Source organism: Symphalangus syndactylus, chromosome X, assembly GCF_028878055.3.
Source record: "Symphalangus syndactylus isolate Jambi chromosome X, NHGRI_mSymSyn1-v2.1_pri, whole genome shotgun sequence".
In the NCBI taxonomy this organism is placed as follows: Eukaryota; Metazoa; Chordata; class Mammalia; order Primates; family Hylobatidae; genus Symphalangus; species Symphalangus syndactylus.
The window spans coordinates 67,161,864-67,272,568 of record NC_072447.2 but is presented as its reverse complement, the minus strand read 5'-3'; the positions used below and the strand labels follow the sequence as shown (position 1 = coordinate 67,272,568).

The following is a 110,705-nucleotide window of genomic DNA, read 5'->3' as shown; positions in this document are numbered from 1 at the left end:
CAGTTTTTGCCATAACCCTATAAATGGGGGAAGGGGGAGGGTCAATTCCCGGAAAAGAGGGGCTGGGCAGACAGTCCCATAGGTGTCCATTATACTAAAAAACCTCCATTCCTTCCATCCTTCATCCCTTCAAGCCACTGCTCTCTCCTTTCACTGCTTGCTTTCAAGAGTTAACTATGTACACTGCCTTGCCATCTACTTATTCTTTGACAATCTGGCTTGTTCCATCTCCACTATTTTATAATTTCTTTTATGTAGCTTGAAGCTTTTTTGCTTTTGCATCCTAATAGAGTAGTCCCCTATCTCATTCATCCTGATCACTCTTGGGTTCTGCACTTCTGCATTCCAACTCTGCCTGCCATTATCTCCCACCTTCCAGTAAGTTCCAAGCCAGATCTGGCTACTACTCATTTCAGATCTTGTTTTCTGCTCTATTCCTGCTGAAAGAGTGGGCCGGCCCTAAAAGCCAGAAAGAAGACAGGCACTGCATCTGTTTCATCCCAGTATGTTGGAAATACATTTTTCAAAAGATTATGACTCCGTACATCTGAAATTAGAGCCCTTGCAGCTATTTAGAAAAGCTCCCGACAGACTAAAACAAAGGCCCTAACCATAGGACATAGTGGATCTGGGAGTACCAAAAAGGTACAATTTGTAATGTAATTTGTGTTGGTAATTATCTCCCTGCCCAAAGAGATGCTGAGGGCAAGGATATTCTATTTAACTTTGTCCCTGCATTGCCTTAGGCAAGTAAATAATGTAAGTTTTTTTTAAATTATTTTTATTTTTTTTTCTTGAGACGGAGTCTGGCTCTGTCACCAGGCTGGAGTACAGTGACATGATCTTGGCTCACTGCAACCTCTGCCTCCCAGGTTCAAGCGATTCTCCTGCCTCAGCTTCCCCAGTAGCTGGGATTACAGGCACGTGCCACCACGCCCGGCTAATTTTTGTATTTTTAGTAGAGACGGGGTTTCACCATGTTGGCCAGGATGGTCTCCATCTCCTAACCTCGTGATCTGCCCGCCGTCTTTCTTAATTGGGACCAACAGCTCTTTAAATATTATCTTTCCACTAAGGGGAAAATCCTCCCTCCTGGGGAGTTTTAGCTCACTTTAGCTGGATTCAGTCAATCCACTCTAACTTCCATTCCCATGATGCATCAATCCATCCCCCAAAACTCTTTTTCCAGAAAAAAGCAGTAAATAACCTAAGCAACTCAGTGGGATGCAAGGAGTTGGAGTGCAACTCCTAAACACTCATCATCACGCCCCGCTTCCTGTGACCCTGTGAGCGCAAGGGCTGAGAAGGGTGGTAGTCTGGTTCCTCGACTATATCCCAAGGCCATAGATTAGACTACAACTACCAAGATGCCCCTCTCCCCGCCCCGCCCCGCCCCTCCTCGCTCCCCTTCCTCCAGCTAGAAAGCATGTACCACCGAGAAGACGAGGCAACATGGCTCCCGGAGGTGGAAGAAAGAGGCTTCACCCCTTCTAAAGCGGGAAGAAGAGCGGCCGGAAAGGAGAAAAAAGAGAAGTGACTAGAGCCCATCCTCGCTTTTATCCTCCCAGCCTCTCCCGGGTCCCGTCTGCCTCACCCCTTCTCTCTACCCAAGTCCAATTTGTGGTCTCCTCCCCTCTCCGCCCTCATTCCCTCGCTTCCTCACCCCTCCCCTCGGGAATCCTTTTCCCGCCCCCCCCGCCTCGCCCCCCGCGGAGTGCGCACGCGCCCGCCCCCAGCTTCGCGCCCAGATCGTCGCCTAGCCTGCTCGCGCAGCCGCTGTCGCGTCTGCCCACCGACGAAGCATGGGTGTCCAGGGCTTCCAAGAGTTCCTGGAGAAGCGCTGTCCCGGGGCCGTGGTGCCCGTGGACCTCCTCAAACTCGCGCGCACGGTCTCGCGCCAGCAGCAGCAGCAGCACTTGCACCGCCAGCTGCCGCCGACGGCAGCCCTAGCGCCTGGGGCTCCACGCGCCGCCAGGGGCTCCGTGCCTCTGCAACCGCCGCTTCCGCCCGCTGCCTTGGGTGCCTACTCCGGGGGCGCGGGGCCGACTCGGCACCATCACCCCGCTCACCACTTCCACCATCATGGCCAGGCGCAGCCCGGGCTGCACCCTCCGCTGCCGCCGCCGCCCCCTCCGCTGCCCGGGGCCCGGGTGCTGGTGGACGCCGGCTCGGCGCTGCCGCGGCTCTATGGCGGCTACCAGACGGATTGGGTGTGTGGCGGCCAATGGAACGCCATGCTGGGCTACTTGTCAGCGCTGTGCCAGGCTTGTGCCTATCCTGGCGGCGACGGCCTGGAGCTCGTGGTCATGTTCCCGGGGGGCCTGGGCAAGGACCGGCTGGCCGAGTGGGGCCGTCGGTGCCAGGCCGAGCGGCAGACAGCGCAACTGATCGTGGGACACGTGGGCAACAAGGGCACCCCTCCACCGCGGGCCTGGTTCCTGCCACCGGCCTGCCTGAGCCACTGCGTGAGGCTAGCACTCATCCGCTTCCGGGTCAAGGTGAGGGAGGGGCCGGATCTTAAATAATAAGCCCCACACCTATTCCCTCCCAACTAAATACCTAACCACCTACCCACTTACCCACTACCCTGCCTCCCATCTACCCACCCACCTACCCACCCAACAGCTAACCTACCTGCCTAACTACCCTCTACCATTTTATCCATTTACCTCCCCCTTCATACCACCCCCTACGGATTCACTCACCTACATGGCCATATCTCTACTCACGTCATCCCAGTAGCTCCCTTTAGCTTCCCTTATCCAATTGGCCTACAGGTTCAGCAGAATCTTGACAGAATTTCTTCTGTAGCCTCACCTTTCTCCTGCTGTCTTCTGCCTCAAACTGAAATGCCTTTACCCTGCTTTTTCCAGTTGACATCTCTCTCCTGTATCTCTTTCCAACCTCGCAGTAAATCACTTAAGCAGGTGTGAACTGAACACCTTTCTTCTACATTGTTTTTCCGTCTTCACCCACTGCTGCTTTTTTACCCATCTGTCCATTCAGCCTTTTTCATTTCAACATGCATCTTCTTCCTCCTGCCTTAGTCTAAACACATAAAAACCCACTGATTCAGTCACTGTTCAACAAGTATTAACGCACTGAGTGTAAGGGTTTTAAAGACATGTGAGACACTGCTCATGCCCTTGGAAAGTTAAATGTATACACATGAAACAATTATAGCAATGTGTATGTGATTATGCCTTATGGTCCAGACAGTAAGTACAGTTCCTGTTTTCTGTATGTGGGGGTGGTGGGATATCTTTGGACTAAAGTGGTCAGGGGAGGCTTCCCTGAAGAAGTCGGACCTCACCTGGGTCTTCAAAGATGGATTGGATTTGAATGAGTCACAAGCTTGGGAGGAGGCTGCTTTAAGTGGGAGGAAGAAAATGAGCAGAAGCAAAAAGGAATATCAAGTGTGCAAGGCCCCATAGGCAGTTAAGTCCAATCTGCATGTAGTTGGGTCACTGCATATGGGGCCTGGGGAACAGCTTGGCAGCATCCCCAGTTCTTGGCACCACTGCTGCTGCTCTGTTGCTTTCCCATACTCTTAGGTTTCAAGTTCCTACGTGTAGAGAATAGCAAGGCTTGGGAAGTAAAGGAGGTGGGCAGGAAGAAGAAAAAGAAAAGTAGTACGGGGTTGGGTAGAACGAAACCACAAACCTATTTCCCCAACCAAGGTTCTTGGGGGTTGTCCTTACAGTTAGAACAGGGGATTGTGGGAATCACTTAAGAAGTGGTGTCGGCTGGAGTAATGAGGAGGAAAGAAATTTTAGCTCAGAGACTAAAAGACATAAACAGAGAAGCTTGCAGTGGTTATAGAGCTTGTGGCTAGAGTCCAGTCATGCTAGACTCATTCTCAGCATCAAATCTGTGCCTAGAGTGCCTAGATTATAGTTGTTTTAATTTAAACTAATCCAAACGTGAGCTATCTCATACAAGGTTAAAAAAAAAAAAGGCACACATTTGCTTGCTCTTCTGACTGAACATTTTAAGGTAGATTATTCATGGCCATTCTTTCCACTTTGTTTTCACTGCTACCACCCAGGCTTTTAAGGACTTTTTAACCTCGTTGTTATTAACCTGGTTGCTGGCAATAGTGACCACATTGATGGAATATTTACTATGTTTTAGGTGCCGATCTATGCACTTTTAAAAAAAATTACCTCATCATCTTCGCAATAACCTATAAGCAGTATTATCCCTGTTTTCCAAATGAGGAAACTGAGGCACGGGCTTAGAAACTTGCCCAAAGTCACCCAGAGATAAGTGGCAGGGCTGAGATTTGTGCCTATGTGGTCTTCCTCCAAAGCTTATACTCTAAACAACAGTGCTGCTCTAAAATGAATCTTTCTAAAGTGCCACTGTGATTAGATCATTTCCCCACTCAGCTAAACTCTTCCTTGACTCCTGGGTAAAGACGGGTTCAAGTCATTCACTTACTTTTTTATTAGAGTGCTTGCTGTAGGCTAAGTACTAGCTGCTTGCTGAGGACTGAGAGGTAAATAAGGGGATCCTGTCCTCAAGGAGGACAAGGTTTAGTGAAAGAGATAATAAATTGCAGATACTGTGGGCTAATTGCAAATGATGAAAAATGTGGCCCCTATGGGGGGGCATGGTTAATTCTGGGTAAGGGAGTGAAAGTTGGGGAAGGCTTCACCGATGGTGCTAAGCCATGAAGAGGGCTGTAGATAGTTCAGATAGCAGACAAGGGTGTGGAGACCCGAATAGCCAGTTATGAGCTCTGAATAGATTTTGATTGGAGGTTGGCAGGAGGGTTGAACACTTGAGTATGGGTTTGTGGTTTCCAAAGTTTTTTTTGTTTATATACCCCATCAGTCAAAATCTTTAGAGAAGCAGCCCTTAGTATATTTTTGTCATACTTCACTACACAGTCTCATTTTTAAAATCCCAGTAGTTAATAAAAAAGATGGATTGAATAGATGGATATGTGATAAATCAGGTATAGTAAAAATAGTAGAATCTCAGTCGTGGGTATTCAGATGTTCACTGTAAAATTATTTCAACTTTGCCATATGTTTGAAGTTTTTCATAATAAAATGTTGGGGAAAAATTCCCAGCAGTCCTCTTTAGTCCTTAGAAGCACTCTTGGGGAATGTATAAATCTCATTCCCTGTGCTAGATTATAAACAAACTCTGATCTTTTTGTATTCTCCATAATGTCCTGTGTACTTTGGGTGCAGGGTACATTGTTTTTTTCCATAATGAATAGGTCAATGATCCTAAGAGAATGGATTGTAGAAGTGACTTTTTAAGAGTGTAGTGTGGCTCTTAATATAATGGATTTAAGACCAGCTCCAAAATTGCATATCTAAAGTGTCTGTCGATGTTACCAATGAGTGAAGTTCTCTCTCGGTTCTGGTCAGTGACTTTGTTGTTGTTACTGGAGTGACGAAGAACTCCCTGGATTGTAGCACAGACTTGAAACGTATTGATTAATAACCGATTGTGGTTTCCCTTTTCAGAGGAGTGTTCTACTGTCTTGAAGGTGGGAATTTTTCACTTAGATGATCTGCATGCCTACTATTTCTTTTGACTGAATGTCAGTGCCTCAGAACAAAACCCACTACTGTATCTCTCCCCTCTTTGGTTTTGTTCTTCGGGCTAGACCACAAGATGGGCCTTTATTCCCAGTCTCATTTTCATTTGTGATACAGAAAGTAGAGGTGGAAGGATTAAATAATAGATAAGTTGCTGGGTTGTCTGTTTAGCTTTAGACAACTTCGGACTTCCCATGAAAAGATCCAGTGTATATTTCTGGGATGAATTTTTTGATTTGGTTGGTTTCATTTGTATGCTTTGCAAAGCTTTGTAAATGATAATCAGTAGAAGGAAAATTAAGTAAACCCACAAATTGCTTGCCTGATTGCTTCCTAAGGGTCTCAGAAATAAAGCAACCTAAAGCAGTTTTAGATTGTGATTCAGGAGATAATTTAGGGTGATTAAGGGAATGAATGCTTTGTTTTAATGGTTACCGTGTAATTAGAAAAAAATGATCAGCACATCAAACTCACCATTTCACAGCTATACTTTTTTAGAATGATTATAATTACATAAAATGAGTTGATTTAAAGAAAGCTATTAAGCTGCAGTACTTGGATATGGCAGAAATCATGTTGGTGGCATATGAATAACCAGACTTTGAGAACAGATACCATTTTGTGTTTTGGTTCTCTAGAATACGATAAAGCAATGGCTGCTATGCCTCCTGATTGTTTACTTACCATTAGTCATAGACATTCTGAAAAGTCATTGACTTTTCTAGATGCTCTAGTGATTGGAAAATAATCAAAATAATAATTACTTCTTAGGCAACAAGTTGTATATTCAAAGCTTTTAAAATATCTCATTTAATCCTCAAGAGCTTGCAAGGTGCATGGTATTCTCCCCATTTTACAGTTGAGTAACTGAGATAACCAAGAGGTAAAATAATTTTTCTTTGTTCTAAGTACTAGTAAGTGGTGGATAAAAATTACTGTTCTAGGTTTATATTGCTCAAAGTTTACACAATCCCACCATCCTGTTTCCTTCGTTTTGTACATTCTTGTGTATGATTGTACACTGTTACTGGCTAGATAATACGCATAGAAGACAAACAATCATAAGTAGATTTTTTGAGCACTTAGTTTGTGCCAGCATTGCTAAATGTACAATACTGCCAATACAAGGCAAATGTGTAAGCTAAGTGCCAAGTAAGTGAGTCATAACAGTGATGTTGTAGGAATTCAAAAGTAGTAATCCCTGTCCTTTCTACAGTTTCAGTCTCTGCCTCTCTGGTTTCTTTCACTTACAGCATGCACAAATAATCTTTGAAAAACAAAAACTTCCCCTTTATTTTCTAATTCCTTCGAGCCATTATCTTTATCTCCTTTCTTCCCTATTCACCATTATTCTTAAAGAAGCAGATTGTATTAATTCCCATTCCCTAGCCTAGTGCTACTTTATATCTGATGTCACCACTCTGAAGCTGCCTCATGCATTTCCATTCTTAGCCTTTGTTGGTGCTCTTTAAGATCATTGATATCAAGCCATCCTATTCTTGAACTGTCTTCCTTGGATTTCATAATTCAACTCACTTCTGATTCTCCTTGTAACCCTCTAGTTCTTTCTTCTCTTTTCCTTATTCCTCTTCTGCCTGCTTCTTTAAATGTTGGTGCCCTCAAGGCTTCTGTCCTAGTCATATTCTTCTACTTTTCCTGAGCAATCTCATCCATTATTGTGGCTTTAAGTATTAATTAAATTCTGATGATTCCTATTGCTCTGTCTATACCCTCGGCCTCTCTCATGAGCTTTCAACACATCTTTTCAGCTCTCTACTACTTGATGTCTTTTAGGTCACTTAAACTAAAAAATACCCAAAATGGAACTCATTATGTTTCCCCAAAACTTGTTTCACTTCTGGTACTCTCTTTTTCTATGAATGGTGTCTTTCATCAGTTTCAAGCCAGAAGCCGTGGAGTCCTCAATTCTTCACTCTCCTGTCACTTCCCACATTTACTTGGTCATCGGATCCTTTGAGTTCTACGTCAGAAATGTCTCCTGAGTCCAGCTACTTCTGTCTGTTTCCACCCCCATTGCTTTAGTTCAGGCTGCCAAAATTTCTTATCTGAACCAGGAAGACAGTGTCAACTTGTTCCTTTACCATAACACTCTCTGGACTCCATCTGCCATATTGCTGCCAGAGACACCATTCTGAAAACAGAAGCTGACTCTGTTATATGCCCAAAGGTGTATTTGCCCACCCTACCAAGTCCAAACTTCTCAGCATGGCAGACAGCACCCTTCACAATCTGATCCCAAACTCTCTCCAGACTTACCTGGTGCTCACCTCTGGCCACCCCTGTTCCAACCATTCTATATTTTCTTAGTTTCCTAGACATACCATGTCCTCTCTCATAGTATTTTTCTTATGTTTATCTTGACCTTTGCATAGCAAATTCCCCCTTATTCCTGCTCAAAAGTTATCCTATAGAATCTTTCCTAGCCAGCCTCTGTCAGCTGTGGTAAATGAAGCCTTCCCTTTACTACCAGAGTACTCTGTTCTTACCTCTCTCATATTTTTTTCTCTTTCATAGTATAATATCGCATAATTCTATTTTAAATGAGTTCCAAGAAGGCAGAGATTTGCTCTAGGACTTGACATATATAAAATAGTGTTTGCTGTGAGAGAGAGAGATTGGTTGATTTGCCTTTACTGACTGAATCACTGTAGAGGGCTTTACAGGTCAGATAAAGAAGAATTTAGAATCAGTGCTATACAATGTTGTATATTAATTCCATCTAAATAAACTCAGATTGCAAACTGAATTGCCAAACTCCTGTTACTCAGAAGTTTTGTAGCTCCTTAGCAATGCACTTATAGAATATATTCCCCTTTGATGGTAGTAATAATAGCTACCACATGGGCGAGGTACCTCACCAATATTCAACCACCCAACAGGAGAGGTATTAATCTCTATTTTTTCCTCTACTTCTATGACAAATTAAATCTCTCTCTTTTTTTTTTTTTTTTTTGAGGCAGAGTCTTGCTCTGTGGCCCAGATTGGAGTGCAGTGGCGTGATCTTGGCTCACTACAACCTCCACCTCCTGGGTTCAAGCAATTCTCCTGCCTCAGCCTCCCAAGTAGCTGGGACTACAGGCGCATGCCACTACACCCAGCTAATTTTTGTATTTTTAGTAGAGATGGGGTTTCACCGTGTTGGCCAGACTGGTTTCGAACTCCTGACCTCAGGTGATCTGCCTGCGTCAGCCACCCAAAGCGCTGGGATTACAGGCGTGAGCCACCACGCCCGGCCTAAATCTCTACTTTTTATAGCCAAAATAAAAAAAAAAAAAAAAACAGGCTCAGTGTAGTCACTGGCCCAAGGTTACACTACTAGAACATGGTTGGACCAAGATTTGGACCTAAAGATATTTGACACCAAAACCCTTCATCTTTAACATATCTCAAAACCATATAATTGCATTTTTATAGTTATATTTTAATAACTTTCTCCAGAACATTTTTTCCTATATTTAGTTTGTGTAGCATAATGGCTGACAACACAGGCCTTGGAGCCAGACTGCCTGGGTTTAGATCCCTATTCTTCTAAGTACTCATTATGTAAGCTTAGGCAAGTTACTTGCTCTGTGCCTCAGTTTAACAATAATACCTACATCACAAATTTTGTTGTGAGTGTTAAATGATTTAAGTAATATGCTTGGAACATCATATGGCACGTAGTAAATGCCATATAAATGCCAGCTACTATTATATTGACTAAAATATCTTGTAGCGGGGCATGGTGGTGCGCACCTGTAGTCCCAGCTACTCGGTAGGCTGAGGCAGGAGGATTGCTTGAGCCTGAGAGGTTGAGGTTGCAGTGAGCTGAGATCGCACCACTGCACTGCAGCCTGGGTGACGGAGTTAAGACCCTGTATATAAAAAAAAAAAATTATAAAATATCTTGTGCACCTAGAAGGTTGGACATTGATCACCTCACTCTCATGCTTTAAGCTTAGCATGGCATGCCATGGCATGCCTTCATGTCTGCCCACCATTATCTAGCCTAATTTTACCCCATTTTTCTTATCAGGACAATGCTTTTCAGTTCAGTTAATATTTTTGAGCACCTGTTCTGTGCCAGACACTGTGCTAAATACTATGAACAACGGAATTAATTTACTCAGCCAATGTTTATTGGACTCCTGTGTGCCAGGCAAAGTTCAAGATTGTGAGGATACAGCAGTGAATAAAACAGATTTCTGACCTCATGAAACTTATATTCTAATGGAGAAGATAACAAACAAGATAAATAGGCAAAATATGTTTTGTGACATAGGAAATGCTGTGGAGAAAATGTAGTAGGGAAGTGAGATAAGGAGTGTTGAAGTCAGGGGTACAAAGCATGGTACCCTACCCTTCCAGGAGCTCATAGTCTAGTAGAGGAGACAAGTAAGAAAATACTTACGGTATAAGTCCCCAGGATCATTTCTCCAGCCCTTGTCATTAGGCCCAGGGACATAACCAATAGAAGTGGCAGAAACCAGGATTTGCATACCAGGAGCAAAACCCTTGCCCGTTCATCTGTATCACATGAGGAAATTACAAAGGTTATGGCAAAGATGGCAAACTGGCAGCCCATAGGCCTTATATGGCCCATGCATGTATTTTTGCATTGGCCCACACATTTTTTTCCTTTTCTTTTTGAAAGAACTTCGTTTATTTTCATTGATCAATAGTGTTCACCAGGATCTGAAATCAAATAATGCACTTGGACTGAATATTAAGGCATCATCTAGTTGAATGAATTGAATGATTATCATTTCCTGCTGTCATTTAACTTGCATTATATGAATACACTTCTTTTTTAACAAGTTCGAATTTGTTGCCAACTTTTAAAAATTGAGAAATGTTGCAAAAAAGTCTCTTTCCAACTACTCCTGAAATATCAGATCCTCTGGCAATACTGGTTGACCCCTTTTGGTGAACCACATGGTCTTCATTTATTGGTCTCTACAGCTCCATGGTGTCACATGGAGTGTGCCACAATGACGAAGTGCCACTTGTCATTCATGGTAGACATCTTCTACAATGGCTCCCAATGAGTCCCACCTCCTGGTATTCACACCCTTTTGTAATCTCCCGTCCCCCCCATTTGTGGGCTGGACCTAGTGACTTGCTTCTGATGAGCAGACTACAACAAAAGTGATGGGATGTCACTTCCAAGATTAGGTTATAAAAAACTGTGACTTCCATCTTGTTTGCACTCTCTCTCTCTTTCTCTCTGGCTCTTCTTGCTTGATCACTCTGATGAAGCAAGCTGCCATGTTGTGAGCTGCCCTATGGAGAGGCCCACAGGAAAAGAAACTGAGGGAAGCCTCCAGCCAACACTCAGTGAGGAACTGAGGCCCTCAGTCCAACTACAGCCCGCAAGGAACTGAATTGCTGCCAACAGCCACGTACGTGAGTGAGCTTGGAAGCGGATCCTTCCCCAGGCGAGCCTTGAGATGACTGCAGCCCTGGCTGGCACCTTGATTGAAGCCTGTAGGAGACCTTGAGCCAGAGGACCCAGCTAAGCCATGCCTACAGATACTATGAGATAATAAATGTTGTTTTAAGCCACTAAGTTTGGGGGCTACTTTGTTACACAGAAATAGATAACTGAAACACCATTGATTGTTGTGCTTGTTCTTTTTAAATAATATTTTTGATGAACATGAAATATTTCTCATACCCACATCTGTGCAAAGTGAAAAAAATCTTTTTTATGGAAGAAGTTCACGTATTTGAACAGGAGAGAGCCTATTTCTTTGTGGAATTGATGAATTTTCATATACGTCTAAATAAAATGTGTCTGTTGAAAGACTACAATTTAAGATACCATTTAAAAGTAAACCATTGTAAGAAATATCAGTATACAGCTGGGCGGTGGTGGCTCACGCCTGTAATCCCAGCACTTTGGGAGGCCGAGGCAGGAGGATCACCTGAGGTCGGGAGTTCGAGACCAGGCTGACCAACATGGAGAAACCCTGTCTCTACTAAAAATACAAAATTAGCCGGGCGTGGTGGCGCATGCCTGTAATCCCAGCTACTCGAGAGGCTGAGGCAGGAGAATCACTTGAACCTGGGAGGTGGAGGTTGTGGTGAGCCGAGATCGCACCATTGCACTCCAGCCTGGACAATAAGAGCGAAACTCCGTCTCAAAAAAAAAATATCATTATACAAAAATGATGAATGCTGAAATGAAAAGAACTTAAAAATGTACTTGGAATTTCAACAGGCTATATTTCTAGATACAGATAAAATAAGTGATGCTACGAAAGGCAATTATGTATTAAATGAAAAAACTGCCAGGGGTTGAAAGCCTTTTTTATGCAGTAGTTTTATAAAAGTGTTTGTTGAGTACAACAGAAATTATGTTACAAACAAGCATTTGCAAAGGTAGGAAATACTTTTGTTCAGGATGTCAAACATTGATGGCTAAACATTCTTGGGCCAGATTTAGTCAAAAAGTTAAATTATTTTTGGAGATTTACATAGCAGCTGGTTACAACAGATTAAAAACTCTAGCCACATAGCTATACATTTAGCTGTATACCTAGCCAGTGGTTCTCAAAGTATGGTCCCAGACCAACAGCACTGTACCATCTGGAAACATGTTGGAAATACACATTCTCAGTCCCCTACCCCATCGAACCTACAGAATCAGAAACTGGCGGGAAAGGTGGGGGAGCTTATGGATCCATTTCAACAAGCCCTCCAGCTGATTCTGATACATGCTAAAGTTTGAGAGCCACTGCACTTAGGTATGATTTAAGTGTTAAGAATTTGATGTAACCTGACTCTTGGACTCATCACAGGTACATCTGGAAATACCTGGATTTTGTGTGATGAGAAAAGTCTTGAGATTTTTAATAACAATTGGTCAAAATTAGTAAGTATGGCTACAGATTGTGCTTCCGCAATAGTGTTAAGAACTGTTGGACCCAAGAAACAATTTGAAGCAGAAACACTTTCCAGGGACCTAAACTTAAAGCTATTTCTGCTAAAAGCTTCAAAATGAATCAGTCAGATCAGGAACTAGTAATTAACATTGTGGTTTGCACCACAATTAAATACTTTGCTTGGTGAATTATTAGGTGCATGTTATGGAAATCTGCCTTATTACATGGAGGTTGATTGGCTTAGTTGAACATGGTACTCAAGATACTGAAAAAAATGATTTGGCATCCAAAGGGCATTCACCACACCCGCAAAGATTGAAATAAAATATTTGGCTTGTTTGGTTGATTTTACAACTCATCTAGACACTGAATAAAAACAGCATTGTTCAGAAATACCTTCACAAATGTGTGGTTGTACTTGCTTGTTCCTAGCAAAATTATGCCTTTGGGAAACTCATTTGGCAACAGATGAACTGGCTGACTTTCCTTTGCTGAAATTGGTTTCCAAGAATTGAAAGTGATGGCCTGAATTACATTCCCACAGTTGTGGAGTTGTCTGTTGAATTCCAGAAAAGGTTCTCTGACATATTTGATGAAAATGAACTAATATTGTTCAATTAGCCTTTCTCAGTGTTTAGAGTGTGAAAGAAGAGCTACAATGGAGATTCTGAATTACTGTGCCATGGTACTGAAAATGAAGCATGATGTCATTGAAATGCCAAATTCTACAAATACCTTGGAAGTAGTTACCGAAATATAAAAAACACTGCCAAACTTCTGTGTTTGGAAATGCCTACGTTTCTAAACAGCTGTTTTCCATTATGAAATAGGATCAAATTGGTCACTTGAAGTGAAAGCATTCAAGACTCAATTCTGTACTGCATGTTGTAACAAAAATATAAGACCTAACGTTGACGTCTTGGCACATAAATGTGTCAGGCCACCAGTTCTAAGTCAAAGGAGAATAAACTACAAAAAAAAAAGTGTAATGATAAATTTTCTAGTTTTTCACTTATGTCTTTCATGTAAAATGTAAACTCCAGTATTTTGCATGTATAAACACCCACAGCTTAAATAAAAATACATTTCTGTGTGTGTGTTTTTTATTTTTAAACACAGGATCTTGCTCTGTTGCCCAGGTTGGAGTGCAGTGGTGTGAACATGGCTCACTATAACCTTGAACTCCTGGGCTCAAACAATCCTTCCACCTTAGCCTCCCCAGTAGCTAAGACTACTGGTATGTGCCACCTACACCCAGATAATTTTTAAGGTTTTGTTTTTGTTTGTTTGTTTTAGAGACAGGGTCTTGCTAGGTTGCCCAGGCTGATCTCAAACTCCTGGCCTCAAGCAATCCTCCTGCCTCAGCCTCTGAAAGTGCTGGGATTACCCACCATGCCTGGCCAAATATTACATTTTTGGAAGTTAATTTTTCTTTACTCAGCCCCTTCATTCATGTTAGCTGCCCATCCCTGTAAGCATTTACAGTCCCTAGTTCAAAGACTCTTAGGAATTTCTTGTGATCATTGTCTTCTCTGCAGTTCCTCTCCTCCTTTCTGAGGTAACCCAGAGGTTCCCTTGGATTCTCGCTCTCTTACTCCTAAGAATACTTTCCATGAGACCTCTGACTTTTCAGTCGTGAAGATTTGCTTTGGGCTAAACAAATGCCTATTCTGGTATCTACTTGTCTCAAATTATTTCTGAGGACCTTCAGACAGTAGTGCATACCACAGACTTCATCTCTGCAAAACAGACTTTCATAGCTACTTTTTCAGTCTGTGCCAGCTATTATAAATTGTAAGTCTTAGAATTGGGTAGGAATTAAGTAAATCTCCATTTTACAGATGAAGAAGCTAAGTGACTTGCCCGTGACTTGTCCCCACAAACTTTGATCATAGGTTCACTGGATGCCAAAGCTCCTGCTGTATATAACTGATAACGAAAGTTAGTATCAAAGTACAGTTTCCAGCCCATGGTTGACACACAACAGGTTTTTTAAAAATCCAAGTTTTCCCTTTTGTTCTTAAATGTGGCAGAAGATTTCATCTGCAGAAATGGGCTGGCTTCTGGCAGCCTAAGAGTAAGAGTACTAAAATTGGGCCAGGCGCAGTAGCTCACGCCTGTAATCCTAGCACTTGGGGAGGCTGGGGCGGATGGATCACCTGAGGTCAGGAGTTCGAGACCAGCCTGGCCAACATAGTGAAACTCTCTACTAGAAATACAAAAATTAGCCAGGCGTGGTGGTGGGCGCCTGTGATCCCAGCTACTTTGGGAGGCTGAGGCAGGAGGATTGCTCGAACCCAGAGGTGGAGGTTGCAGTGAGCCGAGACCACGTCATTGCACTCCAGCCTGGCAACAAGAGCAAAACTCCATCTCAGAAAAGAAAAGTACTAAAATTGGATACTCGCAAATTAAAATTAGTACCTTGATAGTGTGTACTGAACACTGGATCAGTATTCTACTACCTCTAGCTTGACTGCCGTATTTCATGGCAAAGACTACCACTTATGTGCATGTAGATAATTGAAATTCCTACAGTTGAGAGGGAAGGCCACTTTATCAATGTTTCCTTGAAGTAACTGCGGTTCCTAATTGCTGCTATTCTTTTAATACATTATTCTTTAGCTTTGTGATTATCAGTCTGGTTTCTTAATGGTTGCTTGGTGAACTCCACAATGTAGCGATGCATATTTGCATCAACAGTAGTTTCAGTCTGTAATTATTTAGTTAGAGTTCAAGGCACAGTGGCCTTCCAGTTGAAATGTAAGTCATCTATATTTCTATTGCTGAACCAGACTTACACATAATCCATCCCGCCCTCGAATCTTCTTATAAGGTGATACTTCCTTACTATCTCTGATTTCTTTTTGCCTTGGTGAGAACAGGTAGAGAAGACAGACCACAGAACTCAGCCCGAGTCAGTCACTAGTTTGGTGTATTTAGCATGGTAGAGGGGCTTGAGGGAATATGGGACAAGCTGGAGGAAGTCAAGTACTGCAGAGGTCAGAAAGCAGTATTGCCTCTAGTTTGAAGTTACTTTAACAAGCATTTATTACACTCTTCTTATGGTCCAGGCAGAGTGCTAACATAATTCTGCCACTAATGGGCTTACAATCTAGTTATTTTTTTATGCCCTTATGTTTATTATATTACTTGTGAGTTGATCTTAGTTTACTTTATGCCCACTCTTCCAGTTTCCTTTATTTGAGAAACAATGTACTTAATGGAAAGACCATTTTTATTTTTTTTTAGAGACAGGGTCTCACTCTGTTGCTCAGACTGGTGTGCAATGCACGATCTCGGCTCACTGCAGCCTCAACCTCCTGGGCTCAAGCGATCTTCCCACCTTAGCCTCCTGAGTAGCTGGGACCACAGGCATATACTATCATGCCTGGCTAGTTTTTTAAACAATATTTGGTAGAGATGGGATCTCACTGTGTTGCCCAGGCTGGAATCCTCGGCTCAGGCGATCTTCCTGCTTCTACCTCTGCCTCCCAAAGTGCTGGGATTACAGGCATGAGCCACCATGTCCAGCCCTGAAAGAGCATTATTTTAAAGTCAGACCTAATTGGTTCAAATCCAAGTACTGCCATATTGCTAGCTGTGTTATTTGGGGCAAGTTACTTAAGTTTTCCAAGCTTCTGTTTTCTCTGTTTAAATAAAGGAGAGGGAGGGGGATGAATGATGTAATACCGATTTTACAGAGTTAGAAGGATAAATGAAATATGCCTAGCCCAGTGTCTATCTTGAAATGTTAATCACTACAGTTAGTTCCATGAGGTCAAAGACTCTTGCCTTTTGTTACTGCTGTGTCTCCATACCTAGATTGGTGCCTGGCATATATCAGTGCCTGGCTCAGTACATATTGGTTGAAAGTTGAAACAGTTCATTGGTTTCCTGCTCTGTGCGAGTGGTCTATGTACTGGAGATAACAGCAGTGAATAAAACAGATTTTTAAACTCTCAGCCTTCTTGAAGCTTACATTCTAGTGATTAATACTTCTGGTTGTTTTTAATATCAAATACTCTTCAAATATTTCTGAAAGAGCCACAGTATATAATACATAAAATGGGGACTGTGAGCTCAGGTTGAAGAGAAAGTAGGAACACCAGGCCAGGTGCGGTGGCTCATGCCTGTAATCCCAGCACTTTGGGAAGCCAAGGTAAGAAGATTGCTTGTGTCCAGGAGTTTGAGACCAGCCTGGGCAACATAGCAAGACCTGTCTCTACACAAAATCAAAAATTAACCAGGCATGGTGGTGCACACCTGTAGTCCCAGCTATTTGGGAGGCTGCAGTGGCAGGGTTGCTTGAGCTCGGGAGGTTGAGGCTGCAGTGAGCCGTGATCCCGCCACTGCATTCCAGCCTTGGTGACAAAATGATACCCTCAAAAAATAAAAATTTAAAAAAGTAGAAACACCAATCCTCTCTAGTTATTTGGTCCAGTCTCCACCTACCAAAATTCTGGTTTGGGGAAGCACAGTTTGCAAGCCACTTCTTTAGACTACCTGTGGTCGGAAATGAGACATGTCTTCTCAGAGAGCTGTTTTCCCCTGAGGTTTTCCTTTTTTTTTTTTTGAGATGGAGTCTCGCTCTGTTGCCCAGGCTGGAGTGCAGTGGTGCGATCTCGGCTCACTGCAATCTCCACCTCCCAGGTTCAAGCGATCCTCCTGCCTCAGCCTCCTGAGTAGCTGGTACTACAGGCACCCGCCACCACACCCGGCTAATTTTTTTTTTTTTTAATAGAGACGGGGTTTCACCATATTGGCCAGGCTGGTTTCAAACTCCTGACTTTGTGTTCCGCCTGCGTTGGCCTCCCAAACTGCTGGGATTACAGGCATGAGCCACCACACCTGGCCTCTCCTGAGTTCTATAAACAGGTGTCACTTCCTCTCAAAAACCATCACCCCACTGACTGTTGAGGTGCCTTTACTCTGTGTTCCCATGGTACCCTGTGCTCCATAACTTCTCACAAGTTAAGTGTCTTGCTTTGTGCTGTCTGCATCCTGGCACTTAGTAGGCCCTCCACCCCTATTCACTGAACTGAATGGTGAACCAGCAATTAAAAGCTATAGATAGTCGTTCAGAATCTCAACTCTCGCTTTCTTTAAAACTCAAATGTGCTGTTTTTTCTGATCAGTTGTTTGGTTATGTTATAGTTGAATCTCTCCTAAATCATTTTACTCTCCTGGAAAATTGCAAGGTTAACGACTAAACTGGACCAATTTGGGCCAGGCGCTTACAGGTGGTACAGTGATGATAAATGTGTAAATTGAGCCAGAGTGCTCACTATTCTGATGGTCATTGTTGGCTCTTTGCCCTGTCAGGATTGAATGCAGATTGTATTTTGCTAGGAATAAATTGCCATGTTGTATGATCTGACTAGATAAGTGTTTTTTAAACTTGCTTCATCATGAAATCATCTGGGGTTCTTGTTGAAAAACAGATTTCCAGCCTGACCCTCGACCTACTGAATCAGACTCTTCAGGGGTGGGGCTTAGAACAGCGATTACTTCCAAGGAATGAGAGTAAAAGGACTATTTTCATTCTACACACTGCCATATTGATTTTTTTTTTCCCTGAATATGTACTGCTTCTATTCAGCTGCAGTTTTATCTTTTGATTAACTTACAATTCATGGTACAAAAAAAGATACAAAAGGATATATGATAAAAAATATTCCACCCCTTTCCCAGTCACTAGGTTCTCCTCCCTGGAGGGGACCAATATTATCAGTTCGTTGTGTATTCTTTCAGAGATACTATGGATATAAAAGCAAATAAATATAGTTATACATTTTATATATGTATGCACATTTTACATATATACATATTCTACACAAAAAATACTTTTTATAAACAGCATACTATGCATAATGTTCTGTACCTTGCACTTACCATTTACCATATCTTGGTGATTTTTCTATGTGTATAGATAGAGTTTTGTCATTATTTTTTATGGTTTTACACTATTCCATTGTACGTATACATTATGATTTACTTAACTCATCCCTTATTGATGGGCAATTAATTAGATTGTTTCCAGTCTTCACCTATTACAAATAATGCTGCAGTAAATATTTTGTGTTTGCAAAGGAGTTGCTCACACTTAGGCACTTTCATTGTTGTTCCCAGTGCTTTACATATCTAAAAGATAAATCCCTGAAAGGAGAATTGCTGGGGCAAAGGGTATGCACATTTGTAATTTTGAAAGGTCTTGCCAAATCGCTCTCCCTGGAGATTCTACCATTATACCCCTACCAGGAATGTTTGCAAGTGCCTGTTTCCTTCACCAATACGTTATTTGCTAATCTTGTACGTGAAACATCATGTTTCAGTATTATTTTAATTTTTATTTCTCTCATCACAAGTGAGTTTGATCATCTTTTTATATGCTTAAAATCTATTTGTTTCCTTTTTTGTGAAATGTTCTCTTACATTGTTAGGTTTTTTCCCTTCTCTATTAAGGAAATTGGTCCTCTGCACTGTAAGTTGCAAATTTTTTTGCAGATTGTCATTTGTCTTTTGAGCTTACTTACATTGGTTTTTCCCAAGCAGAAATGTTTGATTTTTTTTTTCTTATTCATCAGTCATTTATACATTCATACTGTGGAAATGTTTGGTTTTCATATAGTCAAGAGTATTGACCATTTTCTGGGGGTGTTACTGGATTTGCTCATAAACTATCCCCACTCTGAGATTATACAAAATTTCCCTCATGGTGTATTTTATTATTTTTATTATTATTATTTTTTGAGATGGAGTCTTGCTCTGTCGCCCAGGTCTTGGCTCACTGCAACCTCTACCTCCTGAGATCAAGCAATTCTCCTGCCTTAGCCCCCCGAGTAGCTGGGATTACAGGCACCAGTCACGAAACCCGGCTAAATTTTGTATTTTTAGTAGAGACGGGGTTTCACCATGTTGGCCAGGCTGGTCTTGAACTCCTGACCTGAAGTGATCTGCCCGCCTTGGTCTCCCAAAGTGCTGGGATTACAGGCATGAGCCACCGTGCCTGGGCTATTATTTTTGTGGTTATCCTAGTTAAAGTGTGAAGTATGGATCCATGTTTTTCTCCTCAAATGACTCTTCAGTTATCCCAACACCATTTGTTAAATAATCTATATTACTTTTCTAATCTAAAAACTGGATTTTTTTAAACAAATGGCATATAAATAAAGGGAAGGGGAACTGCTATACATTAAGGTCCTTAGAAGCCGTATCAACCAAATACAGCATGTGGATTCTATTTGAATCCTGATTTGAACAAAGCAACCATCAAAAGACATTTTCGGGACAATCATAGAAAGTAGAATAGGAACTAGATATTATGATATTAAGAAATTGTTAATTTTGTTGGGTGTAATAATGGTACTGTTTGTTACTTTAACTGAGAGTTAAATAATGAAGTATTTATGGGTGAAGTGATTTGATGTCTGGAATTTGCTTTAAGATATGCCAGGAATGGTCAATAGCTTATGAAAAGATATTCAACATCACTAATCCTCTGAGAAATGCAAATCAAAACCACAATGAGATATTACCTCACACTCATTAGGATGGCTACTGTTAAAAAAACACACAGAAAATAAGCATTGACAAGGATGTGGATAAATTGGAACCCTTATGCACTGTTGGTGGGATTGTAAAATGCTGCAGCTGCTGTGGAAAACAGTATGGAGGTTCCTTAAAATATTAAAAATAGAACTACCATATAATTCAGCAATTCCACTTCTGAGTATATATGTAAAACAATTGAAAGCAGGATCTCTAAGAGATATTTGCACACCCATGTTCATAGCAGTACTATTCACAGTAGCCAAGAGTTGGAAGCAACCCAAATGTCTGTTGATGGATGAATGGATAAACAAAATGTATCGCATACAATGGAATATTATTCAGCCTTAAAAAGGAAAGAAATCCTGTCACATGCTACAATATGGATGAACACTTGAGGACATTATGCTAAGTGAAATAAGCCAGTCACGAAAGGACAAATTCCATATGATTCCGCTTATATGAGGTATCTAAAGTTTAGTCAAATTCATAGAGACAGAAAATAGAATTGTGGTTACCAAGAGCTAGGAGGAGGGAGAAAAGGGAGCTGTTATTTAATGGATATAGAATTTCAGATTTGCAAGATGAAAAAATTCTGGAGATACGTTATATAACAATGTGAATATCCATAACACAGCTGAACTGTACACTTAAAAATAGTCAAGATGGTAAATTTTATGTGGTTTTTAATCACAACAAAAAATATTAAAATACCATAAAAAGGCCAGGCATGGTGGCTCACGCCTGTAATCCCAGCACTTTGGGAGGCTGAGGCGGGTGGATCACCTGAGGCCAGGAGTTCGAGACCAGCCTGACCAACATGATGAAACCCTGTCTCTACTAAAAATACAAAAATTAGCCGGGCCTGGTGGCATGTGCCTGTAATCCAGCTACTAGGGGGGCTAAGGCAGGAGGATCGCTTAAACCTGGGAGGTGAAGGTTGCGGTGAGCCGAGATCATGCCACGTTTCTGAGCCTCAGTTTCCTCCTCTGTAAAATGGGGCTTCTAATACCTGCATGGTGAGGTTGTGATGAAGAGAGAGAAAATATCACACTTAGTAACTATCCCTGGTACAAGGTAAATGGATGCTCAACCAATGACTTGTATGAGTGATGTGCTGGAAGAAACTATTACCAGGGGACAGCATAAAACTTTACTCCTACCTTGACACATCTGGAGTTACTCATATCTCTAGGCATAAATATGTTACAATACTTTTTGGCTCCTTTGCCTGGATATCAAATAAATATCGACCTTGCTTCACTGTCTGCTTACTGGTGTCTCTCCCCTTGTGTGTGTCATGACTAGCAACTGTAACTAGACTCCTTTTCCATAATCTAGCAAAAGTTTAATGCATTGAAACTCCTGTTAAACTCCAGAAAACTACCATTCCAACTTAAATGACAAATAGATTAGTTGAGTTGAAAAAAACTATCAAGGTCCACAGGCTCTAGAGCCAAAATCTGGGCTTTGCTCCTTCTAGCCATATGACCTTGGGGCTAACAATGTGTAAAATGGGGATAGTAATAATAGGTATGCCCTCACAAGGTTGTTGTGAGTATTAAATGAGTTAATGCACATAGTGCATATTCAGTATCTGTTAGCCATTATTATTACTATTACGTACCAGGTCTTATGTGGGAGCCAGGAATATAGAGGTAAATTCTCTCTACGGTCAAGGAACTTAATCTGGTGGAGCCAGTATACAGATAATTTCAGTATACTTCAAGTACAGCAATAGAGGCATGTACAGGAAGAGTACTTAACAGTTTACCTCTATTACATAAAAAATAGTGATCTCCAGGAAGAAGCGTGGTACAACAGAAAGTGTGCATTCCGGAGTCAGATCAGCCTGGATTTGAATCCTGTCTACCACACTCACTCATTATGCAACTTTGGGGGCAGCCAATCTCTCGTAGCCTTAGTTTCCCCATTTCTAAAATGGGGTGTAGTTTCTGACTTCTCACTGTTGGAAGTGCAACTGTTTAGGTGCCCTGCGATGTACGGTGCTACTAAGAAAAAAAGCAAAGACTTTTTAAAAACAGTTAGATAAACTTAGATTTCTGTGTCTATTTCTATGTCTAAGTTTTTCATCCATATGTACCTACCTAAGGTTAATGATGAGATAATATATATATAATATGTACAGCACATAGATGCCGAGCAATAAATAATAGCTTTATTATCTAACAGAAGTCTCTAATGTTATTGTTTGAAGTAAAAACTTAAGTAATATATACCTTGTTAATTTCAGTATTCTAATTTTTAAGAGCCTCAGGGCAAGTTTCATGAAAGGAATGAAAAAAAAAAAAAAACCGGGGGAATGAACACAAACGCTGTCTGTGTTTACAGTAATAATCAAGTTGTAGACTGGGAGAGCATTTTTGTTTTGTTTTTTAAGAGTATTCTGTTCTGGTTGGGCACAGTGGTTCACGCCTATAATCCTAGCACTTTGGGAGGCCAAGGCGGGAGGATCACTTAAGCTCAGGAATTTGAGACCAGCCTGGGTAACATAGTGAGATCTCATCTCTATATTTAAAAAAAAAAAAAAAAAAAGTAAAAAATTTTAAAAGAATGTTCTGTCACATACAATTTCAAATTTCACCAAATTTTCACTAAATAAAATTTAGTTGCTAAACCTCCTGACCTAACAATACAAATCAGCTTCTGTGGCATGACACGTTCTCTTCTTCCCTCCTAGGTCTTTCAGAGCCTTGAAGACCACCATTTGGAAGTGGTGGCGTTTTTCAGGGAAAATGGCTTCCATGGCCTTCTTGCCCATGACTCCGAGTATGCTCTCTACAATATTCCCTCTTACTACAGTTCCCATGCTCTGAAACTGAGCTGGAATGGGAAGAACCTCACTACCAACCAGTTCCTGATGCAAGAAGTAGCCAAGCAGCTGGGCCTGAAGAGGATGAATTTCCCCATATTTGCTGCACTGCTAGGTAGGTCATCCAAAGAAAAGACTGCAGTGATTGGTAGTTTCCTCTTCTGGTGTTAAGAGATGAAGACTAGAGTGATTTAGCCTGTCATCATTAGATTTGTCTTCTTAAACTCTTCACGCTAAACACTGTGCTGGGGAGAACTCAGCATGGTTTTTGGGCTTCTTGGTAGAGCACACTAAAACTCAGCATGTTTGTTTTGTGGATTGCTACAGGTTATTCCAGAACATTATTTAGATTCCTGTAAGCCTTCTTCTTTTGCTACATTTTATAACTCTTCTATGCAGAGTATTCTCAAGCCAAATGTTTTATTAGCCCTAGACAACTTTGGTTCCCCACACAGAGCATTAACATTTCTTCCCCAGTGTCTCAATTTAGATCGGAAAGACAAATTGTTGATTATGTTTTTCTCTTTGTTTCTTTTGTGCTAATATTTTTTATGAAAATTTCCAAATATACAGCAAAATAGAAAAAGGGCTTTGCAGTAAAAACTCTATATCCACCACCTGTATTCTGCCATTAACATTTTACTCTAATTGCCTTACATATCTATCCATTCCTTTACTCATCCATCAATCTGCCTCTTATTTTATTTTATTTATTTTTGAGACAGAGTCTCGCTCTGTCGCCCAGGCTGGAGTGCAGTGGCACGATCTCGGCTCACTGCAATCTCTGCCTCCCAGGTTCAAGTGATTCTCCTGCCTCAGCTTCCTGAATAGCTGGGACTATAGGCACCCGCCACCATGCCCAACTAATTTTTATATTTTTAGTAGAGACAGGGTTTCACGACGTTGGTCAGGCTGGTCTTGAACTCATGACCTCAAGCAATCCACCCGCCTCGGCCTCCCAAAGTGCTGGGATTACAGGCGTGAGACACCATGGCTGGCCCAATATATCTCTTAAAGATGTGTTTCAAAGTAAATTGCAGAGAGTTGATTATGTTTTGAATTGGTTTTTTAAGTACTTAGTGCATGAAGGTTAGTATTCTGCCTCAGGCATGACCTTTGTTCTATAATTCCAAAGGACATAAGTTTGGATAATATAATGGAGTCAGCACACGTTTTGGAATTAGGCCATCAGCAAATCACTGAAGTGACATCTCCCTGGTTTCAGTTTCCTCATCCGTGAAATGCGGATAATAATCCCTCATGGTGTTATTGGTAAAGTGAAATGAAATAAGGTGTACAAAATGCCCAGCACTCATTAGGCAGTTAGTAATTGGTGGCTGCTATTATAAAAGGCAACATGACTTAGGGGATAAGTAATAGCATGGGCTTTGGGCAGGGGATAAGTAATAGCATGGGCTTTGGAGTTACATTCCTAGCTTTTTATCTTGGTGTGTGTACCTATTGGCCAGACCACATTGGGCCAAGTCACCAGACATGTCTGAACCTCAGTTTCCTTATCTATAAATGTAAATGATAATATTACCATACATAGTCATTATAAAGATGATACATATAATACACATGAAACATATTAAGTGATCAACACAGAACTACTGTAAGTATTACATTAAGAATATAGACCTATGTGAATTTTTTGATCATTTTCTCTCCCAGGACCCCTTTCATGGCCTGGAGGTTCTAAGAAAACATTTGTACAGTCAATAAATGACAAATGTACTTTATAGGTAACCACATCCTCCCAGATGAGGACCTGGCTGCTTTTCACTGGAGCCTCTTGGGACCAGAACATCCTCTTGCATCACTTAAGGTAATGTTCCCTATTTCTTGCCTATACAGATTAGGGGATATGAGGTTTTTATTAGAGTTTTGATGGAATAATTATCTTACATTAGATTTAAAATATTATACATACAAAAGAAAAAAATATTGGTTATGGCAAGGTGCAGTGGCTCACACCTGTAATCCCAGCACTTTGGGAGGCCGAGGTGGGCAGATCACCTGAGGTCAAGAATTCAAGACCAGCCTGGCCAACATGGTGAAACCCCGTCTCTACTAAAAATACAAAAATTAGCCGAGCGTAGTGGCAGGCACCTATAACCCCAGCTACTCAGGAGGCTGAGACAGGAGAATCGCTTGAACCTGGGAGGCAGAGATTGCAGTGAGCCAAGATCGTGCCACTGCACTCCAGCCTGGGCAACAAAACAAGACTCCATCTAAAAAAAAAGACAAAAAAGAAAAACTTGGTTATGATCAATACCTTTAATATCTCAAGAATTCATACAAATCTATAAAGAAATATACTGATAACCCAATAATGAAATAATGAACAAAGGACAGAAGCAGAAAATTAACAAGAGAGAAAATACAATGACTAGATATTCAACCTCACTATTGATCAGACATGTAAATTACATGATCAGTGTGATTTTTCTTTCTTTTTTTTTTTTTTTTGAGACAGAGTCTCACCCTGTCGTCCAGGTTGGAACGCGGTGGCATGAACTCAGCCAGCTCACTGCAACCTCCACCTCCTGGGTTCAAGCAATTTTCATACCTCAGCCACCCAAGTAGCTGGGATTACAGGCCTGGCTCATTTTTTTTTTTTTTTTTCTGAGGCAAAGTCTCACTCCGTCACCCAGGCTGGAGTTCAGCGTTGCAATCTCAGCTCACTGCAACCTCCACTTCCCAGGTTCAGGCAATTCTCCTGTCTCAGCCTCCCGAGTAGCTGAGATTACAGGCATGCATCACCATGCCCAGCTAATTTTTGTATTTTTAATAGAGACAGGGTTTCACTGTGTTGGCGAGGCTGGTCTCGAATTCCTGACCTCAAGTGATCTTCCCCCCTCAGCCTCCCAAAGTGCTGGGATTACAGGCATGAGTTACCACACTCGGCCACTGTGAATTTTTTTTTTTTAACTTAACAGTTGAACAAATATTGAAAAATTAGTTTACCCACTGCTATCAAGACTGTTGCAGCCAGGGCACGGTGGTTCGTGCCTGTAATACAAAATTAGCCAGGTGTGGTGGCACGTGCCTGTAGTCCCAGCTACTCGGGAGGCCGAGGCCGGAGAATCACTTGAACCCGGGAGGCAGAGGTTACAGTGAGCCGAGATCACGCCACTGAACTCTAGCCTGGGTGACAGAGTGAGACTCCTGACTCAAAAAAAAAAAAAAAAAAGACTGTTGTGAGACTGATACCTGCATACACTTCTAGTGGTAGTATAAGTTGGTGATTATATTCTATTTCCCTCATTCTTTCATTCTCCTAGATGACTGTTTCATACCTTCTCTGTCCTCAAGCCTCTAATACTTTCTCCTCATTTGCTCACTCTCAGTTCATGACCTCACTTCCTGTTTTACTGAGAAAATGGAAGCAATGGGAAGAAAACTTCGATGAGTTCTTACCCCCTCTTCACCTCACCTACATGAAGGTGTTATCCCCTCTGTGGCCACATATTCTGCCTGCCTCCTATTAATTGTGCATGGCCTGTCCATGTTCCTATCTAAGGCCAATCCCTCTACTTACACTAGGTCCCATCTCTATTTATTTTTAAAAAATGTTTTTAAGAGACAGGGTCTTGCTATGCTGCCCAGGCTGGAGTGCAGTGGCACAATCATAGCTCAAGTGATCAATCCTCCTGCCTAAACCTCCTGAGTAGCTGGGACTATCAGGCACAGCTCCCATCTCCTTTGGCCAACTTAAGAGCATCAGTTCAGCAATTCTCCCCCTTTTTCTCCTGCATCATCAATTTTCCTCTTTTCATTGGCTCTTTCTAAATTGTGTAAGCATGCATTATGAAGTTTAAAAATACAACTTTATTTTTTTTACAAAAAGCCTCTGACCTCACTCTCCCCACCCAAGCTACTGCTCTATATTTCTTCTTATAGAAAACTCCTCTAAAGACTTGTTTACACGTGAGTTGCTTACTATTCCCTTTCCCTGTTTGCTTTTCAATTGATTTGCTGAAATTGCTCTCAACAGGGTCACCAATATAACTTCTCAGTTAATAAACCCAGTGGCCAGCTGTCAGTTTTCATTTTACTTGACCAGTCAGCAGCATTTGACACAGATGCTCACCCATTCTTCCATAGAACACTTTTTTCACTTGGCCTTAAGGACACTACTCTCTTCTTATTTCCTTCCTACCTCGTTGACTGCCACTTCCCAGTCTCCGTTGCTGCTTCCTTGTCTTTTCCACATGTTAAAGGTGGAATAGCCCAGAGTTCCATCCTGGTTCCTTTCTCTTTTCTTTTCTGGTTTATTTGTTTGTTTGTTTGTTTGTTTGTTTTTGAGACAGGGTCTCATTCTGTTGCCCAGGCTAGAGTGCAGTGGGGCGATCATGGCTCACTACAGCCTCGAACTCCCGGACTCAATTGGTCCTCCTGCAGCAGCCTCTTAAGTAGCTGAGACTACAGGCACATGCCATCATGGCTGGCTAATTTTTTTTGTATTTTTTGTAGAGATGTGATCTCACCATGTTGCCCAGGCTGGTCTTAAACTCCTATGCTCAAGCGATCTTCCCACCTCAGCCTCCCAAAGTGTTGGGATTATAGCCATGAGCCACCATGCCCGGCGCCTTCTCTTTTCTGTCTCCACATATGATTGATCCCATATAGTCTTATGACTTTAAATACCGTCTGTCCGTTGATGACTCCTAAGTTTTGTGTCTTCAGCTCTGACCTCTCCCTTGAACTCCAGATTCTAATATCTAACTGCCAATTCAATATTTTCATTTACATATCCAATAGGTATCTTAAAGTTATATGTTCAAGTGGAAATTCCTGATCTTCTCCCTAAACGTGTTTCTCCTACAGCCTTCCTCATTTTTGTTGAAGGCAACTTCATCCTTCCATTTTGTTTCTTTCTTTTTTTTGAGATGGAGTCTCGCTGTGTTGCCCACGCTGGAGTGCAGTGGCACAGTCTCAGCTCACTGCGGTCTCCACCTCCTGGATTCAAGTGATTCTCCTGCCTCAGCCTCCTGAGTAGCTGGGACTACAGGCGTGCGCCACCACATCCAACTAATTTTTGTATTTTTAGTATAGACAGGGTTTCACCATGTTGGCCAGGCTGGTCTCAAACTCCTGAGCTCAAGTGATCCACCCACCTTGGACTCCCAAAGTGCTGGATTACAGGTGTGAGCCACTGCACTCAGCCCATCCTTCCGTTTTCTCAGGCTAAAATCCTTGGGGGTCATCCTGACTTCCCCCTCTCTCTCCCATACCCCACATCTCATTTGTCAGCAAATACCATCAGCTATCCCTTCAAAATATACCTACTTCTTACCATTTGCACTGCTGCTACCCTGGCCAAGCCACCATTATTTCTTGCCTGGATTATTATAATAGCTTACTAACTATTGGTCTTCTACTTACACTCTTCCCCTTACCTCCATTTTATTCTCAATATAACAGGAGAGCGACCCTTAAAAAAAAAAAAAACTGAGATCCTGTCACTTCTCCATTCAAAATCCTTGGCCGGGCACTGTGGCTAACACCTGTAATCCCAGCACTTTGGGAGGCTGAGGCGGGTGGATCACTTGAGGTCAGGAGTTCGAGACCAGCCTGGCCAACATGGTGAAACCCCATCTCTACTAAAAATTTTTGAAAAGGCTGGGCGTGGTGGCTCACGCCTGTAATCCCAGCACTTTGGGAGGCCAAGGCGGGCAGATCACGAAGTCAGGAGTTTGAGACCAGCCTGACCAACATGGTGAAACCTCGTCTCTACTAAAAACACAAAAATTAGCTGGGCGTGGTGGTGCGCACCTATAATCCCAGCTACTCAGGAGGCTGAGGCAGGAGAATGTCTTGAACCTGGGAGGTGGAGGTTGCAGTGAGCTGAGATCATGCCACTGCACTCCAGCCTGAGTGACAGCGAGACTCTGTCTCAAAAAAAAAAAAAAAATAGCTGGGTGTGGTGTTGCGTGCCTGTAACCTTAGCTACTCGGAAGGCTGAGGCAGGAGAATTGTTTGAACCCAGGAGGCAGAGGTTGCAGTGAGTCGAGATCATGCCGCTGTACTTCCTCCTGGGCGGCAGAGCAAGACTCCGTCTCAAAAAAAAAAAAAAATTATCCAGTGGCTCTTTATGTCACTCTCCCAATCCTTACCATGGCCTACAAAGCCCTTTACTGTGGTCCCCTCTCATATCTGATCTCTTTCTTTCTTTTGCTCTTAGAACCTTTGCACTTATCATTCTCTCTACTTGGAATACTTTTCCTCTCATAGCTATTTCTTCACTCCTGAAGGTTTTCTAAAATTTCATTCTCAGTGAGGCTTTTCCTGATCACCCTATAAAAAATTATATGCACACACTTCTGAAGTAGGGATTGTCTAGAAAACAATTAGCACATATATATTTGCATTCCCTAGCTTCTTCTCTGCTCTTCTCTCCACAGCACTTATCTACATCTAGTACTCTACATCTAGTACAAGCCCGGTTAATTTTTGTATTTTTAGTAGAGACGGGGTTTCACCATGTTGGCCAGGCTGGTCTCGAACTCCTGACCTCAGGTGATCCGCCAGCCTCGGCCTCCCAAAGTGCCGGGACTACTGGCATGGGCCACCGCGCCCAGCCTACACTATACATTTTACTTATTTAGTTTAACTTCCCTCACCCTATCCCAACACATCTACACTAGAATTTAAGCTCCCATGAGGGCAGAGATTTTTGTCTGTCTTGTTCACTGCTGTTTCCCTGGTGCCTAGGACAGTGCCTGGCACATAGTAGGCAGTAAATATTTAAGGAATGAATAATAAAGCCTTTTGGCAAAACAATTTATAAAAATTCAGAAGGCTTTAGGAAATTTATACCCTCTGCCTCAGTAATTACAGTTTGAGGAAGCTTGTAATTAAATAATTGGAAAGTGGGCAAGACATCATACCTATAGTTTATGAAAGCATTAAAAACTTTTTCTTTAAAAATTTAAGGGCCAGGTGCAGTGGCTCATGCCTGTAATCGCAGCACTTTGGGAGGCCGTGGCAGGCGGATCACTTGAGATCAGGAGTTCAAGACCAGTCTGGCCAACATGGTGAAACCCTGTCTCTACTAAAAATACAAAAATTAGCCAGGCATGGTGGCAGATGCCTGTAATCCCAGCTGCTCGGGAGGCTGAGGCAGGAGAATTACTTGAACTCAGGAACTGCACATGTATGCACATAATTATTTTCTAGACAATCCCTACTGCACCACTGCACTCCAGCCTGGGCGACAGAGCAAGACTCCGTCTCAAACAAATAATAATAATAATAGATGACACCATGAGGGAAATTTTGTATAATGTCAGAGTGGGAATATTTTATGAGCAAATCCAGTCGTGGTGCGTGCCTATAATCCCAGCTACTTGGGAGGCTGAGGCAGGAGAATCACTTCAACCCGGGAAGCAGAGGTTGCATTGAGCCGAGATTGTACCACTACACTCCAGCCTGGATGACAGAATGAGACTCTGTCTCAAAAAAAAAAAAAAAAAATGTTTAGGCATCACAAAAACAGGAAAAATAATATATAGTAAATCACCATTGTAACATCTTCCAGATCCAACAGTTACCAGTATTTTGCCACACTTTCTGGGTTTTTTTGTTGTTGCTAATGTTTTTTAAAGCAAATCCCTTTCACATTCCTCAGTACACATCTCTAAAATACTTGGGCGTTTTCTTAGATAAGCATAATGCCATTATTACTCCTGACAAAATTAATGCTAATTTCTTGGTATCATCTTAATATCCAGTCCATTTTCAGATTTTCCTGATTGTCTTAAACTGGCCTTTTGTGATTAGTTCAAATCAGAATCCAAATGTCAACTCATTATAATATTACATTTACTAGCAAAAAAGCCAAAATGTCTCATGAAAGGAAGCCTGATTAATTGTGACAGTGTCATACACAGTAGTTATCTCTGCAGGAAGATGGATGATATGTTTTTATTGCTTTATACTTTTCCATCTTTTCCAAGTGTTCTGTACTGAGAATGAAGGGGCAAAACTATTTTTAAAGAAAATATTTTAACTGTCTCTCTGTGGATTTACCGAATTTGAATTCCATATCTCCCCTCAACTTCACCCTTTTTCTTAATGATCCATCTTTGATGTCAGTGTCCCTTGTTTATCTTGCCTTTCTAGGTTCGAGCTCATCAGCTGGTTCTTCCTCCCTGTGACGTGGTGATCAAGGCTGTTTCTGAGTATGTCAGTTCCATCAAAGATCCCTCAAACCTGGATGTAGTTGGGAAGGATGTTTTCAAACAGTCTCAGGTAAGTTAGCATTCCCCTTCCTAAGAGTCCTCAATTTTCTTACCTTCTTCAGCAACACCAACAGGTCCCTGATCTTTTCTGTGACACCTAAGTTTTCCTAGCTGCTTGTCTTCTCCATGCTTACAAACGAGAGCTCCAAAATTTCCCTTAAAAAACATTACACAGCCTGGATTGAAAGTGTCCTTTACCTTTTTTTCTACTGATGATTAAAGTAGTATAAGCCCATTCTAGTCTGGGCACGGTGGCTCACACCTGTACTCCCAGCACTTTGGGAGGCCAAGGTGGGTGGATCACTTGAGGTCAGAAGTTCAAGACCAACCTGGCCAACATGATGAAATCCCATCTCTACTAGAAATACAAAAAATTAGCTGGGTGTGGTGAGGCAGAAGAATTGATTGAACCCGGGAGGCGGAGGTTGCAGTGAGCCGAGATTGCACCGCTGCACTCCAACCTGGGTGACAGAGTGAAACTTCATCTTAAAAAAAAAAAATCGGGTCAGGCGCGGTGGCTCACGCCTGTAATCCCAGCACTTTGGGAGGCCAAGGCGGGCGGATCACGAGGTCAAGAGATCGAGACCATCCTGGTTAACACGGTGAAACCCCGTCTCTACTAAAAATACAAAAAAAAAAATTAGCCAGGCGCAGTGGCGGGCGCCTGTAGTCCCAGCTACTTGGGGGGCTGAGGCAGGAGAATGGCGTGAACCCGGGAGGCGGAGCTTGCAGTGAGCCGAGATTGCGCCACTGCACTCCGGGCTGGGCGAAAGAGTGAGACCCCGTCTCAAAAAAAAAAAAAAAAAAAAAAATCGGTAAAGTAATATAAGCCTGTTCTAGAAAATTTAGAAAATGAAAACGAATTACATAAAATCTTATTACTCTTAAACAACTTGCTATAGTTACCACTCTGACATATGTCCTTCTAGTCTTTTTTTGTTTCAGTGTACACATGGTGGCTCACACCTGAAATACCAGCACTTTGGGAGGCCAAGGCAGGAAGATTACTTGAGCTTAGGAGTTTGAGACTAGCCTGAGCAACATAGCAAGACCTTGTCTTTCCCCCAAAGAAATTTGAAAATAAATTTTTAAAAATGTACACATGATCCCTGACTTAATGTTGGTTCAACTTAACATTTTTCTGCTTTCCGATAGTGCAAAAGCAATATGCTTTCAGTAGAAACTGCACTTTGAGTACCCATATACCCATTCTGTTTTTCACTTTCAGTATAGTATTCAGTACATTACATGAGATATTCAATACTTTATTATAAAATAGGCTCTGTGTTAGATGAGCTATATGCTAACGTAAGATATTCTGAGCACATTTAAGGTGGGCTAGGCTAAGCTATGATGTTCAGTAGGCTAGGTGTATTAAATGGATTGTTGACCTATATTTTCAACTTGTGATGGGTTTATTGGGACATAACCCCATCATAAATCAAGGAGCATCTGTGTACCTTAACATAAAGGAGTTCTTCCTCAATGGAAGATAATGGGCAAAGAAAAAAGACTGCTTAAAGTGAGACCACATAAAACAAGAATGAAAATTTCATTGTTAATAGTGGAAAAAGAGCTCAACTGGGATTTTATTCTACAAAATGAAACTAAAAATTATGAAAATAAGTTAGTTTTATTTTTAACAATTTGATTTATATTTTCAATTTGGATTTCTCACTTATTTTTAAAATTAACATACAGTCAAGCTGACTTGTGAATTTTAACACATGTATCAATTTATGTGACCATCATCACAATAAGAATACAGAACAGTTGTACTACCCCAAAAAACATGCTATCCCTTTGTAATAACACCCAAACCTACTTTTAACCCCTGGCAACCACCAGTTCATTTTCTGTTACTATGGTTACATCTTCTAAAGAATATCACATGAATCATACAGTATGTGATTTTTTTTTTTTTTGAGACAATGCCTCGCTCTTGTTGCCTAGGCTGGAGTGCAATGGTGTGATCTTGGCTCACTACAACCTCCGCCTCCCTGGCTTAAGAGATTCTCCTGCCTCAGCCTCCAGAGTAGCTGGAATTGCAGGTGCCCACCACCACGCCTGGCTAATTTTTTATATTTTTAGTAGAGAGGGGGTTTCACCATATTGGCCAGGCTGGTCTCGAACTCCTGACCTCAGATGATCCACCTGTCTTGGCCTCCCAAAGTGCTGGGATTACAGGCGTGAGCTACCACGCCCGGCCCAGTATGTGATATTTTGAGAATAGCTTCTTTAATTCAACATAATACCTTTGAGATTCTTCTAAGTTGCTGCGTGTTACCTGTATCAATAATTCATTCATTTTTATTGCTGAGTAATAGTCATTGTATGGATATGCCAGTTTGTTTATCCATTCACCCCTTAAAGAATATTTAGATTTATTTTGATTTATGGTGTTATGAATAGAGCTGCTCTAAACATTTGTGTACAGGTTTTTTGTATGAACATAAGTTTTTATTTCCCTGGTGTAAATACCTACAAGTGGAGTTTCAGGGTCATGTGGTAAGTGTATGTTTAAATTTATAAGACCTTGCCAAAGTAGCTGTTCCATTCCTTACCAGCGTTTGGTATTGTCAGGTTTTTTTCCATTTTTTTAATTGACAAATGAAAATTATATATATTTATTGCGTACAACATGTTTTGAAATATGTATACATCATAGAATGGCTAAATCGAGCTAATTAACATATATATTACCTCAAATGCTTTTCATTTTTTTGTGGTGAGAAAACTTAAAATCTACTCTTTTAGTAATTTCCAAAAATATAATACGTTGTTATTAACTGTGGCCACCATGTTATACAACAGATTGTCAGTGTTTTTTATAGCTGTTCTAATAGGTGCGTAGTGGTACCTCGTCATAGTTTTAATTTACGTTTCCCAAGTGACTAATGATGAACATTTTTTTCTTTTTGAGACACAGTCTCACTTTATTGCCCAGGCTGGTGTGTAGTGGCATGATCTCTGCTCACTGCAGCCTCCGCCTCCCGGGCTTGAGCAGTCTTCCCACCACAGCCTCCCAAGTAGCTCGGACTACAGGCTCACACCATCATGCCTGGCTAATTTTTGTACTTTTCGTAGAGACAGGGTTTCGCTGTGTTGCCTGGGCTGGTCTCAAACTCCTGAGCTCAAGCCATCTGCTCACCTTGGCCTCCCAAAGTGCTGGGATTACAGGTGTGAGCCACCGTACCTGGCCAACATTTTTGTTTTGAGCATACTTCATTCATATATCCTCTTTGGCAAATGGTTTGTTCATGAACAGTCTTTTCCATTTTTTTTAAATTGGTTTGTTCATTTACTTACTGTGGTGTTTTGAGAGTTCTTTATAATGCATATGAGTGCTCTGACAGATACCTGGTTTGCAAATATTTTCCCCTAGTCTGTAGTTGTCTTTTAACAGCATCTTTTCAGAGCAAAGTTTTAAATTTTTCGTTAGCTTTTATCTTTTATGGGTCATGCTTTTGGTGTGATGTCTAAGAACTCTTTGCCCAACCGCAGGCATGACAATTTTCTTCTGTTCTCTTTTTTAAAAATATTTTTTAAAAACCAGAACATTGGCCAGACGTGGTGGCTCACACCTGTAATCCCCACACTTTGGGAGGCTGAGGTGGGTGGATCACCTTAAGGTCAGGAGTTCGAGACCAGCCTGGCCAGCATGGTGAAACCCCATCTCTACTAAAAATACAAAAAATTAGCTGGGCATGGTGGCACGTGCCTGTAATCCCAGCTACTCGGGAGGCTGAGGCAGGAGACTCGCTTGAACCCGGGAGGCGGAGGTTACAGTGAGCCGAGATTGCACCATTGTACTCCAGCCTGGGCAACAAGAGTGAAACTTCATCTCAAAAAAAGAAAACGCAACAAAACATTTACTGTGTGACCAATCACTGAAATTCTTAAAAGGAACTGGATGCTGCTACAGCTGCCCCTTTGGGTTTAGGTGTTATTCCTTCACAGAGTCTATGCCTGAATTCATGGTATACAATTTTTAGGCACCTAGTAACACCGATCCCGGTGGTATTTCGTCTTTTAGCCTTAGCACTCCAGTTATACTTTATTTTATGCTTGGGAGGGTAGCGACATTTGCCACACATTGACTTCTGAAAGTGGCAGGTATTAGAGCTGTAGCAGCAGTGCAGTGTGTGCGTCTTAATGTGAGGCTTTCCAAATGATGACGTTCCCTTCGTCACCTCACTTCTACTTTCTGTTTTTCTTATTTATTTATTTATTTGAGATGGGGTCTCACTCTGTCACCCAGGCTGGAGTGCAGTGACACTATCTTAGCTCACTGAAACCTCCACGTCCTTGCTTCAAGCAATTATCGTGCCTCAGCCTCCTGAGTAGCTGGGATTACAGGCATGCGCCCCCACACCTGGCTGATCTTTTGTATTTTTAGTAGAGACGGGGGTTTCACCCTGTTGGCCAGGCTGGTCTCGAACTCCTGACCTCAGGTGATCCGTCCGCCTCGGCCTCCCAAAGTGCTAGGATTACAGGAATGAGCCACCACGCCCGGCCTGCTTTTCTTTTTTAATTACATAGTTCTGCACTTCACATTTTAGAACAAATCATCCATATTTAGTTCATTTCTGTATAAAGTATGAGAGGTTGTGTTTTTTATATGGATGTCAAATTGTTTCAGCACAGTTTGAAAAGACTATCTTTTCCCCATTGAATTGCCTTTGCACTTTTGTTAACAATAAATTGGCCATGTTTGTGTGGGTCTATTTCTGGAACCTGTTCTGTTCAGTTGATCTATGTTTCTATCCTTTTACCAGTAATACACTATCTTGATTACTGTAGCTTTATAATAAGTCTTAAAATTGGTTAGTGATTCCACCACATTCATTCATTCATTCATTCATTCATTTAGAAACAGAGTTTCACTCTGTTGCCCAGGCCGGAGTACAGTGGCACAAACATGGCTCACTGCAGCTTCAGCCTCCTGGGCTCAAGTGATCCTGCTGCTTCAGCCTCCCAAGTAGCTGGAACTACAGGTGTGTGCCACCATGCCTGGCTAATTTTTAAATTTTTTGTAGAGATGAGGTCCTGCTATGTTACCCAGGCTGGTCTCAAATTCCTGGGCTCAAGCAATCCTCCTGTTTTGGCCTACAAAATACTGGGATTACAGGCATGAGCCACTGCACCCAGCCAACTTTTATTATTTTTCAGTGTTATCTATATTTGTTCCTTTGTCTTTCCGTATAAATTTTATTTTTTTATTTAATTTAATTAATTTATTTATTTTTATTATACTTTAAGTTCTAGGGTACATGTGCACAACGTGCAGGTTTGTTGCATATGTATACATGTGCCATGTTGGTGTGCTGCACCCGTTAACTCGTCATTTACATTAGGTATATCCCCTAACGCTATCCCTCCCCACTCCCCCCACCCCACAACAGGCCCCGGTGTGTGATGTTCCCCACCTTGTGTCCAAGTGTTCTCATTATTCAATTCCCACCTATGAGTGAGAACATGTGGTGTATGGTTTTCTGTCCTTGCGATAGTTTGCTGAGAATGATGGTTTCCAGCTTCATCCATGTCCCTACAAAGGACATGAACTCATCCTTTTTATGGCTGCATAGTATTCCATGGTGTGTATGTGCCACATTTTCTTAATCCAGTCTGTCATTGATGGACATTTGGGTTGGTTCCAAGTCTTTGCTATTGTGAATAGTGCCACAATAAACATACATGTGCATGTGTCCTTATGGCAGCATGATTTATAATCCTTTGGGTATATACCCAGGAATGGGATGGCTAGGTCAAATGGTATTTCCAGTTCTAGATCCTTGAGAAGTCACCACACTGTTTTCCACAATGGTTGAAGTAGTTTACAGTCCCACCAACAGTGTAAAAGTGTTCCTATTTCTCCACATCCTCTCCAGCACTTGTTGTTTCCTGACTTTTTAATGATTGCCATTCTAACTGGTATGAGATGGTATCTCATTGTGGTTTTCATTTGCATTTCTCTGATGGCCAGTGATGATGAGCATTTTTTCACGTGTCTCTTGTCTGCATAAATGTCTTCTTTTGAGAAGTGTCTGTTCATATCCTTCACCCACTTTTTGATGGGGTTGTTTGATTTTTTTCTTGTAAATTTAAATTCTTTGTAGACTCTGGATATTAGCCCTTTGTCAGATGGGTAGATTGCAAAAATTTTCTCCTATTCTGTAGGTTGCCTGTTCACTCTGATGATAGTTTCTTTTGCTGTGCAGAAGCTCTTTAGTTTAATTAGATCCCATTTGTCAATTTTGGCTTTTGTTGCCATTGCTTTTGGTGTTTTAGTCATGAAGTCCTTGCCCATGCCTATGTCCTGAATGGTATTGCCTAGGTTTTCTTCTAGGGTTTTTATGGTTTTCGGTCTAACATTTAAGTGTTTAATCCATCTTGAATTAAGTTTTGTATAAGGTGTAAGGAAGGGATCCCGTTTCAGCTTTCTACATATGGCTAGTCAGTTTTCCAAGCACCATTTATTAAATAGGGAATCCTTTCCTCATTTCTTGTTTTTGTCAGGTTTGTCAAAGATCAGATGGTTGTAGATGTGTGGTATTAATTCTGAGGGCTCTGTTCTGTTCCATTGGTCTATATCTTTGTTTTGGTACCAGTACCATGCAGTTTTGGTTACTGTAGCCTTGTAGTATAGTTTGAAGTCAGGTAGCATGATGCCTCCATCTTTGATCTTTTGGCTTAGGATTGTCTTGGCAATGCAGGCTCTTTTTTGATTCCATATGAAATTTAAAGTAGTTTTTTCCAGTTCTGTGAAGAAAGTCATTGGTAGCTTGATGGGGATGGCATTAAATCTATAAATTACCTTGGGCAGTATGGCCATTTTCACAATATTGATTCTTCCTATCCATGAGCATGGAATGTTCTTCCATTTGTTTGTGTCCTCTTTTATTTTGTTGAGCAGTGGTTTGTAGTTCTTGAAGAGGTCCTTCACGTCCCTTGTAAATTGGATTCCTAGGTATTTTATTCTCTTTGAAGCAATTGTGAATGGGAGTTCACTCATGATTTGGCTCTCTGTTTGTCTGTTATTGGTGTATAGGAATGCATGTGATTTTTGCACATTGATTTTGTATCCTGGGACTTTGCTGAAGTTGCTTATCAGCTAAAGGAGATTTTGAGCTGAGACGATGGGGTTTTCTAAATATACAATCATGTCATCTGCAAACAGGGACAATTTGACTCCCTCTTTTCCTAATTGAATACCTTTTATTTCTTTCTCCTGCCTGATTGCCTTGGCCAGAACTTCCAACACTATGTTGAATAGGAGTGGTGAGAGAGGGCATCCCTGTCTTGTGCCAGTTTTCAACGGGAATGCTTCCAGTTTTTGCCCATTCAGTATGATATTGGCTGTGGGTTTGTCATAAATAGCTCTTATTATTTGGAGATAACGTCCCATGAATACCTAGTTTATTGAGAGTTTTTAGCATGAAGGGCTGTTGAATTTTGTCAAAGGCCTTTTCTGCATCTATTGAGATAATCATGTGGCTTTTGTCTTTGGTTCTGTTTATATGATGGATTGCATTTATTGATTTGCGTATGTTGAACCAGCCTTGCATCCCAGGGATGAAGCCAGCTTGATCATGGTGGATAAGCTTTTTGATGTGCTGCTGGATTCTGTTTGCCAGTATTTTATTGAGGATTTTTGCATCGATGTTCATCAGGGATATTGGTCTAAAATTCTTTTTTTGTTGTGTCTCTGCCAGGTTTTGGTATCAGGATGATGCTGGCCTCACAAAATGAGTTAGGGAGGATTCCTTCTTTTTCTATTGATTGGAATAGTTTCAGAAGGAATGGTACCAGCTCCTCCTTGTACCTCTGGTAGAATTCGGCTGTGAATCCGTCTGGTCCTGGACATTTTTTGGTTGGTAGGCTATTAATTATTGCCTCAATTTCAGAGCCTGTTACTGGTCTATTCAGGGATTCAACTTCTTCCTGGTTTAGTCTTGGGAGGGTGTATGTGTCCAGGAATTTATCCATTTCTTCTAGATTTTCTAGTTGATTTGCGTAGAGGTGTTTATAGTATTCTCTGATGGTAGTTTGCATTTCTGTGGGATCAGTGGTGATATCCCCTTTATCATTTTTTATTGCGTCTCTTTGATTCTTCTCTCTTTTCTTCTTTATTAGTCTTGCTAGCCATCTGTCAATTTTGTTGATCTTTTCAAAAAACCAGCTCCTGGATTCATTGATTTTTTTGAAGGCTTTTTTGTGTCTCTATGTCCTTCAGTTCTGCTCTGATCTTAGTTATTTCTTGCCTTCTGCTAGCTTTTGAATGTGTTTGCTCTTGCTTCTCTATTTCTTTTATTTGTGATGTTAGGGCGTCAATTTTAGATCTTTCCTGCTTTCTCTTGTGGGCATTTAGTGCTATAAATTTCCCCCTACACAGAATTTTCATCTTTTCTGCTCTGGTTTCTCCCCATCTTTGTGGTTTTATCTACCTTTGGTCTTTGATGGTGGTGATGTACAGATGGGGTTTTGGTATGGATGTCCTTTCTGTTTGTTAGTTTTCCTTCTAACAGTCAGGACCCACAGCTGCAGGTCTGTTGGAGTTTGCTGGAGGTCCACTCCAGAACCTTTTTACCTGGGTATCACCAGCAGAGCCTGCAGAACAGCAAATATTGCAGAACGGCAAATGTTGCTGCCTGATCCTTCCTCTGGAAGCTTTGTCTCAGAGGGGCACCCGGCTGTATGAGGTGTCTGTCGGCCCCTACTGGGAGGTGTCTCCCAGTTAGGCTACTCGGGGATCAGGGACCCACTTGAGGAGGCAGTCTGTCCATTCTCAGATCTCAAACTCTGTGCTGGGGGAACCACTGCTCTCTTCAAAGCTGTCAGACAGGGCCGTTTAAGTCTGCAGAAGTTTCTGCTGCCTTTTGTTCAGCTATGCCCTGCCCCCAGAGGTGGAGTCTACAGAGGCAGGCAGGCCTCCTTGAGCTATGGTGGGCTCCACCCAGTTCCAGCTTCTGGGCGACTTTGTTTACCTATTCAAGCCTCAGCAGTAGTGGACGCCCCTCCCCCAGCCTCACTGCCGCCTTGCAGTTCGATCTCAGACTGCTGTGCTAGCAGTGAGTGAGGCTCCGTGGGCAAGGCTCCGTGGGCGTAGGACCCTCCGAGCCAGGTGTGGGATATAATCTCCTGGTGTGCCATTTGCTAAGACCGTTGGAAAAGTGCAGTATTAGGGTGGGAGTGTCCCGATTTTCCAGGTACCGTCTGTTATGGCCTTCCCTTGGCTAGGAAAGGGAATTCCCCGACCCCTTGCGCTTCCCGGGTGAGGCAATGCCCCACCCTGCTCCGTGGGCTGCACCCACTGTCCGACAAGCCCCAGTGAGATGAACCCACTACCTCAGTTGGAAATGCAAAAATCACCTGTCTTTTGTGTCGCTCACACTGGGAGCTGTAGACTGGAGCTGTTCCTATTTGGCCATCTTGGAACCTCCACCCTTTCCATATAAATTTTAGAATAATCTTGCCTATACATCTACAAAACAGAAATCCTGCTGCAATTTTTATTGGAATTGCATTAAATATATAGATGAATTTGGTGAGCCTTTGAATCCATGAATATTATTTGCCTATTTATTTAGGTCTTCTTTGATTTTTTTCATCAGCTAAAAGTTTTTTTTTTTTTTTTTTTTTTGAGACGGAGTCTCACTCTGTTGCCCAGGCTGGAGTGCAGTGGCGCGATCTCGGCTCACTGCAAGCTCCAGCTCCCGGGTTCACGCCATTCTCCTGCCTCAGCCTCCCGAGTAGCTGGGACTACAGGCGCCCGCCAACACACCCGGCTAATTTTTTGTATTTTTAGTAGAGACGGGGTTTCACCGTGTTAGCCAGGATGGTCTCGATCGATCTCCTGACCTCGTGATCCGCCCGCCTCGGCCTCCCAAAGTGCTGGGATTACCGGCTTGAGCCACCGCGCCCGGCAGCTAAAAGTTTTATAGTTTTTAGCATACAACTTCTGTACATATAAAAAATATTTATACTTAAGTATTTCATATTTGAGACACCTATTATAAAGGATATTTTGTTTTTTTAAATTTCTGATTGTTCATTGCTAATATATAGAAATGCGATTGATTTTTAAATGTTGCCCTTGTATTCTGTGACTCTTCTAAACTCACTTATTACTTCTAGGAGTTTTTTGGTAGATTTCTTGGGATTTTCTGTGTAGGTGATCATATTGTCTATGGATGATGACCGTTTTATTTTATTTTCCCATCTGTATGCCTTTTTCTTCTTGACTATACTGCACTGTCTAGGATTTCCAAATGATACGAATACAAATGCTAAGAATATATATTCTTATCTTGTTCCTGATCTTTAGAGAAAGCATTCAGTCTTCATTAAATAGGATATTAGCTGTAGTTTTTGTGTACATTATCAGGTTGAGGAAGTTATCTTCTATTCCTAGTTTCCTGGGTGTTTGTATTTTGGCAATTGCATTTTTCCACATATATTGATAGGATCATGTTGTATTTCTTCTTTAGTCCATTAATATTTTAGATTGATTTTTGAATATTCAACCATCCTTATATTCCCAGGATGTGATTGTAGTATATTAGTCCCTTTTTGTATTGCTGGATTTGAATTGCTGGTATTTCATTGAGTATTTTTGCATTTATTTTCATGAGGGATATTGATCTATAATTTTTTTGTGCTGTCCTTTATTATCAAGGCAATGATAATAAATGAAATGAGTTGGCAAGAGTTCTTTCCTCTTCTGTTATTGGAAGAGATTTTGTAGAATTGGTGTTATTTCTTCTTTAATTGCTTGGTAGAATTTGCCAGTGATGTGTTTGGCATGGATTTCTTTGAATTTATCCTGTTTAGAGCTTCTTGCATCTCTGTTTGTCATTCACTAAATTTGGGGAGTTTTTAGCTATTATTTCTTTTCCTTTTTTTTTTTTTTTTTTTTTTTTTGAGACAGTCTCACTCTGTCACCCAAGCTGGAGTGCAGTGACACAGTCTTGGCTCACTGCAACCCCTGCCTCTCGGGTTCAAGGGATTCTCCTGCCTCAGCCTCCCAAGTAGCTGGGACTACAGGCACCTGCCACCACGCCTGGCTAATTTTTGTATTTTTGTTAGAGATAGGGTTTCACCTTGTTGGCCAGGCTGGTCTTAAGTGATCCGCCTGCCTCGGCCTCCCAAAGTGCTGGGATTATAGGAGTGAGGCACTGCGCCTGGCCAGCTATTCTTTCTTTCTTTTTTTCTTTTTCTTTTTTTTTTTTTCTTTGAGATGGAGTTTTACTCTTGTTGCCCAGGCTGGAGTGCAGTGGTATGATTTCAGCTCACTGCAACCTCTGCCTCCCTGGTTCAAGTGATTCTCCTGCCTCAGCCTCCTGAGTAGCTGGGATTACAGGTGTCCGCCACCATGCCCGGCTACTTTTTTGGATTTTTAGTAAAGATGGGGTATCACCATGTTTGCCAGGCTGGTCTCGAACTCCTGACCTCAGGTGATCCACCCACCTCAGCTTCCCAAAGTGCTGGGATTACAGGCGTGAGCCACCGTGCCCAGCTATTATTTCTTTCCTTTTCTTTTCTTTTTTCTTTTTCTTTTTTTTTTTTTTTTTTTTTTTTGAGACAGAGTCTCTCTCTGTCACCCAGGCTGGAGTGCAATGGTGCAATCTCAGCTCACTGCAACCTCTGCCTCCTGGGTTCATGCAATTCTCCTGCCTCAGCTTCCCGAGTAGCTGAGATTATAGGTGCATGCCACCACACCTGGCTAATTTTTTTTATTTTTAATAGAGACGAGATTTCACCATGTTGGCCAGGGCTAGTCTCGAACTCCTTACCTCAAGTGATCCGCCCGCCTCGGCCTCCCAGAGTGCTGGGAATATGGGTATGAGTCACCATGCCCGGCCGGGAACCCATCTTTCAAATAGTTATATAAAATTCAGCTTTTTGGAAAAAGGAGAGCCATTTTGTTTTTAAGTTAGGCTAGAGGACCTGAAGACCTCAACTTTTGTGTTTATGTCCATGCATGCTGCAAATAAAGAGGCCTAGAATGCTGTATAGATCCTGGAGTGTTTACAATCACTATCTAGCCAGGTGTGGTGGTACACACCTGTAGTCTAGCTACTCAGGAGGCTGAGGTGAGAAGATCACTTGAGCCCAGGAGTTCAAGGCTGCAGTGAGCTATCATCACACCACTGTACTCCAGCCTGGGCAACAGAGGAGACCCTGTCTGTCTCAAAAATATAAATAAATAAATAAATTTAAAAATAAAAGCAGGGGCCAGGCGAGGTGGCTCATGCCTGTAATTCCAGAACTTTGGGAGGCCGAGACAGACGGATCACGATGTCAGGAGATCGAGACCATCCTGGCTAACACAGTGAAACGCCATCTGTACTAAAAATACAAAAAAAATTAGCTGGGCATCGTGGTGGGTGCCTGTAGTCCCATCTACTCTGGGGGCTGAGGCAGGAGAATCACTTGAACCCAGGAGGTTTCAGTGAGCCGAGATTGTGCCACTGCACTCCAGCCTGGGCACAGAGCGAGACTCCATCTCATAAATAAATAAGTAAATAAATAAATAAATAAATAAAAGCAAAAAGAATCACAGTCTATGAGAGATAACATTATACATGTTTTACAGTTTTTTATTTGTAGAGAATACTCAACACTAGGGCTGTATGGTGGGACACTCGTACATTCATGATGGTAGTATAACTTGAGACATCTGTTTTGGAAAGAGATTTAGTATTATGTGTCAAGAGTTTGTGAAAACAATCACACCCTTTGACCTGGTAACTACACTTCTAAAAATTTGCCCTATGAAATAACCCAGAAGACCTACATAAAAATATGCCTATATATTATAATTCGAAACTGAAAATGACTTTAATATCTTCCATTCCATACAATGAAATATTATGATGGTCTTACAATTATATTCAAGGAGACTTTTAAATAACTTTGGAAAAGGCTTGATAAATGAAAAAGCCCCTTCTTAGCCCTTTCCCTACAGAGATAAACATTAGTTTTTACTTCTGTTGCCACAGATTAGTTTTGCCTTTACCTGAACTTTTTGTTTGTTTGTTGAGACAGTCTTGCTTTGTCGCCTAGGCTGGAGTGCAGTGGCATGATCTCGGCTCACTGCAACCTCCTGGGTTCAAGCGATTCTTTTGCCTCAGCCTCCCGAGTAGCTGGGACTACAGGCGTGCGCCACCATGCCCGGCTAATTTTTATATTTTTAGTAGAGACAGGGTTTTATCATGTTGGCCAGGCTGGTCTCAAACTCCTGGCCTCAGGTGAGCCCCACCTTGGCCTCCCAAAGTGCTGAGATTACAGGTATGAGCCACTGCACCCGGCCCTCCTTTACTTGAACTTTATGTGTACTCTTTTTTTTTTTTTGAGACAGGGTCTCACTCTGTTGCCCAGGCTGGAGTGCAGTGGCACAATTTCGGCTCACTGCAGCCTTGACCTCCCAGGCTCAAGCGATCCTCCCACCTCAGCCTCCCAAGTGCCTGGGACTACAGGCACATGCCACCACACCCAGCTAATTTTTGTATTTTTTGCAGAGACGGGGTTTTGTCATGTTACTCAGGCTGGTCTGAATTCCTGGGCAGAAGTGATCTGCCTGCCTCAGCCTCCCAAAGTGCTGGGATTACAGGTGTGAGCCAGCAGGCCCAGTTTATGTGTACTCTTTTGTGTCTCCCTTCTTCACTCAGTATAATATCTTTGAGACTTACACATATTATCGTGTATATCAATACTTCGTTCTTTTTTATTACTGTATAGTAATCCATTGTATGAATATACCACAATTTATTTATTCTTCCATTGATATATATTTGAGTTGTTTCCAGTTTGGGGCTATTATGAATAAAGTAGTTGTTAACATTCTTGTTCATGTCTTTTGGTGGATATATGTACCCATTTCTCTTGGGTAGTATTTAACTGCATCCTCCTAGAAGAAGTAGGATTGCTGTATCATATGGTAAGTGTAATTTAATTTTATAAGAAACTGCCAAATTGTTTTCCAAACTGTACCAATGTACACTCCCACCATCAATGTACTGGAGTTCAGTTACTTCATATCCTTGCCAGTGCTTGATATTGATAGTCTTTTACTTTAGCCATTTTGGTGGATATGTAGTGGTGTCATATTGTGGTTTTATATATGTTTAAGTGCCTTTGGTTTTAAGGTTCATACCTTTTGAACCAATAATTTCATTTTTAGGATATTTTCCTAAGAGCATAATCTGAAATCCAGAAAAAATTTATATAGACAATATATACTCTTTGCTGTATAACTTATAAAAGCCAAATGTGAAAAATTACCTAAGTGTTGTTTATTAGGGAAGAGGTTACATAATTTATGACACATTCATAATGACAAAATATGCAGCCATTCAAAATTACTTAGATTATTATAATAAAAGCAGGATACAAAATTGTACATAAAGCATACTGTCAACTATAGAAAAATATATATATTAAAATAGACCAGCTATACATCAACAAAATTATATAAAATAATACTGTAAGCCAGGCACAGTGGTTCATGCCTATTATCCCAGCACTTTGGGAAGCCGAGGCGGGAGGATTGTTTGAGGCCAGGAGTTTGAAACCAGCCTGAGCAAAAATAAAAAAAAATTGGCTGGGCACCGTGGCTTACACCTGTAATCCTAGCACTTTGGGAGGCCGAGGCAGATGGATCACCTGAGATCAGGAGTTCGAGACCAGCCTGGCCATCATAGTGAAACCCTGTCTCTACTAAAAATACAAAAGTTAGCTGGGCGTGGTGGCACACACCTGTAATCCCAGCTACTCGGGAGAGTGAGGCAGGAGAATCGCTTGAACCTGGGAGGTGGAGGTTGCAGTAAGCCAAGATTGCACCACTGAACTATAGCCTGGGTAACAGAGCGAGACTCTGTCTCAATAATAATAATAATAATAATAATAATAGTAATAATAAAATAATAAAATTAAAACATACTGTAAGGAAAGACACCAATTATTTTGGAAAGACACCAAAATATATTTGGATGGTGGTGCTATGTGATTTTTTCCCCCTTATCCCATTGTATTTTTTTGTAATGATCGTGTAATCATTTTAGAATAGCGCAAAATATAAGTAAGCTTTAAGTATTCCACATTTGATTTTTCATAATGCTTTCTCCCTGCCTAATCTTTTCTGCAAAGCGAAAATTTGTTGTCTTAGGTTTCTTTAAATATTTGATTTCTGATAATTATTTTGATTCCCAAATTATGAACTGCATTAAAAAAACACTCTCATGTTGTTTTTTCTTCTGAAAATCTGATGTTCCAACATCCAGTCCAGGACAGAAGATAAAATAGAGCGATTCAAGAAAGCAGTTGAGTACTATTCAGTCACAACCAAACTCTCTTCGCTGCCAGTGGGTACGTCCTTTCTAGGTAAGGCTTCCATCTGACCCTAAGCTGCTCTGTTCATAGGGGAAACTGAGTTGGTCCCTCAGGAACTCCAGGGCCAGAGTTGAATCACTCATTCGTGTTGTATCCTCCTACAAGTCATTCCTCATCCCTGTTTGGTAGGCTTTCTCCTTTTGATTTCTGTGTCATAAGAGACATAACATAAGAAGGACCCTGGCCAGGCGCAGTGGCTCACGCCTGTAATCCCAGCACTTTGGGAAGCTGAGGCAGGCGGATCACCTGAGGTCAGGAGTTCATGACCAGCCTGGCCAACATGGTGAAACTCCGTCTCTATGAAAAATACAAAAAATTAGCTGGGCATGGTGGCAGGCGCCTGTAATCCCAGCTACTCGGGAGGCTGAGGCAGGAGAATCGCTTGAACCTGGGAGGCGGAGGTTGCAGTGAGCCAAGATCGTGCCATTGCACTCCAGCCTGGGCAACAAGAGTGAAATTCCACCTCAAAAAAAAAAAAAAAAAAAAGAAGGGCCCTGCTTTCTCAAATTTACAGATGGGGTGCAATGCCATTTCCTTAGCTTGGGCTTCTTCTGATGCCAACCCCCATTCTGGCCTGGTGTATGTAAAATATCCCTGTCTTTGGGGTCTGGCCTGAGTTGGAATTCCACTTCTGCTAATTACCAGCAAGTGAACCTTGGCAAGTCACATTTATATGAAATGTGGCTCATGATACCTACTTTATAAGATTCTTACCAGATGAAATAATTTATGTAAGGTTCCCAGCATGGCACATAGTAGCTGTTCAATAAATTGTAACTTATTTATTAATAACACTTTTTCAGGTGATATGGGGTGAGCAGAATATAACATGGTAAAATTATTAGGATTGACTGAAGTATAGCTCTTTCTCTTGGCTTCAGGTTTTCGGAATAATAGGCTTGGAAATCCTCCCCTTCCACGAAATCAAGTGGGCACCATTTCTGCTGGAAAGCCAATGGTAAGCATCCTTTAAGAAGCCTGAGATAGCATTAGACTCAGGTTGCTTCCTGATTTTTATAATCTGAGGAGTTAGGGTGATTCAGTATTATTAGATTGTCAAGGCTATATATACTACATTACCTTCTCAACTTAAGGCTGGAAGACTATGCAAAAAAAGCATCCAAATCAGTAACCACTAGGCATTATGAAAATAGATTAGCTAATATCAGAGAATAGTTCTAGGAGACTTCAACTGTTCATTGTCCTGTCTGTGGAGGATTCTGTTCATACATCACTGTTAGAATCATTTCTCATTATTCTCAGTAGGTACTTTGTATCTCAACAATCTCCACTACTGGCATCATCCACTGTGTCACAACTTCTGAGGGAGCCATCTTGGAGCCTTATAAAATGTTAAATAGCTTTTCTGTCTGTTTTATCGTTTAGTTTTCTCATCAAGTGCCCCAGAAAGTGAAATATCCACCACCATTCCCAGTGGGACCCAACTCATCTCTTCTCTTCTCCTCCCATGCTTTGGGGGAATCCCATGCTTTTTCTGAGGATCCCATGCTGCAGAACAGCCCCTTTGCCAATTGGGCTGTCTCCTATGACTCTTCTGCATCCCAGTTTCCCAATTACCTGCCTTCTAAAGCCTCACCTCCTTTGGGACCAGACTCTTCCCACTCCTCTTCCTCTGATGGTGATGAGCCAAATGGAGCTAGCTCTGAGTAAGTATCTCTGTGACACCTAAGGAAATACATTTCTGAGGCATCTGTATTATTTTGCTTGTTAAATGGGTGGAGGGTGTGGGAAAGTGTAATTCCTGGGTTTCCTCCGTGGTGTTTTGCTCTTAGGAAAGCAAAGTAAGAAAACGTTTTCTATGCTTGCCCACTTCATGCTTATTTGGCCCTGTGCAGATGGTAATTTTCAAACACCCAGGCCACTGAAGTAAAAGGCAGCATAGTAGCTGGTTAATGAAGCCTTGGTATGGGTATTGTGGCTGTCATTTCTTAATTTGTGAGGAGGGTAGATTAAATGTCAAAAAAAGAAAAGCATTTGTAGAGTGGAAATAGTGGAATCGTTGAGTAAGCAATTTTATTGCTTAGTAACTAAGACAGGGTTCTGAGGATTAAAACAGTGGGATTTGGGCTAGCTCATTTGTTCGCAGATTATTCCTCTAAGCAGATTATTCCTGGGAAACAGAGCTGCTTTGAGGTTGTAATTGTGATTATTTTCTTAAAACATAAGCAAACTCTAAACATGGCCTCTTACAAGGTATAAAGGGTCCAGAGTGATTCCCATGACTTTTGATCACTTTGGTTGGTGTCAGGTGAAAGAAGCCAGGAAGTCAGTAATGGCCATTGAGAGGAAAGGTACCAGTCCAGTGCTAACCAAGTGTCCTGGCCTCCAAAGGGTTTGTGAGACCCCTTGGGTCCAGAACAGGCATCTTAAGTAGGAATATCTTTATCAGTCTCCCTTTTCTGTTTGACACTGTCTTTCTACATTTTTTAGTCATATCACAGAAGCATTTCAGCACCAGCCTGAGTGGGGAAATCCCAATCGTGACAGAGGGTCCTGGGCACAGCCTGTTGATACTGGAGTTTCAGAAGCGAGCCTAGGTGATGGTGAGCCCCACATCCCATCTCTGCTGTCTATGTCTACGAGGAACCACATGGATATCACCATTCCACCCTTACCTCCAGTAGCTCCGGAAGTCTTGAGAGTTGCTGAACACAGACACCGGAGGGGTCTTATGTACCCATATATCTACCACGTCCTCACTAAGGTGAGGCAGCACATCAGCACCTACCTCCCTGCTCTTAACACTATACTTCCTACTTCCTAGGACTGTAAGTTACCAGAGAACATTCTGATCACTGGTATATGAAGTTAGAAAAAGAAGGCCACATGCGGTGGGCCCCTCATCATACTAAGGCCTTAAGTGAGGCCAGACTAGCAGGAGTTGGGACTGTGTGGTAAATGAGGCCCCTAGAAGAGAAGTGTAATTGTGAGATTTTGAAGTAGATAATGCACCAAGTTGGTCTGGTTCTAGGGATGGACACAGTCTAAGAGGCTTTATGCCCTTTTCCTTATTTCTTTTTCTACTTCTGCAAAGCTGGAAGTTCCCCTCCTCCGGTCTTATACATATCCATCCTCCAGCAAAATGCCTAAGGTGGACTTTCCCCATTCATTAGCTATAGTCATTGTTGAGACTTTATTTTATTTTATTTTGTTTTATCTTTTGAGACAGAGTCTCGCTCTGTTGCCGAAGCTGGAGTGCAGTGGCGCTCACTGCACGCCTCTGCCTCCCAGGTTCAAGCAATTCTCCGGCCTCAGCCTCCTGAGTAGCTGGGACTACAGGCACCCGCCACCACACCTGGCTAACTTTTGTATTTTTAGTAGAAACGGGGTTTCACCTGGCCTCGAACTCCTGACCTCAGGTGATCCACCTGCCTCAGCCTCTCAAAGTGCTGGGATTACAGGCATGAGCCACCACGCCTGGCCGTTGAGACTTTAAAAATGAAATAATAGCTTATAAGTTGGCTGCAATCAGCTAAGCTTGTTACAGCTTCTTTTTAATATGAAACTCTGTCTAAATACAAATAAAAAATTTAGTAGGCCACAGAGGCTACAGTTTATTATTGGTTCTTCTCAGCTCAGTTCTAAACCTTGAGGTAACTCATTTTTTCCTTTTCCCTGGAACATTCTCTTGTTAGGGTGAAATTAAGATCCCCGTATGTATTGAGGATGAGTGTAACATGGAGCTGCCTCCAGCTGCTCTCTTATTCCGCTCAGCTCGTCAATATGTATATGGAGTTCTTTTTAGTCTGGCAGAGACACAGAGGAAAATGGAACGCTTGGCCATGCGACGGCGGCTGCCTGTGGAAGGTAAGTGTAGTTCTAGCTATGACAATTCTCTCAGCACTTGACACAGAGCAGATGTGTCTGTGCAGGCACATTGGGTACCTTTGGCTATGGAGTAGTCTTTAAGAAAATGCAGCCGGGCGCGGTGGCTCACGCTTGTAATCCCAGCACTTTGGGAGGCCGAGGCGGGTGGATCACGAGGTCAGGAGATCGAGACCGCGGTGAAACCCCGTCTCTACTAAAAATACAAAAAATTAGCCGGGTGTGGTGGCGGGCGCCTGTAGTCCCAGCTACTCGGAGAGGCTGAGGCAGGAGAATGGCGTGAACCCGGGAGGCGGAGCTTGCAGTGAGCCGAGACTGCGCCACTGCACTCCAGCCTGGGCGACAGAGCGAGACTCCGTCTCAAAAAAAAAAAAAAAAAAAAAAAGAAAATGCAACATTCAACAAAATGCATACTGGTACTGGGAATACATTAACTTAAGCCCCAATTCTGCAATTATCAAGCATTTAGAGTGACTACTACTTATAAGAACCATGCTGAGCCGGGCGTGGTGGCTCACGCCTGTAATCCCAGCACTTTGGGAGGCTGAGGCGGGTGGATCACGAGGTCAGGAGATCGAGACCATTCTGGCTAACATGGTGAAACCCCATCTCTACTAAATGTACAAAAAATTAGCCGGGCGTGATGGCAGGCGCCTGTAGTCCCAGCTACTTGGGAGGCTGAGGCAGGAGAATGGCATGAACCCAGGAGACGGAGCTTGCAGTGAGCCGAGATCACACCACTGCACTCCAGCCTGGGCGACAGAGCGAGACTCCGTCTCAAAAAAAAAAAAAAAAAAGAACCATGCTGGACCAGGCATGGCAGCTCATACCTGTAATCCCAGCACTTTGGGAGGCCAAGGCAGGCGGATCACTTAAGCTCAGGAATTCAAGACCAGCCTGGGCAACATGGCAAGACTCCATCACTAGAAAAAATGCTGGGCACTGTGCCTCATGCCTGTAATCCCAGTACTTTGTGGGGCCAAGGTGGATGGATCACTTGAGTCCAGGAGTTCAACACCACCCTGGGCAACATGGAGAAACGCCGCCTCTACTAAAAATTGAAAAAATTAAGCGTGGTTGTGTACACGTGTAGTCCCAGCTACTTGGGGGGCTGAGATGGGAGAATTGATTGAGTCTGGGAGGTCAAGGCTGCAGTGAGCCCCGATCATGTTACTGTACTCCAGCCTGGGTGACAGAGTGAGACCCTGTCTCAAAAAAAAAAAAAAAAAAAAAAAAAAGGCCGGGCGCAGTGGCTCATGCCTGTAATCCCAGCACTTTGGGAGGCCGAGGCAGGCGGATCACGAGGTCAGGAGATCGAGACCATCCTGGCTAACCCGGTGAAACCCCGTCTCTACTAAAAAATACAAAAACAATTAGCCGGGCACAGTGGCAGGTGCCTGTAGTCCCAGCTACTCGGGAGAATGGCATGAAACCGGGAGGCGGAGCTTGCTGTGAGCCGAGATTGTGCCACTGCACTCCAGCCTGGGCGACAGAGTCAGACTCCGTCTCAAAAAAAAAAAAAAACAGGCCAGGTGCAGTGGCTCATGCCTGTAATCCCAGCACTTTGGGAGGCTGAGGCGGGCGGATCACCTGAGGTTGGGAGTTCGAGACCAGCCTGACCAACATGGAGAAACCCTGTTTCTACCAAAAATACAAAATTAGCCAGGCATGGCGGCGCATGCCTGTAATCCTAGCTACTTGGGAGACTGAGGCAGGAGAATCGCTTGAACTCAGGAGGCGGAGGTTGCGGTGAGCTGAGATCATGCCATTGCACTCCAGCCTGGGCAACAAGAGCAAAACTCCGTCTTCAGAAAAAAAAAAAGTAGCTGGGCATGGTGGCATGTGCCTCTAGTCCCAGCTACTTGTGGGCCTGAGGTGGAAAGATTGCTTGACCCTGGGAGGTTGAGGCTGCAGTGAGTTGTGATCGTGCCACTGCACTCCAGCCTGGGTGACAGAGGAGACCCTGTCTCACACACAAAAAGAAAGAACCATACTGGGCTTTGGGAACATAGAGGTGCATCTAACAGTCTCTCTCCCGTGAATTTTTTGTTTTGGGATTTGAACCTGTAGGTAGTTGGAGACATTGAAGTATTTTAAGCTACACAGTGCCATAGTCAAATTAGTGTGTTCAAAAGAACATTTCTCTGTTTCTGGGAAAATAGAGTAGATCAGATGTATTTTTCCTTAGTCCTCATGCTAAGTACAACTCAAAGCCCAGGACATTATCCATAAAACAAGCACAAGACACTCTAGAAAGTAGAAATCTTGGGGCCCAAGGAATGACACAGTGGTGCAGTGGTGAGTTCCCTGAATTTTCTTTTTGCCTCACATATCCCAGACTGGGTGTAAGACAAACTGGCAGCCCATAAATGTCAACAGCTGCAGACCATTATAAGCCCACCACAAAACCTACTTTCTCTGGCCAAAGGACCAGAAAGGAACAACCTAACAACACAAAGATTTTTAAATAATAATCTCTGTACTCCAGCCAAATACCACAGGAAAACTATGGTCTACCCCCACCCCTGCCAGCAAAGGCCAAATGAAGAACCTAGACTTCCATACTTACCCAGGCTGTAATGAGGTGCCCCTACCTGCTCCTACTGGGGAGGTGTCAGATAAGGTCAAGTGGGGAGCCAGGACTTCCACTTCCACCTGTAAATAATGACACAGTGTCCCCCTTCACCCACCATAGTGGGGTCAGAAAAGGCCTACTAATATACAAGGTTTAAGTAAGATCCAGAGTCTTTTAAAATAATACCCAAAATGTCCAGTTTTCAATGGAAAATTCCTCATCATACCTAGAACCAGAAAGATAACAAATTCAGACCTCAGGAAAAGAAAATGAACATAGAGATGACAGAAGTTTGAATTATCTGACAAGGATTTCGCAACAGCCACCATAAAAATGCTTTGATAAACAGTTATAAACATGTTTGATTTTTGCATAGCAAAAGAAACAATCAACAGAGTAAATAGCCTACAGAATTTTGAAAAATATTTACAAACTATGCATTGGACAAAGGGGTAATATTCAGAATCTACAAGGAACTCAACAAGAAAAAAGCAAATAACCCCATTAAAAAGTAGATAAAGGACAAGAACAGACATTTTACAAAAGAATACGTACAAGTGGCCAACAAATATATGAAAAAATACTCAGCATCACTAGCTATCAGAGAAATGCATATTAAAACCACAGGGAGCTGAGTACAGTGGCTCACGCCTGTAATCCTAGCACTTTGGGAGGCTGAGGCGGGCAGATCACACGAGGCCAGGAGTTTGAAACCAGCCTGGCCAACATGACGAAACCCGTCTCTACTAAAAACACAATAAATTAGCTGGGCATGGTGGCACACACTTGTAATCCCAGCTTCTTGAGGGGGTGGGAGGGTGGTGAGAAGGGGAGCGGGGCTGAGGCACGAGAATCGCATGAATCTAGGTGGTGGAGGATGCAGTGAACCAAGTCTAAAACCAACATGTTGGCAAGGATGCAGAGAAAAGGGGATGCTTATATACTGTTGGTAGGAATGTAAATTAGTACAACCTTTATAGAAAATAATGCAGAGATTTCTCAAAGAACTAAAAAATGAACTACCATTCGATCTAGCAATCCCACTACTGGGCATACATTCAAAGGGAAAGAAATCATTATATCAAAAAAGATACCTGGGCCAGGCATGGTGGCTCATGTCTGTAATCTCAATACCTAGGGAGGCCCAAGTGGGAAGATGCTTGAGGCCAGGAGTTTGAGACCAGCCTGGGCAACATAGTGAGACCCCATCACTAAAAAAAAAAAAAATTTTTAATATAGCCGAGCATGGTGCATACATGTAGTCCCAGCTACTCCACAGGCTGAGGCCAGAGGATTGCTTGTATCCAGGAGTTTGAGGCTGCAGTGGGCTGTGATCACTCCACTCCATTGCACTCCAGCCTGGGTAACAGAATAAGATCTCATTTTTTTTTTTTTTGAGATGGAGTCTTCTTGGCTGGAATGCAGTGGCACAATCTCGGCTCACTGCAAGCTCCACCTCCCGGGTTCACACCATTCTCCTGCCTCAGCCTCCCGAGTAGCTGGGACTACAGGCGCCCACCACCATGCCTGGCTAATTTTTTGTATTTTTAGTAAGAGACAGGGTTTCACCATGTTAGTCAGGATGGTCTCCATCTCCTGACCTCGTGATCCACCCGCCTTGGCCTCCAAAGTGCTGGGATTACAGGCGTGAGCCACCGTGCCCGGCCATCTCATCTCTTAAAAAGAAAAGGGAGTACATAAAAACAACACTTCAGACCAGTATCCTTCATCAATATATGTTACGGATTGAGTGTTCCTGTCCCCTGCAATTCATATGTTGAAATCCTAACCCCCAATGTGATGGTATTAGGAGATGGGGCCTTTGGGAGGTAATTAGGTCATGAGCATGGAACCTTCATGAATGAGATTAGTGCCCTTATAAAAGGAACCCCAGATAGCTCTTTCTACTCTCCACTATATGAGGATACAATGAGAAGACAGCCATCTGCATACCAGGAAGCAGGTTCCCACCAGGTGCCTCTGCCAATACCTTGATCTTAGACTTCCCAGCCTCCACAACTGTAAGAAATCAATTTCTGTTGTTTATAAGCCTCCCAGTCTATGGTACTTTGTTATAGCAGCCCAAATTGACTAAGACAATATGGATACAAAAATTCTTAAAGAAATATCAGCCAGGGGAATTCAGCAATATATAAAAAGAATTACATGCCATGGCCAAGGCCGAGTAGGGTTTATTCCATTGTTGTAAGACTTCTTCAATATTTGAAAAATCTATAAATATAATCCACCAAATAAACAGGCTAAAGAAGAAAAATCATTTGATTATATCAATGGATGCAGAAAAAGCATTTGACAAAATTCAATACTCATTCATGATAAGAACTATCAGGAAACTAAGAATAGAGGGGAACTTCCTCAAGATAAAGAACATCTACAAAGAACCTACAACTAACATACAGTCATTCCTTGACATATGTGGGGGATTGGTTCCAGGACCCCCACGTATACTAAAATTCACTCATAATCAAGTCCCACAGTAGGTAGGCCCTGCAAAACCTGTGTATATGAAAAAATTGGCCCTCTATATACGTGGGTTTGGCATCATGTGAATTCTGTGTTTTCTATCAGCGTTTGGTTGAAAAAAATTTATGCATAAGTGGACCCGTGTAGCTCAAACTTGTGTTCAAGGATCAACTGTACTTAATGGTGAAAGATGTTTTTCTCCTAAAATCAGGAAGAAGGCTAGAATGTCTGCTCTTTCTACTGCTCTTCAACATAGTAATAGAAGTTTTAGCCAGACCAGTAAGGCAAGAAAATGAAATAGAAGGCATAGACATCAGTAAGGAAGAAATAAAACTGTAATTGCAGATGGCATATAGTCAGTCTATGTAGAAAAATCACAAGGAATCTACAAAACTCCTGGAACTAATAAGTGAGTTTGTTAAGGTTGCAGGATACAAGATAAATATATAAAAATTGATTACCTTTCTATATACTAACAATGAATATATGGAACTGAAAAAAGCGCAAGACCATTTACAGTCCTTCCAAAGAAAATGAAATAAAAATTTAACAAAAGGTGTTGAAAATCTGTATGCTGAAAGTCACAAAATGCTGATGAAATCAAAGATCTAAATAAATGGAGAGATACAGATGTTCATGGATTAGAAAACTCAACATAGTAAAGATGTCAGTTCTCCCCAAATTGATAATGCAGGTGTGATGCAATTCCTATCCAAATCCCAGCAAGATTCTTTGTAAATATAGACAAGATGATTCTAATGTTTATATGGAAAGACAAAGGAATTAAACTAGCTAAAATGATTTCTGAAAAGGAAGAATAAGTTGAAAGCAATTGCTGAACCTGATTGTAAGACTTACTAGGTAGCTACAGTAATTAAGATTGTAGGCCAGGCATGGCCGCTCATGCTTGTAATCCCAGCACTTTGGGAGGCCAAGGTGAGTGGATCCCTTGAGCTCTGGAATTCGAGACCAGCCTGGGCAACATGGAGAGACCCCATCTCTACTAAAAATACAAAAAATATATATAGCCAGGTGTGATGGTGTATTACCTGTGGTCCCAGCTCCTCAGGAGGCTGAGGTGAGAGGATCACTTGAGCCCAGTGGGTAGAGGTTGCAGTGAGCTGAGATCACTCCACTGCACTGTACTCTGGGTGTCAAAGCGAGACCCTGTCTTAAAAAAAAATAGGCAGAGGTATTGACACGTAGATCAATGGAATACAACAGGGCATCCAGAAATAGTCCCATATGAGTACTGATTTTTTTTTTTTTTGAGACAGAGTCTCGCTCTATTGCCCAAGCTGGAGCGCAGTGGCACGATCTCCGCTCACTGCAACCTCTGCCTCAGCCTCAACTGGGATTACAGGTGTGAGCCATCACACCTGGTCAGCAAACTGATTATTGACAAAGCTGCAAAAGCACTTCATTGGAGGAAGGATAGTTTTTTTTTTGTTTTTTGTTTTTTTTATATAAATGGTATTAGATCAACTGGACATCCATAGTTGAATAAGTACCACATATCTATACTAGTATTTAAAATATATAAACTCTCAAAACTGAACATAACAAAAACAATTGAATTAGAAAATTGGCAAAAGACATACACAGACATTTCACTGAAGAAGATATACATATGGCAAATAAAGACATGAAAAGATGTTCAACATCAGTAGCCATTAGAAAAATACAAATTAAAACCACAATGAAATATCACTACATACTTAACCAAAATGGCAAAGGTGAATAATAGTGATAATACCATATCCCGGAGAGGATACAGAGAAGCTGGATCACCCATAAATGCTGGTGGGAATGTAAAATGTTACTGCCATTCTGGAAAATAATTTATCAGTTTCTTTCAAAACTAAAAATAGACTTATACAACCCAGCACTTACACTCTTGGGCATTTATATTAGAGAAATAAAGACTTATTTTCATGCAGGAACATATTCACAAGACAGCATTATAACCCAAACTGGAAGCAACCCAGATATGCTTCAGTGGGTGAATGATTAAACTGTGGTACATTCTTGCCATGGAATACTACTCAGCAAAAAAAAAGAATGAACTATTGATACATGTGGCAACATGGATGGATCTTAAGGGCATATGCTGAGTGAAAATGCCAGGTTCTTTTTTTTTTTTAGATGGAGTTTCACTCTTGTTGCCCAGGCTGGAGTCCAATGGCACAATCTTGGCTCATTGCAACCTCTGCCTCCTGGGTTCAAGCGATTTTCCTGCCTCAGCCTCCTGAGTAGCTGGGATTACAGGCATGCACCACCATGTCCAGCTAATTTTGTATTTTTAGTAGAGACAGGGTTTCTCCATGTTGGTCAGGCTGGTCTTGAACTCCTAACCTCAGGTGATCCGCCCGCCTCGGCCTCCCAAAGTGCTGGGATTACAGGCGTGGACCACCATGCCCAGCCTGCCTTTGTAAATCTGAAAGATGATTATTTTTTTGAGAATTTTGTGAAATATCTTAATGTCTTTTGGGGTATCTCACTGTGTATTATAAAGCCAGATATTTACATAATTCTTCCTTGTGCTGCTTTCCTTGCCTAGCCTGGTGCATCTACTGAAAAAATAAGATTCAGAGTAACTAAGAAATGTGTGACATTGGACCTTGATTTATTTCTCCAAGTTACTTTTTGTTGTTTTTTTTTTTTCAAACAAAGTCTTGCTGTGTCGCCCAGGCTGCAGTGCGGTGACTTGATCTTGGCTCACTGCAATCTCCGCCTCCCAGGTTCAAGTGATTCTCCTGCCTCTGCCTCCAGAGTAGCTGGGATTACAGGCACCCGCTGCTATGCCTGGCTAATTTTTTTTTTTTTTTTGTAGAGACAGGGTTTCACCATGTTGGCCAGGCTGGTCTTGAACTCCTGACCTCAAGTGATCTGCCCACCTCAGCCTCCCAAAATGCTGGGATTACAGGCGTGAGCCACCATGCCTGGCCTAATTTTATTTTATTTTATTATTTTTTATTTTATTTTATTTTTTGTTATGTTATATGTTATGTTATGTTATGTTATGTTATGTTATGTTATGTTATGTTATGTTGTTATGTTATGTTACGTTATGTTATGTTTTATGTTATGTTATGTTATGTTATGTTATGTTATGTTATGGACAGGATTTCACTCTGTCACCCAGGCTGGAGTGCAGTGGGAAGATCATAGCTCACTGCTGCCTCAAACTCCTGGGCTCAAGGGATACTCCTGCCTCAGCCTTCCAAGTCGCTGGGAGCACGTGCCACCACACCCAGCTAATTTTTAAATTTTCTGTGGAGGTGGGATCTCTCCATCTTGCCGGGGCTGGTCTTGTACTCCTGGGCTCAAGCGATCCTCCTGCCTCAGCCTCCCAAATTGCTGGGATTAAACGTGTGAACCACCACACCCAGCCCCTTGATTTCTTTATCTGCAAAATAAGCATTTTGTTTTGTGATTATGTATCATAATAGTTCCCTCTCAGGATTTTTGTGAGGATTAATGAGATGATATATATAAAGTACTTGCCTATCAAGCACTTAATAAACGCGTATTATTCCTGCTGCTAAAAATAAAAATTACTGTGACAGAAAATTAAGAGTTGAAATGCAATGGAGCCTGTCAATGTCCTGTGGCTAGCTGTAGAAATGCTAAGAGATTCTCTAGAGCCTCTTTTTCCTCAATTTCTGTTTTCCAGTTCCTTCAGTGATCCTTAAAGAGTGGTCTGCCTATAAAGGGAAGTCACCTCAAACCCCTGAGCTGGTGTCTGCACTGACATTTCGGGAATGGACTTGCCCAAACCTCAAGAAGCTCTGGCTAGGCAAAGCAGTTGAAGACAAGAACAGAAGGATGCGGGCCTTCCTGGCCTGTATGAAGTCGGACACGCCCAGTATGCTCAATCCAGCTAATGTCCCCACCCATCTGCTGCTCATGTGTTGTGTACTCCGGTAAGCTACCTGACAGGCAGGCGGCCAGTTCTTTCTCTTTTACTTTTTTTATATTTCCTTTAAGCACCTGCTTTTATGGTATTTCAAGGTGGGGAAATTTTTATTTTATGTTTGGCTTATGCTCCAGAAACACCGAAAATGATTGTTCAGACAGCCTCCTCAGTTTATGATCCTTGGTCATATCTCATATCAGTCCATGCATGACTCCTCTTTTATATTTGGTTTTAGTTTAGTTTTTGTCTTGTTCAGTCCTCGTCCCTGATCCAATTTCCTTCTTTTATTCACCCATAGTCATCTACTCTTGGGTATTTGATGTGTTTCCTTCCAAGCCATCTTCCATATATTTATTTAGACACACATGTATTCGTGCAGTCTATAGTATTTTCTATGGGTAAACATTTTTCCTTTTATGGCATGAATGGTATTGTGCTGTACATCTCATTGTTTCTTTTTTTCCCCTTTTTTATTGAGATGGAGTTTCACTCTTGTTGCCCAGACTGGAATGCAATGGTGCAATCTTGGTTCACTGCAACCTCCACCTCCTGGGTTCAAATGATTCTCCTGCCTCAGCCTCCCAAGTAGCTGGGATTGCAGGCATGTGCCACCATGCCTGGCTAGTTTTGTATTTTCAGTAGAGCTGGGGTTTCACCATGTTGGCCAGGCTGATCTTGAACTGACCTCAGGTGATCTGTCCACCTTGGCCTCCCAAAGTTCTGGGATTACAGGCATGAGCCACCCCACCTGGCCTGTTTCTTTTTTTCACTCAATATTATTTTTGAGGTCTGTCCATATTCATATATCAATCGTTCCTCTTCACTGTTGGGTTATGTTCTATCAAATACTAATATCACAGCATTTTATTTATTGATTGATAGATAATTGTTTCCAGTTCTTTGGTATTACAAATAGTGCTGCAGGGGATTTCTTCATAGATGTCTGTGTTTCTTTGTGTTCCTGAGTCAGTTTAAATTATATACTGAGAAGTAGAATTTCTCAATCCTGTAAAATATGCATGTAGCTTTTTCACTAAATACTGCCAAATTGCTCTAGATTATAGCTGCACCAATTTATAGTCCTGTGAACAATACGTGTTTCATTTCCTCATATTATTGCCAGTACTAATACCATAAAACTTCTTAATTTTGCCAATCTAGTGTTTTCAAGTAGTATCTTTAATTTTAATTTGCATTTGACTACAGAGGAGGTTGATCTTCTATTTTTATGCTTATTAGCCATTTGAGTTTTCTCATTCTCTGAAGTGCTTCTTTATTTGTCTTGCAAATTTTTTATTAGGTTACTTGTCTTATTTTGCTGATTACAGAAGTTCTTTGTCAGATATGTATGTGTGTACACTTAGACACACATGTAGCAAATATCTTTTCTATATTTGAGTGTGCATGCATGTGTCTGTGCATGTGTATTAAGTATCTTTTCCAGTCAGTCACAATTTGTTTAAACTTTATATATAGTGTTCTTTGTTTACCAGAAGTATTTCGTTTTTACTAGCCTTTTAAAAATTTAACTTGGCTGGCCGTGGTGGCTCATGCCTGTAATCCTAGCACTTTGGGAGGCCAAGGTAGGTGGATCACTTGAGGCCAGGAGTTCAAGACCAGCCTGGACAGCATAGTGAAACCCCATCTATACAAAAAAAAAGAAAAAAAATACAAAATTAGCCAGACATGGTGGCGGGTGCTTGTAATCCCAGCTACTTGGGAGGCTGAGGCAAGAGAATCGCTTGAACCCAGCAGGCAGAGGTTGCAGTGATCTGAGATTGTGCCACTGCACTCCAGCCTGGGCAACAAAGTGAGATTCTGTTTCAAAACAACAAACAAAATTAGGCTGGATGTGGTGGCTCACACCTGTAACCCCAGCACTTTGGGAGGCTGAGGCGGGTGGATCACTTGAGGCCAGGAGTTAAAGACCAGCCTGGCCAACATGGCAAAACCCTGTCTTTACTAAAATACAAAAATTAGCTGGGCGTGGTGGTGCACGCCTGTGGTCCCAGCTACTTGGGAGGAGGGAGGATCACTTGAACCCTGGAGGCGGAGGTTGCAGTAAGCCGAGACTGTGCCACTGCACTCTAGCCTGGATGACAGAGCGAGACTCTGTCTCAAAACAAAACCAAAAACAAAAACAAAAAACAAAAACAAAACAACTTTATTTTTATAGATTTAAGGGGGTACAGGTGTCCTTTTGTTACAAGGATATATTGTATAGTGGTAAAGTCTGGGCTTTTCACGTAGCCATCACTCAAATAGTGTACATTGTACCCATTGAGTAATTTTCAATCCCTCACCCCCTTCCCACCCTTCTGAGTCCCCAGTGTGTATTATTCCCCTGTCTATGTCCATGTGCACACATTATTTACCTCCCACTTATAAGTGAGAGCATGTTGTACTTGACTTTCTGAGTTATTTCACTTAAGATAATGGCCTCTAGTTCCATCCATGTTGCTGCAAAAGACATGATTTCATTCTTGTTTATGGCTGAATAGTACTCCAGTGTGTGTGTGTGTGTGTGTGTGTGTGTGTGTGTGTATCACACTTTCTTTAATCATTAATTCATTGATGAACATTTAGGTTGATCCCACACCTTTGCTATTGCAAATAGTACTGCAATAAATATACAGGTGCAGGCTTTTTTTTTTTTTTTTTTTCCATTTTTTTGAGACGGAGTTTCACTCTTGTTGCCCAGACTGGAGTGTAATGGTGCAATCTCGGCTCACCGCAATCTCTGCCTCCCAGGTTCAAGCAATTCTCCTGCCTCAGCCTCCCGAGTAGCTGGGATTACAGGCATGCACCACCACGCCCGGCTAATTTTGTATTTTTTTTTTTAGTAGAGACGGGGTTTCTCCATGTTGAGGCTGGTCTTGAACTCCTAACCTCAGGTGATCCGCCTGCCTCGGCCTCCCAAAATGCTGGGATTACAGGCGTGAGCCACAGCACCCGGCCTGGTACAGGCATTTTTGTTGTGGTTGTTGGATGCATATTTTGCAAATATTTTCTCTCATTCTGCAGGTTGTTTACTCATTTCTTTTGCTGTGCAAGAGCTTTTTCCTTTATGCCCATTTGTCTATTTTTGTTTTTGTTGCATTTGCTTTTGAGGTTTTTTTTTTTGAGATGAAGTCTAGCTCTGTTGCCCAGGCTGGAGTGCAGTGGTGTGATCTTGGCTCACTGCAGCCTCAGCCTCCCAGCCTCAAGCAGTTCTCCTGCCTCAGCCTCCTGAGTAGCTGGGATTACAGGTGCACGCCACCACGGCCGGCTAATTTTTTATTTTAGTAGAGATGGGGTTTCACCATGTTGGCCAGGCTGGTCTTGAACTCCTGACCTCAGGTGACCCACCTGCCTTGACCTCCCAAAGTGCTGGGATTACAGGTGTAAGCCACCGCACCCAGCTACTTTTGAGGTCTTAATCATGAATTCTTCACCTAGACCAATGTCCTGAACATTTTTTTCTAGGTTTTCTTCTAGGATTTTTATCGTTCAGGTCTTATATTTCAGTCTTTAATCTATCTTAAGTTGACTTTTGTGTTTTTTTGTTTGTTTGTTTTTGTTTTTTTGAGACGGAGTTTTGCTCTTGTTGCCCAGGCTGGAGTGCAATGGCATGATCTCGGCTTACCACAACCTCCACCTTCCAGGTTCAAGCGATTCTCCTGCCTCAGCTTCCCAAGTAGCTGGGATTACAGGCATGTGCCCCCACGCCTGGCTAATTTTGTATTTTGTATTTTTTTTTTTTGAGACAGAGTCTTACTCTGTCACCCAGGCTGGAGTGCAGTGGCGTGATCTCGGCTCACTGCAAGCTCCGCCTCCCGGGTTCACACCATTCTCCTGCCTCAGCCTCCCGAGTAGCTGGGACTACAGGCGCCCACCACCCCGCCTGGCTAATTTTTTGTATTTTTAGTAGAGACGGGTTTCACTGTCTTAGCCAGGATGGTCTCGATCTCCTGACCTCATGATCCGCCCGCCTCGGCCTCCCAAAGTGCTGGGATTACAGGCATGAGCCACCACACCCGGCCCTAATTTTGTATTTTCAGTAGAGACGGGGTTTCTCCATGTTGGTCAGGCTGGTCTCAAACTCTCGACCTCAGGTGATCCGCCTGTCTCAGCCTCCCAAAGTTCTGGGATTACAGGCATGAGCCACTGCACCCGGCCTTTTTTTTGAGTGGAGTCTTGCTCTGTCACCTAGGCTGGAGTGCAGTTGCGCGATCTCGGCTCACGACAACCTCTGCCTCTCAGGTTCAAGCGATTCTCCTGCCTCAGCCTCTCGAGTAGCTGGGATTACAGGTGTGCACTACCCTTCCCCGCTAAGTTTTGTATTTTTAGTAGAGACAGGGTTTCATTGTGTTGGCCAGGCCAGTCTCGAACTCCTGAACTCATGTGATCCACCCACCTCAGCCTCCCAAAGTACTGGGATTACAGGCATAAGCCACCACACCCAGCCCATCTTGAATTGATTTTTGTATGTGGTGAGAAATACGGGCCCAGTTTCATTCTTCTGCGTGTAGCTAACCAGCTATCCCAGTACCATTAAAAAGGTGTTCTTTCCCCAGTATGTGTTTTGTCAACTTTATCAAAGATCAATTGGCTGTAGGTATGTGGCTTTATTTCTGAGTTCTCTGCTTTTTTTTTTTTTTTTTTTGAGACGGAGTCTCGCTCTGTCGCCCAGGCTGGAGTGCAGTGGCACAATCTCGGCTCACTGCAAGCTCTGCCTCCCGGGTTCCCGCCATTCTCCTGCCTCAGCCTCTCGGAGTAGCTGGGACTACAGGCGCCCGCCACCACGCCCGGCTAATTTTTTTTTTTTTGTATTTTTAGTAGAGACGGGGTTTCACTGTGGTCTTGATCTCCTGACCTCGTGATCCACCCTCCTCGGCCTCCCAAAGTGCTGGGATTACAAGCGTGAGCCACCGCGCCCGGCCATAATTTCTGAGTTCTCTATTCTGTTCCATTGATCTATGTGTCTATTTTTATACCAGTACCATGCTGTCTTAGTTACTACAGCCTTGTAGCATAGTTTGAAGTCAGGTAATGTGATGCCTCCGGCTTTGTTCTTTTTGTGTAGTACTGTTTTGGTTACTTAAGCTCTTTTTTGACTCCATATGAATTTTAGGATTGTTTTTTCTAATTCTGTGGAAAATTATTTTGGTATTTTGATAGGAATTACATTTAATCTGTAGATTATTTTGGACAGTATGGTTATTTTCACAATATTGATTCTTCCGATCTATGGGTATGAATTGTTTATCCATTTCTTTATGTCATATATAATTTCTTTCATCTGTGTTTTGTAGTTTTCCTCATAGAGATCCTTCACCTCCTTGGTTAAACATATTCCTAGATGGGTTTTTTTTTGTAGCTATTGTAAATGGGATTGACTTCTTGATTTGGTTCTCAGCTTGATCATTACTGGTGTATAGAAATGCTACTGGTTTTTGTACATTGATTTTGTATCCTGACACTTTACTGGGTTCATTTATCAAATCTAGGAGTCTTTTGGAGGATTCTTTAGGGTTTTCTAGATATAAGATGATATCATCAGCAAACAGGGATAATTTCACTTTCTCTTTTCCAATTTGGATGTCTTATATATTTTTTTCTCTTTCCTGATTGCTTTGGCTAGGACTTCCAGTACTATGTTGAATAGGAGTGGTAAAAGTGGGCAAGTTACTTTTTTTGGAGACAGGATCCTACTCTGTCACCAGGGCTGGAGTTCAGTGGCACAATCACAGCTCACTGCAGACTCAGCATCCTGAGCTCAAGTGATCCTCCTGCCTCAGTCTCCTAAGTAGCTGGGTCTACAACACACGCCATCATGCCCAGCTAATTTTTTTTTTTTTTTTTTGAGACGGAGTCTCGCTCTGTAGCCCAGTCTGGAGTGCAGTGGCTCGATCTTGGTTCACTGCAACCTCTGCATCCTGGGTTCAAGTGATTCTCTTGCCTCAGCCTCCCGAGTAGCTGGGATTACAGGGGCCCGCCACCACGCCTGGCTAATTTTTGTATTTTTAGTAGAGATGGGGTTTCTCCATGTTGGCCAGGCTGGTGTTGAACTCCTGACCTCAATTGATCCGCCCGCCTCAGCCTCGCAAAGTGCTGCGACTACAGACGTGAGCCACTGCACCCGGCCATGCCCAGCTAATTTTTTTAAGTTTTTTTTTTTTTAAAGACAGGCTCTCACTATGCTGCCCAGACTAGTCTTGACCTCCTGGGCTCAAGCAATCCTCCCATCTTGGCCTCCCAAAGTGCTAGGATTACAGACATGAACCACCATGCCCAGCCAGAAAGTGGGCAAATTTTTGCAAACCTTTTATTATAATTTCATATATATAGAAAAATTAGAATAATAGTACAGTGAACACTCATAGCCACCACCTAGATTCTATAATTAATATCATATTTGCTTTACTTCATATAACTATCCATTTATTCATCTCTAGGCATCGATTTTTCCATCTTTTTTACTGCATTTCCAAGTAAATTGCAGACATCAGTATACTACTCCCTTCACTGGGAAGTATTTATTTTGGTTCTGTCCAGCCCATGATTTTCTACCTTTATGGTGTGTGTTTTGGTGTCTTATTTAATAAATTCTCCCCTACCCCTAAGTCATAAAGATATTTTTGTGGCCAGGTGCAGTGGCTTATGCCTGTAATCCCAGCACTTAGGGAGGCTGAGATGGGCGGATCACGAGGTCAGGAGATCGAGACCATCGTGGCTAACACAGTGAAACCCCGTCTCTACTAAAAATATGGCTGTAATCCCAGCTACTCGGGAGGCTGAGGCAGGAGAATGGCGTGAACCCGGGAGGTGGAGCTTGCAGTGAGCGGAGATTGCGCCACTGCACTCCAGCCTGGGAAACAGAGCGAGACTCCATCTCAGAAAAAAAAAAAAAAAAGATCTTTTTCTACGTTTTCTTATACTTTTATAATGTTGTCTTCCATATCGGGTCCTTAATACAGTAGATATTTATTTTGTACAGGCTGTGAGAAAGGATCTAACTTTATTTACATAATACGCCAGTTTCTCAGCTTGATGTATTGAATGATCCTTTCTTTTTTTTTTGAATGATCCTTTCTTTCCTCAACCTTTCTTATGTACCACGTTTGGTTTCTTTTTTTAGATGGAGTCTCGCTCTGTCACCCAGGCTGGAGTGCAGTGGCGTGATCTCAGCTCACTGCAAACTCCACCACCTGGGTTCAAGTGATTCTCCTGCCTCAGCCTCCCAAAGCTGCTTCCACATTTTCAGGTATTCGTTATCAGAAACAGCCGCACTTCTCAGTACCAATTTTCTTTGTTTTCTTTTCTTTTTTTTTTTTTTTAGAGCCAGGGTCTTGCTCTGTCACCCAGGCTGGAGTGCAGTGGCGTGATCATGGCTCACTGCAGCCTCCACCTCCTAGGCTAAAGTGATCCTCCCACCTCGGCCTCTCAAGTAGCTGAGACTACAGGTGCATGCCACCATGCCTGGCTTTTTTGTTTTTTGTAGAGATGGGGTCTCTGTTGCCCAAGCTGGTCTTGAACTCCTGGGCTCAAGTGATCCTCCCACACCTTGGCCTCCCAAAGTGCTGGGATTATAAGCATGAGCCACTGTGCCCTGCCTCTTAGTCTATTTTCTGTTGCTTATGGCAGAATACCTGAAACTGGGTAATTTATAAAGAAAAGGAATCTATTTCTTACAGTTATGGAGTCTAAGAAGTCCAAGGTTGGGGGGCTTGCATCTAGTGAGAGCCTTCTTGCTGGTCATATGGTAAAGGGGCTGATCACGCTCACGTGCTATATCAGGTCTCTCTTCCTTTTCTTATAAAGCCACCAGTTCCCCTCCCATAATAACCCATTAATCCACGAATGGATTAGCCCATCTGTGAGAGTAGAGCCCTGAAGATCAAATCACATCTTAAAGGCCCTACCACTCAATACTGCCACACTGTGGATAAAGTTTCAATATGAGTTTTGGAGGGGACATTCAACCACAGCAGGGTCCCTTGTATTTACGTTATTTTATTTTATTTTTTTTTTTTGGAGACACAGTCTCTGTCGCCCAGGCTGGCTGGAGTGCAGTGGCGCGATCTCGGCTTACTGCAACCTCCACCTCCCAGGTTCAAGCGATTCTCCTACCTCAGCCTCCTGAGTAGCTGAGATTACAGGCGCACACCACCACACCCAGCTAATTTTTGTATTTTTGTAGAGACGGGGTTTCACCATGTTGGCCAGGCTGGTCTTGAACTCCTGACCTCAAGTGATCCACCCGCCTCTGCCTCCCAAAGTGCTGGGATTACAGGCGTGAGCCACCGCGCCTGGCCATTATGTACTACGTTCTTATATCTGTATAAGTTCATTCATGGATTCTATTTTGTTTCACTGCCCATTAGAGTCCTCATCAATATCACATTGTTTCAGTTATTAAGGGTTTGCAATTTGCCTTAATATCAGGCAGCACAAATCTCCACTCTTTTTTGAGAATTATACTAGTTATCCTTGCACCTTAAGAGCCCTTACTCTTCCATATATAATTTGTGATCAGTCTAGTTTCCACCAAAATCTTGTTGGGATTTTTTTTTGTCATTGAATTGAATTTATAGATTAATTTGGGGAGCTTTCACATCTTTATAATGTTAAGTCCTCCCATCCAAAGATAATAGTTACCTCTCCCATTTATCCAGGTTTCTTCCTTTATGTCTTAGTATAGTTAATTTTTTTCCGTTGAGATCTCCTACATTTTAAATTAATTTCTAGATATCTAATTAATAGATATCTCCATGATTATGTGTGATATTCTAGTTTCTGTTATACTTTCTCATTGTTAAAAAAAGTAAGTTTTTGTGCAAAGGGGAGGTCAAGCCCTACAAGTCACCAGAGAACTGCAGAGCACTTAGCTTTCAAAATGGGCAGACCTTAGTTTGAATGCTGGTTCTGGCATTTTTCAGCTTGGATATGTCACTTTAGCCTTTCTGAGCATCTCTTTCCTCACCATAAATGGATATAATTTTACGTCTCAGAGCAGTTTGAACATTGAGATAATGCATTCAGGGACCCTACCACATACTAGATCCCCAATATATGCTAATTTCCTAACCACCTTAACATTAAGATTAGTGACTTACAAAGTTTTCCCAATAAGAATAATGAGGCCGAGCACCGTGGCTCACACCTGTAATCCCAGCACTTTGGGAGGCCGAGTGGGGTGGATCATTTTAGGTCAAGGAGTTCAAGACCAGCGTGGCCAACATGGTGAAACCCTGTCTCTACTAAAAATACAAAAATTAGCCAGGCAGTCGTGGCACATGCCTGTAATCCCAGCTACTCAGGGGGCTGAGGCAGGAGAATCACTTGAACCCGGGAGGCAGAGGTTGCAGTGAACCATGATCGCGCCATTGCACTCCAGCCTGGGCGACAGAGTAAGACTCTGTCTCAAAAAAAAATTTTTTTTAAAGAATAATGACAAAGATTTATTCTTCCTACTTCCTAACATGTTCCTGGGCCACAGCCCTACATTGTCCCATATTAACTCTGGAATTGTACATTTCATTTACCTTCTTTCTAAAATATATAGTAGGCCGACGCGGTGGCTCATGCCCATAATCCCAGCACTTTGTGAGGCTGAGGCGGGTGGATCACCTGAGGTCAGGAGTTTGAGACCAGCCTGGCTAACATGGCGAAACCCGTCGCTAGTAAAAATACAAAAATTAGCCGGGCACGGTGGTACGTGTCTCTAGTCCCAGCTATTTGGGAGGCTGAGGCATGAGAATCGCTTGAACCTGGGAGGCGGAGGTTGCAGTGAGCCAAGATTGTACCACTGTACTCCAGACTGGGCGACAGAGCAAAACTCTGTCTCAAAGAAAAGAAAGCAAAACAAACAAAATACATATAATAGCTTATTTTCCCATTTATTTGGTTCTCTACGTTATATGGAATAGATCCAGGAACATAAAAACAATTAAAAATAGCTTATGAATCGCCACACTGTCTTCCACAATGGTTGAACTAATTTACACTCCCACCAACAGCATAAAAGCGTTACTATTTCTCCACATCCTCTCCAGCATCTGTTGTTTCCTGACTTTTTAATGATCACCATTCTAACTGGCGTGAGATAGTATCTCATTGTGGTTTTGATTTGCATTTCTCTAATGACCACTGATGAGCATTTTTTCATGTTTGTTGGCTGGATAAATGTCTTCTTTTGAGAAGTGTCTGTTCATATCCTTCACCCACTTTTTGATGGGGTTTTTTTTTTCTTATAAATTTAAGTTCTTTGTAGATTCTGGATATTAGCCCTTTGTTAGATGGATAGATTGCAAAAATTTTCTCTCATTCTGTAGATTGCCTATTCACTCTGATGATAGTTTCTTTTGCTGTGCAGAAGCTTTTTAGTTTAATTAGATCCCATTTGTCTATTTTGGCTTTTGTTGCCATTGCTTTTGGTGTTTTAGTCATGAAGTCTTTGCCCATGCCTATATCCTGAATGGTATTGCCTAGGTTTTCTTCTAGGGTTTTTATGGTTTTACGTCTTATGTTTAAGTCTTTAATCCATCTTGAGTTAATTTTTTCATGAGGTTTATGGAAGGGATCCAGTTTCAGCTTTCTACTTGTGGCTAGCCAGTTTTCCCAACACCATTGATTAAATAGGGAATTCTTTCCCCATTTCTTGTTTTTGTCAGATTTGTCAAAGATCAGATGGTTGTAGATGTGTGGTGTTATTTCTAAGCCCTCTGTTCTGTTCCATTGGTCTATATCTCTGTTTTGGTACCAGTACCATGTTGTTTTGGTTACTGTAGCCTTGTAGTATAGTTTGAAGTCAGGGAGCATGATGCCTCCAGCTTTGTTCTTTTTGCTTAGGATTGTCTTGGCTATGAGGGCTCCTTTTTGGTTCCATATGAAATTTAAAGTAGTTTTTTTCCAATTCTGTGAAGAAAGTCAATGGTAGTTTGATGGGGATGGCATTGAATCTATAAATTACTTTGGGCAGTATGGCCATTTTCACGACATTGATTCTTTCTATCTATGACCATGATATGTTTTTTCATTTGTTTGTGTCCTCTCTCATTTCGTTGAACAGTAATGTGTAGTTCTCCCTGAAGAGGTCCTTTACATCCCTTGTAAATTGTATTCCTAGGTATTTTATTCTCTTTGTAGCAGTTGTGAATGGGAGTTCACTAATGATTCGGCTCTGTTTGTCTGTTATTGGTGTATAGGAATGCTTGTGATTTTTGCACATTGATTTTGTATCCTGAGACTTTGCTGAAGTTGCTTATCAGCTTAAGGAAATTTTGGGGCTGAGATGATGGGGTTTTCTAAATATACAATCATGTCATCTGCAAACAGGGACAATTTGACTTCCTCTTTTCCTGATTGAATACCCTTTATTTCTTTCTCATGCCCGATTGCCCTGGCCAGAACTTCCAACACTATGTTGAATAGGAATGGTGAGAGAGGGCATCCCTGTCTTGTGCTGGTTTTCAATGGGAATGCTTCCAGTTTTTGCCCATTCGGTGTGATATTGGCTGTGGGTTTGTCATAAATAGCTCTTATTATTTTGAGGTACGTTCCATCAATACCTAGTCTATTGAGAGTTTTTAGCATGAAGGGCTGTTGAATTTTGTTGAAGGCCTTTTCTGCATCTATTGAGATAATCATGTGGTTTTTGTCATTGGTTCTGTTTATGTGATGGATTACGTTTATTGATTTGTGTATATTGAACCAGCCTTGCATCCCAGGGATGAGCTGACTTGATCGTGGTGGACAAGGTTTTTGATGTGCTACTGGATTCGGTTTTCCAGTATTTTCTTGAGGATTTTCGCATCGATGTTCATCAGGGATATTGGCCTGAAATTTTCTTTTTTTGTTGTGTGTCTGCCAGGTTTTGGTATCAGGATGATGCTGGCCTCATAAAATGAATTAGAGAGGATTCCCTCTTTTTCTGTTGTTTGGCATAGTTTCAGAAGCAATGGTACCAGCTCCTCTTTGTACGTCTGGTAGAATTTGGCTGTGAATCCTTCTGGCCCTGGACTTTTTTTGGTTGGTAGGCTATTAATTACTGCCTCACTTTCAGAACTTGTTATTGGTCTATTCAGGGATTCGACTTCTTCCTGGTTTAGTCTTGGGAGGGGTTTTTTCTTTTTCTTTTTTCCCCCCGAGACAGAGTCTCGCTTGGTTGCCCAGGCTGAAGTGCAGTGGCACGATCTTGGCTCACTGCAACCTCCGCCTTCCAGGTTCAAGCGATTCTCCTGCCTCAGCCTCTTGAGTAGCTGGGATTACAGGTGTCCATCACCACACCTGGCTAATTTTTGTATTTTTAGTAGAGACGTGGTTTCGCCATGTTGACCAGGCTGGTCTTGAACTGACCTCAGGCGATCTGCCCGCCTCGGCCTCTCAAAGTGTTGGGATTACAGGTGTGAGCCACCACACCTGGCCTCCTGTGTTTTTAAGAAGACAAAATGGTAGGAAAAAAATGCAGTTTTAACAAGTAGCATAAAGTCTGGTTGGAAATTTAAATTTTAAGTGAAGATTAACTTATCCTTAATACTGCATTGTCCAGCAATATCAAGTAAACACCAGGTAGGAACATTGAACTGTAGCCTAACTGAGTGCTAGGAGCCTGTACTCCTCAATTTCTTATACAAACTGTAGGTAAAAGATTCCTAGATGGCCTAGAGAAATTGAGTCTTCTAGGAAAGGTTGATACAGTTTGAGGAGGGCAGAACCTTTGCGCATACAATAGTCATCACTTAGGGAGAGGGATACTGAAGAACTCTGTCAGGCTTCTGGAGGTGAGGTGCAGCCCTCCTGAATGGGAGAGGCATGCATCAGGGCTTTATCATTTCTAGCAAAAATTTATTCAAATATCAACAGTTTTCCAGAGATGGAACATGAAATTGGACAAGGTTTCTCCTCTTTGTTTATGGGTAAAGTTGGGGAATCTCTCTTGAGAAACAAATCTTTTAAAAAGCAGTGGATTCACTCTCAGCTATAACAAGATATTTGGATTAACCATGTGCCATCCTGATGCATCAAGAATAAAGATACATAAGAACTAGTGTTCATTCACTTGACAGAATAACTCTAAAGTCCATCAGGAAAGGCAAATGAATAAGAGTAGCTTAGAAAATGTAACAAAAAAAATAATAAGATATATCTTGGTCCTGCAGCAAGACTGTTATTGGAAAAAAAAAAAAAGGTGTTTTGGGCCTATTACATACCGAGGTGTATTATAAACTCATACCAAAATAATGTAGTATTGTCACAAAAATTGACAGCTCATTGTTTTAGAGCAGATAATAATGAATAAGATCCTTGACACGTTAGAACTTAAAATATGCTAAAGGAAGCATCACAAATCAGTGAGGAAGAGATGCATTTTTTAAATAATTATTTAGAGAATTGGATTTGTATGTGGGGAGAAAACATCCATTTAGAGCCATGCTTCACTTAAATTCCAGATGGATTAATTATAAAGATGAATGTAAAAAAGATAAAAGGCAGAATAAAAGCTAAGCAATGATTTGCTGACCTTGAGATAGGAAAGGGATTTTTTTTGTTGTTCATTTCTTTTAGGAAAGGAATTTTTTAAATGAGAATATACAAGCCTTAAGCCCAGAGTATTGTCAGAGACAGTAACTATGTTGGTGACAGGAAAGGCAAATACCTCAGTTGCCTGAGATATAGGCAAACTGAAAACTACAAAACACTGTTAAAAGAAATCATAAAAGATTTAAGTAAACAGAAAGATACCCCATGTTTATAGATAAGATAAAATCCTTCTTGTTGATTTCTAACTAGAAAAAAAAAAGATAAAATATTGTTAAGATGGCAATACTCCCCAAATTGATCTACATATGCAATGAATCCAAATTCCCAGCTTTCTTCTTTGCAGAAATTAACAAACTAATGCTAAAATTAATATGTAAATACAGGCCAGGCACAGTGGCTCACTCCTGTAATCCCAGTACTTTGGGAGGCCGAGGCAGGCAGATCACGAGGTCAAGAGATCGAGACCATCCTGGCCAACATGGTGAAACCCCATCTCTACTAAAAATACAAAAATTAGCTTGGTGTGGTGGTGTGCGCCTGTAATCTCAGCTACTCAGGAGGCTGAGGTAGGAGAATCGCTTGAACCTGGGAGGTGGAGGTTACAGTGAGCCGAGATCGCGCCACTGCACTCCAGCCAGCCTGGGCGACAGAGACTGTGTCTCCAAAAAAAATAAATAAATAAAATAACGTAAATACAAGGGACCCTGCTGTGGTTGAATGTCCCCTCCAAAACTCATATTGAAACTTTATCCACAGTGTGGCAGTATTGAGTGGTAGGGCCTTTAAGATGTGATTTGATCTTCAGGGCTCTACTCTCACAGATGGGCTAATCCATTCGTGGATTAATGGGTTATTATGGGAGGGGAACTGGTGGCTTTATAAGAAAAGGAAGAGAGACCTGATATAGCACGTGAGCGTGATCAGCCCCTTTACCATATGACCAGCAAGAAGGCTCTCACTAGATGCAAGCCCCCCAACCTTGGACTTCTTAGACTCCATAACTGTAAGAAATAGATTCCTTTTCTTTATAAATTACCCAGTTTCAGGTATTCTGCCATAAGCAACAGAAAATAGACTAAGAGGCAGGGCACAGTGGCTCATGCTTATAATCCCAGCACTTTGGGAGGCCAAGGTGTGGGAGGATCACTTGAGCCCAGGAGTTCAAGACCAGCTTGGGCAACAGAGACCCCATCTCTACAAAAAACAAAAAAGCCAGGCATGGTGGCATGCACCTGTAGTCTCAGCTACTTGAGAGGCCGAGGTGGGAGGATCACTTTAGCCTAGGAGGTGGAGGCTGCAGTGAGCCATGATCACGCCACTGCACTCCAGCCTGGGTGACAGAGCAAGACCCTGGCTCTAAAAAAAAAAAAAAAGAATAAAGAAAACAAAGAAAATTGGTACTGAGAAGTGCGGCTGTTTCTGATAACGAATACCTGAAAATGTGGAAGCAGCTTTGGAACTGGGTAATAAGCAGAGGCTGGAAGAATTTGGAGGAGCAGGCTACAAAACACCAAGATTCTAGTGAAGGCTTAGAGCACAAGAAGACTAGGGAGAGTTTATAACTCCTTAGAGATTGGTTAAATGGTTACAACCAGAATGCTGATATAAATATGGACAGTAAAGGCCATTCTGATAAGGTTTCAGATGGAACTGATGAGCGAGGTATTGGAAATGGAAGTAAAGGCCATCCTTGTTATAAATTGGCAAACAACTTGGCTGAACGGTGTCCGTCTCCAAGGGCTTTGTTGTAGGCCAAACTTAAGAATGATGAATTCGGGTATCTGGCAGAAGAAATTTCTAAGCAGCAAAGTGCTCAGGCTACTGCATGGTTACGTCTAACTGTTTACAGTGAACTGCTAGAGAAAAGGGAAACAGAGCAGAAACATTTGGAAAATTCACAGCCTTGTCATGTGGTAGAGAATGAAAAAAGAGTTTTCAGGAGTGGAACCAAGGGTGCAGAGGAGCCACCACTTTATGCCTAAAAGGGAGCCAGGTTCTAATAGTCAAAACAATGAGGAAAAGGCCCTAACCGCACTTCAGAGATCTTTGAGGCATCCCCTCCCTTTAGAGGCCCAGAGCTCTAGGAGGACAGAATTGTTTGGGAGTGGAGGAGGCCTGGGACACAGTTGCCCTGTGCCACCTCGGGAAAGCTGCTTCCCTCATCTCAGCCCCTCCAGCTGGAGCAGCCATATCTCACATGGCCCCAGGTGTGGCTCATGTCTCAGCTCAGGAAGGTATAAGTGGTAAACCTTGGTGGCATCCACATGGTGATAATTCTGCAGGCCCGCATAAAGTAAGAGCTGTGGAGGCTTTGCAACCTCTACCCATTAAAAGGATCTCATTGAAAGCCTAGGAGCCCAGGTAGAGACTTGTTGCGGGGCCAGAGCCACCACAGAGATCCTCTGCTGTAGCAATGCCCAGTAGGAACATAAGGTTGGAGCTGCCACAGAGTCTCCAACCAGGGCAATGCATAGTGGAGCCCTGGGAGCAGGACTGCCACTGAGTCCCTAGAACTGTGAGGTTACTGGCAGCATGCATTGCCCACCTGGGAAACCTTCAGGCAGTGGATTCCAACCAGTTTGAGCAACCATGTGGCCTGTACTCTGCACCCATACAGATAGGGCTACCTGAGGCCTTGCGGGTTGGGCTCCCACCACAGTGTGTCCAGGAGGCCCCACATGGAGTCAAAAAAGATTATTCTCCAACTCTAAGGTCTTTTGTTTTGTTTTGTATGTGTGTGTGTGTTTTGTTTGTTTTAAGACAGAGTCTCTGTCACCCAGGTTGAAGTGCAGTTCACTGGGGCCTCAAACTCCTGGGCTCAAGCAGTACTCCCACCTCAGCCTCCCGAGTAGCTGAGACCACAGGTACTTACCACCATGGCCAGTTAATTTTTTTGTTTGTTTGTTTATTTGTTTGTTTGAGATGGAGTCTTGCTCTGTCACCCAGGCTGGAGTGCAGTGGCACAATCCCGGCTCACTGCAAGCTCCGCCTCCCTGGTTCAGGCAATTCTCCTGCCTCAGCCTCCCGAGTAGCTGGGACTACAGGCGCCTGCCGCCACACCCAGCTAATTTTTTTTGTATTTTTAGTAGAGATGGGGTTTCACCGTGTTAGCCAGGATGGTCTCCAACTCCGGACCTTGTGATCCACCTGCCTCGGCCTCCCAAAATGCTGGGATTACAGGCGTGAGCCACCGTGCCCAACCCATGGCCAGCTAATTTTTACATCTTTTGTAGAGATGGAGCCTTACTGCGTTGCCTAGGCTGGTCTCAAACTCCTGGACTCAAGCGATCCTCCCACCTCAGCCTCCCAAAATGCTGGGATTACAGGCCAATTCTAAGATCTTGGAAGTAGATAACTTGTTTAGATTTCACAGGCTCACAGATGAGAGTTTGGACTTTTGAGATAAATTCATTTTCTTTGTGTATAACCCACTGTCAGGCATTCTGTTATAAGCAACAGAAAATGGACTAATAATACAAACTCAGAATAGCCAAAATAATGTTGAAAAAAAGAGCAAACACTGTACAGTTTCAGAATTTACTACAAAAGTATAGTAACCAAAAACAGTGGAATAAGGATAGACATATAAATTAATGTAGTTACATTCGAGTGTCCAGAAATAAACTCTGCTATTTGTGGTCAATTAATTTTTGACAAGGGTGCCAAGATAATTCAATGGGGGAAAGATAGGCTTTACAACGGATGGTTGGATATTAACATGCAAAAGAATAGTTAGACCTCTACTTCACACTATATACAAAAATTAACTCAAAATATGTCATAGACTTAAATGTCAGACTAAAAACTATAAAACTCTTAGAAGACAAGAGGTATTCTTCATGAACTCAGATTAGGCAGTGGTTTCTTTGATATGATGCCAGAAGCATAAGTAACAAAAGGAAAAACAGGTTAGACTAGATCAAAATTTAAAATTTGTGTGCTAGAAACAAGACTACAAATAAAGTGAAAACACAACCCACAGAATGAGAGAAAATATTTGCAAACCATGTATCTGATAAGGGCCTAGTATCCATAATATATAAAATATTCTTACAACTCAAACAATTGGCTGGCCACACTAGCTCATGTGTGTAATCCCAGTACCTTGGTTCATGTCTGTAATCCCAACACCTTGGGTAGCCGAGGTGTGAAAATCGCTTGAATCCAAGAGTTTGAGGCCAGTCTGGGCAACATAGCAAGACCCCACCTCTACAAAAAAATCTTTAAAAAGCAGCTGGGTGTAGCCGTGCACCTGTGGTCCCAACTACTCCAGAGGCTGTCAGGGGAGGATTGCTTACACTCAGGAGGTAGAGGCTGTTGTGAGCCATGATCATGCCACTGCACTACTGCACTCCAGCCTAGGCAACAGAGCAACACTGTGTCTCAAAAAAAAAAAAAAAAAGCCTACAAGTAAGGCAATAAATGATGAATAAATCAATTTTTTAAATGGGTAAAAGATTTGAATAGACGTTTCTCCAAAGAACATATGCAAATGTCAGCCGGGCGCTGTGGCTTACACCTGTAATCCCAGCACTTTGGGAGGCCGAGGAGGGCAGATCACAAGGTCAGGAGTTCAAGACCAGCCTGACCAACATAGTGAAACCCTGTCTCTACTAAAAATACAAAAATTAGCCGGGCGTGGTGCGTGCCTGTAATCCCAGCTACTCAGGAGGCTGAGGCAGGAGAATCACTTGAACCCAGGAAGGGGAGATTGCAGTGAGCTGAGATCGCACCACTGCAGTTCAGCCTGGGTGGCAGAGCGAGACTCTGTCTCAAAAAAAAGAACATATACAAATGTCCAATAAGCACATGAAAAAATGATCATCAGAAAAATGCAAATCATAACGACAGTGAGAAACCAGTTAACACCCATTCAGGTGCTATAATCAAAAAGACAAGGGATCAGGGGTGGGAGATTTAAAAAGAAGACATCCAGCAAGTGTTGAAAAGGATGTGGAGAAATTGGAACCCTCATACATTGCTGATGGGAACATCAAATGAAGACACATGTCTACACAAAACCATGTTCACAAATGTTCATGTAGAATTATTCATAATAGGCCGGGCACGGTGGCTTATGCCTGTAATCCCAGCACTTTGGGAGGCCGAGGTGGGTGGATCACCTGAGGTCAGGAGTTTGAGACCAGCCTGGCCAACGTGGTGAAACCCCGTCTCTACTAAAAATACAAAATTAGCCAGGCATGGTGGCGCATGCCTGTAATCTCAGCTACTTGGGACACTGAGGCAGGAGAATTGCTTGAACCCAGGAGGCAGAGGTTGCAGTGAGCCAAGACCACGTCACTGCACTCCAGCCTGGGCAACAAGAATGAAACTCCATCTCAAAAAAAAAAAAAGTAATATAAAAAAATAGGCCGGGCGCAGTGGCTCATGCCTGTAATCCCAGCACTTTGGGAGGCTGAGGCGGGCGGATCATGAGGTCAGGAGATCGAGACCATCCTGGCTAACACAGTCAAACCCCGTCTCTACTAAAAATACAAAAAATAAATTAGCCGGGCGTGGTAGCGGGCGCCTGTAGTCCCAGCTATTCGGGAGGCTGAGGCAGGAGAATGGCGTGAACCTGGGAGGTGGAGCTTGCAGTGAGCCGAGATCATGCCACTGCACTCCAGCCTGGGCGACAGAGCGAGAGTCCGTCTCAAAATAAATAAATAAATAAATAAATAAATATAAATAAATAAATAAATAAATAAAGACTGAGTCCTCCTTCAAAAAAGAAGATATAAAAAGGAGAAGATCAGTAACTGTGACTGTATCTGTGTCCCAAAATACATAAAATTAAAAAGACTAAACGGGGAAATATTTGCAACAGTTAGGACACTGTTAATATTCACAATATATGAAGACTTAGATATCAGAATAGGTATCTAAGACAGCACAGATGGGTAAATGACAGTCTCTTCAGACTCATTTGCTTAGAAGAAACAGAAGCCATTCTAGCTCTCTCGCTTTTCCTCTCTTTTTTTTATTTTCTGGTAGAGATGGAGTCTTGCTACTCCTGGCCTCTGCCTCACAAAGTGTTGGGATTATAGGCATGAACCATCATGCCCAGCCCACTCTAGCTATCTTACTGTAAAGGTATAACAGGTAGTCTCCTAGTCATCCAAGGACAAGAAAAGTAGTATACACAGGGAATGGTCCTGGAAAGGCAGGAACAGAGACTGCCCACTCTCTCATGGGCCTGCATAGGTAGCTCTTCCTTCTGCATGTGTTTTATAAAGTCACTGCCTCACTTAGCTCAAATTCTGAAGACTCCGATTGGCAAGCCATGAATTGTTTGACTTGGATCAGGTATCCATTCCTTGTCCAAATAGCTGTCATTGTTATAAAAATGGGACTTTATGTTATCTGAGAAGGGGCATAGACAGAACAGGCAAATTAATATGTCTGTGATAGACATAGATCAGTCATAGAAGTAATAAGTGCTTGGGAAATATATGCAACCTCATCCTTGGCAATCAAAGAAATTTCAATAACGAGAGACTTATTTTCTGCCCATTAAATCATCAGTGATTAACGGTGACAATCAATGCTGACACACTGCTGGGATAGGATGTAAATTGGGTCTGGTCTGGAAAACAATTTTGCTGTATGTATTAAAGACCTTCAGAATGAATATAACCTATGACCCAATAATTCCACTTCTAGGAATGTATCCTAAGGGAATGAATAATCAGAGATAAAGGCAAGATTTAATATGTGAATATCTTTGTAGTATTTATAATAAAAGAAAATATATGAATAGTAATTTACAGGAATGTTTAAGCTAACTGATATACCCACATGCTGAACATGCAGTCATTAATCATGTTTTTGAAAAGTATTTAATGAACAAAAAGTTCTCATAGAAGTGAAAAAAGCAAGATATTATATTCTTTATATAGTATGAAAGAGAAAAAGTTGAGAATTCAGATGCTAGGAATAAAGAAGCCACTCACAGCAATCTTAACAGTGCTTATATCTAAATGGTAAGATTACAAATTATTTCATTTTTTTATCTTTTATTTTTTTGAGACAGAGTCTCACTCTGTGGCCCAGTCTGGAGTGCAGTGGCATGATCTCAGCTTACTGCAACCTCCGCCTCCTGGGCTGAAGCAATTCTCTCACCTCAGCCTCTCGACTAGCTGGGACTACAGGCGCATGCCACCACACCTGGCTAATTTTTGTATTTTTAGTAGAGATGGGGTTTCACCATGTTGGTCATGCTGGCCTCAAACTCCTGACCTCAAGTGATCCACCTTCCTCAGCCTCCTAAAGTGCTGGGATTACAGGCGTGAGCCACCACACCTGGCCTTATTATTAATATATTTTTTCTTGTATTTAGCCAACTCACACCATATTTTTTACATTTTCTGAATGAGAATGAACTTAAACTTTTGTAATATACTTATATAGAATAAAATTGTAAATGTTATTTAAAATTAAAAAATGCGGCCTGGCACAGTGGCTCATGCCTGTAATCCCACCACTTTGGGAGGCCAAGGCAGGCAGATCGCCTGAAGTCAGGAGTTCGAGACCAGCCTGACCAACATGGTGAAACCCCATCTCTTCTAAAAATATAAAATAAGCCAGGCATGGTGGTGCATGCCTGTAATCCCAGCTACTTGGGAGGCTGAGGCAGGAGAATTGCTTGAACTCGGGAGGCAGAGGTTGCAGTGAGCCCAGATCGTGCCATTGCACTCCAGCCTGGGCAACAAGAGTGAAACTCCATCTCAAAAAACAAACCAGAAAAAAGATGTGGGCTGGGAGCAGTGGCTCACGCCTGTAATACCAACACTTTGGGAGGCCGAGGCAGGCGGATCACTTGAGCTGAGGAGTTTAAGAGCAACCTGGGCAACATGATGAAACTCTGACTCTAATAAAAAATACAAAAATTAGCCAGGTATGGTGACACGAGCCTGTAGTCCCAGCTGCTCAGGAGGCCGAGGTGGGAGGATCACCTGAGCCTGGGAGATCAATACTGCAGTGACCCGTGATCACACCACTGCCCTGAGCCTGTCTCCAAAAAAAAAAAAAAGATGTGGAGTAAAAGGGAGCTACCAAGTATTAAAGCACATTTAAAATTTAAGTCACTATGGTGCTGGCATGAGAAACAGACATAGAATAAATAGGATAGGAACAGATTTTCATATGTATGAGAATGTAATATATGATAAAAGGAGAACTTTACCAAATTGTAAAGGAAGGATTATACCATAATTCGTTCAGTTACAAATGGTAACTAAAAGCACCTGCTGTGCCAGGCACTACGCTGAGTGCTGTTTTGGTTTTGCGGGGGTTTTTTGTTTTGTTTTGTTTTTGAGACAAATTCTTGCTCTGTCGCCCAGGCTGGACTGCAGTGGTGGAATCTCTGCTCACTGCAGCCTTGACCTCCTGGGCTCAAGCAATTCTGTCTCCCACCTCAGCCTTCTGAGTAGCTGGGACCACAGGCATGAGCCATGACTAATTTTTTTTTTTTTTTTTTTTTTTTTTGAGATGGAGTCTTGCTCTGTCACCCAGGCTGGAGTGCAGTGGCACAATCTCGGCTCACTGCAACCTCTGCCTCCTGGGTTCAAGCCATTCTCCTGCCCTCCTGCCTCAACCTCCCCAGTAGCTGGGATTACAGGCACGCACCACCATGCCCAGCTAATTTTGTATTTTTAATAGAGATGGGGTTTCACCATGTTGGCCAGGCTGGTCTTGAACTCCTGACCTTGTGATCCACCCGCCTGGGCCTCCCAAAGTTCTGGGATTACAGGCTTGAGCCACTGTGCCTGGCCACCACGACTAATTTTTGATAATTTTTTGTAGAGATGGGGTTCTCTACAAAAAGACTAGCCCAGGCTAGTCTTAGTACTTTTATGTGCTTTTTCTCCTTTACTTATTACAACCTTTTGAGATGTAGGTGTTGCCATCCTCATTCTAAAGATTAGCAAACTAAATCCTCTAGAGGTCCAGGGGATTTAGTTCCCCAGAGTCACATAGAAAAGGAGTAGTGGATTTTAATGGTTTTAGGTCTAACATTTAAGTCTTTAATCCATCTTGAATTAATTTTTGTATAAGGTGTAAGGAAGGGATCCAGTTTCAGCTTTCTACATATGGCTAGCCAGTTTTCCCAGCACCATTTATTAAATAGGGAATCCTTTCCCCAATTTCTTGTTTTTCTCAGGTTCGTCAAAGATCAGATAGTTGTAGATATGTGGCATTATTTCTGAGGGCTCTGTTCTGTTCCATTGGTCTATGTCTCTGTTGTGGTACCAGCAAGAAAACCTAGGCAATACCATTCAGGACATAGGCGTGGGCAAGGACTTCATGTCTAAAATACCAAAAGCAATGGCAACAAAAGCCAAAATTGACAAATGGGATCTAATTAAACTAAAGAGCTTCTGCACAGCAAAAGAAAGTACCATCAGAGTGAACAGACAACCTACAGAATGGGAGAAAATGTTTGCAAACTACTCATCTGACAAAGGGCTAATATCCAGAATCTACAATGAACTCAAACAAATTTACAAGAAAAAAACAACCCCATCAAAAAGTGGGCGAAGGACATGAACAGACACTTCTCAAAAGAAGACATTTATGCAGCCAAAAAACATATGAAAAAATGCTCATCATCACTGGCCATCAGAGAAATGCAAATCAAAACCACAGTGAGATACCATCTCACACCAGTTAGAATGGCCATCATTAAAAAGTCAGGAAACAACAGGTGCTGGAGAGGATGTGGAGAAATAGGAACACTTTTACACTGTTGGTGGGACTGTAAACTAGTTCAACCATTGTGGAAGTCAGTGTGGCAATTCCTCAGGGATCTAGAACTAGAAATACCATTTGACCCAGCCATCTCATTACTGGGTATATATCCAAAGGACTATAAATCATGCTGCTATAAAGACACATGCACACGTATGTTTATTGTGGCACTATTCACAATAGCAAAGAGTTGGAACCAACCCAAATGTCCAACAACGATAGACTGGATTAAGAAAATGTGGCACATATACACCATGGAATACTATGCAGCCATAAAAAAGGATGAGTTCATGTCCTTTGTAGGGACATGGATGAAGCTGGAAACCATCATTCTCAGGAAACTATCGCAAGGACAAAAAACCAAACACCGCATGTTCTCACTCATAGGTGGGAACTGAACAATGAGAACTCATGGACACAGGAAGGGGAACATCACACTCCGGGGACTGTTGTGGGGTGGGGGGAGGGGGGAGGGACAGCATTAGGAGATACACCTAATGCTAAATGATGAGTTAATGGGTGCGGCAAAACAACATGGCACATGGATACATTGTGCACATGTACCCTAAAACCTAAAGTATGATAAAAAAAAAAAAAAAAAAGAAAGAAAAGGAGTAGTGGAGGCCAGGTGCGGTGGCTCATGCCTGTAATGCCAGCACTTTGGGAGGCCGAAGTGGGCAGATCACGAGGTCAGAAGATTGAGACCATCCTGGCTAACACGGTGAAACCCCGTCTGTACTAAAAATACAAAAAATTAACCGGGCATGGTAGCAGGCACCTATATATGTCCCAGCTACTCGGGAGGCTGAGGCAGGAGAATGGTGTGAACCCAGGAGGCGGAGCTTGCGGTGAGCCGAGATCATGCCACTGCACTCCATCCTGGGCGACAGAGCGAGACTCTGTCTCAAAAAAAAAAAAAGAGGCTGGGCGCGGTGGCCCACGCTTGTAATCCCAGCACTTTGGGAGGCCGAGGCGGGCGGATCACGAGGTCAGGAGATCGAGACCACGGTGAAACCCCGTCTCTACTAAAAATACAAAAAAATTAGCCGGGCGTGGTGGCGGGCGCCTGTAGTCCCAGCTACTCGGAGAGGCTGAGGCAGGAGAATGGCGTGAACCCGGGAGGCGGAGCTTGCAGTGAGCCGAGATCGCGCCACTGCACTCCAGCCTGGGCGACAGAGCGAGACTCCATCTCAAAAAAAAAAAAAAAGAAAAGGAGTCGTGGAACCTAGATTACCTAGATTAGAACCAAGGATGTCAGTCTCCAAGTTTGCATTCTTTGCCACGACATACTTTGTAGCTAAAGTTCTTAGCAAGGTATCTAGAATATCAGAGGCATTTAGTAAATGTTATTCTTATGTATAACTTACAGTTTGCTGCATATATTAAAGCTTGTATGTAATATTTGTAGTAATGTAACTACTAATAGCAATAATAAAGCTGTCATTAAAATTCAGGAAATTCCTTGGGAATAAGTAATACTGTTATTTTCCAGGGAAAATCCCCAGTGGAATCATGTAATTCCAAAAATTGCACATGATGAAGCATCAGTAAATATTGGTTGATTTAATAATTATTTCCTGCTGCCCCATTTCTGAGCCTCTCACTCCTCTGACTCATTAGACCCTACATTCTGTCTCATAATTCATTCAAAAATAGTTGAATAGTAGTGCGGGCCCAAAGATGGAGCTAGCATTTCCTTATAAATATCCTGACATTGACTTATTTGTTCAGCAAACATCTATTAAGCATCCACTCTGGCATGTACTCTATTAAGGTTAGAGAGACATTTAAAATTGCAAATTAACATTAAAGTATAAACCAAACCAAACAAAAAGTTCCAATCCCTAGGAAATTAAATGTTCCCTCCTCTGTGGAGCCTTCTCTAGATTCTCCAAGGTAAATTTAGTCACTGACTCAGAGCACCCAGAGCAATCTGTTCAACTTCTAAAATCACACCCCTTGCATTGTGTTAGTCTTTCTGTGAGTTCGCTGTTCTCCCACACTTGACTCCTTCAGGAGCTCCTTTAGGTCAGTTTTTCTTGCACAGTGGTTCAGGATATGACTGGTACAATTCTGCTTTGAAGGATTTTTGTTGAGTTTTGTCTTGTTTTGTTTTTGGCTTGGCATGACCTGATTAATGCATCAGTCGCTCTTCCAATAAATATTTATTAATACGTATTCTATGCCATGTATTTGGCTAGATAGTTCATAATAAATAAAGGATAATAAACAAACACAAGCAAAGGCAAACAGGCAAGGTCCTAGACCTCATGAGAACTGACATGGGCACTTGAAAAGAATGTGTTTTCTTTGTATTAAGTCAGTCAAGTATTTAAACCTTATTTATTGTACTATTCAAATCTGTGAATTTAAATGTATTTTAGGTATGTTTTACATATTATAGCTTAATAGTGGTATATTAAAATTTCCCACTGTAATTGCATTTGCATTCATTTTCTTCTATTTTTGCTTTACATTTTGCCAATGAAATATGGAAAGGTTAAAAATGAAAGAATGGGCAAAGGTAAATCAAGGAACTATAAATCCAAAAAAAGAAACAATATTAATAACCTGAGCCAGTCATTATCAAACCAGTCCTTCTGACAATCCTAGTGTCTTCCTACAATTTCAGGATGAAGATCCAAATTCCTTAATCCTGTTTTTGAGTCTCTGTTCTCTGGTCTACTTTTCTTTTTTATTTCCCCCCCACACACACTTTCTTCTTCGTCTTCGTCGTCTCCTCCTCCTCCTCCTCCCCCTCCCACCCCCCACCCCGACTCTGTCGCCCAGGCTAGAGTGCAGTGGCATAATCTCAGCTCACTGTAACCCTCGCCTCCCAGGTTTAAGCGATTGTCCTGCCTCAGCCTCCTAAGTAGCTGGGATTACAGGTGCCCGCCACCACACCTGGCTAATTTTTTTTATTTTTAGTAGAGACGGGGTTTCACCACATTGGCCAGGCTGGCTCAAACTCCTGGCCTCAAGTGATCTGCCCGTCTCAGCCTCCCAAAGTGCTAGGATTAGAGGCATGAGCCACCGCACCCAGCCGTCTTTTCATTTTTTTCTTTAGTAACCCTATTTAATCCTCACAACCACCCTGTAAAAAGAGCAGGGCAAATTTTATTATCCCCATTTGGTAGATGAGGAAATGCAAGGCTCAGAAAGGTTAAATAATTTGTCCATAGCTATCAACTAGTAGGTGGAAGAACCAACACTCAAATTCAGATCTTCTCTCTTCAAAATTCATACTCTTTCTGTTAAAACGTTCTGGGCTTTTATGTGAACTTCACTTATCCTGGGCCATGTCTTAGGTATCATGATATGGTTCATAACTACACTTTCCACCACCTGAAGCCCTCAGTGTTCCTCAGGCTGCCGCCAATCTGGCCTACTTCCTAATCTTGCCTCCTGTCACTCCAAACATGCTTAGCTTCAGCAATTGGAAGCTGGTGCATTGTGCTGAACCATACCTTCAGGCCTTCACACATCATACTCTTCGCTCAACCTGGAACATCCTTTCCCCACCTTTTGTCTCACTAAATTCTACAGGCCCTTTGAAACTGAACTCTTGCTGACTTTTCTCAGGATACTCTCACCTTTACAGTCATGGCCCTCTTCTATGCTCTCATAGCAAGCACTCTGTGCATTCTTCCATCTTGGTACTTAACACACTTTCCTGTCATTGTCAATGTACATGATTCTTTTCCTCTACCACCCAGACTGGAAGTAACAAAAGCAGAGATTCTTTCTCCTTCATTCAGTTAGTATTGCCAAAATCTAGCCAAGTACTGGCTTATGATATGTTCTTAGCTTAATAAGTTTTTGTGACATGAATAAGTGAGCTTTTGTGGCCTAATAACAGTGCTTTTATTTTCTAGGTACATGGTTCAGTGGCCTGGTGGCCGAATCCTGCATCGCCATGAGCTAGACACCTTCCTTGCACAGGCAGTGTCTACCCAGCTTTATGAACCAGATCGACTCCAAGAACTCAAGGTGATTTCATGTACCCTCATTTAAGTTCTTTCTTTTATGATCTTATATAGCACTACTTTAGGTCCTTTTTTTTTTTTCCTGAAGCTGAGGAAAATAGTAAGTTCTGCAGGTAACTGTTTGATTTACTTTAACCAAATATTTATATCTATGAATAAAGCCAAGAGGTGCCTGCTACGCTACTCTCATACTGATAAATGAAAATGGACAGAAAAGACGGATATTACGCAAGGAAAATAAATCTTGGCCCATAGGCCATGGCAAGGTTTCTGACTCTTACAAGATTACACTATAGGGGACATATCCTAGTGTCTCCTGCTTGTGTCTATTTACTCAGACACACCTCCTTTTAGTGATATGTATTGAGTATTAAGTAGAAGTATAGGAAAGCATAAGGAAGAAAACCCACACACTGAAGGCAGTAGAGCACAGTAGTATAGAGGGGAGGCTCTCAAGCCAGGCTGCCTTGGGTTTGAATCCTGGCTTCATTACCTCCTAGCTGTGTGACCTTGGGCAGGTTACTTAATCTCTCTAGCTTCAGTTTCCTTACTTGTACAATTGTATATTAGTCTATTTTGTGTTGCTATAAAAGAATACCTGAAACTAGGTAATTTATAAAGAAAAGAGGTTTACTGAGCCCATTGTTCTGAAAACTGTACAAAAACCATGGTGCCAGCATCTATTCAGCTTCTGGTCAGGGTCTCAGGAAGCTTCTACTCATGATAGAAGGTGAGAGGAATAAGACAACAGGAGCCAGTGTGTCACATGGTGAGAGAGGGCACATAAGAGAGAAGGGCAGCAGTGCTGTAATCCCAGCACTTTGGGAGGCTGAGATGGGCAGATCACGAGGTCAGGAGTTTGAGACCACCCTGGCCAACATGGTGAAACCCTGTCTCTACTAAAAATACAAAAATTAGCTGGGCGTGATGGTGGGGCGCCTGTAATCCCAGCTACTCGGGAGGCTGAGGCAGGAGAATTGTTCGAACCCGGGAGGCGGAGATTGCAGTGAGCTGAGATTGCACCATTGCACTCCAGCCTGAGCAACAAGAGTGAAACTCTGTCTCAAAAAAAAAAAAAAAAAGAAGGGCAAGGTGCTGGGCTCTTTCTAACAGTCAGTTCTTGCATGAACTAATAGAGTGAAAACTCGCTCATTACCACAGGGAGGGTACCAAGCCATTCATAAGGGATCTGCCCCCATGACCCAGACACCTCCCACTAGGTTCAATCTACAACATTGGGGATCACATTTTTTTTTTTTTTTTTTTTTGAGACGGAGTCTCGCTCTGTCGCCCAGGCTGGAGTGCAGTGGCGCGATCTCGGCTCACTGCAAGCTCCGCCTCCCGGGTTCACGCCATTCTCCTGCCTCAGCCTCTCCGAGTAGCTGAGACTACAGGCGCCCGCCACCACGCCCGGCTAATTTTTTGTATTTTTAGTAGAGACGGGGTTTCACCGTGGTCTCGATCTCCTGACCTCGTGATCCGCCCGCCTCGGCCTCCCAAAGTGCTGGGATTACAAGCGTGAGCCACCGCGCCCGGCCTGGGGATCACATTTTAACATGCAATTTGGAGGGGTCACATATCCAACTATGTCAGTTTGTGAGGATACTATGTAAAGTAATCCATGTAAAACCCCTAGAACAGTGTCTCACTTTTTTTTTTTTCGAGATGGAGTTTCGCTCTTGCTGCCTAGGCTGGAGTGCAGTGGCACAATCTCGGCTCACCACAACCTCCGCCTCCCGGGTTCAAGCGGTTCTGTCTCAGCCTCCCAAGTAGCTGGGATTACAGGCATGCACCACCACGCTTGGTTAATTTTGTATTTTTAGTAGAGACGGGGTTTCTCTGTTGGTCGGGCTGGTCTCGAATTCCTCACCTCAGGTGATCCGCCCACCTTGACCTCCCAAAGTGCTGGGATTACAGGCGTGAGCCACCATGCCCAGCCAGTGTTTCACATATTTTATATACACAATACTCAATAAATGTAGCCATTAATGCAGAACATCTCTCCCTTGACTTTAGTAACCTTGTTCCTTTGAGCACCCAAGGTAAACTAGACGATCAAGTTCAATAAGACTTGCAAAATCTTAAGTGAGGTCAACTAAGGAAAGATGAGACAGACTCAGACAACCAGTTAGTGCTTGTCTTTTGCGGTAAATGTAGTATTGCTTGTCCTAGAATAACTGCTCATGCTAAACCACACCTAGGAGGGGACCAGCAAACACTTCCCCTTTTCCTGTTAAAGCTGTCTTCTAACACAGTGGCTTGAGGTAACCACTGTGGGAATTTTGAGGTTTTTTTCCAGTCTTCTGTCATATATTTTTTACATAGTTGAAGTAGTATTTATGTAATTATATATTGTAGCATTTTTCCATTTCACATAGCACATATTTTCTGTGTCTTAAAAATTTTAATAAATAATATTTTATCATATAGATGTATCATTTACTTGTTATAATATTGGCGACTTAGGTTGTTTTCAGTTTTCCTCTGTTATGTGTTGTCTTACTCCATTTAGAGTTGCTGTAAAGGAATACCTGAAGCGGGGTAATTGGTAAAGAAAAGAGGTTTTTTTGGAGACAGAGTCTCACTCTGTCACTCAGGCTGGAGTGCAGTGGCATAATCTCAGCTCACTGCAACCTCCACCTCCAGGGTTCAAGCGATTCTCCTGCCTCAGCCTCTTGAGTAGCTGGGATTACAGGCACATGCCACCATCCCTGCCAGATTTTTGTATTTTTAGTAGAAACGGGGTTTTGCCATGTTGGCCAGGCTGGTCTCAAACTCCTGGCCTCAAGTGATCCACCTACCTCAGCCTCCCAAAATACTGGGATTACAGGAAGGAGCCACTGTGCCCGGCCAAGAAAAGAATTTTCTTTGGTTCACAGTTTTTCAGGCCGTATAAGAAACATGGTGCTGGTATCTGCAAGTTTGATTTCTTTTTTTTTTTTTTTTTTTTTTTGACACGGAGTCTCGCTCAGTCACCCAGGCTGGAGTACAGTGGTGTGATCTCGGCTCACTGCAAGCTCTGCCTCCTGGGTTCATGCCATTCTCCTGCCTCAGCCTCCCGAGTAGCTGGGACCACAGGCACCCGCCACTACCCCCGGCTAATTTTTTTTGTATTTTTAATAGAGACGGGGTTTCACCGTGTTAGCCTGGATGGTCTCGATCTCCTGACCTTGTGATCCGCCCACCTCGGCCTCCCAAAGTGCTGGGATTACAGGCGTGAGCCACCACGCCCGGCCTACAAGTTTAATTTCTAACTCAACAAATGTGAACATTTTCAGGGTTCTTCATACATGTTAATTGTAATATATATTTCTTTCTTTCTTTTTTTTTTTTTTTTTTGAGATGGAGTCTTGCTCTGTTGCCCAGGCTGGAGTGCAGTGGTACAATCTCGGCTCACTGCGACCTTCACCTCCCAGGTTCAAGTGATGCTCCCACCTCAGCCCCCCAAGTAGCTGGAACTACAGACACCCACCACCATGCCTGGCTAATTTTTGTATTTTTAGTAGAGACGGGGTTTCACCACGTTGGCCAGGCTGGTCTCGAACTCCTGACCTCAGGTGATCTGTCTGCCTTGGCCTCCCGAAGTGCTGGGATTACAGGGATGAGCCACTGCACCTGGCCATGTAATATACATTTCTTACCAGCTTTATATGATTGTCCATTTATTTCACTGCATCAGCAGCAGCAGCATTGAGTGTTCTTCCAGCCTTTACTTTCTAAATTTTTTTCTAATTTGACAGGTGAAAAAAAATGTCTCAGGTTGGTGTCTTAATGTTGTAATAAGTACCTTTCAAATCATCTTAGGGGAAAGACATGGATAGAAGCTGCTTATGCACTGAGATGTCTACATTGAATGACAGCATGTTCAAATTTAACTGGAAGAATCAGCATGACAGGAATAAGAGTAAATGTTACCAAGAATAGTAGTTTCTTAATAGTAATATTTCATCTATGGTGGTTTCAGATTGAGAAACTGGATGCCCGAGGGATCCAGCTTGCTGCCCTCTTCATGAGTGGAGTCGACACAGCTCTGTTTGCTAATGATGCCTGTGGCCAGCCAGTCCCTTGGGAGCATTGCTGTCCATGGATTTACTTTGATGGCAAGCTGTTCCAGAGCAAGCTAATTAAAGCAGGCCGAGAGCGAGTATCTCTGGTTGAGCTCTGTGATGGCCAGGTACCAGCATGTCAGGCTGCTAAGGACTAGCTCTGATCTCCTGTGGGAGTGAACGGGCAGGGAGGGGAAAGGAACAGAGATATTGGAGAGGGATGGGGTGGAAGCAGGAGAATGTGTCTCACTTTAACCTGACTCAGTCAACAGTGGTCCCAAAGGCCCATAGTCTGATATGTACATGTTGTAAAATTTTATGTTGGAAAGTTTTTTTTAATGAGCTTAAAGTTTTCATATCCTTTTTCTTACTCTGAGTATTTCTTATCCATGGAATATTCAGATATACTATATACCTTCCCTCCAACTCAGTATTTCATTTCTCTTATTTACAAAAACTTGTCTGTCTCTTTTGCAAGCAATTTTTTTTTTTTTGTAAAGGAACTGTGTTTGGAAACAGAAGAGGGTAGTAAAGTTGATAGTAGAGTGGAAGCAGAGGATTTTTTTTTTTTTGAGATGGAGTCTCGCTCTGTCACCAGGCTGGAGTGCAGTGGCGTGATCTCGGCTCACTGCAACCTCCGCCTCCCAGGTTCACGCGATTCTCCTGCCTCAGCCTCCCAGGTAGCTGGGACTACAGGCATGCACTACCAGGCCCAGCTAATTTTTGTGTTTTGAGTAGAAATGGGATTTCACCATGTTGGTCAGGATGGTCTCGATCTCTTGACCTTGTGATCCACCTGCCTCGGCCTCCCAAAGGGATTTTTTTTAATGAAACATTGGGAAAGATGAGGGGAGGCAAGGGAAAGGAAACCTTACTTAACTCCTTTATCCGTTTTGGTGGGGAAAGAGCTGAGGGACTAGAGCAGGGGTTGGCAGACTACCCAGCACACCTCCTGTTTTTTGTCACTATCCATAGTTTTTTGTGCTATCCATAGTGCTACAAACCACCTGTTTTTTTGTAATACAGACCACCCTCTGTTTTTGTAAATAAAATGTTACTGGAACATAGCCACATTCATTCATTCGCATACCATCTATGACTGCTTTCTTCTTCCTTTTTTTTTTTTTGAGACAGATTCTGCTCTGTCGCCCAGGCTGGAGTGCAGTGGCGTGATGTCAGCTCACTGCAACCTCCGCCTCCCAGGTTCAAGTGATTCTCCTGTCTCACCCTCCGAAGTAGCTGGGACTACAGGCACATGCCACCATGCCTGGCTAATTTTTTGTATATTTAGTAAAGATGGGGTTTCATCACATTGGTCACGCTGGTCTCGAACTCTTGACCTCAGGTGATCCACCTGCCTTGGCCTCCCAAATTGCTGGGACTACAGGCGTGAGCCACCACACCTGGCCTATGACTGCTCTCATGTTACAGTAGCCGAGTGGAATAATTGTGACAGAGACAATATGGCCTACAAAGCCTAAAATATTTACTATCTGACCCTTTTCAGAAGAAGTTTGCAGACCTTTGTACTAGAGGTATCAGGATCTCCAATCTTGGATATAGGGGAGAAGGTTAAAAGGCTTTTTATTTGTCAGATTTTTATTCTTTCTTTTATCTAATTCTGTTACATCTCCCTTAGAAAGTGACCCAACCCAATGCCGGCCATGTAATAGACCATCAGTAATTCTTATTGTTAAATTTGTCTTCCTTGACCTAGTCAATGTACATCACAAGCCCTGAGTCAGAACTCATATGATGGTAGTGTGATGTCATGTAAAGAGTCGGGGCTTTGGTGCCAGACAGGCTTCCTGAGTGTGTAGCTTTGAGCCCTTTAACGACAGGCCTCAGTTCACTTAATGGGAATAGAATTGTGAGACTGTACCTAGAGTGCTCCATGCTGGGCCTAAAACATGGGACAAGTTCGAAAAATGGCAGCTGCTATTATTACTCTTCCTCATTTGAAGGCTGACCTGGCAACCAAAGTGGAAAAGATGAGACAGAGCATCCTTGAAGGAGTCAACATGAATCATCCACCGCCTTCTGCTCTACTTCCGTCACCTACTTTTGTGCCTCCCATGGTGCCCTCTCTCTACCCTGTTTCACTTTATTCCCGAGCTATGGGCTCCATGCCACTTCCCCCTCAAGGGAGGAGCCGGGGATTTGCAGGTCAGTACCTAAGAATGAGGTATTTACCATCCTCAATTTATGTCATAATAATCTATCCAGTCATTATTGTCAATAACAGGATCAACAGTTTCACATATATCTCATCTCACTGACTTTTTTTTTTTTTTTTAGACGGAGTTTCACTCTTGTCGCCCAGGCTGGAGTGCAATGGTGTGATCTTGGCTCACTGCAACCTCCGCCTCCTGGGTTCAAGTGATTCTCCTGCCTCAGTCTCCTGAGTAGCTGAGATTACAGGCATGTGCCACCACACCTGGCTAATTTTGTATTTTCAGTAGAGATGGGGTTTCACTGTGTTGGTCAGGCTGGTCTCGAACTCCTGACCTCAGGTGATCCACCCGCCTCAGCTTCCCAAAGTGCTGGGATTACAGGCGTGAGCCACAGCACCCGGCCTCATCTCATTTATATTCTGTGCTATGTAGTTTGAAGAGCAGCTTATATCCATTTTGACTTCTAAGACCATTCTTCATAGAGGTCGTTGGTCCCCAGGGATTTGACTCTCACCAGCCAACCTCATGAAGTGACTGATGCGGAAACCAGAACCCACTTTATTACTTTAGAGAACCGTAAGTCATATGGACCGGCTCTTCATGGTTACTGTTTGTTCATTCCTTCCATATAGGCAGTGCACACAGGAGCTTGCAGGAAGATCAGTGAGAGTAAACAGCCAGTGCTGGTAGGCAACAGTAGCTTGATGTATCCATTTCCACTCTGGGAATATACTTGACACATTTCCCTTCCTTCAGCTCCAGAAGCATGGAGAGAAATATGTCACCATCCATGCCACCAGAGGATTGCAGTTTAGTGAGGAAAACACACACACACGTACACACAAACATATGTATAAATTATGGTGGCACTTGAGCTACAATTTAACGATGAATACACAATCATGCCTAGGTTGCTCAGATACTGATCCTGATAATTCAGACAACCTGTCCCATGGTGAAACAAGATTTTTTTTTTTTTTTGAGGCAGGGTCTCCCTCTGTCCACAGCCCGGCTAATTTTTGTATTTTTAGTAGAGACGGGGTTTTACCATATTCGTCAGGCTGGTCTCGAACTCCCATCCTCAGATGATCTGCCTGCCTTGGCCTCCCAAAGTGCTGGGATTACAGGCATGAGTTACGGCACCTGGCAGTGAAACAGGATATTTTAGTGGAGACATTTTAGCATAAAATAGCAAGATTCTGTGATTGGGTCAGAGTGTCATTGCTGTGGTTGAAGGGGTTTGTTATCTATTGCTCCTCCCTTTAAAAGTAATAAAGCTGGAAGTTGAAGTTAGTTTTTTAGGGTGACAAAATTCAGTATGGGTGGTTAGCTCAAGGCTGGGCTTAGATGAACAGTGTGAAAGTCTGCTCTGGTAACTCCCTGTTCAGTCAGATCATGATCAAGTCTTAAAAACCAGGGAGCCAGCCAGTCCATCCCTTTCAGATGACTTTACAGATCCTTTCTCCGTTCTTTATGTGTTGATTTTATTTTGTAAGTCTCAAAAGACAGCCTTAATTTAAGCCAGGTTCTCGGAAGGTCACCACTGCCCTACCTACCAGTGATGCTTAGTCTCCAGTTACTGGTGGTTCACAAGGGGCCTCTTGCCTCCTGAAAGCCCACAGTAGGATCCTCAAATGCAAGTCTTTCCCGTCCCTCTTAAAAGTAACTAGCACTCTAGGCAGGGAGCAGTGGCTCATACCTGTAATCCAGCATGTTGGGAGGCCAAGGTGGGCAGATCACTTGAGGTCAGGAGTTCCAGACAAGCCTGGCCAACGTGGTGAAACCCTGTCTCTACAAAAAATATATAAATTAGCCGGGCATGGTGGCGGGCACCTGTCTGTAATCCCAGCTACTCGGGAGACTGAGACACAATAATTACTTGAACCCGGGAGGTGGATTGCAGTGAGCCAAGATCGCGCCACTGCACTCCAGCCTAGGAGACATGGCGAGGCTGTGTCTCAAACAAACAAACAAAAAGGTAACTAGCACTCTAGTTCCTTGGACTCTCAAGTTTTATAAAGTCTTATATAAATGAAGGACTCGTGTGTGTGTGTGTGTGTGTGTGTGTGGATACAGGGTCTCATTCTGTCCCCCAGGCTGGAGTGCAGTGGTGCGATCACGGCTTACTGCAGCCTTGACTTGCTGGGCTCAAGTGATTCACTCACCTCAGCCCCCTGAATAGCTGGAACTATAAGCACGCACCAACATGCCTGACTAATATTTTGGTTTTTTTTTTTTTTTTTTTTTGTGTGTGTGTGTGTGTGTGTGTGGAGATGGGGTCTCGCTATGTTGCCCTGGCTGGTCTTGAACTGGGCTTAAGCGATCCTGCCTGCCTTGGCTTCCCAAAGTGCTGGGATTACAGGTGTGAGCCACCATGCCTGGCCTAAATGAAGTACTTTTTACTAACAACCTGCTAAATGAGTTAAGGGTTCATTTGGTTTCTTGTCATAAACTAAAATTAAAGGCCTAGTAGAACTCCATATTCTATGAAGGCTTATTTTTGTGCTAAATTACAAAACCCACTGTGCTTGTGACTTGGTTCTGGTTTTCAATTGTTGCTGTTCTTGCTTTTTTTTTTTTTTTTTTTCTTTTGAGATGGAATCTTGCTCTGTTACCCAGGCTGGAATGCAGTGATGCGATCTCCACTCACCTCCACCTCTCGGGTTCAATCAATTCTCCTGACTCGGCCTCCTGAGTAACTGGGACTACAAGCGTGTGCCACCACACCTAGCTAATTTTTTTGTATTTTTAGTAGAGATGGGATTTCACCATGTTGGTCAGGCTGGTCTTGAACTCCTGACCTCAAATGATCCACCTGCCTTGCCTCCCAAAGTGCTGGGATAACAGGTGTGAGCCACCATGCCCGGCCTATTCTTGCTTTTTAATTACAAATTACTGTTAGTTTAGTGTCATTATTTTCAGTTTAGTTTGGTTGTTTGGCTAATTCTACAATCTGTAATGATGTACATTTGTATCAAAAGTAGTTTAGGACCGGGCACGGTGGCTCACACCTGTAATCCCAGCACTTTGAGAGCCCAAGACGTGTGGATCACTTGAGGTCAGGAGTTCGAGACCAGCCTGGCCAATATGGTGAACCCCTGTCTCTACTAAAAATACAAACGTTAGCTGGGCGTGGTGGCATGCGCCTGTAGTCCCAGCTACTCAGGAGGCTGAGGCAGGAGAATCACTTGAACTGGGAAGTGGAGGTTGCAGTGAGCCGAGATTGCACCATTGCGCTCCAGCCTGGGTGTCACAGTGAGACTCTGTGTCAAAAAAACAAAAAAAAAAAGTAGTTTAGGCTTGTAATTTTCCAATAACTAGATGTTAAGACATTCATTCTCTCAACAAATACTGAATGCTTACTATATGCTAGGCTCTGTGATTAAAAAATGAATCACCTGCACCATACTTGCTAAGGTAGATGTGTACAGATCTCCGGCCCTCCTCACTAAATGTGCTTCCATAATGACACCTTTCTGTTATCACAGAATCTTCTTTTTTTTTTTTTTCTTGAGACAGAGTCTTGCTCCATCCCCCAGGCTGGAGTGCAGTGGCGTGAACTTGGCTCACTGCAACCTCCACCTCCCGGGTTCAAGCGATTCTCCTGCTACAGCTTCCTGGGTAGCAGGGACTACAGGCACAGACCACCACGCCCAGCTAATTTTTGTATTTTTAGTAGAGACAAGGTTTCCCCATGTTGGCCAGGTTGGTCTCGAACTCCTGACCTCAGGTGATCCACCTGCCTCAGCCTCCCAAAGTGCTGGGATTACAGGCATGAGCCACCGTGCCCTGCTACAGAGTCTTTTTATCAGAGAGAAATGGAAAGAAGAGTAGGTGGTGGGTTGTAGGATCTTTTGTCCACCTCTTATCCTGCCTTCTACTTGCAATTCTTTTTTCTTCTTCTTTTTTTTTTTCTCCTAGACAGAATCTCACTCTGTCACCCAGGCTGGAGTGCAGTGACGCAGTCTCAGCTCACTGCAACCTCCACCTCTTGGGTTCAAGTGATTCTCGTGCCTCTGCCTCCCGAGTGGCTGGGATTGCAGGTGCACACCACGATGCCTGGCTAATTGTTTGTATTTTTAGTAGAGACAGGTTTTCACCATGTTGGCTAGGCTGGCTCTGGAACTCCTGACTTCAAGTAATCCGCCCGACTCAGCCTCCCAAAGTTTTGGGATTACAGGCGTGAGCCACCACACCTGGCCCATTACCACCATTCTTTCTATCTTGCCAGGTCTGCATCCAATCCCACCCCAAGGAGGAAAACTGGAGATTGCTGGAATGGTTGTGGGCCAATGGGCTGGCAGCAGATCTTCCAGGGGCCGAGGATCCTTCGGCATGCAAGTGGTTTCTGTCGGTGGGCCAGGAAAGGGGTATGTATCCAAATAGGTTGATATGAGCTAGTCCCCTTGGGAAAATGCCTAGGTATTAAATCCTTCTATTAAGGCAAGAAGTACTAACTAACTTTACTTTTTTTTTTCTTTTTTTCTTTCTTTCTCTTTTTGAGATGGGGTCTCACTTTGTTGCCCAGGCTGGAGTGCAGTGGCATGATCTCGGCTTCCTGCAGCCTCCTCTGCCTCCCAGGTTCAAGTGATCCTCCTGCCTCAGCTTCCCAAGTAGCTGGGACCACAGATGTGCATCACCATGACTGGCTAATTTTTCATATTTTTGGTAGAACTGGGGTTTTGCCATGTTGCCCAGGCTGGTCTCAAACTCCTGGGCTCAAACAATCCTCCCATCTTGGCTTTCCAAAGTGCTGGGATTACAGGTATGAGTCACCATGCCTGACCAACTTTCCTTTTTTTTTCTTTTTTTTTTTCTTCTTGAGATGGAGTTTCGCTCTTGTTTCCCAGGTCAAAGTGCAATGGTGTGGTCTTGGCGCACTGCAACCTCCACCTCCAGGGTTCAAGCAATTCTCCTGCCTCAGCCTCCCAAGTAGCTGGGATTACAGGCGCCCACCACCATGCCAGGCTAATTTTTGTATTTTAGTAGAGATGGGGTTTCACTGTGTTGGCCAGGCTGGTCTCAAACTCCTGACCTCAGGTGGTACGCCCACCTCAGCCTCCCAAAGTGCTGGGATTACAGGTGTGAGCCACCGCGCCTGGCCCAACTTTCCATTTTTTTTTTAGTATGATTATACTTTAAGTTTTAGGGTACATGTGCACAATGTGCAGGTTTGTTACATATGTATCCATGTGCCATGTTGGTGTGCTGCACCCATTAACTCGTCATTTAGCATTAGATATATCTCCTAATGCTGTCCCTCCCCCGTCCCCCCACCCCAGGAACAGTCCCCGGTGTGTGATGTTCCCCTTCCTGTGTCCATGTGTTCTCATTGTTCAATTCCCACCTATGAGTGAGAACAACTTTCCATTTTTTAAAGTCAGTTTTCAGTTTAGTTCAGCAAATAAATAATAAATTGCCCTGCCTTAATGAAAGAGTTTTTGCCCTAGAGGAGGACATGGGATACAGAATAATTCAGTTCAGTAGAATATAGGAATGACCAAGATAGATGTTCAGTAGTAACACTGAGAAGGGGCATCTGACTGAAGAGGGTCAAACTTCCAAGAGGAGACGAATAGTTAACCAAGTGAAAAGGGGCGTGTGGGCTTTATGTTTCTCATGATCACTTTTTCTCTCACTTGCTAAAGGCATGGAAAAGAACAGACTGGTAGAGGATCCAAGGGACACAAAAAAGGAAATAAGCAAGTAAGTATGTTTTTTTGAGATTATTTAGCTTCTGTTTGATGCCTTTTGCCTTTTCAGCTAAACTACAAGAGATCACATCAGGCATGGAAACCTGAGCTGCTTAGGGGAGCTTCTCAACTCCTCCAGGCATTTGATTTCATTCTAGTGGTATAGTGAGGGTTAGCCTGCCTCAAGCTTTTCCCACAGGGCTGCAGAGTCTTACCCTTTTCCGAGTGAGGCCACAAGACAGAAACCAGGTACTGTGTCCTAAAGACCTACCCCTAGTATACTATGTGCAGCATGCAGCCAGAAAGGGGCCAGAGTGATGCTAACAGTGAGACTGCCCATAGCCTGCCTGAGCTTCTGAGGGGCCACCAGATATGCTTAAAAAATTGGACTTTTTTGCCTTTGCTGAATATATGTGGCAGAAGCATTACCATTCTGCTTTTTTTTTTTTTTTTTTTTTTGAGACGGAGTTTCGTTCCTGTTGCCCAGGCCGGAGTGCAATTGCACGATCTCGGCTCACCACAACCTCCACCTCCCGGGTTCAAGCAATTCTCCTGCCTCAGCCTCCTGAGTAGCTGGGATTATAGGCATGCACCACCACGCCCAGCTAATTTTGTATTTTTAGTAGAGATGGGATTTCTCCATGTTAGTCAGGCTGCTCTCGAACTCCCAACCTCAGGCAATCCACTCGCCTCAGCCTCCCGAAGTGCTGGGATCACAGGCATTAGCCACCACACCTGGCCTGCTTATTCTTAATGACTCAGAAATGTCTTGAACCTTCTCTCTCTCTTCTGTCTCTCTCTCTCTCTCTCTCGACAGGGTCTCACTCTGTCACTCAGGCAGGCTGGAGTGCGGTGGCACAATCACAGCTCACTGTAGCCTCTACCTCCTTGCCTCACACAATCCTCGCAGCTCCGTCTCTCAAGTAGCTGGGACTACAGGTGTGCGCCACCACACCCTGCTAAGTTTTTCTTTTTCTTTTTTTTTTTTTTTTGAGATGAGTCTCGCTCTGCTATCCAGGCTGGAGTGCAGTGGCACAATCTCGGCTCACTGCGAGCTCCGCCTCCCGGATTCACGCCATTCTCCTGCCTCAACCTCCCAAGTAGCTGGGACTACAGGCACCCGCCACCACGCCTGGCTGATTTTTTGTGTGTTTTTAGTAGAGACGGGGTTTCACCGTGTTAGCCAGGATGGTCTCGATCTCCTGACCTCGTGATCCGCCTGCCTTGGCCTCCCAAAGTTTTTCTATTTTTTTTTTTTTTTTTTGTAGAGACAGGGTCTTACATTGTTGCCCCAGGCTGGTCTCAAAGTCCTGGGCTCAAGTGATCCTCCAGCCTCTTAAAGTGCTGGGATTATAGGTGTGAGCCACTGCACCTGGCCTTTAAACTTTCTTCTAATCCATGCCTTGAATTATATCACAGTTCCCACTGGTCCTCATTAGGTATGCCCCACCCCACCCAAATACAAACTAGGAGGACCTATTCTTGTAGTGACCCAAAATATTGTAGTAGACTCAAACTGCGGGGCTTCTTATAGTATAGCAGCTACCATTTCTTGAGTACCTACTTTCTACCAAGCCCCCTCTAGACATTCTACATGTAGTCTTTAATCGTGGGCAATTTTGTCATCAGTTCTCAATCCTAAATCTATTCTGTATACAGCCAGCCCTCACTGCATCCATGTTAATCCCCATCATCTAATGTTTCCTCAAAGAAGATAAATTTGCTTTAATGTTATTTTTAGGCAAAAATGGAACTAGATAGTAAGTCTCCCATGCAAAGCATTTCATAATGCACTCCAAAGCTAGAGAACAGTGACTTTGGTGATTTTCCAAAGCTTCTCAGCTTTTTCTTGAAGCTGCTCAGTAAGGTAAAACGGATGCACCTAGAAGGAAAGCTAATCACCAGATAGGCTCTCGTAAGGTAGTATAGCCTTGGTGAATTCACTGCGATTCAGGGTCTGGTCATCAAGCATACAGTCTGAAAAGCCTGATACTTTTGGTATAATAAGAGTAGATCTTAATGGATCTCTTAGTGAATAGATCTGTTAGTGGTTGACTCACACTAACCAAGATCATAGAAATAGCTGTGTGGATATGGCTAAGGAGTGGGGGAAGAAGGGGGTGAGAGATAAAGAACTGATTTATGATAAGAAATAGTTATCACAAGGCCGGGCGCGGTGGCTCACACTTGTAATCCCAGCACTTTGGGAGGCCGAGGCGGGCGGATCACGAGGTCAGGAGATCGAGACCACAGTGAAACCCTGTCTCTACTAAAAATACAAAAAATTAGCCGGGCATGGTGGCAGGCGCTTGTAGTCCCAGCTACTCGGAGAGGCTGAGGCAGGAGAATGGCGTGAACCCGGAAGGCGGAGCTTGCAGTGAGCCGAGATTGCGCCACTGCACTCCAGCCTGGGCGACAGAGCGAGACTCCGTCTCAAAAAAAAAAAAAAAAAAAAGAGTTATCACAATGTATTACACGTTTACTCTTCTAATCACTCTTACAAACACGTGAGCTCATTGAAACCAGATAAATACCCTGTGAAGTATTTATTATTCTCCATTTTATTATTATTATTTTTTTTGAGACAGGGTCTCGCTCTGTCACCCAAGCTAGAGTGCAGTGCACTGCAGCCTCAACCTCCCAGGCTCAAGCAAATTTCCCACCTCAGCCTCCTGAGTAGCTGGGACTACAGGTGTGAGCCACCACACCCAGCTAATTTTTAAATATTTTTTGTAGAGATGGGGTTTTGCCATGTTGCCCAGGCTGGTATCAAACTCTTGGCCTCAAGCTGGGCCTCCCAAAGTGCCGGGATTATAGGAATGAGCCACCACACCTGGCCTGTTCCCCATTTTAAACAGGAGGAAATTGAGACTCAGAATGAAGTATCTTGCCCCAAATTATCTATGAAGTCAGTATCAGAATTGACATTACAGCCTGCGCTAACTGATTGCAAAGCCCCGTGCTATGCTAATTCCAATACAGCATAACAACTCTAGTTGTTAGAGACAAACATCAGACTCAAGTGTGGCTGACTCTAGCGTACATGCCTTTAACCATTACTACTAGAGCTTTCTTTCTCTAAGGGTAAGCTACAAGAGAGGCCATGGTATCAGAAGTTTGCTTGGGGGCATGGAATCAGAACAATGATATTAGCTAGCTTTTTTTTAATGAGTCACCTAGGCTGGAGTGCAGTGTTGCAATCATAGTTTACTGCAGCCTCAAACCCCTGGGCTCAAGTGATCCTCCTACCTCAGCCTTCTGAGTAGCTGGGACTACAGGTGCATGCCACCATGCCCAGCTAATTTTTATATTTTTTGTAAAGACAGGGTTTCGCCATGTTGGCCAGACTGGTCTCAAATTCCTGAGCTCAGGTGATCTGCCTGCCTCGGCCTCCCAAAGTGCCGGGATTACAGGGATCAGCCACTGTGCCCAGCCTTAGTGAGCATTTATTGAGTTCTTACACTGTGCCAAACACACATGTTCTAAGTGCTTTATATATAGTGTCTCATTGAATCCTTACTGGAACCTATGAAGTAGATACTCTTATTCTATCTATTTTACAGATGAGGAAAGTGAGAGAAAACAAGGGATGGTAGGTGATCTTAAGTTTCTCTTAGGTAAGGTGGCTGTGGACACTATTATCGGCTCTAGAGGTCACCTAGCCAAGGAAATCCTCATTTCAACTTGGTTTATAGCAAGCCATCTTCTCTGGACAGAGCTGCTGCTGACTTCCTTTTTGACTCTTCTTTTTCTGTTTCACTCGGGACAGAAAAAGAAGAGTATGAGATAATTAATAAAATGTTCTAGCTTATTAAATCTGGTACACTGTAATCCTGTCTTCCTGAGATTATTCCTAGGCCACAAGAGTTTTATATGTTCTTAAATTCTTTTTTTTTTATATTTTTATTTTTTAAAAAACAGTCTTGCGCCATCACTCAGGCTGGAGTGCAGTGGCACGATGTCAGCTCACTGTAACCTCCGCCTCCTGGGTTCAAGCAATTGTCCTGCCTCAGTCTCCCAAGTTGCTGGGATTACAGTAGTGCACCACCACACCTGGCGAATTTTTATATTTTTAGTAGTGACAGGGTTTCACCATATTGGCCTGGCTGGTCTTGAACTCCGGACCTCAGTTGATCTGCCTGCCTCAGCCTCCCAAAGTGCCCAGGCTGCAGTGCAGTGGCACGATCTTGGCTCACCGCAACCTCTGCCTCCCGGGTTCAAGCAATTCTCCTGCTTCAGCCTCCCAAGTAGCTGGGATTACAGGTGCCCGCCACCACACCCGGCTAATTTTTGTATTTTTAGTAGAGACAGGGTTTCACCATGTTGGCCAGGCTGGTCTCGAACTCCTGACCTCATGATCCGCCCACCTCAGCCTCCCAAAGTGCTGGGATTACAGGCGTGAGCTACCACACCCAGCCAGGCCTGTTCTTAAATTCTTTTTTTTTTTTTTTTTTTTGAGACAGAGTTTCGTTCTGTCACCAGGCTGGAGTGGAGTGGCACGATCTTGGCTCACTGCAACCTCTGCCTCCTGGGTTCAAGCAATTCTTCTGCCTCAGCCTCCTGAGTAGCTGGGATTACAGGCGCCCGCTACCACGCCCAGCTACTTTTTTGTATTTTTAGTAGAGATGGGATTTCACCATGTTGGTCAGGCTGGTGCTCAACCCCTGACCTTGTGATCTGCCTGCCTCAGCCTCCCAAAGTGCTAGGATTACAGGCGTGAGCCACGGTGCCTGGCTGCCTGTTCTTAAATTCTTAAGTCACTTACTTGTAATGTTTTGATGTATTTGTTGATTCCTTCAAGTGGCTAATTCCATCCATTTGTATGGCTGTTACTAGTTTCATGTTATTTCCAGGTTGTTGGACAATACTTCACAGTAAGCTCCATATTGTAGAGACTTTGGAACCAAATGATCTAGCTTTGAATCTGGCTCTGCTACTTACTAGTTCTGTGACCTTGGGCAAGTTACTTAGCCTCTCTGCCCTAGTTTTCTCATCTATAAAATTGGAGAAATTGGCATCTATGTTGTAGAGTTGTTATATGAGGACTAAAGGTAAAGTCTTTGTACTTTTTTGAGCCTGTTTATTTTTTCTTTTTTGGGGGGAGGGGGGGATGGACTCTTGCTCTTTCACCCAGGCCGGAGTGCAGTGGCATGATCTTGGCTCGCTGCAAGATCCGCCTCCCGGGTTCACGCCATTCTCCTGCCTCAGCCTCCCGAGTAGCTGGGACTACAGGCACCCGCCACCACGCCTGGCTATTTTTTGTATTTTTAGTAGAGACGGGGTTTCACCATGTTAGCCAGGATGGTCTCCATCTCCTGACCTCGTGATCTGCCCGCCTCAGCCTCCCAAAGTGCTGGGATTACAGGCATAAGCCACCATGCCCGGCCTTTTTTTTTTTTTTTTTTTTTTTTGAGACAGGATCTCACTCTGTCGCCCAGGCTGGAATGCAATGGTGCAATCATGACTCAATGTAGCCTGGACCTCCCAAGCTCTAGCGATCCTCCCACCTCAACCTCCTGGGTAGCTTGCACTACAGGTGCATACCACCATGCCCAGATAATTTTTGTAATTTTTGTAGACATGGGGTTTCGCCATGTTGCCCAGACTGGTCTCAAACTCCTGAGTTCAAACAATCTGCCCGCCTTGGCCTCCTAGGAGCTTCAGTTTTCTTATCTGTAAAAGGAACAAGAGTATGTGGCATGTCCAACCACTTAGTAGTCAGAAGCTGTTATTATTCCTAGCACCATTCATTAAGAGCCAGCACTGCACTACAAGGTAATGTAGTTCATATCATTAGCAATAGCTATTATATTCCTGGGATTTACAAAAACTAGGTGATTGTTTTTAGTTATGAAAGATTCTGTGGCTCACGCCTATAATCCCAGCACTTTGGGAGCTGAGGTGGGCGGATCACCTGAGGTCGGGAGTTCGAGACCAGCCTGACCAACATGGAGAAATCCCGTCTCTACTAAAAAACAAAATTAGCCGGGCATGGTGACACATGCCTGTAATCCCAGCTACTCGGGAGGCTGAGGCAGGAGAATTGCTTGAATCCGGGAGGCAGAGGTTGCGGTGAGCTGAGATCGTGCCATTGCCCTCCAGCCTGGGCAACAAGAGTGAAACTCCATCTCAAAAGGAAAAGAAAAGAAAGATTCTGTGGAATATTGCACGTAGATCTTCTGTGTTTTTTTTTTCCTTTTCTTGCGTTTGCCTGTTCAATTGTCAGCACTGGGCAGTGTTGCATGGCAGTTAAGAGAACAGACTTTAGAGGAGTAGAATCCTGGCCCTACAACTTTGTATCTGTGTCTCTGTGAGCAAGTTGCTTTAATATTTCTGAGCCTCACATTCCTCATCAGCAAATGGGGCATGATCATATCTACCATTTAGGATCTCCATAGTATTAGAAAAACATATTGTAAAGCTTTGTAAATAGTAGCAGTGTCAGCCAGGCACAGTGGCTCACACCTATAATCCCAGCACTTTGGGAGGCTGAGGCGGGCAGATCACCTGAGCTCAGGAGTTCAAGACCAGTGTGGCCAACATGGTGAAACCCTGTCTCTACAAAAAATACAAAAATCAGCTGGATGTGGTGGTGCACGCCTGTAGTCCCAGCTACTTGGGGGGCTGAGGTGGGAAGATGGCTTGAGCCCAGGAGGTCATGGCTGCAATGAGCCAGGATTGCAGCACTCCACTCCACCCTGGGTGACAGAGCAAGACCCTGTATAAAAAAAGAAAAAGTAGCTGTGTCATTACTGTGTTGTCATTGCCATTGGATTTCAGTTGGGTCTATATGTTTTCACCCTAACTTCTCAAGATAATACCAGAATGTACTAGGTATCCGGCTGGGCGTGGTGGCTCACACCTGTAATCCCAGCACTTTGGGAGGCTGAGGCGGGCAGATCAGTTGAGGCCAGGAGTTTGACACCAGGCTGGCCAACATGATGAAACCCCATCTCTACTAAAAATACAGAAATTAGCCAGGCATGGTGGTGGGCGCCTGTAATCCCAGCTACTCTCAGGAGGCTGAGGTGGGATGATTGCTTGAACCTTGGAGACAGAGGTTACAGTGAGCCGAGATTGCAGACTACACCCCAGCCTGGGCGACAGAGCGAGACTCCATCTCAAAAAAAAAAAAAATTGTACTAGTTATCAACCAGCTTGAGGTCTTCTGGTGTTTTTGAAGAACTGAAGCCACTTCCTCACGCTAGCTTATGAATATGCTTAGGAAGGGTCAGCCAGTCTGGGATTCCCATTTCCACTGAGTATCTCTGTTTTTAACAGGGCTCTTCAGATGGAGTTTCTAAATCCCTGGAGCTTCATCAAGGTCGGTCTCGCTCCCAGGTAAATGGAAACAGTGGCGCATTGATCAAGGAAGAGAAGAGTGATCATCGTCTTCCAGCTCCATCACAATGTGCCTTATCCAGAGACAGCAATGAGTGTAATAATGGTAACCGCTACCTCCCTATGAATAATAGGGAGAAGAACCACTTACAAGAGCAAAAGCTAGAAACCGTGGCACAACGGAAAGAGGACTGACAAGCTGAAGATGGCTTCACCAAACCAGGAAGAGGGAAAAACTTTTACTTTTCTGATTTTAGGCCCAAGCTAGAGGAGGATATAAATGCTTACCCTAGATTTCTCCAGGATTTTGGTGGGATGTCCTATTGTGTCCATCTTTTCCCCTTCCCTGCCTGTTTCTGGGACTTCAGATTCAGTGATCTGTTTCTGGAGAAGTTCTGGTCAAAGATGAATGGCATCTTTGATGATCAAAGATGAATGGCAGTAAGAAGTTCTGGTCAAAGATGAATGGCAGTAAGACTAGCTCCTAGTCTCAAATTGAATATATAGCACCAATAGTTTATCTCCTCTGGGAGCCTAGTAAGGCAGTAGCTGTCAGAAATTGGGTATCATCACATAAGGTCCTATAGAAAAGCTCTAGCTTTGGCTTTTCTGAGCATTTATAATGATACTCATTATCACAGACTTATATGATAAACCTCTGAGGTTGTGGGGACAGCTGTGGCTTCCTGAGGTTTTTTTTTTTTTTTCTCTATGAAGTGGTATCTACCTCTTCTTCACTCCTTCTTCCAACTTACCTACCCCTGGATTTTGTACCACCACCTCTAGCTTTGGCCTGACAATCAGATAGGTAGATGTTTTCAGAAAAGTAAGGTAGTATTGGTTATTTTAATTTTTATTTTTTATTTTATACACTTCAAAAAAACTATCAATGGCCTTTGTACTGGGGGATTCAAGTGAATCAGAAAAGTACTGGGCAGATTTTTCCTGCCTCTCAACCAGTGCATTGTTTGTAAAATAGAAGATGTGGCACAGTTCATTCACTCCCTATTGCCCACACCATGAAAGGGTGGGAATCAGTGTAATGAACTTGAGTACGAAAGGGACTCAAAAGACTGTGTGTGTGTGTGTGTGTGTGGGTGTGTGTGTGAATGTGTGCTTTGTGTGTGTGGCTGGATGTTGTGTGGGTGGGTGTATATATGAATGTGTGTATATGCATACACATACCCTTTATATAAAGAGACAGATCTATTTATCTATACATATTTTATATATATGTAAGTGTGTGTATGTGTGTATATATGTGTGTGTATATATATATATACACATACATACATACATACATACATACATACATACATGGTGATGTCCCAGAGGATTTACTCAATTTCCCAGAAATGCTTCCACTGCTATGGAGTGGAAGGTTTCAAAAGACCACACTTTAAATCTGAAATTCTAACTAAGTCACAGCCCATCACAATTATGAGAAGTTGGATGGGCTTCTCTAAATCAGACAAAAAGTACTTTCCAGAAATTGCCTGTTCAGAACAATAAACTCTTGGGTTGTTACAAGCTTAATCTTGAACAGAGCCCTCACATCCCATATGGTGAAAACAGGAGGTTGGAATGGGATTGGGAAGAGTTGGGCATTTCCTTATGAAAGTTTGGAGAGAAAAGGGGGGATGGGAGGTGACTACCATTTGAAATGGCTTTCAGCCAATTTGGAGGAAATCTCTTCTGGAACTCCAGGGTCAAATTGGTTTCAGGCTAGAATTGATTGACATGAATCCCTGAAGGAGAGAGGACTAGCTTTGGAAAGATAGGGTAGGGAAGTGTGAGGAAACTATTTGATTTTACACGCCTAGATTGTTTCATTTGTTCATTGACATTCTGACTACTGGATCTTTTCATTTGCTTTGCAAGGAAGACTTTAGAGGACTCTGGCCTGGGCTTTGAGAAGAATTCTATTAAAAGATTCTCAGCCTCCTGTGTGGCCAGGATCTGCCCAGGATAAAGAGGCTATTCCTCCTTGCTGGAGATAATCTTTAGACAACCTTGCATTTCCAGTTTCCCTCCTTGGGCAGCCTAAGTATGAGGGAGGGAAACATGGCTTGCAATAAATTAGCATTGTGTCTTCATTCAGGAACTGAGGCTTCCAGCCTCATATACCTACTTTTGGGCTTTGTGATATTCTTGCCCAAGAAGTACCATTTCTACAGAAATACAACTGACTAATCTTCTAGCAGGGTTCTTTTTGAAAAACCCCATGCACCTTAACCCACAGCAGGTCCTTGGTGATTTTTGCCCAGACAACCCAGAAGGCTATTTGCTTACTGCCCACTTACAATGACCAGATCATAGGAAATTGAAGACAGTGTCAGACTATTTAGTCCTAATCTGTCCCAGATTAAGAGAATCCATGATTTTCAGGGGGAGGGAGCCCTGGAATGCCTTGACCCCTGCCCAGATACTTCTTACATAAACCAAAGAAAGATGACAGGAGTGTACATCTAACCAGACAGAAGTAGAAACAAAGTATACAAAAACCTCCTCTTTGGAATCAGCTCCCCTAATGTGGTCCCCCTTCTCTTGGACCTGCCCGACCTTTCACAACATCTTGAAGGCAGGACTTCTATATCCAGCAAAGGAAGGGATAGTAGTAAATTTACATGGCTTGGAATTTTCTTTCTGGAGCCACAGAGGGATGAATCCTTTGGAGCTCTAAAAGCAACCAGTATCACTGAGCTGTGAGATACCTATATCTCCATTTTCTAATAGGAAGCACTTGGACTTAAAATTGCTAAGATATTTTTTGCAGTTGCTATTTCTGTGCATCTTGAATCTATCTGACACAATCAAATGACAGTATTGTTAACTCTCACACCATTAAGAAAATTTCTTATTTTGTAGGCATTCACTGTGAGAGGTAAAATTGCTGCTTTGGCAGGGATGATTCCAGTTTGCCAAAAGGCTTTTCTTCCTTCCACAACCTCTTTTTCCCCTAGCCTGGGGTGAAACAAGTGGGTCATCTCCAACCTTGATTTTTATTTGGATTCAGCATTTTGGGTTTGGAAGGTTACAAGAAAGAACCATAAATGGCCATATTCCTAGATTTTTATTTATCTGACAAAATACACAACTTAAAAGCCAGGAAAACTAAGGTTCATTACTGGGAGATGAACTTTTTCTTTTTTTTTTTTTTTTTTTTTTGAGACGGAGTCTTTCTCTGTCCCCCAGGCTGGAGTGCAGTGGCGCGATCTCGGCTCACCGCAACCTCCACCTCCTGGGTTCACGCCATTCTCCTGCCTCAGCCTCCCAAGTAGCTGGGAATACAGGCGCCCGCCAACACGCCCGGCTAATTTTTTGTGTTTTTAGTAGAGACGGGGTTGCACCGTGTTAGCCAGGATGGTCTCGATCTCCTGACCTCGTGATCCCCCTGCCTCAGCCTCCCAAAGTGCTGGGATTACAGGCTTGAGCCACTGCGCCCAGCTGAGATGAACTTTTTCCAATTGGAGGACAAATTGTGGAAGGTGGGGTCTGATCTTTGCTTCACCACTTGAAGAGACTGTCATCCTTCATCTGAGGTTCCATTTCTAGCTTTTATGTGACCTCTCTTGAACAAAGTCATTTGGGAACCCCCAGAAATGACCCCTTTACATTGTAGGACCATAAGCAAAACACTCTGGTTGTGTATAGTCACTGATCCCCAAGGACTTGCAGTTTTTTATTTCTGCTGGTGTGTCTTGGGATCAGCTTATAACTCCTACTCTTACTTAGTCAGTGACCAGTCCAGTCTGGTCTGGACCAGGCCTGACAAACTTCTGCTCACTTGCATCATTTTCATTCTGAGCCAATAAGACTTTGGGTAGACTTTAAAGCCCAAGAATTGGTACTTGCTTTGGCTAGTAACAATTGATTTTTGTCTCCATCTTGATTTCTGACATCATTGGCCAAGTCACGTTAACTTTTTTTGATCACTGAGAAAAACAGTCGAACAAGGCATTACGGAGGGTGGTTAAGGTAGAGGGTGGGGGGCAGGAATGCTTATGTAGGGTAGAAAGAATGTGGGGGTAGCTGTTTGGTTATGGTGATCCAGTCCTTTGGAACCTTACAAGGCTCCTGTGGGCATGTCAGTGTTACCATTACAGCCTCTACGACCCACCCACCTTTGAAAAGTCAGTACAAGTAGACCACAGTTTAAAGTAGTTAGTATAATTCTACTAAGGTTTAATCATTATACTTGTTCACTTCCTGGTGCATATTTCCTAAATATGCTTGGGGTTTGGGGTGGGGGGTTGAGTTTTCACTGTTCCATTGCGTGTCATCTTATATTTTTCTCCATCCTGTGACTTTGGCATCTTATTTGACTTTCTATTTTCTTTTCCCTTGGCTTATTGCAGTAGTCTGCTGGTGCAGGTAGAGAGCTCAGTGCACCTACTCCCCTGTTACTGCTAATTATCTTGAATATTGTCAGAGGTTATTTTGATGTTCTAAGAATATAAAGTCATTTTTTTTACAAAATCACCTTTTCCAAGTTAAAAGCAAAATAAAAAAATCCCCTGTGCTAGGGTGCCCATTTCAGCTTTTGACATTGCCCCTGTACTTTTATAAATGCTCTTTTTGTCCGTGTTGGTAGTAACTAATGACTAGTGAATTTTCATGTAAATGAAGCAAAATAAATATTTCAGATTTTATTAATCTCTCATAACCCAGCCAAATCTGATGACTTCATTTTAATTGCTTCCCAGAAGGCACTTCCCCTCCTACCTTTATTCTATTCTATTCTATTCTATTCTATTCTATTCTATTCTATTCTATTCTATTCTAATCTGTTCTATTCTGTTTTTAGAATAACACACTAGGTAAAGAAACTTTAACTGCAAGGAGTCAGTGACTTTTAGTGCTCCCTGATAAATGATGTTATTGACAAAAGTAAAA

General features: G+C 42.8%; 2 protein-coding genes across 5 annotated transcripts; one reads left to right on the top strand and one right to left on the bottom strand.

Moving 5' to 3' along the window:
• Window positions 1-1,415: 1,415 nt before the first annotated feature.
• On the top strand, window positions 1,416-110,461 carry FAM120C (family with sequence similarity 120 member C). Of its 4 annotated transcripts, none has more exons than XM_055269114.2 (16): window positions 1,423-2,498; window positions 22,698-22,944; window positions 24,575-24,657; window positions 30,960-31,088; window positions 46,363-46,447; window positions 47,353-47,429; window positions 47,858-48,138; window positions 48,923-49,196; window positions 50,128-50,299; window positions 59,053-59,302; window positions 86,445-86,559; window positions 90,520-90,729; window positions 92,566-92,767; window positions 97,007-97,145; window positions 98,424-98,481; window positions 105,750-110,461. In XM_055269114.2, the coding sequence occupies exons 1-16, from the start codon at window positions 1,803-1,805 to the stop codon at window positions 106,002-106,004; spliced, it is 3,273 nt and encodes a 1,090-aa protein (XP_055125089.1). In that variant the 5' UTR covers window positions 1,423-1,802; the 3' UTR covers window positions 106,005-110,461. The 4 variants fall into 4 exon arrangements, with proteins under 4 accessions (XP_055125091.1, XP_055125089.1, XP_055125088.1 ...); XM_055269113.2 differs by having other exon boundaries at window positions 46,363-46,462; XM_055269115.2 differs by lacking the exons at window positions 90,520-90,729; window positions 92,566-92,767 and having other exon boundaries at window positions 1,424-2,498; window positions 46,363-46,462; window positions 105,750-105,915.
• LOC129476334 (large ribosomal subunit protein eL37-like) lies at window positions 34,978-41,260 on the bottom strand. Its single transcript, XM_055269166.1, has 2 exons — window positions 41,203-41,260; window positions 34,978-35,285 (listed from the first exon to the last, which is right to left on the bottom strand). Exons 1-2 carry the CDS (start codon window positions 41,258-41,260, stop codon window positions 34,978-34,980), a joined length of 366 nt encoding a protein of 121 aa, XP_055125141.1.
• Window positions 110,462-110,705: the final 244 nt, after the last annotated feature.

Coding starts and splice junctions, on each gene's coding strand:
- FAM120C (XM_055269113.2), top strand. CDS start 1,803: ATGGGTGTCCAGGGCTTCCAAGAGTTCCTGGAGAAGCGCTGTCCCGGG. Junction 49,197..50,127: donor TCTACCACGTCCTCACTAAG/GTGAGGCAGCAC, acceptor TTCTCTTGTTAG/GGTGAAATTAAGATCCCCGT. Junction 86,560..90,519: donor ATCGACTCCAAGAACTCAAG/GTGATTTCATGT, acceptor TGGTGGTTTCAG/ATTGAGAAACTGGATGCCCG.
- LOC129476334 (XM_055269166.1), bottom strand. CDS start 41,260: ATGATCACCTACACAGAAAATCCCAAGAAATCTACCAAAAAACTCCTA. Junction 35,286..41,202: donor AAAACTCCTAGAAGTAATAA/GTGAGTTTAGAA, acceptor TAAGAAAAACAG/AAAGTAGAAGTGAGGTGACG.